This window comes from Dromiciops gliroides, chromosome 1 (genome assembly GCF_019393635.1).
Source record: "Dromiciops gliroides isolate mDroGli1 chromosome 1, mDroGli1.pri, whole genome shotgun sequence".
NCBI classification, from domain to species: Eukaryota; Metazoa; Chordata; class Mammalia; order Microbiotheria; family Microbiotheriidae; genus Dromiciops; species Dromiciops gliroides.
Window position 1 is genome coordinate 58,419,529 of NC_057861.1, and position 144,179 is coordinate 58,563,707.

At 41.7% G+C, this 144,179-nt stretch overlaps 1 protein-coding gene across 1 annotated transcript; it reads right to left on the minus strand.

The window, feature by feature from the left end:
• Nucleotides 1-11,766: 11,766 nt before the first annotated feature.
• SIN3B (SIN3 transcription regulator family member B) lies at nt 11,767-67,532 on the minus strand. Its single transcript, XM_043987844.1, has 16 exons — nt 67,413-67,532; nt 65,919-66,025; nt 62,038-62,191; nt 42,871-43,071; nt 40,857-41,000; nt 34,089-34,211; nt 31,910-31,999; nt 30,433-30,551; nt 23,574-23,781; nt 23,296-23,412; nt 19,370-19,608; nt 18,927-19,110; nt 15,715-16,324; nt 14,379-14,548; nt 13,683-13,856; nt 11,767-11,860 (listed from the first exon to the last, which is right to left on the minus strand). The coding sequence occupies exons 1-16, from the start codon at nt 67,530-67,532 to the stop codon at nt 11,816-11,818; spliced, it is 2,805 nt and encodes a 934-aa protein (XP_043843779.1). The 3' UTR covers nt 11,767-11,815.
• Between the last annotated feature and the right edge of the window lie 76,647 nt (nt 67,533-144,179).

Here is a 144,179-nt window from a genome sequence, read left to right on the forward strand (position 1 = left end):
AGGGGAGGAGGGGGGGGGGCAGGGGAGGAGAAGTACCCCCGTGGCAAAGGACAGTCAGAAGTACATCCAGGAGGGGAATGAAGCATGGCCAGCCTGGGCCCATCCCCAAAATGGAAGCCCTCAGAAGGAACTCACTAATGGAAGACAGGGGCAGAGGTACAGGTCTAAGGGACCAAAGAGAAAAGGATTGAGGAGACAGGCTAAGGATTGGATAGGCTAGAGCAAAGTCAAGTATGGCATTAAGAAGACCTCAGGAGGGGGCAGCTAGATAGCACAGTGGATAAAGCACCAGCCCTGGATTCAGGAGTACCTGAGTTCAAATCTGGCCTTAGACACTTGACACTTACTAGCTGTGTGACCCTGAGCAAGTCACTTAACCCCCATTGCCCCGCAAAAAAACAAAACAACAACAAAAAAAAGAAGACCTCAGAAAAGCATGGAGGGGGAAGAACGTTAGATTGGGAGTGCCCAGGGTGAGAGGTAATCATTCTTCTTGGCAAATTATCTGTTCCTGGTGTGGGCTGCCTCAGCCACCAGAGAGAGGGGCATTTCTCAATACTCAAAGCCTACAAAATACTAAGAGCAGCATATCAGGTAGGAAAGAGCCAAGCCAGATGTGCAGAGAAGTTAAAAGAGGATATATGGGGGGGGGCGCGGGGCAGCTAGGTGGCACAGTGGATAAAACACCGGCCCTGGATTCAGGAGGACCCGAATTCAAATCCAGCCTCAGACACTTGACACTTAATAGCTGTGTGACCCTGGGCAAGTCACTTAACCCCAATTGCCTCACCAAAAAAAAAAAGAGGATATATAGGATGTGTTCTATAAGAGAGAAAATGCCCCCTTTACAATGCCGGAATGCCCTGGAAACTTATATGGCCAGATTGCAAGGTTTTTAACTTTGCCCAATGGTTTGGTGCCACTCTCCAAGAAAGGTATTTTTCCAAATGGTGAAGTTCCAAGAAGGAATAGTACTTTCCAATGATATGTGAATTCTGTTTTATCACTGGTACAAGCAGATGGAGTAGACTTAGACCTGGAAAAATTGGCTTTATGATTCACTGTTAAACCTCTGTTTCCCTAACTGTGAGGACAAACTTAAGTCTATTTAAAGGGGGTTAATTAGACTTGAAGAAAGTAAGTTTTTTTTGAACAGTTGCAATAAGGCTTTGGATTGAGTGAAAGAGTAAGGAAATACTGACAGTTTCAGTGAGAGAAGGAAAAAAGTCTTCATGAAATTCCAGCAGGGTTAAAGTGAAAGAGGGGATAAAAATGGAATCAGTCGGCAAGCATTTATATCAAGTGCTTACTATGTGCCTGCCAATGTGCTAAGCACTGGAAGTATGAGCATTGATTTGAACAGTGAATTCATTAGTCCTGTCGAAATAATTTGGTAATTAGGAAATTGATTTGGGGATTATAAAATTCCAAAGGATTTTTTTTTCTTATGCCTGAGATTGAAGGAGGATACATTTCGGCCTTAAATTTAATTGTGGAAGATATTAATTTTACTTTCTTTTTCCATACTAAATGAAGTAGTATCTAAATCCTGCTTTCAGACTCGAACAAGGCTTAGCAAAATTATCATGCTTTCCAAAGGTTTGCTATATTTTTCAGACTTTGCTTTCTTAATTATAATTCCTTCAAATTACATTAGTTAAATATGAAGTTGGTGGATTGCAAATCATAAGGTGGAAACTAGGTTTGGTGATTCTAAGGGTTTCTCGTTGTTTGGGATTAAAATTGACTGTGAATAACAGGCTAGACGGAGTCATTGTTAGAGAAGGAGGCTGCCAACTAAAGAGGTGGTCACATAAAATTTAAGGTTCTTCTCTGTGGTTGGTTTCTATGGTTGATATACACACATCATGGGCTGGCAAATTAGGCAACACATTTGGATAATCTGAAAACCCACCTCAATGTTACCCTTGGAAATAACAGAGGGAGAGTGCGTACCTACTGACACCATGCTGGTTTTGACCAGTCCACAGACAGGAATGTGAACCATCAAGAAGACAGATGTCAGAATATGGTATTTTGAAACGTGTACACACAAAGCAGCCTCTGGGGTCTCTGAAAGTTGATACTGCACCTTGCCTTGTAAAACTGAAAGAGGGATCTCTCCATACTCCTTGTGGTCTCTCCTAGATAGTAAACCTTAGGCACCAGGTCACAAAGACAGAAACTTCTTTGTATGGAACTTGGACTGACTCACCCAGTGAAAGAAAAAGAAAACTCCCCTGCAAGGAAACCCCAGCCCCAAACACCAATCAGGTCAACAAGGGCAGCAGAGCTCATTGTGAACCCAGGGATGAAGACTGACCCTTGTCTGACTGGGCCAGTGCACTGACTACAAGTCGTTCATCTGAGGTAGCACTGAATAAACCAAGTTTATTTCCTTAAAAACGCTTGGCACCGCCTGTACAATTTGGCCTATCAACAGACTTGGCTATGCCTCAGATGGCTGTTCCAAAAAGCCCCAGGACTCCAAACAGTAGGCCAGCATGGGCCCTTTTTGACACATCCTTTTGATGCAGCACTTCCACATCAGAAATAACTACAAGTGTGTTTACTGACAGCCTAAGTCTTGCTTTTCCCCATCAGTGGCCAGAGGACAGTGTGTTCATCCGGCAGAGATTTCTCTTCCTGTACAAGGCCACCTGCTTTTCCCAGCAGCTTTTATGGAGCCTTCCTGAAAACCAGGCTCCAGTGTTACCCATTATTTCACATAGTATCTGTTCTGGATAGAATGGAAACTGTAGAACCATGTGTCAGATAAAGATCAATTGTGTTCTTCAGTCATTTCAGTTGTGTCTGACTCTCCATCATCCTAAATGGGTCATCCCCATTTAGGGTCTTCTTGGCAAAGAGACTGGAGTGGTTGGCCATTTCCTTCTCCAACTCATTTCATAAATGTGGAAACAGAAGCAAACAGGATTAAGTGTCTTGCCTGGGGTGACCAAGTGTCTGAGGCTAGATTTGAGCTCAGGAAGAAAAGTCTTCCTGACTTCGGGCCCAACACTTTATCCACTGTACCACCTAGCTGTCCAAAGATGAATTGCAAAGAGCCAAATTTAGGCTTAAGTAAGCTTTTTTGTTTTGGTTTGGTTTTTTGGTGAGGCAATTGGGGTTAAGTGACTTGCCCAGGGTCACATAGCTAGTAATTGTCAAGTGTCTGAGGTCGAATTTGAACTCAGGTTCTCCTGACTCCAAGGCCGGTGCTCTATCCACTGCACCACCTAGCTACCCCAGGGAAATTTGCTAACAATTAAAGCTGACCAAAAGCGGAATGAGCTATCTGCCTCTCAATGGAAGTTGTTCAAGGTAGAAGAACATTTGTTGGTGATGTGGAAGAAGAGATACTTGTTCAGGTACAGGTTGGACTAGCTAACCTTGACCCTTGTTCAGAGATTATAGGCCTCATTCAGAAGAATGCCCCTATCTTCTTGCAGCAAGATTATTTTCCTGAATGCAAATGACTTTGAAAATGGGTAGAGGATGTAGGGGGGTGGGAGGGGAAAGGACTCCGGATCTTGGCTCAGCTGGGTCTGATCTTGGGCCATCTTCTGACCTCTCCAGGATGGAGCTTCTTGCCTCTTCTATGAAGGAGACATTTGTGGTCCATCTGGCTCTAAATTCAAGCTTCTTTAGTTTTGGCTCGGGATGCTTTTATAACATCTATTTTCTCTCATTACTCTCCTGTCACTTTGGGCTATAATTAAAATTTAAATAGACCAACGGCTACCCATCAATTGGCAATGCAGAAGGTCACATACTTAGTAGGCACAGAAAGCAGACAGCAGTTTCTCATGGAGCTCAGGGTCTAGTAGGGGAATGACACTCTCCTAACCACAACACAAAATAAAAGGTGAATGAGCTATAAACAAGGTGCTGTGGAGGAAGGAAGGGCCTTTTCCAGTTGGGTCCTATCAGGGAAGGCTTTATGGAGGTGACGTCCAATCTACATCTTGAAAAGAGGTAAGACATAGAAGGTAGGGGAATCCTGGGGATAAGGACTGTCTAAAGGCAGGAGAGGAAGGAAATGTTCAGAGGGTAGGGAGCATTTCCCTTTGGCTGGAGCTAAGGACCCACCATTAATGGGAGATAAGGCTGGAAAGGGAAGATGGAACTAGACTGTTGGGGGGCCTAGCTATCAGGGTGTGAAGGTTTAAACTTGTAAGCAATGGGGAGCCACTGATGGTATCTGAAGAGGGAGAGACATGATTTAGTCAGCCTATTAGGAAGATAAATCATGTCAGGAGAAAAAAAATAACAGCAACAGGGCATTTTAAGCCCACAGATTAGAAAATGGGTAGGAAGGGGACAGAGAGGCAACATAGATACATATACACACATGTTATATATGTACATACACATATATGCATAATTTAACAAACTATAGTTATGGATTTTACATATGATTCTTACTTGATCTTTATTTTCAAATTTTTAAAAAATTATTTAAGGATAGTTCCTGGGAGAGAAACTAAAGGATGCAAGCAAAATTGTTAGGAAACTACTGCCAACAGTCCAGACCAGATAACAGAAGGGTCAGAACTGGGGTTAGTTAGATTTGCCTTGTATAAATGCAAGACAAAGTAGAGTTAAAAGGAGGCACGACCCAGTAAATCATCTGATATGGAGTTATGTTTGGAGCCTGGATGAATGGGAAGGTGGTGGCTCCCACAAGAGAAATAGAAGAGGCAGGAGGAAACAGGAAGATGGGTTTATGCGGGAAGATGAGCGAGGTGCTGGTAGGGACCCTGGTTGGGACTATTGGAGATAGAGAAAGGGAGTGACTTGGCCCAGAAGTCACCATTTAAGCCATGGGGGTGAATGAGATTGCCAAGGAGTACAAAGAGAAAAAGACAAAGGAAGAACTCTGAGGGATGCACTTATTTAAAGAACAAGAAGAGAGGAAGAAGAGATACACCAAGGAAGCCTCAGGAGTAGCAGTCAGGAGAAGATATCATGGGGGTAGAAAGAGAAGGTATCAAGGGGAAAGGGCTGGTTAACAAGGTCCAACCTCACACAGATGCCCAGGCTAAGACTGAGAAATGGCTGCAAGATACACGTGAGACTTCTGACTTCACAGGGTATGATGAATCTCCTCAATCCCAAGAGGAAGTTGTTGGTATCTATTACTTCTTGCCCCATCGGACAACCGGACCTTATCTCAAGAAAGGTCAACCCACATCCCTAAGCCACGTGTAGCCCTAAAAACAAATGGGAAGAAATCAAATTTCCAAAGTATTTGGTAGATTGTATTGATGTTATGATTAAAAGTAACATTAAGTCCTTTGAAAACAGGTATCACAAACAGAATAATTAATATAAATTTGTCAGTTCTATTCATACAATCAATGAGATATCACTGAAAAAATAACATTGTAGTACATCTTCAGTAACACTGATTTGAAATCAGACTGTACTTGATTCCCTCCCCTAAAAACAGTTCAAGAGGACGCAGGATGTTAGAACCAGAAGGAAACAGGGCACAAGTCCAGGAAGGGGCTGTAGAAGCTGTGCCAGAGTTCAAAAGGACCTTGGAACACAGAACATCAGAGAAGGAAAGGAACCTAGAACATAGAATGTCAAAGCCGAAAGGAGTCTGGAGGTCACTCTGTCTAACCAATTAATTTTACAGAGCAAAAAACTGAAGCCCAGACAGAAATAAGGGCTAGAATTAGAGCACAAGTCTCCTGGCTCCAGACCCCACCCTCTTTCCCAGCTGATGCTTCCACTGCCCTGGGTAGCTTCCAGCCAGAGAGGACCAGATGCCTCAGTCCTCCCTCCTGAGCAGATCCAGGCACCAGATTCAAGAGCAACTGCTTCAATGGCACTGAATTTACTTATGGAAAACAACTGATAGAGCATCTGACCTTTCATCCATGTTTTATTTTTTACTTTAATGTGCAAATAAATATAAAAGGAAACTACATTCAAAACAGCTGAAAGGAAGCACAAGGCCCCAAGCAAAGACGTGAGCAGAGATGGGGTAGTGAGGCCACAGGAGGACCGTGCCTGGCTTCGGGCCCACTCCCTGGGCCTCTCCGTTTCTGGTGGCCGTGACTTTCAGAGAAGCACCTGAAAGCAGGTGCTCAGAAGGGCTGCTGGCCACTGAGTGGCCTAGGGAACATCTTGAATACAGATTATAAATTAAGTTGCTTAGAAAAGAAGGATGCCTCCAAAGATCTGAAGTTTTCTTACAAAGACAGTGGCAGAAGACTGGGCAGTGTGCGTGGATGCAGCGGCCTCCATGGGGCTAGGGGCCTAGAAATTAAAGGCATCTGAAGCCAAGAGTTGCAACCTAAAGTATCTCTAACCAATGCTTAACTGTATGTGAATAATTCATAATAGTTTGGCACAATCGGTCGTCCCTGCAACAGGAGGCGCAGAGAGCTGAAGAACAATACTGAGGTGCATTTGAGAACTGACAAGGAAGTGCTGGCCACCTCCATGACCAGCACCAGCCAATGACTTTCTGTTCATGACTCAGACAAGCCTAGGGCTTGACAAGACATAGGCATCATCTGAGACATACACTCCAGTCCACTCTTCGCACTGTAGGCATTTGAATCCTGTTGCTGATGCACAAGGACCAGCCTTGCTTCTCCATCACTGCATTCTTCTCAGAGCAGAGAGGAGAAGCCTGGTGACAGACCAGACCAGGGACTTCAGCTGATGTTGCTGCATCTCAGAGACTGCTGTCACCTGACCCTGGAGTGAGAGCTAACAGATGCAGCATCCGTTCTCCAGGAAGGATTTTTGTAGAAGTTACAACCATAAAATAACATCACAAAATAATAAATAGACATTTCTATAGCTTTGCTTATGTATACAACTGCATTCCCAGAAGAGCCTCCTCAATACTGTGGGGGAGGGGCAGGCACTCCACACCCCTCACATGCCTACTTTCCCCACTTCCATTAAAAGCTAATGGCAGCATGTTGGTCAACAGATTAGTTTCAAGTGAAATTAACCTGGCCTGGCCTCTTCTTCACCTTCCAGGGCCAAAGTTGGCATCTGCCACTTGGTCCAGCAAGATGGTAACGAGTGGAGCTCCAAGGGTTTCAACTATAGCTCATCCTTGATCCCACAGGATATCAGTTAAACTGAAAGGCGCTTCCCTCACTTTCCAAGTGATTATATGCCTCTGGGGACTAAGTGATGGCCAGATGGAGCCTTATAAAATCCAATAAGCCAAACCCAAAACTTCAGTCTTTTCTGGGCAGTACTTCTTTTGTGATTGCAATCCCCTGGGGAATAAACAATTGGGGTCCATCTGAGATGGCACTAAAGAGATCAAGTGCAGGTCCTTCTACACAGAAAGGGTTACTCATCCAGTGACCCCAAGGGTCTCTAATCAATGCTTGGCACGGCCAGTACCATTTAGTCTATCAACAAATTTGGCCATCTCCAAGGTGAGTGTTCCACAAAGTTCCAGGTCTCCAAATGTTCAGCCATTACAGGCCCTTTCTTACACATCCTCTTGAGTTCTGGTAGTCTCCAATATAGAAGCAACAACTGCAAATGTGTTCATCAACAACTTAGTCTTGCTCCTTCCCCAGCAGTGACCAGGGATGGGTGCTTATCCAGTCCAAGATTTTAAATGGAAGAAGCTATGCAGGTTTGCACAGGGGACACAACCCGACAGGTGGTTTAGAAGAAGGAAAGCAGCAGCCACGGGAAGTCCCCCTGTATGCTCTATGGCCAGAGAGGCCCAAATGGAAGCCTTACTCTTTCTGGTACCCAAAGGGCCAGACAAGCTTCGAAGCTATACAGTGTCTCTTGGTGTCAGTTTTGGATGGATCTGAGACTGAAGAACTGAATCCCAGAGAAATCTCTGATCTGACCATTTTAGATCCAGTCACATGAAAATAGAGGGTGATAGATACTGTAAGGAGACAACTATGTTCCATATGAAAATACATAATAACCAATCTTGAGTAAATGCCATTATGATAAATACCAATAATACACACATTGCATTCCCATCATTCTTTTCAAGAGTCCAAGCATCAGGACTGCTCCCACGACATCTTCCCTTCAAGGAGAGTCAGGGAGAAGCCGGACGGCGGCTGTACTGCACCCGGTACCGAGTGACAGGGAGGCCGTGAATGGTCACTGTCTCACAGCTTGTCTTACACGGTACCATGTCTTCGTCCTCCTCTCCCATCAACCAGTCCTGGACCAGCTCGGCAGCCTCTGAGGTGACATTGTCCTCCAGCCAACGGCTGTGCCACTCCTCAAACTGCTGGTGGTGCTTCAGCAGGACGACCGGCTGTACCTGGGGAGGACAGACAAGGGTAGAGAGCGGGCAGTCAGCGGAGGCAGGCCCGACAGGGGAGGGGGAAGAGGAGGAAAAGGGACCTGAGGCATTAGGCACACCAGCTGAGCCAAGCTCCTGACCAAAGGGGAGGCAGGGAAGAAAGCACAGCAAGGGGCAGAGGGGAAGCCCACGATACCTGCTGAGCCCGGCAGAGTGTTCCCCGGCGGTACATATAGTCCTCTGAGTTCATGATGAATACCATCTTGTGTGTGGTGAGCTTGAAGCGACAGTCAACGTTGCAGGCACTCTCCACACCAACAAGCCTCTTCCAGGAGCTTTTCACCTCACTGCGGAGGGCTCGCACCTGCTTGCTTTGCCACTGGCGGAACTTCTTGAGGTTTCTAGGGTAACAAGCAAGCCAGTGAGGATCAAGAAAGGAGAGAAACTACAAAAGGTAGACCTGGGAGCTGTAGAAAAGGCAGGGAGCTGATCCCAGAGGATGGCTAACTTCTGGCCCGAGTGCTGAGAACTGTCACATGTTCATTCCCTCTGGTATTTCCTTCCTGTACAAGATTTAATCAACAACTATCTTTGTTGAGACGTAGGGGTCTTCCCAGCCCTCTCCTTTCTACTAGATTCAGGGCTACTATCACCTCTTTTGGAGTTACTGAAGAAGCACCAAAATCTAGCCATGAAAACTCTTAGAACTGCAGCACTCCAGAGGTGGGAGAGCCCAGGGCTTGTCCACAACAGCAATGCCCTCTCTGACACAGCCAGGCGGCTCAGTAACTTCCAGGCATGTCACTCTTCTGTCGGACAACTCTTCTTGAGAGTTCTCTATCGAGACAAAACAAACCTGACTCTCACTACCCTCTGGGTCCACACTAAAGAAGTCTAATCCCTCTTCACATGAGGATCCTTCAGACAGGTGGAGATAATGATCAGGCATTGTCTTTTCTTCTCCAAGTTAAACAGACATCTCGGATGCCTTAAGCCAAGACGAGGTTTCAAGTCTCCCCTGCTTCCTCGCTGCCCCCTCTAGGATAAAATTCGCCCTTGTCAATGTCCTTTCTAAAATGTTCCTGTTTAAACCTATTGGCTTACTAACACAGCTGATTATGGGGGTTGGGGGGCAGACTGATACCACACTGATGAAGGATGTCAGTCACTGTGTGGGGTGGGACTGTGGTGGGGAAATGACAAGCAGTCACCATAAAAACTCGAAACTTTGGGGCAATGGGCTGAGTCACACAATGCTTCATGCCATTAACATGCCCCATACATCCTGGAACATTGATCCACTACTGACCTTCTGTCCTCAATCCCTGCTCCTAAATCTGTTTTTCCTCCCTATCTCAGCTCCCTGAATTTTTACACCCTAAAAAAACCTTGGTCCCAACCCAGCCTGGCCTTTTAAATGGGATCATCTCCAGACTCAGACCTTATCCACTTTCCTCCCAAAAGGAGACTGAACTCTCTCAGGGCTAGTGCTTGCCTAATTGCTGGCTCAAGGTGATCCTTACCTGGGGGAAGAGGAGGGACAACAATACCCAGAAGGAACACAATGGAAGTGGGGCTACAAGCTCCCTTGTTCTGGATGCTTTCCTTCTTTAACATTTTTAGGTGCCCCATCACATTGTGGACTCTTATTAAGTTTGTGGTCTTGAACTAAGAGCCCCAGGCTTGATCACAGTAGATGTTAAGCATGTGACTCCCAGAAGAAAAACTAGTCCAAAACCCTCCCCACTTCCCACTGTCACAAGGACACAGCCAAGCTGGTAACCCAGGGTGATGTGAAATGGGCCAGACGTGACTGGTGACGGTCCTTACCTCTGCAGAAAAACAGGTTTCAGAATGAAGCCGTCATTTGGTGGGTGTGGTGCTCCTCCGTGCCCACGTTACTGCTCATGTAATTGGCTAAGTGCTATAAAAAAAGAGAGACTCTCAAGATGCTTTCTCTCTCCTCTTTTTTAATGATGATCACAGTCAGACTAAGCCACATTGTGTCTCTTCTTTATTTGAAGAATTGCACATTGTAATCTATATGGTGATGCAATACTCCAGCAAGAAGCCAACAACATCTTTTCAACAAGCAGGAGATGGCTGAATAAATTGTGATATATTAATGTAATGGTGCCACAAAAATCCATAAAAAGAAATGAGGGGGCAGCTAGGTGGCGCAGTGGATTCAGGAAGACCTGAGTTCAAATCTAGCCTCAGACACTTGACACTTACTAGTTGTGTGACCCTGGGCAAATCACTTAACCCTCATTGCCCCACAAAAAAAAAAAGAAAGAAAGAAATGGGGATATAAGTCAAGTGATTAAAAGTAGGATCAGCAAAATATAAACAACATACAAAATGACTATGACAAGATATAAAAACCAAAACCAAAGGCAATAGAGCTTTATGAACAGGGATTTGGAAGAGTACACTAAGCAAATAGAGCTTTTTTTGTTTTTATTTTGCTAAATGTATAGTGTGATTTTTTTCCCCTATTGATTAAGATGCAGAAAGTACATATTTTCAGATTTTATTGGGCTATTCAGTTTGCTATGAATAAGTTCATAATTAAATTTTCAAAGATTTAAAGGGCTCACTGAACTTGCTGGACACATTAAAGAGGGAGCAATCCCTCCCCCTCCTAGCAATCAAATGTTTATCAATCTTTCTTTGGATAAGGGAAGGAGGAAAGACAAGCCTAAATCTCCAGGCTTTGTTGGGGCATTGTAGCCAGTACAAATGGAGTTTTAGCAAGGACAGACATAATGTACATTCTGCTACCCCAACCACTGTTGTGGCATAAAAACACTGTAATATGGCTAACCACAGATGGAATTCCTGAAACTCCCCTGCCTGACCACTGAGCTGACAGTACATTTATGAAATGTGTTGTGTTGATCAGAAGACATACTCCATCTCTTAAATGAGATTTCTTGGAAAAAATAAAACATATTTTGTTATGCACTGAGAAAATACACTAATTTATAGACTGCACTTTATAAAAGTCAGACATGAAAAAAAAGCATGATTATATTCAGATCAACACAGGACACTACAAAACCTTACAGCTTTAACCCCCCTGTCCTCATAAGAGTCATTTCACATAATGCTGCATCTTTGAGGAATCAACTAACAAAAATCTGCTGAGACTGGGCGGGCCAAAAGAGGCAGTGAGCTAAGAGCTGGGCTCTCATGGATCGCCCTTCCCCCCAGCAGGCAGTGAACAGACTCTGCCAGCACAGCAGCAAAGGCATCAGACTGGTGTGTCCACAAACCTCCAAGGCATCTCTGAGGAAGCTGGAACCAGCTGGACTTTGGCATTTTCCCACTCTTACCCTGGGGCCAATGTACTGGAGCAAACATAGCCCTCTTCAGGCATCAAGGTGGGGAGCTAACAGGAATGCCAAGGAGGCTGGCTTCTGGCCAGTCCAGCCAGGCTCTCTTGTCCTGGCTTCTTCCCCAGGATGGAGTCTGCAGAGCTTGGCCTTTACCTGGACTTCTACAGGATCTTCTGTCTGGCCTCTTCTGTGTCCAGCCAACTCAATGGTCATGATCACTTGCCCTTTCCTCTGAAGAAAACATCACCTAGAAGAGTAAATACAAGCACAGCTTACTACCTAAGGACAGTGAGCAAGAAGATGCTTCACCCAAAGGCAGACCCAGGGAGCTACACAGTCTCACAAGTGTCCTGATTCACAATGAAAACAAAGCTTTTTGCGACATGGTTCCCAATCCCTGAGACTAGTTAGGACTCTGACAGCACAAAAGCATATTGGAACACAAAATGCCAGGGCAGGCATCACCAACAATCCCCCAGAATGCCTCCTGGCATTAATGCACAGTGACTCATGAGGAGTCGAGAGTCCAAGGCTGGAGAAAGATTTCAGAACGCTGAAACTACCTTCCTCTCACTCTTTTAAACTACGTTGTCTTGAGCCCTTTCATTTTTATATCAGTCATTTCCAGATGAACCATGTTTTGCACATGCCCTCCCTTAAAGACAAACAAGGTAAACAGGCTGTTCCCAAGAAGGCCACATGAGCCAGGCCCTCCTGCTGGCCATCCCCAATGGCTGCTCTGTCCTTCCTCCACCTCAGGACCTTTCAGAATCCCTCAAGGTCTACTCAGATCCCTTTGTTGTGGAGTCTTTGCTGATCTGCCCTGAACAGGAAGTATCCCGATAGCTACAAGAATCCCCCTTGCTGCCTCACCTGCTTCAAGTTTCCAAGGGATCTCCTTTGTCTTCATCACACCCTACCGAAGGGCTTCTTAAACTTTTCCCACTCGCAAACCCTTTTCACCTGACCCCGGGGTCTATGGGTATACAAAACAGGTGTGCATAACCTCTGACTACTGCCGAGTTTGTCCCGACTCCCATGTTCACAGTTTGAGAAGCATGGCCCTAGTGCAGAGCATACTAATATGTGGGTGTCACTGGCACGACCCAAGCTGTGAAAGGGCAGGGACTCTGCCATGTTTTATCTCTGTATTCTTGGCCCCTAGCACAATGCCTTGTATACAGAAAGCCCTTGATATAGGTCTAATGAATGAACGAATGATTATTACTCCTATCTCAAAAATATCTGAGGGGAGCAAGGGAATATGTATGTACATCTATGCTGTGCCAGGTACCGTGATAAGAGCTTTACATATGTTATCTCAACTGATCCTCACAACCACCCTGGGAGGCAGGTGATGTTATTATCCCTATTTTTTACAGTTGAGGAAACTGAGGCTGACAGAGATTAAGTGACTTTCCTAGGGTCACACACTTATTTGTGAATGTCAAATTACAAATTGCTAGGAAGCTAGTAAGCGCCTAAGGCTGTATTTGAACTCAGATCTTCCTGACTCCAGCCCCAGGGCTCTCTCCACTCTGCTCCCCAGCTACCTCCAAGCACTTACTTCAAATCTCCCTAGAGACAGCATTTAATAAATGGAGAAAATGAAGCCCAGAAAGAACAAAACCCAACTACTATAGTGCCAAGTCACCCATCCTGTAAGAGGAAGAGCCAGGCCCTGGGTGCTCTGCTGTGCCAATACCAGATGTGCTTATATCTCCCTCCCAAGCCTTGGCAGTTCTCTGGGGATACTGCAAGTGGCCAAGGGATCACTGGATGTCCTGCTCAAATATCTGGGACAGGGTAGCAGAAGGAAGGAGAGCATGCTCTCTGCAAATCAAGGCCCAGGTTCAATCCCTAGAACCTCGAGTTTCTTCTCTAAGGGAAGGAGTGGGGGCTCATGGATCAACATTGGTTCAGGTGTCAGAGACCTGGGTTCAGATCCTGCCTGGGCCATTCACTCTGGAGCATGAGGCAAGTTACTTACCCTCCTCAGCCTCAGTTTCCTCAGTTATGAAACAAGGGGGCCAAGGTCACTGTTGCCTTTTCTGAAATCGATTCCTCACCTTGAAGCAGTTCTCATCAGCCATGCACCGTTCTGCCTTCCACTGGTAACTTGTCTCCTTGGCGGCACGGACACAGCGGGAGGACAAGTTCCCTCCTGCCGCGCCTCGTTTCTTCTCATTGAGGTAGAGTTCCACCACTTTTAGACAGATGTCATCACTCACCAGGTGATGAAGCTGTTGAGTGAGAACAAGGACAAGTGAGTACCTACCTACTTTATCGATTCCCATAGAAGTGGCCACACTCCTCTAAGGAGATTTTTTTTTGAAAGTTAAAACACATAAATGTATACTGTGAAAAAATCAGAGATTGTGCTCAGGTCTCACACTGGCCAAGGGAAAGAGAAAAGGACAGACCATATGTGGATCTGTATTACGGTACTTTGCCCTTGGGGATCCTCCTTCTGGGGCCATGCTCCATTCGCCCAAAATGTCCAATGGGACAGAAAGAAGCAGTATAACTCAGCTAAGTTGACAGCATTCAAATCAAGAACTAAGCCTGGGCTCTGATCTTCCTAACTCCCATTTTACTGGTTAGTCCCCATAGGTGCCTCTGAACTTTTGGCCTACAATGTCAAAAAGCCCTCCAAAGGGCAACCTCAGGAGGGTACAGAACTCGAGCAGGAGAAAGGCCTTTGTGGGGCACATGCATTTACCCCCACAAAGCTGCCAAGCCCCCTCTCTTTGCCCAACACTCACCTGCCGCACGATGTTCTGTACCAGCTTGTCCATAGTGAAGCCAATGTAGGCATGAATGGTAAACATCTCCCGAAGGGTGTCCTCATACTGTGTAGGATCGATGTTGCCCTCTAGTAAACTCCTTACCATGTCCAAAAATGCTGGGTAATATTCTTCCAGTTCTACCTCACCTAATTAAGAGAGAATTTTTAAATCTTTCAAAATCATCCACAGAAGAAGAGAATATTACCAACAGATTAACAAAAGTATCCATGAAGAATCATCTCTGAAACTCAAGGGATTTATTTCTGCATCAAATGGTTCTGGGCTAGAGAGGGATTGTCTGATGGCACTGAGTCACATGTTTATGACGCTAATTCTAAGAAAGCTAACAACTAGTAAGAGTGGCCCTGGCAGCAAACTGACAGAGTGTCTACATCTGGATGCCTTCATGTCACATGCACATACTTTGAGAATCAGTGGTTACATTAATGAGATTGCTTCCTCCACCAATGCAGATCACAACTCCTCTATGTCCAGAGGAAAGGTTTTATGCACTCCCAGGACGGAAACTCATGACTGCTTCACAGCCAAGATTCCAGGGACAAGGCTCGCAACACTTCACGAGGCCAGGCCCTACTCAAGGCCCTCACAGCTGGCCAGGGACTCATCCAAGATGATGGAGGAAGCAAGCTGGCAGGGCCTCCAAAGCCGAGGTGGTGCCGTGCCTGCCACAAGGAGGCAGCAGCAGCAGAGGAGGGGTTGGGAATCGACACAAAGAACAAAAGCAGGCCTTTCATCTAACCTTGGACCATGGAAGTCAGTGAAAACAGCACAAGTGCGGTCCTCATGGGGTCCTGACTCCCCCCCTCACAGACTTGCTGGGTGACCCTGCACAAGCAGAGTCCCTTCTTGGAGCCGTCCTCACACCCTCCATCATATGGCAATGATGCCCCTTTGTCCCTCACAGGGTGGGGTGAGGAAAGCTCTTAGGTTGCGGAGTGCCACATATAAAGGCCACCACTCCACATGCTCCCATGCCCCAGACAAACATCCCTTTCTTATACCATATGCAACCATAGCCCCAGGCTTTGCACAATGACTCTGAAGAGACAAAAACAAATATACTAGAAAATATGCTTCCCTCATTTCTGCGTATGCAGAACACAAGCTGAGCAGCTGAGCTCTGGGCCCTCTGGTCACAGTGCCCCACAATGCTGTCCCAGAGCTGGTAACATCACAGGCATCAACAACAGGGGCACTGCCGCCCCCCCCCCCCCAGTGATGCCCAACCAGAGGGCCTGGAGGGCCCATAGCAAATGCGAGGTGCTGGGCAGACCACTCGAGTCGTGCTTACTTGGCTGCTTCAGCCGCAGCTCCATCGCAGGGTCATTGGATTTCTCCTTCCTCCCTTCACAGAGGAGTTTCTCTCTCTCCTTCTCAGTCCGATATTCTAAGAGCTGCTTCTGGGCTTGCCGATAAATCTTTAAAAGCCTTGAACACAGAGTCTGGTGAAGGCGCAAGAAAAAATACCAGTTGTTGTTGGCAAAGAAGAGGCTGTAAACATCGTCCAGGGCCCCAGGCTGCTCAGGGGCTGCAGCAGCAGCAGCAGCAGCAGCACACGAGCCACCCTTTCCATCCACAGGGCTGCTCTGTGGGAGAGATGCAGACTTTTTCCAGAGGTCAGTGGTATCCAAATTCTGTCCCGGACTGTGTTCTCGGTCTTCATCTGTTGACTCTTCAGAAATACCAAGATCTGAGAGCTGGGAAAAGAACAAGCTGGGCACAAAGTGGTGGACTATCTGCTGGATGGTGCCTTGATCTTCTTTCTGGATCGTTGGCTGCCTCTTCACGTAATAGCTGATAAGTGAAGCTGCGTCCTCCAGTATCTGCTTGTCTTCATAGACAAAAATAAGGTGGGGCTCATTAGTCGGGGCACTCCGACCCTCCGAATGTTGTTCCTGATGCTACAACAGGGGGAAAAGTGCCATTAGACAGAAGACAATGTTTTCCCAATCAATAGCATTATTATTAGAAGTAATGGAAAGTGTTAAGGTTTTGTTGTGTTGTGTTTTTTTAAAAGAGGCCACATAGTGGTCCAAGAACTGAAGACCTGGGTTCTAGTCCCAACTTCGCAAATAAATAGCTGTGACACTGTGAATAAGTTTCTCCAGCCCCCCACATCAATAGGCCCCTCTGGAAAATAAGAGGAGAAGTTTATCTGTAAAGTTCTTTGAAGCTTAGCTGTTTCACACTCAATACAGGCCAATTCCAGTGCTGACATTTCATATTCTAAGGCCCCTCTTCACTCTGACATTCTGTATTCCAAGGGCCCTCCCACCTCTGACACTCGGTGTTCTAAGGGTCTTCCCAGTTCTGACATTCTGTGTTCTAAGGGCTTTCCCAGTTTTGACATTAGCAAAAGTCAGTAGTAGAAAGGTCAGCGATAATACCAAAGAGCCTCACAACCCTAATTTCCTCCTAGAAAATTAGGCCCACTGAAAAAAGCCTCTTTAGTTTTAGAAAGGAAAACACAAGTCAAAAATCAAAGATTTTTTGGAGACAATATTTCAGAATAATATTTCTAACCCAGAGATGTGGAAACTGAGGACCTCTAGGTGACTCATCCAAGGCTACAAAGAGAGCACATGATGGAGCTAGAACTGAATCTGGCTTCATAGCAGTGTGACGTGTCAAATTGCAGTCACACTGCTAATAGAGTTGCTTGTGACTCCTTTGTGCTGCCTGGTAAATCTCAGCATAATAAGCATAATTTACGTGACAACATAATTACCAGAAGAAATCATTTAAAACCCCAGCACCATGCAACCTTGATTACAAAACAAAGGTCTACAGGTGGGCGTGAGGTGAGGAATGGAAGAAGTCAGCATCACATAGTCTGATGTCCCTACAGGAACATGAGAATTTCTGTAGTGCTTTCTACACAACCCTGTGAATGAGACAATTCAAGCATCCTTATTTTTCTTATCCCTACTCCCAAAGGAGGAAACTGAGGCCCATAAAGATGAAGGGATGCGCCTACAGTCCCAAGGTGGTTTATTGGTAGAGCCAGGAATCCATACAGATGTTCTGACTCCAAGTCTGGTATTCTTTCCACTCTAACAAGCTGCCTTGAGAGGTACCTGTCTAAAGCACAGCAGACTACATGTTCTGCCTAAATAAGACACAGTTAAAGTGAGAATTTTAATGCATGTTACACTTAACGAAACAGATGTCTGGTCTGGCTTAAAGAGCAGTCAAAGCAAGTGCTAATTAAAGCTGAAAAGTAGAGAACTTTTCACTTCTTGGAATTACATTTCCATGTGTTTCTACATTCCAGCTGTGGATGGCCAGTGACCTGCTAGCAAGAGCCCTGCTCTTCCTGTGACCATCTCTCATGTCTTCCCTGCTTCCAGAACTAGGTGCCATTGGGGGTGAGCCTGGGAGGGGGGTTGTTTCCAAGTCATCTGTAATTTAGTAGATGGCAGTGAAGACGATGATGTGGCCAAAATTGCAATACCTTGGTGGTGGCCAATCAGACCTAGCTAGACTGACCTTTGAACGACACATTCAGCCCTTATAAATTCTCGAAACATCTCTTAAAAATTAATCTCTTGGGGCAGCTAGGTGGCGCAGTGGATAGAGCACCGGCCCTGGAGTCAGGAGTACCTGAGTTCAAATCCGGCCTCAGACGTTTAACACTTACTAGCTGTGTGACCCTGGGCAGGTCACTTAACCCCAATTGCCTCACTAAAAAAAAAAAAAAAAAATTAATCTCTTACAGAATCTGTCAAATGTCCATTCAATCTGTCTGTGTGACCATTACAAGCTCGAAGATTCACTTCTTAGGTATTCAAAAAGAAATTCTCAATGCTCTGCTACACGGCGCCCAGGCCAAAAGCAAGCAGATGACCTGAAACCATCAGTTCTGGTTGAGAACAGGAGCACCGAGGACGCTCGAAAGAGCACCGACATGACACATCAGCGGCTTCAGCTTGAGACCCTGTCACTAACAGGCCGTGACCCTGGCAAATCATGTCACTTTAGGGCCTTCGCTTTAATATACAAAAGGGAGTGTCACTTCAGGTTAGAAAATATCACCCCTTTACAGCTACTGACTTGAGCTCACGGAAAGCAATCTTCCCTAGTTTTGAGAAATTTTTTCCCCAGTTTATATATCACTGATGGGAGGTGATACTTCTGTTGCCTCCTATATACAGGAATTACAGACTAGACTACGTGAACTCCATGAGGCAGGAGCTGTGGTCCAGGCAGGCCCATTAGACTTTTCATTGCACAGTCTCAACCCAGGAGATTTATGATCTAATATCCAATTTTAAATCTCACAGTTTATCAAGGACCCAGGGACGCTATGGCCCCTCCCAGTTCGAACATTACATGTTCTAAGATTTCTCTTACTTCTGATATTCTATGATTTATCCAAAGTTCTGTCCAGCTTGGACATACCATGTTCTAATGTCACTTCTAGTTCTAACAGCCTATGATTTACTGAAAAAACAAAAACAAAAACCAAAACCTGGTCTCCTCTTATCTTTGGGCAAATCTTACCTCATCATAAACACTTTCAATTTCATTCAGCAAGCTTTTTGATCGAAGGGCTTTAGTATCATTTTGCTTAAAGTTAACAGCCTGATGGTCAAGAGATTTTAAATAGGCCTTCTCATACTGCTCCCGCCAAATTTTATTGAAGCCCTGCTGGGCTTCTCTCCATTCTTCCTCTTTTGCTTTTAGCCTGGGAGACACAAGGAATGTTCATTTATTAAGAAAAAATAGGACACATTATTCAAACCTATTACATTACAGTAATATTTGCACCAACTATCTGGTGCAAATCTTAACTCAAATGCGTGGCTTAACTTATGGCACTGTTAAACTGCTTGGGTAAAATAAACAATATCTTTCCTTCTGCCCTCTTCAGCCCCAAACTGGGAAGCTGTGGTGATGAGCTTCCCAACCTCCCCGACCCATAGCAATGGGAAAACAAACAATACCTTTTTAGTACTACAGGAACAGCGGTCACTGGATTCTTCTTCAGACTTTCAATGATTTCTGGGGCTTTATCACCATAAATTCTGTAGATTGCTCGCCGCTGGATGACTTCAGAGGTCCCTCCCAGGCAGTCATCTAATCGGAATTTTTCCTGATCTTCTGGAGACATTCTGGAGAGCTTTTTCTGTACACTCTCCAAAACCCGGATGGTGGCAAGGTTGGTCTCCAAGACAACATCTAACTATTAAAATAAATTCAGTTCAATGGATACTGATTAAACACCTACCCTGTGTATAAGATGCTAGATGATGGTACAGTGGATAGAGCACCAGGACTGGAGTCAGAAAGACCCGAGTTCAAATCTAACCTCAGACACTTACTAGCTGTGTAACCCTGGGCAAGTCATTCACCCTGTTTGCCTCAGTTCCTCACCTGTAAATGAGATGGAAAAGGAAATGGCAAACCATTCCAGCATCTTTGCCAAGAAAACCCTAAAAAGGGGTCACAAAGAACTGGACATGACTGAGAAACAACTAAACAACAACTATGTATAAGGCCCCAAGTAGACAAAGAAAAAACAGTCCTTGCCTTTAAGGAACTCACATTTTACTAAGGGAATATAACATATACAGAACTAGTGTCAGTACTGGGTAGCATAGCTTAAGGACACTGACAAGGCAAAGACTATTCAAAGGAGGGCAACCAAGATGGTAAAAGGGCCCCTGGTAAGCCCATTTCACGTAAGCGTAAGTTGAGGGAATGAAGGTCCTTCCAACTCTCAAATTCTGTGATCCACTTACGGAAAACAGCTAACAGGCCAGTTTGACTAGAATGGAGACTGTTTGAAAGGAAGTAATAAGAAACAAAACTAGAAAAATAGGTGGGAGCCTGGTTGTGCAGGGCTTTAAAAAAGTTGGAGATCTCGCATTTTATCCTAGGGGCAACACGGAACCAGTGAAGGGAAAGAAAAGGCCAGATCTTTATGTTAGGAATATCAACTTAGCATCTATTTGGAAGATGGACTAGAGAGCAGAAAAACTGGAAAAAAAGAAGACTAATTAGGAAGCTATTCCAATCAAGAGGCGACGAGAAACTGAACTACACCTGTAGCCATGTGAGTGGAGAGAAGAGGATGGATACAAAAGATATGGAGGTAGAATCAAGAAGATACAATAACTGAATAGATAGGTAGGTTGAGGGAAGGCAAGAGTCACTAGATAAGACATAAAATCAGAAAATAATAAAATGAGGAATGAGGACATGAATCTGGGATTTTGAACTGAACAAAATTCACTGACAGCTTTTAAGATCTGAATTTCAAAAGCAGAACAGTGTCGTTATGCAAAGTCCCAACACACTCAACTTGAAATGCCTTTCTCAAGCCAGATCTGTGCAAAATAGCAGAGAATTGTGAAAGCTGAAAGTTAGAAGGGGCCTTAGATAGCCAAGAGATGGAATTGAGGAATGGCTGAACAAATTGTGGTATATGAATGTAATGGAATACTATTGTGCTGTAAGAAATGATGAGCAGGCAGATTTCAGAAAAACCTGGAAAGATTTACATGAACTGATGCTGAGTGAAGTGAGAATAAACAGGAGAACATTGTACACAGTAACAACAACACTGTGTGATGATCAACTGTGACAGACTTAGCTCTTCTCAGCAATACAAGACAGTTCTGAAGGGCTCATGATGAAAAATATTATGAACCTCCAAAGAAAGAATTGATGAAGTCTGAATGAAGATCTAAGCACACTATTTTTCACCATGGTTTTTTTGGTGGAATCTGTCTTCTTTCACAACATGAATAATACAGAAATATGGTTTGCATGATTGGACATGCATAACTTATATCAAATTGCCTAAAATCTCATGGAGGGATGAGGAGAGGGAGAAGGAAAAAAAATCTGGAACTCAAAGTTTTTTTTTTAAATAAATGGTAAAACCTTGTTTTTATATGTAATTGGGAGAAAATTTTTTTTTTTAGATTTTTAGAAGGGACCTTAGAAGTCACCTAATGCTACTGAGCTTGTGGTTACTCAAACACACCTCCAGTGACAGGGAGCTCCTCATACCATATGGCCAACCATTTCATCATCACCAAGCGTTAGGATGTCCTTATTTACAGTTAGCTATCATCTGCCTTTGCAGCTGAATTTTTGCTGATGCTATTTCTACTCCCTGGGGCCAACAGAAAGAAATCCAATTGCCATACCACATGACAAGTCCTTTAATTATATGACAGCAACAATGTCTCCTCCAAGTCTTCCCTTCTCCAGTCTAAATATCCCTCATTCTTTCAGTCAATCTTCACCTATCAAGAAAAGTATCCCAAAATAGCAAATTGTTGCAATCATTTTTTTCAGATACCATATTCACTTGGATATATGGTTTATAATATCGAGTAGTAGGACAACTTGTCCTTAAGGACTGCACTAAGTTGCCACAAGCACATAAGCAGCCCTCTAGAATACATTCAGCTTCCTGGCAGGAACTCCCAATGACAAAAGCGCATGCCTCCAAACATCTATGAAGTCCTAAAGGGCACATCTGAAAGAGAAAAGTCTGAAGGTCTCTGGATTCTACAAGAGTACTCAAAATGGCATTTAGTGGGCTCAAGGTTGGCAGTCCATAGGTCTTTCAGAAGGACAGAGAGGAAATGTAAGACCACACAGAAACCTCTGCTCTCTCAGTTAATCAGTAGTAAAGGGTGGCAGTCATAAGAAGCCAACACGGCCCCAGGCTAGAAAGAAGGTGGTAGTTCGGCTCTTCTCTGTTCTATGCACATTTAGAATGTACCATCCAGGGGCAGAGCCAAGATGGCAGAGGAAAGACATTAAATGCACAGAGCTCCTGATACAATTACCCCAAAAACAGCAATAGAAGAACCCCATGAGCAGAAAAACCCACAAAAATATGGGCTGAGATTATTTTCTAGCCACAGAGATTAAAGGGGGCCGTGCTAGGTTGCCGATAAAGTCCAACCCCACGATCGCGCCAACAGAGACCCCAAGCGTGCCGCACTAGAATGCACCATTCAGCTCTGGATAGCACGTTTTTGGAGAGACACTAACTTGACGCACTCTTCTGTCCAGAGGAAAGGAACCAGTGTGGAAGGAAAATGGAAACCATGTCATTTGGATGAATATACTGAGTATTCTGACCCTGGAAAAAGCTGCAGCAGGAGGGAAACATGGTAACAATCTTCAAACAGCTGAACAATTTCTGTATGGAAAAGGGATTAGGCTTGTTCTCTTTGTCCCCGGAACAGAACCAGGACCAATGGGTTAGCAAGAGATTTTGGTTTAATATGAGGAAAATCTTGCTAACTAGTAAGGTGCCTAAGAGTAGAATGGATAGTCTTGGAAGGTACTGAGCACACCATCTCTGGGGATCTCTCAATGGAAGCTGGATGAGGTTAGATGAGACGGCCTCTGAGGTTTCCTTTAATTCTGCAGCTTTGCCAATTTGAACTGGCTATTGATGGAAGGGGATGCCTCATGGGGCAATGAGCTTTACATTACTGGAGGTACTGAAGCAGAGAATGGATGATCACCACTGGAGATGTTCCAGAAGGGATTCATGTTTCTAGTAAAAACTGAAGTAAATTATCTTTACAGTTCCCAGCACCCTCTGGGATTTGATGATTTAAAAGGAAAACGGACAGGTGAAACTGACAGAGGAAGGTGAGCAAAAGGATGAACAATACTAAACTAAGAAGAGATTGAGATGAAATAAAGTTTATGCCAATTAAAACATCAGCTATAAAACTGTACTACTATTCATCAAAGACACTGAAAAGAATCAGTTGGTTCAACCTCTAGATTTTCTAATGTTATGTAACTGCCAAGGGGTATACTGGGGAGGAGTAATTAAAGGACTATGATATAAAAGGGGTAAAAAAAAAAAATGGCAAAACAAACACACCTCAAATCGTTCGTCTTCACAACGATGCAGCTGCTCCTCATATGGAGTTTTTTTTGAACTGACAAATGTAGAGTCTTCAGACCAGGATGGAAAGGACACCCAGGTATCATTTAAAACCTATGACAAAAGAGAAAAATAAAACATTACATAAAGTTTTGCCCTCTCCTATCTAAGCCACAACAATCACTCTGTCTCATTGGTTCCCCAGAATTCTGAAAAAGGCATGGTTAACGTTCTTAAAATGAAGTAGCAAAAATTGCCATGTGGGCGGCAAGTACCTCCTTGCATATGGCTGTCCTGCCACTGCACTTTGGCTGTTGGTAAGTTTTGGGGAGCGCCCGGTAACTAGATCCTATGCGCTTGCAAGATGCGTAGTCAATTTCCCGACCAATTCCATCCCCCGATCGATCATTCATGGGTGGTGCAAACGAAAGCTCTTTTACTCCCAAGAAGGACTTGAATTGGGCGAAGAGTTCTGGAAATTTTCTTCAAAAGTTAAAGACATACTGTAAGTCCACAATAGTCACAGCCTTCCCAAAGAGGTTTATGTAGTAAGAATTAAGTAGCTGCTCAGTAAGTTTTTAGTAAATGAACACAGGAGCTTGATCCTATCTCTAGCTCAAGGGTTCTTAACCTTTTTTGAGTAATGAACCCCTTTGATAATCTGGTAAAACCTATGGACACCTCAGAACGTTGTTTTTAAATGCATTTAAAATGCAAGGGATCTAAGTGCCTAAAATGCATAGGATTATAAAGGAAACCAGTTATGTTGAAATACAGTTATTAAAACATTAAAAAAAAAGTTTCAGGGTCCTAGGTAAAGAACTCTCTTCTACCTATTACTGACAGAATCAACAGGTAAGTTATATAGCATTAGCCTATACACAAGTTGGCAATTTTTGTCATTTCTCGCTTGTGTAAAATTTGGATGTAGCCTGTAATTATTTTTCAGTGTATATCTTTGTATTGCTAATTCCTTTCAGGTATATCATCTAAGTCTCTAGAGCTGGCCTATCTTTGGACAAATATGTAACTATCGCATACCCAGTACCATATAGCTTCAATAATTTTTATGCTTTAAGTAATCTTTCAGCTCAAAATACTAAGACCTGAAATCAATGCTTCATATTTACTCTTATACCAGCAATATTAATGATATAAAGTGAGCAACATTTCTGGCCAAGTTTTTCAAATGGCTATCCTACTTTCAGACTGTTACTGTATAAAGTACATTTATTATTCATGCTGATCAATATTAATCATCTACTATATGCAAAGCAGTGGAGTAAAGACAAAGTTCCAGGAAGACAAGACCTCCCTCATTCATCCTCCCTGCCCCAGGCAGTGGGGGTACAAGACATAAAATAAGATCATTAGGGAGTGGAATGCAAGATCTGAAAAAAAGATTCCAACCACATGCCACTGATCACAGAGTGTGTGATATGGAGGCAGGACAGCTCAGCAGACAGAGTGTAGTATACTTGGAAGGCAGGAGCACCCAGCCCTTTTACTGTACCTTTTACTTTACCTTGGCCATTTACTCTCTCAGGCAGAAATGTGACACATCAATATACGATCTGCTAAATCATAATATATTTATATGATGATAAGCTTGCCCTTTCCCCCCTAAAATCTGGCATACATAAGGTAAAACATGAGTACAGCCTATAATTTGTTACTTATTAGTGTGTAGCTTCACTTTTCCTTTGTGAATATTTCATTTGCAAAGGCCTCATTTCTCAAATATATAGAGAACTGAATCAAATTTATAAGAATACAAGTCATTCCCCAATTGAGAAATGGTAAAAGGATATAAACAAGCAGTTTTCAGATGAAGAAATTAAAGCTATCTATAGTCATATGAAAAAATGCTCTAAATCACTACTGATTATAGAGAAATGCAAATTAAAAGTACTCTGAGAGGACAGCTAGGTGGCGTAGTGGATAGAGTGATGGCCCTGAATTCAGAAGGACCTGAGTTCAAATCTGACCTCAGACCCTTGACACTTGCTGACTGTGTGACCCTGGGCAAGTCACTTGGCCCCAACTGCCTCACCAAAAAAAAAAAAAAAGTACTCTGAGATACCACCTCACCTATCAGATTGGCTAATATGACAAAAAAAGAAAATAATAAATGTTGGAGAAGCTATGGAAACATTGGAACACTAATACATTGTTGGTGGAGTTGTGAATTGATCCAACCTTTCTGGAGAACAAGTTAGAACTATGCCCAAAGAACTATGGGGCTGTGCATACCCTTTGACCCATTAATACCACTACTAGGTCTGAATCCCAAAGAGATCATAAAAAAGGGGAAAGGACCCACATGTACAAAAATATTTATAGCAGTTCTCTTTGTGGTGACAAAGAATTGGAAATCAAGGGGATGTTCATCAATTGGGAAATGGCTGAACAAGTTGTGGCATTTGAATGTAATGGAATACTATTGTCTATAAGAAATGATGAGCAGGCAGATTTCAGAAAAACCTGGAAAGACTTACATAAATTGATGCTGAGTGAAGTGAGCAGAACACTGTACACAGTACCAGCAACACTATCAACTGTGATAGACTTAGCTTTTTTCAGCAATACAATGATCCAAGACAATTTCAAAATACTAATGATGGAAAATGCTCTCCACATTCAGAAAAAGAACTATGGAGTATGAATGCAGATCAAAGTATACTATTTTCACTTTATTTGATATTTTTTCTTTCTTGTGGTTTTTCCCATTATTCTGATTCTTCTTTTACAACATGACTAATATGGAAATATGTATAACAAGATTATATAAATATAAAACCTATATCTGACTGCTTGTTGTCTTGGGGAGGGGGGATAAAAGGGAGGGAAAAAATTTGGAACTCAAAATCTTATAAAAACAAATGTTGAAAACAATCTTTATATGTAATTTGAAAATAAAATACTACCAAGAAAAACATTTAAAAATTTAATTTAAAAAAAGAATATTTCATTTGAATGATGTGGTCTCTATTTGGAGGGTAGACTACTTATTTTTATTTTTTTTTATTTAATTTTTTTTTTTGTGGGGCAATGGGGGTAAGTGACTTGCCCAGGGTCACACAGCTAGTGTCAAGTGTCCGAGGCCAGATTTGAACTCAGGTACTCCTGAATCCAGGGCCGGTGCTTTATCCACTGTGCTATCTAGCCGCCCCGACTACTTATTTTTAAATAAAGTTTTTAATTGATGTATTTTATATTTTTACATCATGACAGTTTTCCCCACTATTACTTCTCTCCCCCTCCCAGAAAATCATCCCATATAATAAATAATATTTTTTAAAGAAAAGAAGAGGGGGGGGAATCAATGTAACTGATCAATACACTGAAAAAGTCTGCAAATACATGCAATGTAAATTTAAGGACTCTGCACCTCTGCCAAGAAGACATTTCCATTGAAAGTAACTTTCTATAGCTCTTCTTTTAAACTATATTTGTCCTTTAAATTTTTCAACATCTGCTTTTAACTTTTTGTGTGTGACTGTTTTGTTTACACTTGCAGTTATTGTCTGCTTCCTTGGCTGTTTCATTATGTACCAGTTCATATAAATCTGTCCATGCTTCTGTGTTGGTCACATTCTTCATTTCTTACAGAACATAATACTCCATTATATTCACATACCATAATTTGTTTAGACATTTCCAATTCTTTGCTATTAAAAAAAGTGCTGCAATAAATATTGTGGAGTATAGGGGACTTTATCAATGTCCACCTTGGTATACAAGCCCAGTAATGGAATCTCTGGGTCAAAATGTATGGATATTTTGATCACTTTACTTGCATAATTCTAAATTGCTACCTCAAATGGTTGTAATGATTCATGGCTCCATCAACAATGCACAGGTGTGCCAATCTTCCCATAATCCCAGCAACACGAACAGCATTTGCATCTTTGCCAATTTCCAGGGTGTTAGCGTAAAACCTTAAGGCTGTTTCAATTTGTATTTCTCTTATGGTTAGTGATTTAAAGCATTCTTTCATGTGGTTGTAATTCTTTGCAATTCTTTTGAGAACAGTTCATATCCTATAACTTCTAATCTATTAGGGAATGGCTTTTGGTCTACACACACACACACACACACACACACACACACACACACACGCACGCACGCACGCACGCACGCACGCACGCACACACAAAAGGTATATGACCTGCTTCTCTTCCAATTTTTTAAATGGTGTGATCTTTAAGGTCACATATCCATTTAGAATGTATTGTGAAATATGGTTTTGCTCTAAGCTTAATTTCTGACAGACTGCTTTTCAAGTTTTCCCAACGTCTTTTATCAGAGTTCATTCCTAATTTTTATTTTCCAGTTTATCAAACACTAGGTTATCAAGTTCCATTATTTCTGATTACCTTTTGTCTAATGTTTCACTGGTCTACATCTCTATTTTTTAACTAATACCAAGTAGTTTGGATAATTGCTACTTTATAATACAGTCTGAGGTGTGGAAGTACTATTCCCCTTTCTCCTTACCTCCTTTTCATTATTTCCTTTGTTAGTTTAGTTCTTTTATTCTTCCAAATGAATTTTTTAATTCAGTTCTATAAAGCATCCTTTTGACAATCTGATATAGCATTAAAAATGTAAATTGGTGGTTTTGTCATTCTTGTTATACTACCATGACAGTCAGAAGCAATGAATATTCCTCCAGCTATTAAGTCATTCTAAATGTTTTATGTGCTTTGGTAGACCAATCTCCAGATACTTTATGCAGTTTGTAGTTATTTGGAGATTTCCCTTTCAATTATTGTCTCTTGGATTTTATTATTACGTATTAATATTGATCTTTGAGGGCTTCTAGTGTGTAATTTTTCTCTCATTATTGTCTCAATTGTTTGCCAATTTCCTAGAATTTTCTGAATAAATTATCATATTATCAACATATAGGGATAGTTTTCTCTCCTCTTTACCTATCTTTATGCCTTTAATGTCTTTCTTTTGTCTTATTGTTATGGCTAGCATTTTCAGAATTATATTAAATAGTAGTAAGAAGAATGTTTTATTCCTGTCTTTATTGAGAAAGACTGTAGTATATCCCCATTGCATATAATGCTTGCTTTTGGTTTCTGATACTTTTAAATATGTCCATCTATGCCTATACTTTGTAGGATTCTGAGCATAAATGAGTTGTAACGGTTTTGATCCTTATTTGTTGGGATAAGCATGTGGTTTGGGATGTTTTTGTTTTTAAATATGATTGTCAGGGGCAGCTAGGTGGCGCAGTGGATAGAGCACCGGCCCTGGAGTCAGGAGTACCTGAGTTCAAATCCGGCCTCAGACACTTAACACTTACTAGCTGTGTGACCCTGGGCAAGTCACTTAACCCCAACTGCCTCACTAAAAAAAAAAAAAAATGATTGTCTAGATTATTTTCCTAATGTTGAAACACCCTTGCATTCCTTGTATAAATCCAAGTGGGTCATGATAAACAATTTTTTGGATAATTAGCTGTAATCTAATAGGATCTTATTTAAAATTTTTGAATCAATATTCATTAATGATATTGGTCAGTCACTCAAAAAACATTTATGAAGCACCTACTATGTGCCAGGCAATGTACTAAGCACTGGAGTTACATAGAAATGTCAAAGACAGTCCCTGCACTAAAGGAACTTATAATCTCATAAGTAAAATGGAAATAATTATGTACAAATAAAATACATACAAAGTAAATGGAGATCATCAATAGGAGGATAGCATAGCATTAAGGGAAAATGGGAAAGGCTTCCTGAAAAAAAAGTGGCATTTAGCTGGGAATTTAAAGCAGTCAGAGAAATTAAAAGGCAGAAATAAGGAGGAAGCAAATTCCAGGCAGGAGGGGCAGTCAATAAAAATGCTCAGCTAGAGATAGAACGTCTAGTTCAAAGAACAGGGCAGCCACTATCACTGTATCTCAAGAACACATTGGTCTGCAGTTCTCATTCAGTGATTTATCCTTCCCTGGTGAGCTATTAGGACTATCTTTGTTTCATAAAAGACATCTGGTGGCCTGCTTTCTTCCTCAATTTAAGAATAACTTGCATGGTATTGGTATTAACTGTTTTTAAAAGTGTGATAGAATTTTCCTGTGAATCCATTAGGACTAGGAGATTTGTTTTAAGAATTCTATTTAGGGGGGCGGCTAGGTGGCGCAGTAGATAGAGCAGCGGCCCTGGATTCAGGAGTACCTAAGTTCAAATCTGACCTCAGACACTTGACACTTACTAGCTATGTGACCCTGGGCAAGTCACTTAAACCCAACAACTGCCTCACCAAAAAAAAAAAAAAATTCTATTTAGTTTCTGTTAGTCTGGGTATTTCCTAATTCTGAATATATTTCTGTTTCTTTTGTGTTCTCAGTTTTCTTAGCATACAAAATGTGTAACAGGTTCTGGTTATTCTTGGTTTTGTTGAAATTTCACCATTTGCTACTTTGTTGATTTGATTTTCTGTTCTTTTTACTAAAGACTGGCTAAAAATTTATCAATTTTGTTAGTTTTTTCAAGAAACTACCTTTAGGGGGCAGCTAGATGGAACCTTAGTTCAAATCTGGCCTCAGACACTTGACACTTACTAGCTGTGTGACCCTGGGCAAGTCACTTAATCCCAACTCCCCCACCAAAAAAAAAAAAAAAGCCTATAATCCTCCATGCAAAAATCCTTAGCTGCTCTTACTCTTAGCACTGGAAGAGTCACACCCACACTTAAAAAGAGGTTACAACAGCAAACTAATCACAATCTAGGAGATTCTGGGAAGTAAGGCTTAAATGTTCCTATTGATAATCTCAGAGCAACTAGAAAAATTCACATTCTGACTAAGGACATACTGGGCAAGCAGTGAAGCTTAACACATAGAAGATAGGGTGCTGGATTAGTCGGAGAGATCAGGGTTCAAATCTTACTTATGATACCAGCAGTATAACCTTGGGTAATATATCATATTTCTGAGTCTCAGTAAAATGCAGGTGATGATACCTACCTTCACAGGGTTACTGGGAGGCTCACATGAAATAAAGTGCATACAGTGCTTTGGAAACTTCTATGGGGCTATATAAATGTCCTTCCTATTCATGACTGGAGATATGTTTTTTAAAATCACACAAAGCACTGGTTAAGGCATTAGCTCACCCTAAGAAAGGGGTGACCAGCTGCAGGAGCTCTGAGCCAGACACCAACTCCTGATTGAAGAGAGCAATGCAGCGGAGGAAATTTTCATACACTTCTTGGCTTTTTAGTACCCGGCGTACCTGAGGAAAAAGAACAAAGAATATTAGAAAACTCTCTGCTGAAGATCTCTGTCATTTCTAAGGGACTGGGACTTTCAATCCCAGTCCAGATATTATTCTGCTTGTAAATTATTAAAAGTAATGCTTTGGGGGCAGCTAGGTGGCACAGTGGATAAAGCACCAGCCCTGGATTCAGGAGGACCTGAGTTCAAATATGGCCTCAGACACCTGACACTTACTAGCTGTGTGACCCTGGGCAAGTCACTTAACCCTTATTGCACCCCCCCCCCAAAAAAAGTGTTTTAAAGTAAATAATCAAAACTAAGAAAAATAATAACTATCACATTTTATGCCATTTTCCCCACAACCTCATGAGGAAGGTAAGTAAGGTAGGTATTAGTATCCCCATTTAAGAGATGAGGAAATGGAGTCAGCAAGGTTAAGTGATTTGATTATAATTACAAGGCTAAAAAATATCAGCACCAGAATTCAAACCCAGAAACCCAAGTCAGTTTCTTGATTCCATACCCAAAACTTTATTATACCACACCGCCCAAAAAACTAAGAGAGCACTCGAACTATTACTAGATCCTAACAATCCAAGCCAATGCTATGTACTTTCGGTGTCCTTGGTCATGTAATGATACCATGGTATTAAATGATAGTGACTCCAGCTCAGTATCTTTTAGGGATCCCTGACAGGGGGTGGGGGGAAGAGGGGAGGATAGTTTGCCCAACAGCTAACCTATATGAGCAGCACACTAGGAGGTCCAGCAGGAAAGTGTGACTGGTCTCAAAACTCAGAAAGTATGACTACAAGCTAGGAGCCTGAATCACTTGCCATAAACTTCAATATTTTAAGGAGCTGCCATTTGTCAGTGTGAGTGTGGCCAAAAAAAATTTACCCTCTGAGGGTCTCTGAATCTCTGCAAGCTAAGTTAAACTCTTCCCTGGACAAGAGAAGTACATGAGCCAGGGCTCATGGTCTTCCCAGCCTTAAATGACTGTGGTGCAAAGCAGCAATAAAACATTAAACATTTAAAAAAAACAAACCCTAGAACTAAAGTCTTCCCACCTTGGAGAGCTTCAGAGAAAGGTTCTCATGAATTGCCACAAACCATTAATCACCAAAAAGAACAGTAGCTGACCAGTTTAGGTTTCCCGTGGAAACTAAGCTTAAAGTCAATGTAGCAGCAAAATAGTCTTCCCAAGGATTTTTCCAAAGTGCTTGCCCAGAAACCCTGCTTTTTCTTCTCCCCAGTTCCAAGTCAATGCTCCAAATCAACAAAACGATGAACTGATGGAAAGGGAAAGGAAAAGAATGCAGAATTGTGGACCAGAACGCACAATTCCCCAACAGAAGGGATCAAATTACTGACCTTGTCAAAGAAAGAGAATTCTTGCAAAGTTCCGTATTTTCCCACAGCTGCGACAGACAGATCTTTGGTCCCTCGTAATTTCATTTTTTTCTGTTAATGAAAAGTTCAGCACTGTTAAAGTAGTCTGCATGCACCAAGCATTCAATGAAAGCTGGAGGGATGAACAACACCCAATGACTCGGCAAGGCCTAGGGCTCCTCTACTGAGCATTTCCACACAGACCCCCCTTCACGATCCCCCACCGCCAATAATCACTGCTCCCTTCTCAGGTTCCTTCCTTGTGACACCCCACCTGGACACCTCCTCGATATCAATACCACCTGTGTGTTCTCCTCCACCCAGACCAGACATGCAGTGTCTGAGCTGTCTTTCTAGCAGCATGGGGTCTGGCCTAGAGCAGACACTAAGACAGAGTCAAACCCATGATCTTTTCAGTCCAATCATTTCCCTGGAAGAGGTGCTTGTGGGCCATGTTATGCTTAAAAGACTTTCCCTTTCTAGGTCCCAAATCCACGTCTTTCCTGCCTTACTGAAGATCTAGTACCCTAGGTTCGGGTCCTGAATCATTAGGATCATTCTTGAACACTTTGTCCATTCTCTCTCTGTTTTGTTAAATCCTAGGCATATACCAATGCTGAGCATCTCTTCCCCAATTAGTCAGATCCTATCCTTTTAAATAGTCTGTTCTATCATGGACCTAAGAGTAGAAAAGGACTTTAGAAGCTTACTAGTTCAACCCCGCACCACCCTCCCTCCCCCCCCCCCCCACACACACACTTTGCACTGAACAACAGGTACCTAGAGAGACTGAGTGATTTACTCAATGTCCCATAGACAGTAACTGCCAAAGTTAGGATCTGACCCCTATCCTGGCTCTACTATCACTGTGACCCTTTTAGATTCTCTTCTAGAGGACATCATTGTCACTTGCTCTGCTTTTCTTGAGGCACAAGGACCAGAATATAGTTGTGTGTATGGGTAGGACAAAGTCTAATGCCATTCTTCATGAAAACCAGTCATCAATTTCAGTCTCAGCCTCAGCCTGAACTAACATCATTACTAACAGTCTACAGGGATTCTCAGTCACAACAGTTTAGACATCTCTATCACACAAGCACAATCAGTGCCTCACTTGTACAGCATGGTGTGGAAGGATCTGAAAGGGTTTGTTACCACTGGACTTGCCCCTCCAGCCTTAGGAGCAGGAAGCCTCTCTTTCTGACCTGCAGCTGAAACCCCTCCCCCAACTAGGGAGGGGACAGCAGAGACAGTTCTGCATTTCTGTTGGTAGCCCCGACACTCAGCACAGTAGTTGTTGGCACAGAGGCACTGCTTCAGAAATTATTTATCTGCTCGTTCAGCCATTTAAAGGCCTGCAGGGCTCCTCCCTAAGTAAAGCCTGAGCTCTGGTGCAGTGACTGTAGGGTATCACTTTTGCCTGCTCAGAGGCCATTCTGTCCCCTTCGGGACCCTCACTTTCATTATAGAGAATGCAGTAAAATGATCTTCTGATGCAAAAGCTGTCGAGAGTGGTTCCCAACTTTTTATAATGAAGAACTCTTATGCTCTTCACGAAGATTTCCCAGTGGGGACAAGAAAGTCCTACAAGGACTAATGGGTAATTTTTCAAAGTACTCTTAAGTCCATTATTTTATTTGATCTTCATAATTACTATAAGAATGATAGAGGAGCTATTACTATCACATGAGAAATGAAGATGCTGAGGCAGAGAGGCTGAATTAAGTTCACACAAGTAATTAATGGCAGATCTAGATCAAGTAGAAAACATCAGAGCTAGAAGGGATTTTACAACAGAAACTGTCAGGGTTGGGAAGCCTTAGAACATTGAATCAGTCACATCGGTAACTGAGGAGGTCACTCTTAAAACACAGCATGTCAAAGCTGGGAAGGACAGACAATTAAGGGATGTGCCCACTCTCACAAAGCAAGTTCATTTACTAATTTCTATAGTCTTTCACCTACACCATACTGCTTCTGCTTGGCATCTCATTTCCAAGAAAGAACTTAAATCTCAAAACTTAGAGGTTAACACTAGCACCCAAATAAATCCTTTCTAAAAAAAAGAAAAAATAGGTGTAGATGGTAACAGCACTGACTCGTTTCCTTAAACCAATCCCTAGGCTGGGTCTAATCAGCTTTCCTTATTGTGGATAGTTACCTTGGCTGGGCCAGTGACAGGACGAAGGAGCAGAGGCCTGGATCTTTTTTTGCTGTGTTCCAGATTCTTTTCATGGTCACTTTTCTGAACACTATTCATTTCACATGGTCCATTTCCTGTGAACTAAAGGAAATAAACATGATTTTTGATTAGTTGTAAAGGACTCTAGCTATACCATTTTGGTGCTCACAGGACCCCAGGCAAATCCATCCCTTCCACCACCATTTATTAAGCATGAAGTACATGCAGGACACTGTACTAGGTATTGAAAGAAATGCAAAAATGAAATAAGACAGAGTTCCTTCCCTTCTGGAGTTTACAATCAACCCAGAGTATCTCACTTTGAGGGTATTCCAAAACATAGATAAATATAATAAGCACGGTCTAGAATAAATCAAGAGGGGCCTTAGAGACAGAGACTAGAACCATGATTTCATTGGCACAGGAATCTCTGGGGTGAAGAAACTTCCTCCCATCGATACAGTGTGACATCTTTGTCCCTTTTAGCCTTCGAGAGGTGTGCAGAACACTGAGAGGGAAGGTCACGGAGCCAGTATGTCAGAGAGGGACCTGAATCCAGGCCTTCCTGGAGCCAAGGTTAGCTCTCTATCCGTTACGGTACAATGCCAATAGTTATAACAAGAACAATACCTGACATCAACATAGCACCTGGCTTCTACTACATCACTTGTTCCAAATTATAAGTCCTACAACAAAGTTTGACAAGGCTGATAGTAGAGCCCATTTTACAGATAAAGAAATTAAGGTTCAGAAAGACTTGCCCAAGGTAAAACAAAGACTTGGAATCTAAGGGGTTTTTTCCTAGTATCTTTTGTTTTTTGTTTTGTTTTGTTTTTTTGTGAGGGGCAATGAGGGTTAAGTGGCTTGCCATGGGCCACACAGCTAGTAAGTGTTGTTGGGATCAAATTTAATATGGGGAGAGTTAATTGGGTGGCTCGCTTCCAGACTGCCTTTTTTAGTTATTTATCCCAGGCTAATAAGAAAGAAGATTAACAGCCCCTTTCCACAAACAAATCAAGTTTTATTAATGGGAATAAAGTATATAACAAAGGTGAAATTAATAAAGGCAGTGACAAGGGAATAGGGGAAGAGAAAAAGGGATAACTCCCTGGCTCTAGCAAAGACATGACTCAATCCCCAAACTTGCTTCCAGCTCAGCTAATTCGGCCTTGTTTCTATTAACTCACCACCTGGGGTCCATAGTTTCGGCTGTGCAGCCCCTCTCCAGTCCGCTCTCAGAAGCTCACCTAGAGGAAAATGAGCTCCCAGCCTCAGCATTCTCTTTTCTACCTTTTCTCTCCCTCCCCCAAAAGGGAGATCCTTCAAGCTGCAAGGCTGAGATTGGCCCCCCTCCCTGCCACGTCAGCAATATATATCACTCAGAGCAGGCCAGGTGTGGCCCATATCTAATCATCCCAAGTAGATACTTAGTGAGTTTCTCAAACAATACTAAATCAATCAGGTGGGACCCCTGGGCGTCTGCCAAATTCCATTATTTTATCACAGTGTCCAGTATCTGAGGCTGGATTTGAACTCAGTTCCTCCTGAATCCGGGGCCAGTACTTTATCCACTGAGCCACCTAGCTGCCCCAAAACAAAGACTGGGGACAGGAACCCTGGCCATCTATATCCATTAAGCCTTTCATTCTAGCACAGTGCCTTTCAAACAACATTTTAGACTTACTCAATTAACTTTAGTTTGGTAATAATAAACATATATTTTATAAAGCGTCTCATACATTACAAACACATTTTTAATTAAGATGTTTTATAAATGAATTGGGGGGAAGGGAGGCGAGGCAATGAGGGTTAAGTGACTTGCCCAGGGTCACACAGCTAGTAAGTGTCAAGTGTCTGAGGCTAGATTTGAACTCGGGTCCTCCTGACTCCAGGGCCGGTGCTCTATCCACTGCGCCACCTAGCTGCCCCATAAATGAATTTTAACCAGGAATGATGTTGTTTAAAAGAACCCAAAGGCAAAACTATTTAAATGCAAATAATTGCCCTCCACAGATTTTTGTAATCCAGTTTTGTTTCTATAATTTATTCTTTGACCCATTTGTTTTTATGGATTAGATTATTTAATTTCCAATTAATTTTTAATCTCTCCATTGTCCATTACTGAATGTAATTTTTTATTACATTATGACCTGAAAAGAATATGTTTATTATTTCTGCTTTTTACATTTTTTTGTGAGGTTTTTATGTCCTAATACATGGTCAATTTTTGTGTGTGTGTGTGTGTGTGTGTGTGTGTGTGTGTGTGTGTAGGTACCATGTGCTGCTGAGAAGAAGGTATATTCCTTTCTATTCCCATTCAGTTTTCTCCAGGGATCTATTGTATCTAACTTTTCCAGAATTTTATTCATTTCCTTAACTTCTTTCTTGTAAATTTTTTGGTTAGATTTATCCAGTTCTGAGAGGGGAAGGTTAAGATTCTCCACTAGCATAGTTTTATTATATATTTCCTCCTGTAACCCATTTAATTTCTTCAAAAATTTAGATGCTATACCATTTGATGCATATACATTAAGTACTGATATGACTTCATTGTCTATGGTACCTTTGTGCAAAATAGTTTCCTTCTTTATCTCTTTTAATTAGATCTGTTTTTGCTTTTGCTTTGTTTGAAATTATGATTGCTACCCTCTGCTTTGTTTTAGCTGAATCATAATAGATTCTGTTCCAGCCCCTCATATATACCCTGTGTGTATCTCTCTGCTTCAAAGGTGTTTCTTGTAAACAACACAAGAAGCATATTTTTAAATGTATACAATAATAGGATTACAAAGGAAACCAATTCTATTGAAATATAGTTATCAATTAAACAAAAAAAAGTTCATAGGCCACTGTCAAGAACCCGTACTAAAGGAATTAGGCCAAGAGAGTAAGGGGAATCAAGGAATGGGGGATATTTGAGATCCAGATTCTTGATTTTTTTTTTTGGTCAGTCAACAAGCATTTTTTAAAAATCATATTTAATACTATTTCAAGCCCTGTCTTTTGGATACAAAGAAAAAAACAAAAACCCATTCTAATGGGGCAGACAACACGTAAATAACTAGATCTACGAAAGATATCTACCATGTCAATGGAAGATAATTTCAGAGGGATGGCAAATAGTAGGCCCATGGTTAAAGTAACTTGCTGAGAGCCAATCACAGGTCCTCTGGTGAGGCCATCATGCTGCTCGAAGATGGTTATCATGACCTTTACTCCATCCTTCTCCCTCTGCAGGCAACTGCATCTCCACTCTGTGTAGAACCCATCATTCACTGCATGCAGCTGCTGGTAAGCCTTTCCCTTACAAAGGAGGATTAAGTCCTTTTTATTTCTCTATTGTGCCTACACCCAGTCAGGCAACCAGGGAAAATCAGAAGTAGTGCCTGGGATGGGACAGCAGGCCTGAATTGCTATCTTCCTACATGAAAAAGCTGTCTGTCACATTTGCTTGTCCCCTCCAGAAGGCAGAAGTAGAACCACAGAGGGCATAGGATTTAGAACTAGAAAAGACTTTTAAAAGCATCTAATCCAACTGCTGCATTTTATAGATGAAGAAACTGAGATGCATGGAGGTTGTACTTGCCCAGGGTGACACAGGTAAGTAACAAGCAAAGATATGAACTGAGCATTGAAAATTCAGTGCTCTTGCAATCATACCAACCTGCCTCTCCTGCTCAAGGCCAAGTAGGAAGGGAGGTTACATGGAGGCCAATTTTGGCTAAAAATAAGAAGCTCCTCATCAGATCTGCTCAGAAAACAAATGGACTGACTTGTCAAGACAGTAAAGTTCCCATGACTGGCAGTATTCAAATCCAGACTGTATGACTACTGCCAACAATGTTATGATGGGCAGGAAGTTGGACATGGTGACCTCCTCTCACCTGACATTCTAGGATAGGTTTTCTCTAAATAAGTGACCTGACAAATGCTGACTCAGCCAAGGGATCAATACCCATCCTGGTAGGAGCTTTTCTTGGTAATAAATCCATTTCTACCAAGTCAAACTGCCAAACTACTCAATAACTAACTCTTCAACCCTTAACACAACCACATACCCTACACTTTCCCACCCATGCCTTTGCTCCTGATGTTCCTTATTCCTGGAAAGCTCTACCCTAACCTCCAAACCCTATCCTCCACCAGTTAACATCCCACCATCCTTCAAGGCTCAACAAAAATATCCAATTCATCCAGGAATCCTTCCCTGATACTATCATCCCTGTCCCCATTAAAATATTCTGTCCCCTTCAGCACTTTAAGCTCCTCTTATAAATCTATCATAGTCTAATTAATACCACAGCCACCCATGTGATATCTCCTCTACTAGACTGTAAGCTCCTTGAGGGCAAGGCTAGGTCTTCTTTCTTATTGTATCCCAGTGCAGATGAGAGCAGCTGACAGAATACATAGTAGGAGCTTACTGTTTACTGGCTGAATGAAACTTCAGCCTCAGGCCTTGGTCTCTTTATATAATTTCCCATGTTTCACAAACATATTATAATTTGATGTCCCACCCCCTACCACTGCTCATATCCAATCAATCCCTCTCTATCACATCCACCTGCTCCTCTCAATTCCCCTGCACCTACCTTAGGACAGACCCTCATGATCATCTTGTGGATTACAATGACAGCCTCTTGGCAGCCCAGAATACCACCCACATCCATTCTCCCTCTCTTCCCTGGGCAGAGATCTAAGACAGGCCCTCTCCTGCAATGGCTCCTAAATCCAGACTCCCTTGTCTTTTTTTTTTTTTTTTGGTGAGGCAATTGGGGTTAAGTGACTTGCCCAGGGTCACACAGCTATTAAGTGTTAAGTGTCTGAGGCTGGATTTGAACTCAGGTCCTCCTGAATCCAGGGCCAGTGCTCTATCCACTGTGCCACCTAGCTGCCCCTCCCTTATCTTTTACTCAAGTTCCTGAACACCCTTGATGCTTTCCACCTACTGTTTACTCATATTTCAAAACCTTTTAAGCTAAAATTAAATGGCATTCCCCCCAACCAATGACCCTGTACCTCACAAAACACTTTATGAATTTCTCATATGAAAATAATACAAAACAGATATCATATGACCCTACTAGAGTTGAAGCTCTATGAAGGCTGGCATCATATCTTATCTCAACTTCACATACCCTCATGGCCTAGCACAGTAATACACAAAGAAGAGATATTTGCTGAATTTAATGTAAAATACTCACTAAATGGATACATGCAGAACCACAGGAAGTTAAAGGGAGACCCTCTGAAATCATTTGGCCCATTTCCCTTTTACACATAAGGAAACTGACATCTAGAGTGGGAACATGATTTTCCCATGTATCAACACAACTCCAGGAGAGCCACGACTCAAACCCAGATTCTCCTGACTCCAAGTCAAGTGTCCTTTCTCATACGATACCCCTAGAGAACAGAAAAGGGAAATGTCCTCAGTTCACCTATTCTCCTAATCCCTAGTGAGAAGGAGGAGGGACTCAGATGGTGTTCCAAGGCAAAAAAAGGCAGTAACAACCCTCTACTCTGCCCTACTGAGCCCCATAAAGACTACTTGCTCTTGAGGCTCATCAGAACCAGCTTTCCCCTGGATAAGTACATCAAGAAGAATGAAAGAATAGCCAGGGAACTCCAGATAAAGGCAGCCTCCAACTCACAGGCATTTGTTACACAAAAGCAGCTCACAGGAACTCCCATACTCTTATTGCCACCAATGGGCTTTAACCTCATTTCCCTTCCCCATTATCATTGCATCCTTCATCCTGGGATCCTGCAACTCTTACCCTAAAGATTGTTAGCAGAGGGTAAAAGAACAGGGAGAAGAAAGATTAAGAACCCCATTCGTCGTTGTTCATTACCACCCCTCTCTCGATCTACTTTTTCACTGTCCCAAATGACCTCAGTCCCTGCCCTCCCCACCTAGCACCCCCAACCTCAGTCTCACTCTTCACCAGAGTACCTGTCCCAAATTTCCATGTGTCATCTCCCTTCTCCGAGGCAGTGAGAACCAAATCCAGAGGCTATGGTGCAAATATTATTCTTTCTCATACTACAGATCAAGAACTGAGACCCAAGAGTTTATTAAATATGAATTTGTCCAAAGTCCTAAATCCAGTAAATGTCTGATCTTCTGACTAGCACTCTATCTGTTTGTTTCCTGACCAGATGCAGGGGCCTTAGCCAGCCAGCTTGCCAGATATTCCAAGCTGGAACTCTGATATATCTTAAACGCAGTGTTCTAAATGGCAGTAAGGTTGCTTGTAAGTATCATCAATATAATCCATCGGGCATATTAAACAGGTTTTGTGGTCTAACCTGAGAACCCAACCAACACGTGTAACATTGCAAACAACCAACTTATAAATGGATTATGGTAATACGACCTATATCTACACTGGGGACTGCCCATACAGAGAATTAGTTTTAGTGTTCTGTAAAACGATGTAAAAAGGAGCTTTAGCTGGAATGGGAGCCTCTTATACACAGAACCCTTAAGTAGACTCTACAGAAACCCCAAAGGAAAGACCAGAAGCTCACAAGCTGAGCCAGATAAATGGTGGAAGACAGTGAAGAGACCCTGCATGTGTATCAGGCCCTCTGGCTGGCGCGGACAAGTCACCATACTACACATTTAGTGCAGTTTCCCAATGAGAAATGACCAGAATGAATCCACACAGGGCAGCCAGCACTGAACATTACAACAGCCAATGGGCTACCTGCCAGGCTAGTCCATCTCATCTCAGTACATACCAAAGATCTTTTAGCTTCCGGAAGGAACTGTCCAAACTCAGAAAGTAGATCCTCCTGTCCCCTGAAGAGATTAGCTACCTCAGTAAATACTTCCTCCTCTGACATGCCCCGGAAAGGACGTCCTTTAGTGTTCAGCTGCTCCTTCTGTCAATTTACAGGGAAGGAAGTATGAATCATTAGTGGTGATAGAAGTCATCCTGTAATACTCAAGAGTCAAATTATGGAGAGAAAACCAAAAAGCAGGTCATTAACAGCTTGGCATGCAATAAGCTGCAATGCAGACATGACTGGGGGCCAGACTGATGACAAACATTCCCTCCAGGAAAAGAATTAGAAACCTGTTGCCTAGCAAACCTTCAGAGAGCTCCAATAACCACGTTCCTTCGCTCCCTTTCTCTGGGAAGGGATGGTTTGTCTAGAACAATGCTTAACTGACCAAAGGATCTATCTATAGGGTGGTGAAGAGGGCAAAGTAGGACATAGCAATTTAGCACCTCTCAGAAGCTAGCACGCTGATCCTGGACAAACTACAAAGGAATACACAGGGGAAAAGCCACCACTCTAACAAGGAGCAGCACCAAAAAGATCCCCAACAGTAAAGATGAGGACAACACTAAGTTAGTTTGTACAAGGCTCTAAGATTTGCTTCAAAATCCTTGAGGTAGCTGGGATAAGAGGATGCTGCCCATTTTTTACAATGAAATAAAGAAGGCTGTGAGAGTTAAAGTCACTTGTCCCTGGTCACTGGGACAGGTCTGAACCAGGACTTAATGAGAAAGGATTTAAACCTACTCCAAGTCAACCCACCATGTCCCACTGCCTCTCCAAAAACAAATTTCTTTTCAGTGACTTTTTTACTGTGGAAGGGGCTTTGGGGCTGACTTTTATCCCCAAAAGGTTTAACGCTCCCACCAAGCAGAGTCTCACCAACCTAGTATTTGGTTCAGAAATCCAAATTCATTTTCAATTTCCATCACTTTTTTTTCCTAAAAAAATATAATTAGAAGGCATATCTTGGCCTTCCTCACCACCCTACCCCCACAGAAAGTTCATTTAGTACATTCCAAAGGCACACAAATAAATTTGGGATTATCTATCATTTGGACATGACTGTTGCCCTCCTGGCACAGTTAGTTAAAGGTTTGGTGGCACTCCAAGACCAAACCCAAACACAACTCTATTCTTCTGTTTCACTGCAGGATTTTCCTCATACAGCCATATCTCAAGGTGAGGACTGTCACACCCATAAAAAGAAACTCAAGATTTTTTATTGGTCTTAGCTGAAATGCCAAATAAACATATATATTTTCAGTAGGTTTCAATAGGTTTTTTGTTGACCTTATTGTTATTGTTTCAGGCACATCATCTCTAAAGGCCTCAGATTTCCCATGATTTTATCTTGAAATCTAAGGTCTTATTCTCAGGATTTTTCCACCCTGTGTGTTTTACCTCCTTTGATAACTGGCTCTGGAACATCTGAATGGGGAACAAAGGCATGGCCCCACACAAGGAAGGTACCTTATTAAGAGAAAGACAAACCCTCCAGTGACCCTCCCTAACAGCAGGATGCTCCACTGTTTGAATCATCTTAAAGATGGTTCCTCAGGAAATGAAGACGAAGGTAAAGGCAGGGACTGAGAGGAGAGGCCTTAGTTATCTGAAATATAGCTGAAGCTGGGACAGGAATATATCCGGTGAGAAACGAGCAACTGGAGGCCACATCCATGCACTATTATGAAAACAGCTCAGACCCAACAGGGGAAGCTTCCAGGCCACAAATCCAGGCTTGTTAAGACATCTAGAAAATTCCTGAATCACTCCCTCTGGGGCCCTGAGATCTCATCAACCACCCGAGAGACAAAAGGATGCTGAGGTTTGAGGAGAGAGGTGACAGGAGGTCTAAACCTCCTATCAAGGGGCTTTCTTGAGTCATCATATCCCTTTTATCTCACCTACACACAATGCTGAGTAATACCACAAACACATAACCTAATATGACTCCCAGCATTTGTACCTGGTAAGTGTGCAATATCTCTAAGAATGATCTGTAGATTTCTGGGTGGTCAAGAAAACGAGTTTTGATTTTATTCACATAGCTTATAGCATTGTTGAATTCCACAGAATCAGATTCCAAGGGCCCCTGATGTTTGTCTTCCTTATACGACAGCTGCTGCTTATAGTCATCTGTAGAGTCATTGTGATGGTGGGAATTCTCCTGAAAATTCAACCAGAAGACATCATCAGCACATCAGGGCTAGGATGCAGGGAACTGATTCTAAAGAGACCTCTGAGTCAAAATAATTCAGACACACACAAACACACACACACACATGCATACATATATAAAAACATCTACAAACACATGCATGCATTATATATGAGTATCACAGATGTTTTATATGGGTTTTGGCCTAGACCTACAATGTTATCAGTGTAAGGAGTTCCATCAAAGAAAACTGCCTTTACCAGTACAAGTCAGCAACCACACCACAACATATAACCTTTGCAAGTTCTTTACGAGGTTAAAAAACCTAGGTGGGGGTCACACAGGCATTATTATGTCTCAGAAGAGGAATCTGACCCCAGGTCTCTGAGAATGGTTATCTGTTTCTCTGATCCACTTCCTAGAAGAGTTAAAACTTATTATGTTCTACATGAGGAAAAGAAGAATAAAGACAAATCACCCAGAGAACTGTGGTTCAGAGAGGGTGATGTGTCTGTCCAATGCTACACAGCTATTTAATGGAAAAGCCACTATTAGAAGTCATTTTTCCCTGATACTTAGCCCAGAGAAACAAGTATGATGGGGAAGAAGCAGGTAGGGAAAACTGGTTCAAGAATAAAAATATTAACAATCCACAAAGAAGGTTAACTTATTGAGATTAAATTAAGAGTTGGCTAGAAAATGTTTGCCATACCTTTTTTAAAGTAAAAATCAGACCATCCCCTCCCCCATCTCCATCAAATTACCAGGTATAACTTAAAGCCAGTTGTATGTGTACTACCAAAGTGTTAGGCTACTCTGTCTTTCCTATGTTTATCACTTGTGTGATCACAGCAAATCACATAATTTCCCTCAGACCCCCTCCTCATTTATAAAATGGGGGTAATAATATTTTACTATTATGAAAAAAGTTTGTAAGGTGTTATAAATATGTAAGCTGCTATTATAATTAAATTATATAAATTGTGATTAAACACTAATTAAAATTAAATATATTAATATTAATGTATTCATTAATACATTAATTATAATTAATATCAGTGGACTTATAATTATAAATAAGTTCTATAAGTTATAAATAAGTTACTATTATAATTAAGCCTATAATTCAAAAAGAGTTTAACTCCTAAATAAACTTTTGGGGGCGGGGCAGGGCAATGAGGGTTAAGTGACTTGCCCAGGGTCACACAGCTAGTAAGTGTCAAGTGTCTGAGGCTGGATTTGAACTCAGGTCCTCCTGAATCCAGGGCCAGTGTTTTACCACATGCGCCATCTAGCTGCCCCCCTAAATAAACTTTTAAAAAATATTTTATTTTAAAGCTTCAGAAAGCTATGATTTTATGCTGGACACCAGCTCCACAGATAAAGGCTGCAACTCCTTCATGAGATACTGTGGCTAAAAAAATCACTTTGTGGCCAAAATCCCAGTGATCATCATAGGACCACAGTATAAGAGCTGGAAGAGACCTTAAAGGTCATCTAATACAACCTCCTCATTTTGCAAATGGGGGAACTGAGGCAGGAAGGTTAAACAGTTTGTCCAAGGTCACACAGCTAATCAATAAGAGAGTCTGCATAACCAAAGTCAGTCAACTCCATCTAAGTTCATGCTTGATGCTTTTTCAGCAAACTGTCAAAAGTTTGTGTACCCCTGGCATCTCCATTAAGACCTCGATACCTTCTCCATGAGATGAGAAGCACTGGAGGTACTGAGTGAAGGTGTCAAAATATTTAAAAAGCTAGAATAAAACAAAAGGAAACGGTGACATTTTTGCAAGACGGGCCATGTTTGCACAGTGGGGAAGGAAGCATTCAGGGACATGGCTACAAAGATTCACACCCTCACCTTCCAAAGACTCACAGAAAAAGTTAGCACTTTCATAGTGCTTTAAGGTTTGCAAAAACATTTTGCAAATATTATCTCACTTTATCCTCACAATAACCCTGGAGGGTAGGTGCTATTATTTGTCTCATTTTACAGATGAGGAAACTGAGGCAAACAGTGGTTGCTTTTTTAAATGACTTGCCCAGGGTAAGTGTCGGAGGTTGGATCTGAACTCAAGTCACTCCAGTATCTTTGCCAAGAAAATCTCGAATGGAGTCAGGAAGAGTCTGACACAACTGAACAACACCCTCCAGTGCTCTGTTCACTATGGTGCCATTCACCCCAAATCACCATAAAGGACAAAGCTAGGAAGATGAAGCTTCTAAGAGTAACTTGTATAAACATGGCATGGGGGAAAGGTCCTTAGACCAAGAGGCAGGAAATAGGGTTCTAGTTTCAGTTCTGGAACTAACTAGCTGTGTCATCTTTGGTAACTCAGTCCCTCTATCTTGGCAAGTTTCTTCATCTATAAATGGAAGTTAACCCCAAGAGCTACTGATGAGAACAAGAGAAAAGTGAGGATCTTACTTTCAGCGAATATGGAGAACAAAGAGACTTCTGCAATGACTTGGGGAATGCATTGTGTTGGTGTTTCTGTTGCTACCAAAAAATAGTCACATATGTCAAATTTTGAGGCTTGTTTCCTGAGACAAAGTTTGAAAATACTTGAAGGATCTATTTCCAAGTTGTCAGGGAAAATGATACTATTATGTGATAGGAAATGGACAAGAAATCTGGAAAGGACAAAGAAATCTGAGAAGACCAACATGAATGAAGTGGGCAAAACCTAGAGAAGATATTAGACAAGAATAACAATATTGTAAAGACAAGCAACTCTGATAGATTTAAGAACTCTAACCAGGCCAACTACAATTCCAGGCAACTGATAATGAACTATACCCACCTCCTGACAGAGAGGTGACGGATTCAAGATGTAAAATGAGACATACATTCTTTTGCATGAACAATATGGGACACTATTTTGATTAACTGTTTATATTTGTTACAAGAGTTATATTTCCCTTTTTCTCCTTTTGGGGAGAGAAAAAGGGAGAAAGATGAGGGAGGGAGAGAAAATTTCTTGTTAAACTGAAAAATAAAATGGAAAATTTTTTAAAATTGAAAATTGAAAAACAAACCAAAAAGAAGAATAAAGTGGTTTTTTTAATAGCCCAAAGAGGCAAAGAGAAGAAAGAATGTGAAAGAGAAGGAAAAGAAGAAAAAAGGAGCACAATTCTTTGAAGCAATGCAATAAAATAGCTATGAGACTGGATGGAGCTGGGCCCTCTGAGGAGGAGCCACTTTGTGTATACTTTGAAGGGATAATGGTGTGGATATATACCTGAGTCTAGAAAAGCAATATTGCTTGCATAAAGATGCCAATAGTAGCAATAGGCTACTGGCTGCTAAGGAGCTAGCTGTATGTGGAGCTAATAAAAAGGAGCCATGTGGTCTTCCCAGGGCATTATCTTGGAACTGAAGATGTTCCCAAGTGTGGAAATTTATTTTGATTTGGGGACCCTACCTTTAGGCTGAGATTAGAAAGCCTTAGGCCCTCAGGGTCTCTTCCCCTCCCCATCTGCTTCAGCTGAGCCATAAAGCCCGTGGGCTGTACAAGACGCCAGGTCAGACAGCTGGGGAAAAAAAGCCCCCAGCTCCCTCCGACCTGAGTAGAGCTATCCGAGAGATTACGGATAGCCTGTGCTGAGGCATGAGCTGCTCGAGCACCGCACCCCACCCCACCCCACCCCCCCAGCCACAGCCCTGGCTAGCGGATTAGCTTGGTCTGTGGGGGCGCAGGAAGCCCCGAGATTTGAGTGGAGAGAAGAAAAGGTATATATAGACCTGGGGGTTAGAAGCAGGGGGTCAGACAAGGTACGGGGGCTGACAGGAGGACTGGAGGCCTGCGGACAAGACTCAGGGGTTCCTACGGAGAGACGAGGCAGAGAAGAGGTCAAGCGGCGGCTGACGAGATTAAAAAGGTTGGAGCACCGCAGACTAGAGACGGGGCTACAAGGACGCAGAAGAAGATGAGAAGGACTAGGAGCAGGGAAAAGAGAGGCCGAAGGACAGACTGACGGAGCAGACAGACAGAAGGTCAGTGAGAGAGAAACACAGGGGTTCAGCAGTGCCAGTAAGGGGAGGAAAGTTAGAAGCAGGGGGATTTACAAAGTGAAAGGGGCTTGGAGTTAGAATAAAGGACCTGAGTGCCCTGAGGTGGGGTGCGGCTAAGGCCCTTATTATATTAAAAAGGTTACAGGCCTTATTACAAACCACAGAAAGTGTAACGTGCCCTGAGGCAAGCGGCGGCTAAGGCCCTCATTGTATTCAAGAAGTTCCAAAGAGACTCAGTGGAAAGAGAAGTGCCAAAATGCAGTCAGGTTGTATATTTTATTTCCCTGTATTCTTAATTTTCAATAGTATCTCATAAATAAGCACTGCTTTGATTATTGAGGTAAGAGGCTTCTTAATATTTGGCTTATCAATTTGGGAGTGGAGCAGTGTGGTGGAACTTTACAAACAGCCCACATTAAATTAATAGCAGTCAGATAGCCAGTCAACAGTTCCAGATTAAGTACCCCAGTCAGATTAGTCCCCCCAAATTAGGCTAGTCATTTAAAATATTCTTACACAAGGCTTATCAAGCCTGATGACTACTATGCATTTCTGGTGATCAATGTATGTATAAAGATATTCCCCCAAACTTGCAGAAAACAAAACTACCTACACCAAGACAGGTCTTGTTTTCTATTCTGGGCACAAAACAGAAGACTTGGGGTGAAGGCAGTGTCTTATCAACTAAAGTTAAGGGCGCAGCTGGTTAAGAAGGTGGTAACTGAGAACAGGATTTGGATTTCTTATCCAGGACTTAAAATACAAGAATAAAAGACCAAGGAGAAATCGCAACTAACAAATGATGGTAAAAAATAAAAACATAAGCATATCTGCCTGGAAACTTGCAAATCTTATGAAGAGTAAATGTGCCAGGCCAAGGGATAACAGGCTTCAACCATTAAGGAGAATACAGGTATTAAGAATCACAAGTGAAGCACATACAGTGAGCACAAGCAATAAGAAAGACATACCAGAGAAGTCAAAGCAAGGAAATACATTTGACTTTAAAGATCACATTCACAGAGACAAAAAGGTCAAGAAAGAAGTCAACCACAATACACCAGCCTCAGTCAGATGGGACTGCACCAGTACACCAAGAATGGATAGAAAGTAAAGTGAAATAGGGATCTTACTGCAAGAAACCAAAGCTGACAACAAATATCCCCTCATCCTGCTGCAACCCAGGACTGGAATCTGCTTCAGGAAAAAAGGTACAGACAGAGGAAGGAAGATGTGTGAGCAAGAGCTGTGATTTCGTTAGTGTGAAGAGGTTTCTAATAGGGAATCTCTCCATGGATATAGATAACAATTTGTCAAAGGATCAGAGAGAGTTATATACTGTGATTAACTGCAGAAATTCAGGAAAAAGAGGAGAAAACATGATGGCAGGGAAAGGGGTGTTAATATGGTAACTGAAGTATGCTCCTGACTCCCTGTCCTGAAGGTTAACAAGTGTAGATTCTGCACCATGAGCTAAGCATGGAGGCAGGATGCTGGAGCAGTGGTACAGGACTTCCACAATCCAGACACCTGCCAAAGCTTTCTCTGTGACTAAAGCAAATCAGCTAATTGTTTGGGGGCTTCTAAGATCATTTTGCTTACCCAGGTTCCTGTACTCCCCACTCTCCTTCACCCCACAAATCCAATCGGTTTCCAAGCCTTCTCCATCCTACCTCCACAACACATCTCTCCTCTATCCCCTTCTGTCCACTCACATGGTGGCCACCCCCTAGTTTAAAGTCACCGCCACCGCCTCCTCCTCCTCCTCCTTCTCCTCCTCCAAACTGCTGCAATACCTGACAGCTGTCTTCCCAGCCTCAATTCTCTTCCTTTCTCTAAGGCATCCTCCATACAGTTGCCACAGTGATATTACTCACCATATTACTGCTCTGCTCAATAAACTGCCCTGGTTCCCTGTTACCTCTAGGATTAAATACCAACTGCCAGTGTGGCATGTAAGCCCTTCACAACTTGCCTCCAAGCTGTCTTTCCAGCCTAATTAGACATCACTCCCTTTACTATACTCTGGCCTTCCTGCTTTCTTCACTAGTGACCTTCCATCTCCTTGTTGTCTGGAATGCACTACCTCTCCTCAGCTCTGCCTCAAAGAATCCCTAGTTTCTTTCAAAGCTCAACTCAACACTTCTACCTACACTAGGCCTTTAGTTTGTCTCCTAACCCCTAACATGACTTTATACTCAATTTGTACATTCTTATGAGAGCCAGAAAGCTGATCTCAAAGCCAGGAAGTCCTGGGTTCAAGTCTCACCTCTGATACAAACCTGACCTTGATCTAGGCCAGCTCTCTAAGACTACAAGTTACAGAGAAGATGCTGACCTGAATAATAAGAGGGAGCTTCTATCTATTCCCATATGAAAAAATGTTCTAAATCACTATTCATTAGAGAGATGAAGATTAAAACAACTCTGGGGTACCACCTGACACCTATCAGATTGGCTAATAGGACAAAAAAGGAAAATAATAAATGTTGGAGAAGCTGTGGAAAAATTGGAACACTAATGCATTGTTGGTGGAACTGTGAACTGATCCAACCATTCTGGAGAGCAATTTGGAATTATGCCCAAAGGGCTATAAAGCTGTGCATACCCTTTGACCCAGCAATCCCACTTTGGGGTCTTTTTCCCCAAAGAGATCATAAAAAAGGGAAAAGGACCCACACATACAAAAATATTTATAGCTGCTCTTCTTGTGGTGGCAAGGAATTGGAACTGAGGAGTTGCCCATCAATTGGGGAATGGCTGAACAAGTTGTGGTATATGAATGTAATGGAATTCTATTGTGCTGTAAGAAACAATGAGCAGGAGTTCAGAGAAACCTGGAAGGACTTGCATGGGCTGATGCTAAGTGAGATGAGCAGAACCAGAACATTGTACACAGTATCATCAACATTATGTGTTGATCAACTGTGATAGACTAGATTCTTCTCACCAATCCAACGGTACAAGAAAGTTCCAAAGGACTCATGATGGAAAAGGCTCTCCAAATCCAGAAAGAAAAAAAAAAAGGAACTGTGGAATATGCACGCTGATTGGACCATACTATTTCTTTTGTTTTTGGTGCTGTCGTTTTTCTTTTTTGAGGTTTTTCCTTTTTGCTCTGATTCTTCTCTTATAACACAACTAATGCAGAAATATGTTTAATGTTATTATAAAGATATAACCTATATCAGATTACCTGCTGTCTAGGGGAGGGGGGAGAAAAATTTGAAATTCGAAATCTTATATAAACAAATGTTGAAAACTATCTCTACATGTAACTGGAAAATAATCAAATACTTTTATTTAAAAAAAAATAAGAAGAGGGAGCTTCCTCACATAGGAGTTCCCTATACCAGTGAAATCACAAGCTGAGGCCCAGTCTCTGGTCTCATACCTAAGTGCAGAGCGTCCCTCCAATAGAATCGAAGTTCTTTCAGGGCTTCGATCATTTCTGTCTCTGTATCCCCAGTGCTAGAGGTACCTGGCAATTGGCAGAGGTTTAACAAGTACTTACTGATTTCCCTGAGAGGCAAACTGATATTTGATGTAAGGAAAAGATTTCCTAACAATTAGAGCTATACAAAGGTAGAATTAGCTGGCTCAGAATTCAAGAAAAGGTCAGTTGTTGTTTGTGTTAGATGGAATTGTTTTATGGTGTAGACTGGAATAGATCTCCACTCAAGCTCTTTCTATCAACACAACCACCTACAATGAATGTGACCTTGTTTCAAAAAGTGGAAATGGTTCTTCCCCAAGAGCAACTTGCAGTATTCTGGACCTGATTCCCACAAACAAGGGACTTGTTGGCAGTACGAATGTCATGAATTTGGAGAAAGGTAGGAAGGAGTTAGGAGAGGAGAGAAGCTGAAATTATTTTACTGTGATGAAATTACATCTGGAGTACTAAATTTAGTTTAGACATCACATATTAGGAAAGACATTGATAAGCTAGAGAATCTCTAAAGGAGGGACATGAGATAAGGATGTCTAGCCTAGACATGGGAAGAGATGGAGCACCAGCAGTGCTCAGCTTGAGAGCAGTCTTCAAGTATCTGAAGGGCTGTCACTTGGAAGAATGACTTAGGACCAAGAGAAAATAACTAGGACCAAAAGGGGACTTTTACATGGAGAATATTCAACCAAGGGTTGGATAACCACTTATAGATGGGATCCTTCCCCAATCCCTCTTAATTATAGTACCTTTTCTCTGTTAATTATTTCCTATTTATCCTGTACATAGTCTGCTTTGCAACACATCTGCTTTTAAATTAGCTGTTGGATTATAAACTCCTTGAGGGCTGAAGTTGTCTTTTGCCTCTTTGTAACTCCTATGCTTCAAAAAGTGCTTGACATATAGTAGCCACTTAAATGTTTAATGATTGGTTGGTTGGTTCCTTTTTCAGGAATGAGTCTAGATGGACCTTCCAACTCTGAAATTCTATGATTCAACTCTGGTAAACATTGGGGTTTGATCAAAAACTACACAGGCTTCATAAGCACATAAGACCCAAGATAGTTACAAAAAGTTAAAAGTTTACCAAACAGTACATGCTACAGAAGATGAAAGCAAGGGCAAGAAAATAAGGATGAACACCAAGAAGAAAAAAAGAAAACAGGTTGACAAGGAGACAGACAATGCAATTCCAACATCGTCTCTGTTTTCTGCACCAAGGAGAATGATCTTTGAACTGTGAAAGACAGAACAAAAATGCTTAAGAGAAAGCTGAACTCCAAGATCAGTGAGATGAATTCAAGTGCCCAGGTGCATGTGAACAACACAAATGCAGTGGAAAGAAAAAGCAGTTATGATGGCTGAGCCCCGGGGGGCAACTAGGTGGCACAGCACTGGTCCTGAATTCAGGAGGACCTGAGTTCAAATATGGCCTCAGACACTTGACACTTACTAGCTGTGTGACCCTGGGCAAGTCACTTAACCCTCATTGCCCCACAAAAAAACTAAAACAAAAGATGTCAATATGATGGCTGAGCCCCTATTAGTGATCTGTGAAAAATCAGAGAGAGAGAGAAAGAGGGACTAGAGGGCTAGAAATGGGTGAATATCAGCCCCATTCCCAGAGGAGTGAAGTAAAAGGAGTATCCAAGGTATAAAGTTGACCAGGATTCTTTTTGAAATTCTAAAATTACTAAGGGAATGATTTGAAGCCATTTAAAATGGGAAACAACCTAACTTCAACAAGAACAAGTCCTGCCAGACTGAGCTCATTCTGGGAGAAGAGGAGATAGCTAGGTTAGAAAAAGAAAAGAATGTTAGAGAAAGAGTCAACACCTGAATTTCCATCTGACTTGTCAGCAGCTGAAGCCATTCGTAGGTGTCGCCTCCCCCACTAGATGAGCTCCTGAAGAGCAGGGGCTGTGTTGCTTTTGCTTTTGTATCCCCAGCACTTTGCACATAGTAACTGCTCCATTCACAATGTATTCATTCATTCAATTCCAGCAGAACATTTTACAAAAGCTCTCATGCCATTCTGGTGGACAAGACAGAAATGAACTGTAGATGGTAATAGGATCAAGTAGATCTGTAATTAGATGCATGACCGTCAGACCCACAGGAGTTGTTGTTCTTGTCAAGTCTGGAGTTAGGCGTGCAATGGAGTGGTCCAGAAATCTGTCTCAGCACTGGGAGACTGATGGCACAGATGGTATGCTTATCAAATCTTCAAATGACATTACACAAAGCTAAAAGGGAAAGTTAACATACTGGATGACAGATAGGATCCAAAAAGCTTTTGACAGGCTAAACTGATACTCCAAGTCTAGTGAGATGAAATTTAATAGGAATAAATGGAAAGTCTAACACTTAGGATCAAAAAATCAACTGTACAAGTACAGGACCAGGGAGATGTGACTCAGTGATATTTCTTATTTATAAAAAAAAACACCACAAACCCATATCTTTGAATGGACTGCAAACCCAACAGGAATCAAAAATGATAAAACAATCTTTGAATGCACAAAAGACAGTGTTCAGAAAAAAAGTTAAGAGCCCCACTGTATTCTGCCCTAGTCAGGCAATGTTTAGACCATCATTTGGGTCTGGGAACATTTTAGGAAGGACACCAACAAAACAGAGTGAATCTGGGACAGTGAGAAGAGTGATATGAGGGAGCCATTTGAAGGGCTATGATGCGGGGAAAGGATCTGCTTTGCTCTGCTTGTCCCAGAGAGAACTAGGAGCAATGGAAGCATATTTTAGTTCCACATAAAGAAAAAATCTTCCTAACAATTAGAGCTTTCAAAGGGAAATAGGTTACCTTAGGAAGCAGCAGGTTTCCCATTGCTAGACTGCTTCAAGACGAGAGAGAGGATTCCTTGCACTGAAGTTACAGAAAGGATTACAGACAGAGGCTGGACTAGATAGCTGCCTTCTAAGGTCCTTCCCAACCCCTGAGGTGCTATAATTCTGAGTAGGCTAGGCTAGATTATAAAGTTCCTTCTACAATCCATGATCTGAGATCCCATCTAGCTATAACAGTCTGTGATAAGACTTAGCTCTTCTCTGCAATACAATGATACAGGACAATTCCAAAGAACTCATGATGGAAAATGTTCTCCACATCCAGAAAAAAGCACTGTGGAATCTGAATGCAGATTGAACCATACTATTTCTACTTTCTTCCCCTTTTTTTGATGTTTCCCCCTTCTGTTCTGATTCTTTTTTCACAATATGACTGATACAGAAATATGTTTAATGTGATTGTACATATATAACCTATATCAGATTGTTTTCTGTCTTGGAGAGGGGGGAGGGAAGAGAAGAAGGGAGAAAAATTTGGAACTCAAAATGTTATAAAAAGAAATGTTGAAAACTATCTTTACATGTAACTGTGAAAAATACTATTAAGATTGAAAAAAAAAATTTAAGCTTTAAAAATACATAAAATAAAATGAAATACTTTCTCAAGAGACAGCTGGGGGCTGGTAGGTGGTGTAGTGGATAGAGCACCGGCCCTGGAGTCAGGAGTACCTGAGTTCAAATCCAGCCTCTGACACTTAACACTTACTAGCTGTGTAACCCTGGGCAAGTCACTTAACCCTAATTGCCTCACTAAAAAAAAAGAGAGAGAGAGAGAGAGAGAGAGAGAAAGAGAGAGACAGACAGACAGACAGACAGAGACAGACAGACAGAGAGAGACAGACACAGCTGGTAGCATAATGTTTAGAGGGCTGGGCTGGGAGTCAGGAAGACCTAAGTTCAAATCCTGCCTCAGACATGTGCTAGCTATGTGCTCCTGGACAAGTGACTTAAATCACAGTCTGCCTCAGTTTCCTTTTCTGTAAAATGGGGATAATAACAATACCTACCTCACAGGATTGTTGTGAGGATCAAATGAGATAATCTGTAAAGCACTTAGCCCAATGCCTGGCATGCAACAGGCACTTAATAAATGCTAACTCCTCCCCTCCCTCAAGAGCCATCATGACTACTACTGTCTCAAAGGGAAAGCACTACATTAAATACTACAGCTAACACAGAAAGGAAGAAAGGGAGAATTTGTGGAAGACTGGATACTTTAAGATTAGGCTACAGGAGAAATATAAACCTTTGTTCAGAAGCTACAAAATGGAGTTCCTCACGAGTCCCTCCCCAGTGTCATGGTACTCTCCTCTCCTAAACTATTAAGGGCAAAAAAAAAAAAATGAAAAACCTGTTTACAGTGATTCTGGAAGCAGGTCTCAAATAGACGAGGGCAGTAACTACAAGTATTTATAGTTCTCTCTGAATGTAAGACTATATTTTCTGTCAAGATCCAACTATGAAAGTCCAGTTGCAGGAACATTCAGCGAGCACTAAAATGCATTTTCACAGCATGGAGCTCAATTTAATTCCTTTGATTCCCACCTTTCCCTAGCAAACAATAATAATACCATGCAATCACACAGTTCTTTCTTCTTTGGAAAATACTTACCCATATGTGAGGTTAGCTTTGAGAGAATGCATGGTAATGGGGGAAAATGGAGCTGCTATAAAGAGATAAAGCTCCGACAGTTACTGGCTATGTGGTAAGTTAACATCCAATCCTTAGCTCCTTCACCTATAAAATGGGGATAATAGCATCAGCACTACCTACCACACAGAACTGCTGTAAGGAAAGTTCTCCATAAACCTTACATAGCTACAGAATGAAGAATTATCATTGTCATTATCATCAGTAATTAAGAGCCCTGGCAAGTAGACTGTGGGGTCAAGTGATGGTCATTTCTGACTCACTGTTCCCTCACCTGTAAAATGCGAATCTTAACACAGGCTGCACAGGGTTCTTGTGAGGAAAATATTTTGTAAAACCATAGATCTGTAAGCAATTTTTTAAAACGTGAACCATATAGTATTTAGACCACTTATAAACATGAAATTAACTCTTGATGTTCTAAATGGGACATCTTTATCCAATGACAAACAAGTTGATATGTTATTAGAAAAAAGGAACCAAAGCAGCTGCCACGGCTTCCTGCACACCCCCAGAAGATTGAACCCACTCAGCTTTGGAACACCTACCCTACCTAGCGTGATTAATAAGTACAAATTCACATGGTTGAATATACCTAGTTGGCCCCAGCCATATTTTATATTCCACCCAAACCAATTTTTTTTAACCTTCCTCTTCCCACTTCCCCCTATTCATACATGAGGTGGCGCAATGGATAAAGCACTGGCCCTGGAGTCAGGAGAACCTGAGTCCAAATCTCGCTTCAGACACTTGGTAGCTGTGTGACCCTGGGCAAATAACTTAACCCCAATTGCCTTAAATATCTGGGGCCATCTCCAGTGATCCTGATGTATATCTTGTCACTGGACACAGATGGCTCTGGAGGAGAGAGTGAGGTTTGGTGACCTTGCACAGCCCTCCCTCACTTAAACCCAATTCACTGCAAGTCATGACACCACCCTGATGTCATGGTCTTCTTTGAGAATGAAGGACTAGGGGCGGCTAGGTGGCGCAGTGGATAAAGCACCGGCCCTGGAGTCAGGAGTTCCTGAGTTCAAATCCGGCCTCAGACACTTGACGCTTAACTGGCTGTGTGACCCTGGGCAAGTCACTTAACCCCATTGCCCCATAAAAAAAAAAAAGAAAAGAAAAGAAAAGAAAAAGAGAATGAAGGACTAACAACAACAACAATTCATACATAAATCAATTCCACTGTTACTATTGGACAGGGCATATCAATCAACTCACATGACTCCACAGACCATCCCTGTAATTTTCTAAACTAAAACACCAAAAATAATCTCCTGAACCATGACCAGGACTCCCTGGACTCCCCTCTATGTGCTGCCTCAGCCAGTTAAAGCATAAGCTCCTTGAGGGCCTTCTTTGTCTTAATGTCCCCAGCATTCAGTACTTAATAACAGTGGAAGCTCATACCAGGATAATATGCAAATTTAAACATTAAAGAGTGGCATGATAAGCAAATAAGAGGAGCTGTCAAATCTATGGATAGGGAAAGAGTTCATCACCAAACAAGAGATAGAGAGGTTCACAGGAGGACATAAAATTAACATAATTAAAAGTAACATGAAATTAACATAATTGACACAAAATCAAAGTTTTTGCATAAACAAAGCCAAAGTAGCCAAAATTCAAAGAGAAACAGGAAATTGGGAAAGTATTTGTGGTACATTTCTCTGACAAAGGTCTCATTTCTAAGATTTATGTAGGAAACTGAGTCAAATTTATGAAAATAAGAGCCATTTCCTAACTGACAAATGGTCAAAGGATATGAATAGAGAGTTTTCAGAGGAAGAAATCCAAGTTATCAATAGCTATATGAAAAAATACTCTAAATCACTAATAATTAGAGAAATGCAAATTAAAACAACTCTGAGGTACCACCTTCACACCCATCAGATTGGCTAAATTGACAAAAAGGGAAAATGACAAATGCTGGAAGGGCTATGGAAAAACTTGAATACACTGTGGTGGAACTGTGAACTAACCCAACCATTCTGGTAAACAATTTGGAACTAGGCCCAAAGGGCTATAAAACTGTATATAACCTTTAACCCAGCAATAGCACTAAAGCTATTCCCCAAAGAGATCAAAGAAAGGGAAAAAAGGACTCCAATATACAAAAATAATGATAGAAGCTCTTTTGTGGTGACAAAGAATTAGAAACTGAAGGGATGCCTATCAACTGGGAATGGCTGAACAATCTGTAATATACAAATGTGATGGAATACTATTGTGCTATAAGAAATGAGGAAGGGGATGGTTTCAGAAAAACCTACAAAGACCTATATTAACTGATGCAAAGTGAAATGAGCAGACCAGGAGAGCAATCTACACAGCAACAGCAATATTGTAAAGATAATCAACTCTGATAAACTTAGTAATTCTTCTGATCAACACAATGATCCACCCACAACTCCAAAGGACTCATGATGAAATACCTATCCACCACCAGGTAGGACTCCAAGGATAGACTGAAGCACATTGTTTGTTCTTTTCTTTTTTGGGGGGGAGGAACAGAGCTAATAAGGAAATGTGTTTTGCATGATTATGCATATTTGTAATCAGTTTTGTTTTTCTTGCCTCCACATTGAGTGGATGAAGGGGAAGGTAAAAACAGTGAATTTGGAACAAAAAAAATAATTTTAAAGCTGTGCTTAAAAAATTAAAAGAAAAAAGAAACAATGAAGAGGACTGTTTTGGAAAAACCTGAGATTTGTATGAATTGACAAAAAGTGAAGTGAGCAGAACAAGAGAGCAATTTATACAATAAAAACAATACTTTAAAAATAATCGGGGCAGCTAGGTGGTGCAGTGGATAAAGCACCAGCCCTGGATTCAGGAATACCTAAGTTCAAATCGGGCCTCAGACACCTGACACTTAGTAGCTGTGTGACCCTAGGCAAGTCACTTAATCCTCATTGCCCCACTAAAAAAAAAAAAATCAACTTTGAAAGACTTAGGAACTCTGATCAATACAATGAACAACTACAATTCCAAAGGACTCAAGATGAAACATGAAATCTAACTCTAGATAGAAAGATGATAGACTCAGAATGCAAATCTTTGCTTTTCTTTCTTTCTCTCTTTTTCTTTTTTGGACATGGTTAATGCAGGAATTTGTTTTACCTGACTATACATATATTTTTTGCCTTCTCAATAGGTGGGAGTAGAGGAGAGAGAAAATTCAGAACTAAAAATAAAATAAAATTGACTTTAAAAGAATTAATGACCCAAACCCCTCACATTTGGACTCTAACACCTTAAGATCCAACGTGCTCTGTAAGAAAGGAGAAATGACACTTGAGAAGGTAAAGTCTGGAAGAATGGCTAAAACTGACCAAGCAAACACAGAAGGAACTGATTCAGAGGCCACACGATTTCTAAAGCATGCACGAACTAATAATCAAGATATCTATTAAAGGGAAGAATCTTCCCAAAACAAGGGGGAAAACCCCCACAGATGTTATCCCCAAAAAGGCAACTAAGAAAATCGAAGCAAGTAATAACTTGTAATTTATCAAATAAATCTTTATGAGAATGGTCTTCACATGCATCAAAAAGTATCCTTGGTAAAATCCTAATAAAGGAATGGATAGGCTTTCATAGATAATTTTCTATGGTGGACCTCATCTTCAGTCACATAATTAATTTCGGTAGATAGGAAATACAACATTCTACTGTGCTTATTGCCAATGACAAAAAGGTATTTGAGGGCAGCTAGGTGGCTCAGTGGATAAAGCACCGGCCCTGGATTCAGGAGTACCTGAGTTCAAATCTGGCCTCAGGCACTTGACACTTACTAGCTTCGTGACCCTGGGCAAGTCACTTAACCCCCATTGCCCCACAAAAAAAAAAAGGAAAAAAACCCCATATATTATTATAAAAAAGGTATTTGACACAGTAGAACAAAAAGTAAACTTAGAGGCTCTTCATAATACAAAATTCCTTAATGGCCACAGAGACAATTTTGCTCATTAACAATTCTCTGATTACCACCAACATGCAAGACTTTAGAGTACTTACCACTGTAATGGTGGATTTATTAGGCAAAGTGCAAACTGAAAAGAGATTCCCTAGAAATTATGAGGCTTCAAGACGCTATGTGCAGATAACATATGGCTACCAAGCCCCAGCACACCACGGTGCCTGCTCAGAGATCCACTGCCATTCAAAAGAAAAAGACCTACTACTTTACATAGTGGATCAAGATGCCTGTTTCCAAAATTATAACATGCAGTTGGATAGGCAGTGGGTAAGTTCATTATATATCTATCTTGGGCAGCACTGCAAATGAATAAGAAATCGGTCGCAAAGCTGAATAAGAGAGTAGACTCTCTAACTGCATTTAGGAAAACATAGTGTTTTCAATCATTCCAAGGCAATGCTCCCTAACACAGAAATCCACCTTCCTAACACCAATATTCTCCCAGTGATACCACCTGGACGCAGAAAGTCATTTCTCCTAGAGAGACTTCTTCAAATATCATCTGGGACAAACCCAAGAAAACAAAAGGAGCTTTGGGCAGAGGTAGATTCTTTTGTCTAGACAGCCCAAGGACTAACTAATGGGATTAGACCACACCTAGATAATGGATTTTACCCAGACCAACTGTGTGAGGGGTCCTGCATTCCTTTCTCTGATGTCATCCCTAGAGTTCATTATAATATAGCCCACCTTCGAGTCATGTCAACCAATTAGATTTGATTAATGTACAATGACCCGCCTCTATCAAAAAAAGGATAAAAATCCTTGGAGGTGTCGTTTGGGGCTTTTCTCTTGCTTGAGCTGACTGGCATGCTGACACCCTCTCTGCCTGGGACCTGAGAAGATGGGGAAACACATGATCAATCCCTTACTGGTATAATATTGATCAATTAATATAAGCTTATCCAAAACTTCTGTCTATAGTAATTATTTTCAATGTCATATCCATCACTCCACTGTGAAAGACACAGTCACAGGCCGCACAAGATGCTAAGTTTATGGATCCACAAAAATATGTTGAGCAATGTTATTCTCAAATCCTCATTTATCACAAGATAAATCCAGCTATGATCTCTTTTTAAGAAGCACAAACTCTGGACTCTGGAACTGTTGCTTAAAAACATGAATTAAAAACTCTTCATGATTTCACAAGTCATGTGCCTCCGATTTTTTTTAAATGGAGATTTCTGAAGAAATGATAGCAAATGTCACAGTCTATCTCTTACCTAGAGTAAAACTAGGCATTCCTCCCCTAACCTCAAACACATCATCCTGCTGTTTCTTTAACACTAATCCTTACAACTCTCTCTGCAATTATCCCCTTGGAAAGGTTTTTCAGAGATCATCCAACTCAATCCCCTCCTTTTACAGATGGAGAGGCTAAGGCCCAGAGAGGGAAGTGATTTGCCCAAGGTCACAGAGTAACAGTTTTTAAATATAAGGCTCATAGAAAGCTTGATATAAATTGTGTCTCACTTATCTCCACAACAACCTGTGAGGTACAAGCCTTATACCATCCCCATAAGACATAGGAGGCAACTGAAGGTCAGAGAGGCTGACTTGCCCAAGGCACATCAGAGAGCTGGGACCTGAACAGGATGTGCCAAGGCCTGAAGGCTCCTCTCCCCTAGCCAGGCATTCTCTCCGACACACTGTGCTCTAAAGGCTGCCTAGGATACAAGCCCTTGTCAAAGCTGTCGAAAAGAGTGATTCTGATTCTCACCCCTTCACCTGTCCTGAACGACAAGCTCACCCACGGACAATGAGATGCCACTTTCTTTGTCTTTAGGCACCCCACTCTCATGCAGGCACCAGGAGAGGGTTTTCTACCAGCTCAGATCCTGCAAAAGCCTGGGAGGAGCAGGAGGTGGGCACTGCAGCACCAAATGTGTCTGTAAATGACAGGTACAGATAGAACGCTCCAGGTCCTTTCTAATCTATCCTCAAACAAAACTCATCTTCACTCTGCAGGGTCACATTTCTCGCATACAAGGCGCAGGTGCCTGCAACTTAAATATAATAAAGCTTTACCTATATTTAACTTAATGACTCCAAGGCTCCAGGTATCCTGGTCAACACCTGTAATCCCAGGTACCAGAGCCTGGGACTCGAACATCTGGAGCTCAGGAGCCCTGAGCTGAAATGGATTAAGCCCATCAGGTGACTGTACTAAGTCTGACATTAAGATGGTAAACACCTGGTATGGAGAGGGGCAAAGACATGAACAGCTCAGAAACAAAGGGAACAGGTCAAAGTTCTTATGCCAGTCAGTCGTGGGATTGGATCCATGAGCAACCTCTGCACCTCCAGTCTTGGTAAGAAAAGGAGACCTCTTTAAAAAGAAAAAGAATCTCTGACTTAATCAATGCACATCTCCTTCCACAAATCCCTCCATGCCCAACAGACGGTCTCCATAAAATGCTATGGACAAAAAAATTCATCTCCTGGTAGCCAATCTCCTAGGATGAGCAGACCTCACCACCAGGTCCCAGTTTGTCAGACAAGTACCAAGGAGCTCTACATAACTGGTAGAGTCTTCAAGGCCTTAGGGTCGCCTCACATCCATGAAGGACCGTTTTATTGGATCTCTGCCTGAATAAAGCTTTACAACCTAGAATATGTCTAAAAATGAGTTAAGTTTCCTTGAAACTGTCACAGGGGAAGTTACAAAATGAAATCATTTAACAACAGCTGTTGGCACGGTCTTTCTATTCAAAATAAAAACCCATTTCTGAAGAATCAATCCATGATGTGAAGGCTACAAACTACAACATCCAGCCAGTATTTAGATTCTCCAAACTGACTGTTTTGGGTTTCCTGTGTGGGTGTTTCCGACTATTTTAGTTTGAACCAAAATTGATTAGCAGAGGCCAGGTAGCAAAATGTGTTCTAAATTGCAATCAAAGCAACTCACAGATGCTGGAAATCAGAGTTCTGTTCTCCTTGTAAATCTATGCACGTAATTTGGATATGCTTCAGTCACTCAAACCATCTCAACATACCTGACTTGTCAACGGGGCCTGAATGCTTAACTTGCCATTCTTTGGGATTTCTATCCTGTATCCCAGAGGAAGGAAAGCGTTGAATCCAACAATGAGGTCAGGGTGTTCATGGAAGAGCTGAGACACTCGCCTGATGACGCCAGGAGTATCAATGCTAAAACAAGAAGAAGTGGAGTGGGCAGGAGCATTAAGCAATGAACTCTCCATGACAACCAAGCTGCCTGTGAATTAGCCCCTAAGTCTCGAGTGCTCTGCCCCTTACTTACAAGAGGTGCCATGGCCCCACCAACTTTGGAGAGAGGCAGGCAGAGAGAGCTGGGTCTTGGTCCCAGGCCCTGGGCAGGTGAGTCACAGGACCTCTGGCTGCCACTCCCAGGCCTCAGTGGCAGGCTAGGGGCACCAGCAGAGGACAGAGGCCCAGGCCGTCATGACAGCCATCTCGTGATCCCGCAGCATCGCTCCCTGAGAGCCAACCAGACACTATGGGGAGCTGCAGAGTGCCAAAGCACTCCAGTATCTCAAACTACTTCATCAAACCCTGCATCAGCCGGAACAGTTCAGGACAGAACTCCTCAGTAAGTGCTGGGTTCTAAGAAATTGGCCAAAGGATCTCCTGCTGTGTGGCAGCTCACCTGACTGTGGAAGTTTGGGACCAAACACAACAGAGGATAAGACAAAGACTATCCCGTTGTTCACCATCAAGAAAGAGTTACTATGAGAAAAGGTAAACCCAAATAAAGCAAAACCACATCAGAAACTGTGAGAGGGATATTTGTAAAAGTGCTTAATGTAGTGCCTGACACACAGTAGGTGCTCTATAAATGCTTATTCCCTCTCCTCTTGAGGAGGCAAAGCCCCACCACACAGGCAGGCTAAGAGCCGAGAGAACTGGGCTCTAGACATCTTTGGACGAGCCACTTGGCCTGCCTGGGCCCGAGTTCCATCCGTCAAATGAAAAGGCTCTGACAGTCAACGTTCTAAGGGCTTTCCCAGTTCTACGTCACTCACAGTCGGCCAGAAAGCATTTATTAAGCACTTACTATGTGCCACTGTGCTGAATGACAGGAACACAAAGAAAGGAAAAAGAGGGTCCCTGCCCTCAGGGAGTTCACAGTCTAATGGGGTAAAGGTAAACTGGAGGCAACCTCAGAAGGAAGGCACCAGCATTTAGGGGGACCAAGAAGGTCCTCTTACAGAAGGTGGGTTTTAGCTGAGACTTGTAGGAAGCCAGGAAAGCGAGGAAGTCCGAGGCACAAGGGAGGGACAGCCAGGGAAAAGGCGTGGAGCCTGGGGATGGAGGGTCCTGTGGGAGGAACTCCACAGAGGCCAGCATCCCTGGATTATAGAGGCCAAGAAGAGTAAAGTCTAAGACTGGAAAGACAGGCCAGGTCCCTAAGGTCCGTTCCAGCTCTGACATTCAGCATTCTCTATTCTAAGTTCTGTCCCGGCTCTGACATTTTATGTCCCTTACAGGCCTCTCTGCTTTGAATCCCTGTCCCTTCAGGCCAACTAACTCAGATAGGGCACCTGACAGGGCAGGAGGAAGCTCTCACAAAGCCCATAAAACAGCCCTAGCAAATGCAAGCCAGAAACCTTGGCACCCTCCAGGCTATGTTCTCAAGTGCCATCTAGTAACAGAAAAAGCACTGCATGGACCTGGAGACCAAAGACCTGGGTTCAAATCCCAGCTGCAACATTTAGTAGCTATGTGACTTTTGACAAGTCATTTATTTAACCTCCTAAAGCCAATTTCCTTCTCGATTAATTGGGGCTCGTCATGCTTACACCACATACACTTTATGGAAATATTATGAGAAAAGCAAAATCTAAGTCTTGAAGGACTACAGAACCAAGATGTCGTTCTATTACTCAGAAAGCTGCGTGTAGACACAGGTTGTTTCTGTTTTGTCTTGTGTCACAGGTGTCCCGTACAGTGCTTGAAAAATATTCAGTGCTTAAAACGCTAGCTAAACTGAACTAAATTAGCTTTAAAGGCCCTCAGAGTACTGATATATCAGCAATGAGGATCCCTGAAGAGGGAAATACCTCCAATTCTGGAATGTAAAGGTTTCATAAACTGGATGGTAAAGGCGGCAATAAAGGACACAAAAGAAAAAAAAAGGAACACAAAAGGGCACCGATTGCCCTTCTCCTCACCTACACCACCACCTTCTAGATCAGACCCCAGAGATATACTGCAGCCCCCGCCCTCCCCTCAACTGGTGAGTGCAAACTCATCTAACTCATACCAGACCAGTCTCTACCAAACTTCTGCTCTAGAAACAGTCATCAAATCAATGCTACCTTCGCTTCTGGAAAGGGCATGATAATCAACTGCCCAATGGCTCCAATCACAACCCCAGAAATTTCTGAGAACCAAACTCCCCTTCTTGGCCATCTCCCATGTAAAGGTCATAGACAAGGACTCACTTTTTGCATTTGTATTCCCAGAACCTGGTGCAGTGCTGGGCCCAAAGGAGACACTTCATATTTTCTCACTGACAGATCTTTCCCAGAATCCATGGATATCATTTAAAACCACCTTTGTTGGGGCAGCTAGGTGGTGAAGTGGATAGACCACTGGCCCTGGAGTCAGGAGGAACTGAGTTCAAATCTGGCCTCAGACACTTAACAATTACTAGCTGTGTGACCCTGGGCAAGTCACTTAACCCCAATTGCCTCACCAAAAAAAAAAAAAAAAGACCACCTTTGTTCTGAAATCCTCTCTCTAACCCCCCTCCCCAAACTAACTCATAGGAGGTGGGAGACCAGGCTTAAAAAACACCAAGAGGTTTGTCAACAATCTCTAGAACAGAGGGTGAACCAGAAGAGGCTCTGGAGGCCATCAAAGTCCAGCCTCCTCCTTTTACCACAAAGCTCAGCTTAGCACCCTTGCCTTGTGGTAACAGGCCTACACTCCTGCTGGCCTCCAGGGTTCCCCAACTCTGACAGCCCACAAATTGTTCTCCTAAAAAACAGGTCTCACCAGGTCACCAACTCAAACTCCAGGAGCTCCCTATTACTCCAAGGACCAAATATAAACTTGTCTGCCATTTAAAGCTCCTCACAACCTGGACCCCTACTAGCTTTTCATCCTTCTGACAGATCATCACCTTCTAGGCCCAGCTGGCCTCTGCTATTCCTCATATATGGGCAGCTATGGGGGGTGCAGTAGGGAAGAGTGCTGAACTCAAAGAAAACCAGGGTTCAAATCCCAACTCAGTCTTTTATTAGCTGTGTGACACTAGCAAGTTAATTAACTTCTTTCTGCCTCAGTATTCTCATCTGTAAAAATGGAAATAAGAGCACCTACTTCAAAGGGTTGTGGAGGGTCAAATGAGATAACATGTAGAGCACTTGAAGGTCTTCCCCTCTAAGGTTACCTAATGTCTACTTTGTCTGTATCATGCCTAAAGGCATATATGCACATGCTGTCATTCCCATTAGAATATAAGCTCCCTGAAAGCAAGAACTGGTTTTGCTTTTCTTTTTTCAGCTCCAGCTCATAGCACAGAAACTGGTTTGATCCCAAATGTTATTCACATAATACTTTTTATACAGTGAGGCAGATTATACAAGCATCACCCTCATTTTACAGAAAAGAAAACTAAGGCTGGGAGTGACCTGGCCAAGGATGCAGTTAGTATGTATTTCAGGCTGGATCTGAACTCAGGTCTTCTGGACTCCCAAGTTCAGTACTCTATCTACTGCCCCATGATGCCTCTCTACCCCTGTGAACTAGAGTCTCAATTTCCCAGTCTTTAACATAAGGAAAATGAACTGGGCTGGATGTTCCCTAAGCCCCTTCCAGCTCTGAATTCTGTGCTCCTCCATAGTGAGCTAGTGGCCAGTGTCTTATATAAGGACTCCAGCATTATTACCTTTGGCTCTTGAACTCTTTCATGATCTCCAGGAAACCATTGTAGGTGGCAGGGTCACTCCCAAATCGGATCTTCACCTGATCCAGATAGGAGAGGGCATCCTCTACCTGCAGGTACACAGTGGGGTTGTGGAAGGAAGAAGGCATCTTGGCCTTCAAGATCCAAGAGGGGAAACTGAAAGCCAAGGGGAAGGGTAGAGACAGGAACCACTGAAAGGTGAGAAGAAGGGGGTGGGGAACTGAGTGGGAGAAAACCTGGGCCTGGCCTTGGAGGTAAGGGTGGCTAGGTCTTGCAGGAGAGGGGCTAGAGTTTAAGGAAGGAAAGGGCCACCGGGGTGAAGAAAGGAGCTTGGAACAAGAGGGAAGAGGGTCAGGTTAGAGCCTTAAAACGTGAGGCCAGCAGAACTCTGGGAGATGCCGGCTGGGGGCTGCATCTAAAGGAGGACGGTAGGAAGGAGGTTGCCAGCCTAGGGGAGAAGGCACCCGAACTTTGGTGGAGAAGGGCCGCTTAGACTGGGCAGGGAGGTAGCAATGAAACGCAAGGGGGCACAGACCACAGGTGGGAGAACTGAGACGCCGCTAGGAAGGCCGCTGTGCCCAAAGCTGGGCTCCTGCCCATCCCCAGAGAGGAGGAGGAATGGGCTATATTGGAAAAAGGGGCTGAGGATGGGGGAGGGGTGGTGTCCTGGGGATGTGCAGGGCAGAAGGAAACGGGGCCCCCCCTCTGGGGAGAGACTGTAAGAGAGGGAGAGGTCAGAGGTACTGGGGGGCTGAGCAAGAAGAGGGTAAGGGAAAATGGGCACACTGGGGAGGGCTGTGCAGAAGGAACAGGATGGAGGGAGGACAGGGGCCCTGGGAAGAGGGTGCGCAGGGGGGGGCAGAGGAGAAGGGGAGCGCTGGGGCGGGGCGGAAATAGGGACCCCGGGGGTCTGTGCAGGGAAGGAATAAGAAATGGGGACGCTGGGGGCTGCGCGGGGAGCGAGGGGAGAATGGGGCAATGAGGAGGGGCTGGAGGGGAGGAAGGCGAGGATTGGGCACTGGGGAGGGGTTGAACAAGAGGAGGAGGACCGGGGTGCTGGGCAAGGGGTAAGGGGGGAATCAGGCACTGGGGAGGGGCTGTGCAGTGAGGGAAGGAGGGTCTCAGGAGTTGTGAAGGGGGGAGACGAGAAGAGGGAAACCTCGAGGAGGTAAGGGAATACTGGGGAGGGGAGAAGAGGACCCCCGAATGGGGACGTGCAGGGGCAGGGCAAGAATGGAGGTAGGGTGGGGGGCTTTGCAGGGGGGGAGAGGAGGGCACTAGGACAGAAGGGGGCTAAGCCGAGAGAGAAGGAGCATGGGGCGGGGAGAGGGAGGGCGGGTCCAGGTGCGGGGAGGGTGAGGGGAGGGGGCCACGGGGGCGCGAGCGGCAGGGGGGAGGGGAGGCGGCGGTTGCTATGGGATGCGGGCGGGGGCTGGGGGGAGGGCGGGTCAGGAGGGGCGGAGGGCGCGCGCTCACGTGCACGGGCAGCTTCTCCTGCGCGGTGGGGCCCGCGCGGCCCCAACGGGCACCGCTCATCCCTCGGCCCCCGGCTCCGGCCCCAGGCCCGGCACCGCCGCCGCCGCCGCCACTCGCCATATTGGAACTAGGCGCAGGGAGAGACCCCGCCCCCGGTCACGTCAGCGCGCGACCTTGACGTCAGTGCGCCGGGCACGCCCCGGGGCGGAGTCCGGTGGCGGAATTCGGATGGGTGGGTGTGAGGGGGGGATGCCTGACCTGCCTGCGACGAAGCGAGGTCGGCGCCCCTCAGTCCAGGACAGCTCCTCGCGCACCTTGTCCTTCGTGGTCATTGAATGGACTTCAACGAAAGCCCTGTGCTGAGTTAGTGGGTCTCCTGAAGCCTCTTCCTCCTGACGTTCCCCCCCCCCCCGACGGGGAGGAGCAGCCCATTAGGACACGGGGACTTGACCGAGGTCCCCCAACTGGACCTCGGCACTGAACATTCGAACCGGCCCCCGAGCCCACTACGACATGATGGGCCAGGCTTGGGTGTGTAGGGATTGTGTGCGCTGCCCTCAGCGAGCTTCTAGTCTGGTGCAGAGCTAGCCCGCTGCCCTCTTCACTTGAGGCATCAGTGACTGCAGCCTTCATCCGGGCAGGCCAAAACTATGATTATTTTTTTATTAGCAGTCACTTGAGTACACGGACGATACAGAGGAGGAAGAGAGGAGAAAATGGGAGAAGCGTCTCGCTGTGACCCCTCAGTTCAGCAACAGGATTTTAGGAATCGCTCCACTCCTTTGGTAGCTCAGTGCATAGGGGGCTGCGCCTGGAGGAAGAAAGACCTGAGTTCAAAATAGGCCACAGACCCTTATTAGCTGTGCTGTTGTTTGTCCAACATTCTCCAAGAAGACCGAGACATAGAGATGTCATGATGTGCACTGAATTGGATTTAAGTGAGGCAGGGTTGTGCAAGGTCACCAATCTCACTCCTCCAGAGCCATCTGGGTCCAGTGGCAAGCTATACATCAGGATGACTGGAGCTGGCCTATGATGTTTAAGGCAATTGGGGTTAAGTGACTTGCCTAGGGTCACACAGCTAAGTGAGGTGTGATTTGAACTCAGATCCTCTTGACTCCGGGGCCAGAGCTCTATCCACTGTGTCACCTAGCTGCCCCCATTAGCTGTGTGACCCACCAAAGTCACTTACCTTCAATCTCTTCATCAGTAAAATGGGGATAATTATAGCATCTACCTCTCAGGGTTGTCATAAAAAAATGAGATAACAGGTCCTAAAGCAAGCACTATATAGCTGCTACCTAGTCAAGGGATTTAATATATATTGCTTAAGATCAGTGAGCATTTATTAAGTGCCTACTATGTGCTATTCAGTTTGGCATAGTGGATAAAGAGCTGTCTTCCAATCAGGTAGACCACTATTCAAGTCATGCCTCTGATTCATGGTGACTGGCAAGTCTTTGCAGTTACCACCAGCTTTTTTCCCCTACTGCTGCAATTCATGGACCCTTTTGGTAGTCTAGTGAAGTCTATGGTCCCCTTCCCTGAGTAATATCTTTAAATAATTGAAGAAAATGCTAAACTTTATTTAGAAATTGATGAAAATTAAGAAGTAATTTTTCTCCAAGTTTATGGGATACACTTATGAACCCCCTGAAATTATTCTGGGTATATGGGGAACCCCTGCTCTAAGACCATAAGTGGCAGAGCAGGTGGCCATCTGCATTGGTAGAGCTAGTTGCCTCTTAGGAGTTTGTAGGCCAATAAAATTTTTTAAATGGGACAATACTCAGCTAGAAGCTGGAGATATGAAAAGAGAAATTAAACAGGCCCTTTCCTCAAGGAGCTTACACTCTTCTTGAAGGAAAAGCATGTAGACAGATAAATATTGTTCAGTCATTTTCAAATCTTCAGGACCCCAGTTGGAGTTTTCTTGGCAAAGATACTGACTAGAGTGGTTTGCCATTTCCTTCTCCAGCTCATTTTACATTTGAGGAAACTGAGGCAAACAGGGATAGGTGACTTGCCCAGCTAGTAAGTTTTTGAGACCAGATTTAACTTAGGTCTTCCTGACTCCAGGCCCAGTACTCACTCTATACACCATACCACCTAGCTGCCTCAATTTATATACATACATGTATGTGTAACACCAAACTGCTGCATCACTTTGCAAGTCATGAGGATTCATTATTTGCCTCCTTTAATTTCCATTAAGTGCCAAAAATAAAAAAGAAGTTGGAGTAGAAAGACAGCTATTGTAAAGGACCAAATGAGAGAACTGTGCAGAGTTCCAAAGGAAATCCTCAAAAAGTATGATGCTCTGTGTGTATGTATCTCTGAAACACTTGACTTATCTCTGGGGATTCTTACTCTTCTGCATCTACAAGTCAAAAATGACCCAAAAGCATTCTGATATCGAGAACTTGGCAACCTGCATAGTAGGAATGCCGAAGACAATCAGAAACAGATACAAGATGGCACCCAACCCCCTTCTTCAAGCATTTGGGTGAAGTGTTTGTTGGCAGATTCACCTGGCTTGCCAGCCAAGAGTTGTGATGATGGTGGGGCAATTTCCTCTTTTCCCCATGAAACTTAAAAACAGCATGCCGAGAACTTCAGGAGGACTGGCCATAGAAGGGAAGGTTATTTGAGGCCCTGATATTCCAGTTGTGAGTTTCCTTGGCTCTATGTGTTCCCCACACATGTGCCTCATTTCCATTGTACTGTAAATTTGTGGCCTTCGTTCTATACATGGTTTCTATGCATTTGTGAGTGAGCGTAACTCAGGTATGCAGGGAGAGATACCTTGTAACTATTGGTTTTCTATGTTGCTAGAGTAAATGCCATCACTAAAGTACTTTTTAAAATTACTACGGCACTAGAAGTTGCTTTTCTAGGAAGTTACTCAGGTTTGCCTGGGAAATATCCGACCCCAATACTGGAAAATGGGAGTTGAGATTTGTCATTACTAGGATGCCCCTCTGTTAGGGAGTCTCAAAGTCCATGTTGTTTCTTTTTCACATAGTAAAGCTCCTGAAAAGTTAAAATTTTAGACCTTACCAGGAACTGGTTATCAAAAATTCAGCATTTCTATTTCTGTCCCTTCTGCATGATTTCATTCAGTAAAATGTGGTCTAAAGTATGAGTGAGTAGACTTTTTGGGTCCTCAACCCTAGGCAAGTCAGCTAACTTCTCAGGGCTCCAATCAACTCTTTAAGACTTCAAGTTAAAAAATTTTAAAAGACTTCAAATTAAAGCTCATTGGGTGAGTTGAATTAGTAGAGGGAATTTTCTCACTGAGAGTTCCCTAAACCATTAAAAAGTCCAAAATGTACTTTGGGGTTTAGGAGGAACATTAAATTCCTTTGGGGATGGGGACAAAATGAGCCAAACAAATTATGAATTATTGGTGGGAACTTTCATATCTTTTTTCCCCAATCTTAATAGTATTTTATTTTTTTCTCAGTTACATGTAAAGATAGTTTTCACCATTTGTTTTTATAACATTTAAGTTCCAATTTTCTCCCTCCCTCCCTTCTTTTCCCCCTCCCCAAGATAGAAAGAAATCTGATATAGGTTATATATGTATAATCACATTAAACATATTTCTGCATTGGTCATGTTGTGAAAGAAGAATCAGAACAAAAGAGGAAAACCTCCAAAAAGGAAAAAAAAAACAAAGTAGAAATCATATAGTTCAATTTACATTCAGATTCCATAGTTCTTCTGGATGTGGAGAGCATTTTCCATCATAAGTCCTTTGGAATTGTCTTAGATCATTGTATTACTGAGAAGAGCCAAGTATATCACAGTTGATCATCATACAATGTTGCTGGGAACTTTCATATCTTAATTAAAGACTAGACAGAACCTGGAGTAAAGCACAGAAACCATGGATTTTTTGTGTCACCACCCCTTTGACAGGCTAGTGAAGCTTGTGGCCCCTTCTATTCTATTCATCTCCTTAATTTCTTTTTTATTTATTTTGTGGTCAAATTTATCTATGCCTGAGAGAAGAAAATTGAGGTCCCCCACTATTATTGTTTCACTATTTCCTCCTATAACTCATTTAACTTTTCATTTAAGAATTTAAATACTATGCTGTTTGGTGCACATATGTTCAGTATTGATATTAATTGTCTATAGTACCATTTAACAAAACATAGCTTTCCTGTTTATCTCTTTTAATTAGGTCTATTTTTACTTTTGCTTTCCTGAGATCATGATTGCTACCCCTGCCTTTTTTACTTCAACTGAAGCATAAAAAATTCTGCTCTAGCTCCTTATTTTCATTCTATGTGTGTCTTTCTCTTTCAAATATCTTTCTTGTAAACAACATATTATTAGATTCTGGTTTCTAATCCATTCTTCTAACCTCTTCCACTTTATGGGTTAGTTCATCCCATTCACATTCACAGTTAAGATTGCTAACTGTGTATTTCCTTCCATCCTATTCTCTTATCCTTTTCTCTTTTAACCCTGTCCCCTCTCTTTTGCTTCTGACCACTGTCTTCCTTAAACCACCCTCCCTCTGACTCTCCTACCTTCTTCTCTCAACTCCTTTCTCTCATATTTTTGTGAGATAATAATTTCTGCACACAAATATGTGTATGTCTTTCCTGAACCAGTTCATATGAGTGAGGTTCAAGTGTTTCCTGCTCCTCTCCCCCCACTGCCTCTTCCGTTATATAAACTCTTCCTTGCACATCCCATTTATATGAGATAATTTTCTCCATCCTTCCTCTACTTCCCCCACACACATTTTCCCAGTGCATTCATCTTCCCTACCCTTCCATTCCTCTTTTAATGTAATTCAAACATAATAGAATCACACCCAGGCCCTCTGTATAATTAAACTCCTAAGTGATGATAAAGTTCTGAGAGGTTACATATATTATCTCTCCATATAAGTATTTAAACAGTTTAACCTTGTTTAGTCCTTTATGATTTCTCACTTATGTTTACTTTTTTCTGTTTCTTTTAGTCTTGTGTTTGAATGTAAAATTTTCTATTCAGCTCTAGTCTTTCCATCAGGAATGCTTAATAGTCCCCTCTATTTTATTAAATGTATATTTTGCCCCTGTAGGATTATACTCAGTTTTGGGGGTAGATTATATTTTGGGGGTAGATTCTTTGTCTTCTGAAATATATTCTAAGCAATATGTTTCCTTATAGTAATGGCTGCTAAATCTCATGTGACCCTGTAACTGTACTTAAACTCTTTATTTTTAGCTCCTTGTAGTATTTTCTCCTTGACCTGGGAGCACTGAATTTTAACTATAATATTCCTGGCAGTTTTCATTTTGGGATTTCTTTCAGGAAGTGACTAGTGAATTCTTTCCATTTCTACTTTGCCCTATGATTCTAAGATACCTGAGCAGTTTTCTTTCAAAATTTCTTCAAATATGGTGTCCAGGCTCTTTTTTTGTTGTTGCTGTTGTTCATGGCTTTTGGGGAATATAATAATTTTTAAATGTTATTTATTTCTTTTTAACATTCTTTTTTTTTATAATTTTGAGTTCTGAATCCTCCCTCAACATTCCTTCCCCACCCATTGAAAAAGCAAGCCATATATCAGTTATACATATGAAATCATGCAAAACATTTCCATATTTGTCATATTGGGGAAAAAAAGCAAGAAAAACAAAGTGAAGAAATCATACTTCAATCCACACTCAGATTTCATTAGTTCTCTCTCTGGAAGTGATCGCATTTCTCATCATGCATCCTTTGGAATTGTCTTGGATAATAGTATTGATCATGTGACCATGTCTTTCACAGTTGATCATGATTATTACATTGTTATTACTCTACACAATGTTCTCCTGGTTCTATTCACTTTACTTTGCATAAGTTCATATAGGTCTTCCCAGATTTTTCTAAAACCATCCTGCTTGTCATTTCTTATATTGTATTCCATCACAATCATATATCCTGATTTGTTCAGCCCTCCCCAAATTCATAGGCATCCCCTCAATCTCCAATTCTTTGTCACCACAAAAAGAGCTGCTATAAATATTTTTGTACATATAGGTCCTTTTCCTTTTTCTTTGATCTCTTTGGATTATAGACCAGGTAGTGGTATTGCTGGGTTAAAGGGTTATAGTCCAATAATTCTTAAATTATCTCTCCTGGATCTGTGTTTCAGGTCAATTGTTTCTCCCATGAGCTATTTCACATTTTCTTCTCTTTTTTCAGTATTATGCCTTTGTTTTATTATTTCTTAATGTCTCCCAAAGTCATTAATTTGCATTTGGTCAAATCTAAATTTCAAAGAATTGTTTCCTTCAGTAAGGTTTGTTCCTCTTTTGCCAAGCTATTGATTCTCTTTTGATATCTTTCTTGTATAGCTCTGATTTCTTTTCCCTTTTTTCCTCTACTTTTCTTATTTGGTTTTTAGAATCTTTTGGTTTTGCTCTTTTTTAAATTCTCTCTCTAATTCTTCTAGAAATGCTTGTTGAGCTTATTCCAATCTGTATTTTTCTTTGAGTTTTTACTTGTAGATGTTTTCAAGTCATTCTCCTCTTTCTTTGTGTCTTGAGTTTCCCTCTCACCACAGTATCTGTATGGTCAGGTTATTTTTTGTTATTTGTTTGCTCGTTCTTTCAACCTGCTTTTTGACTTTGGACTTTTTGCTAGTGTTTTGCTTTGCTCACTTCTGGGAGGATGTCTGGCCTGTTCTTATGTCCTTCTATATCATTCTGCTACTTTCTCAGCTCAATCTGGGAGCCTGCAAGCTTTTAGTGTTCCCAAAATGGTGTGATCCAGGTAGAGAACTGTTTACTGACTTTCTAGCCTGAACTTTATAAGTTCCTGACCTGGGTTTGGATTTTCTGACTTGTATGTTTCTGTAGACTGCTCCTAGTCAGTTTGTCCATTGGGAAGTTCTCTAGGTTCAGAGTGAATGGACTGTTGGTTTTCCTTTGCTCTCACTCTCCTGTCCTAGTTATTCCACTACAGTCTTGTTTGCTGTGCTAAAGGCTAGAGCTAAGTTCCTGGGCCCAGAGACATACAACTGCCTTTCTGGAACTTTTTCTGTGCTTGGTACTCAGCAAGGGCCCAGCTCAATTGTGACTGCTCTTATCCATCCTGGATCTGTGACCCAAAACTGGGTAATGGGTAACAGAGCTACCAGATGGTAACCATTTCTGCACCTAGTGATAGTTCAGGGATCCCCTGGGATTGCTTTTTACCGTGGTACTCTGTCTCAGTTCCTTTTCCATCTCCCTTTTTTGTGTGTTTGTGGGGGGGCAATGAGGGTTAAATGACTTGCCCAGGATCACACAGCTAGTAAGTGTCAAGTGTCTGAGGCAGGATTTGAACTCAGGTCCTCCTGAATCCAGGGCTAGTGCTTTATCCATTGTGCTACCAAGCTGCCTCCCTTTTCCATCTCTAGGCAGCAAAATGCTCACCACATCTGTCCTGTGTGCTCCTTGCCAGCCTCTCCCCCAATGTTGACAGAGCTCACTATCTGTCTTCCTAGGCTACGCTGGGCTGGAAAAACAACTCACTGTGTTATTTTCTTGTCTTTCCTGATCAGAATTTGGCCTAACTCATTTTCTAAATTGTTATGAGTTATGTTAAATGTGTATAATTTATTCTTCTTAAATATTCAAATATCACATTGTAAAAGGTAATTGACATTAACTAGTTAAATAGAACTAGGTAGCTAGTTACTGGTCCCTAACAGAAGCAGGAAAATACAGCCAGTTGGAGGGTGAAGCCATGGCAATGGAGAAAAAAATAATACCACCCTGATAATACCATAACATCCTGAGGGAGCAATGTAGCTAGCCTTGCTCTGGGAAGAAAGAGCCAGAACATAGTTGCCACGCTTGAATAGAAGAAAATTTCAGGGAGGGATCTTTATTCCCTGAAACTAGTATTATTAGAGTTTGGCTTTTTTATGGTAACCAGACTTAGAAGGGGCAATGTCCTCATATTTAATCCCTCTTTAGAGAAGTATATCTTTGTTTAAATCCTTAGAGGGAGTAGTTTAAGAGGAAATAATTGGTTTCAGGAAGATATTTCTTCCCAGTGTGCCCAGGCATTAACATCACTATTATTCTGTTTGGTAAATGAAAAACCATAAACTTAAACTATGTGTTTTTACTTTGGTGTGGAATTTTGTCTTTTGTTTCACAACTACCAGAAAATGTAATTTGCAAGTTTTGGAGAAAATAGTAAGTATTCTGATTAGCAGAAGAAACTCTTGAACTTCTCTCTAAGCAGAAATGCTTTTATATTAATAAATTGTCTGACTAGAAATAGTGATAGGACTGGAATATTATTAGTATAGGGACCTCCCAGGTGAAAAAAATCCCTGTACCTTCTCTGCTATTTATAGTTTTAGAGAGGTGCCTAGAGCAGCAATTATCAAAGTCTAGGACCCCCCCAGAGTGTCTCTGAGATACTTTCAGGGAGTCATTGTAATCAAAACTATTTTTATTATCATAGATGTTTTCTATATCAGATTGCTTGCTGGCCTCAGGAGGGGGGAGGGAGGGATGGTGGGAGAAAAATTTGGAACTCAAAAATTATATATCTTTAAATGTAATTGGAAAAAATTAAAATAAAATAAATTAATAATAGATGTTTTATGTTTATAGTGTTTTAATTTCTGATATGGTTAAATATCAATAAATATAACACATGTTAACAAAATTTGGGGGAGAGTCCTCAATAAATTAAGAGTGAAAAGGGGTCATGAGACCAAAAAGTTTGAGAATTACTGGCCCAGAACATTGAAAGGTTGTCAGTAAGTCAATAAATATTTGTGAAGTGCCTAGTATGTGACACGCTGCATTAAGCACTTAAATATTATTTCATTTAGTCTTCACAATAGCTCTGAGATAAATGCTGTTGTGATACCTATTTTACAGATGTGAAAACTAAGTCATACAGAGCCCTGTATCACACAGCTAGTAAGTATCTGAGGTGGGATTTGAATTCAGGTCTTCCTGACTCCAGGCCCAGCACTATATCTACTACATTACCAGCTGCTTCATGAGAAAGTATTACATATGTTAAATTGTTTCACACATATGAAAGTGACCTCAGAACACAGACTATTAAAGCTAGAAGGGATCTCAGATCATAGACTGCAAAAAGAACCTTATAGATCTAGCCAGGCCTACTCAGAATTATAGCGCCTCATGGGTTCAAAAGGACCTTAGAAGATATCCAATCCTGAAATTCCTTCTGAAGCATCCGTGCAAGGAGTCATCTACTCTTTCCTTGAAGAGGTCTAGCAATGGGAAACCTGCTGTTTCCTAAGGCAACCTAGTCCTCTTCAAGAACTCTGTTAGGAAGCTTTTTTCTTTATGTGGAGAACCCAGATTTCTGGGTCTCTGCCCTTATTCCGATTGTTGTTGCTGGGCAGATTCACTGGGACTGAATGGGAGGGGAACCTTAGAGGGCAATCAGCCGGTGGTCTGGACTTCAGCCCTCTAATGTCACAAGGGCATTGTGATTAGGATTGGGAAGTTTTCTAAACTGGTTAGGATGAGTAGAGCTTTGCATTCCTTGCCTAAATGTAGTTGACCAAGCCAGTAGTAAGTACACAGGGACTTTTCAATGTCAAACATGGAGTCGCTTCTGTCAGCTAAACCCTAGCTTGCTGAGCAGTAGTAGGTCAATCCTCATTTCTTCCAACTCAAAAAATTGAGAAGATACAAATGACTCAGAACAAACACAGTAAACATGACATCTCAAATAACCATTTTTACCATACTCTCTGCAGAAGTAAAACAACTTTGTGGAGCTGCTGAGTGGGTATTTTGCGTTCCTATTCACATTCATCTTAGAGCTACACTGTCCAAGCAATTCAGAGATCCTGATCTCCTAGCCCTCTGTCTTTCTTTTATTGTTCAGCTGCAGAATCTACCTAGTGGTAGGCATTTTCTCCTCTAAGAAGTAATGTTACAAATGTTTGTTTGGGGGTTTTTTTGTTTTTGTTTTTTGCGGGGCAATGGGGGTTAAGTGACTTGCCTGTGGTCACACAGCTAGTAAGTGTCAAGTATCTGAGGTTGAATTTGAACTCAGGTCCTCCTGAATCCAGGGCCAGTGCTTTATCCACTACGCCACCTAGCTGCCCCCAAGAAGTAATGTTGTAAAAAAATCTCCACCCAACACAGACTTTTGAACTTTCAAACCTAGGGGGTCATCACCAGAGCTGGAAAAATACATTTCTTAGGATCTCTGGTTGTCGGCCTGTACTCAGGGAAGGAGACAAAAAAGCAGAAAGAGGTGACCAGAGACTCAGGCCTGCTCTGACAAGCTCTTGTTCCCACTCTTTTGTGCTTGAGAACAAACTATCATTGCCACTAGATGATGAGAGGAGGGAGAACATTCCTCTTACCCTTGGTGGAAGTTCAAGGGAGAGAAAGTACTGTGCCAGGATTGTCCCAGAGAAAAGGGACTGAAAGAGAAGAGAGCCATTTCCAAAACTCTTCTTACCGATTATTGAGAGAAGAGTTTCTTCCACAAGAGTCTGGTGTTCTTGACAGTGACATGGCATCTTCAACACAGCCCACTAGTCACCAGAACCAATTAGGAGCTTCTGTGTCATCCGAGCTCAGTACACACCCAGCTCCATAGCATGTGGCCCTTCTAAGAAAAGAAGGGTCTATGCCTTGTAATTTCATCAAGTGGGGTAGAGGACTCTTGATTCCCCTTGATCAAACCCCACTACAAAAGTTTGAAGAGAGATCCTCCACAGAGAGGGTGGAGGAGGGATGTGGGAGACTTGAGGAGAAAAAAGATTTAGAGCCGCTGCTGGGGAGAGTATGATGGAGAATTGATCAGGCAGGAGTAAAAGGACTCCCCTCCTGCATCAAGGGCCTTTTGGGGACACAGCACAGGTTACCCATTTGGCATCATGCAAGTAGGAGCACAAGAAGCAGACTGTGGGGGTTATCAAGAGTTATGGTTTGGCAAGTGGCAATAAGACAAAAAGAAAAATGGTTCAACAGTAATGTTGAACTGGTTAACTATAGGGCTAAAATTGGGAAGATAAACTGTTGAGGCCAGAGCAAAGGAGATTACTGGGGATTAGAAGTCAAAATAACAATGAGGAATAGGTTTAGGAAGAATGAGGCATAGGGAGAGATGGAATGTTAGGAGGCTGTGGCAAGATACAAGAATTTCAGAATTCCTGATCATACAAGTAGAATATTTGTGGGTAATGTTGAGCTCAAGGGAGATTAAATTGTCTTTTGAAGTTCCCTAGTATAGGGTAGGGCCTAGTTGTATAATTCTTGATTTTAGAAATGGAACATTTGTGGGTAACAACGAGGTCAAGGAATATTACTTCTTGGGATAGGAAGACAATGAGCAATATAGTTAGGGTAATACCTGCCTTGTGGGGTGGAGACAGGGCCCTCAGATCACCACTGTAAGGTAATGTTGTATTATTTTTTGCAAACCAAGTTTTAAGCTCAGTTGTTTCTTTGCTCATAAAGAATTTCAGAGAGTTATAGATCTGGTACTCAGTCTGGACAGTGTTATTAATCATTTGATAAGTGTCCAGACCCCCAATTTCTTCCATTTCCCTATTCTTACTGAGGACATCAGTAGTTTTACAACCCTGGAGTCATCTTCTACTCCTCATTCTTCCCTCATCCCACATATTGCACATCCTTCCACTTGCCAAGTATTGTCAATTCTACCTCTATCTCTTGCATCCATCCCTTTCCCTCCATTCACACGATTGCCACCTCAGGTCAGACTATCGTCACCTCCTGCCTGAACTGTTTCAATAGTCTCCTCATCAATCTCTCTGCCTCATCTCTCTTCCCTCTCCAATCCATCCTCCACATAGCTGCCAAAGTGATTTCCCTCACGTACAAGTTTTACCACATCACTCTCCTCATTAGCTCTAGTGGCTCCCATTGTCTCTAAGATCAAACAAGAATTCTGATTGGCACCGAAAGCTTTTCAGAACCTCACTGCAATCTAGCTTTAAAGTCTCATTAGATACTATGTCCCTTTATATTATCTTTGGTGCAACCAAAGTGGTCTCCTTACTATTCCTTATACTTGACATTCCATCTCAGCTCTGTCTCTGTCTTCACTGGCCATCTCCTTCCTCACTTTAGCCTTTTAGAATACCTACTTTCCTTCAGAACTTCAGTTTAAATGCCACATCCTACATGACATCTTTCTAAGTCCACACCCATTACTCTGTCTTTATTTTGTATATACAAACACATGTTGTGCCCCAATAGACTATAAACTCCTTGAGGACAGGAACAGGGACTGGTTTGGGGTTTTTTTATTATTATTTTTACTCTCATTGCTTAACACAGTTCCTGAAACACAGTGGGTCCTTAATAAATACTTGACTGACTATGTGAATACTGACTGAATCAAAAGCCGATTTGGGGCCTGAAAGTAATTAATGTCCCTTGGGTCCCTATGAGAGCAAAATAGATATGTCCCGGGTGTCTTATGGACTTCATAGGCATGCTGCTTATGCTGACACGCAGTGGGGTGAGAGGATGGTCCTGAGCCCTGGCAGCTTGGAGCCTTCTGTTCTTTCTTGCCACTTGGTAGAACCTGGTTCTCATGTGTATTTGATCATAAGGTAGATGGAAAAAATGGTTTACTCTCAGTCAGACAGTCTGGGTTCTCAGCCTGACTGTCACAAAATCATTGTATGACTTCCTACAAGTCCCTTAACTTCTCTGAATGTGTTTTCTGCTCTGTAAAATAAGGTTATTGGACTAGATGATCTCCAAGACCCCTTCCTGATGTCATGTTGTATAATTCTATTATAATTTCACTGTGGAATAAGATTCTGCATCTGGCTGGGGTCAGACTAACCCCAAGAACTGAAGATCTGAACATTCTGTAGCTATGGGTCTTAAGGTAAGACATTGCAAATTAATTGCCTACTTTGTACATTGAATTTATCTCTGTATCTACTTCAAATATCTGCAATTTTAGCCTTATGGGTGCTCTCTTCCTACATGCCTGCTATAACCCCTCTACATTTTAGTGTATGGTTTTTGTGAGTGCCTGTCACTACAAAAATTCATAACCCAATGGCCAGCTATCTAGTGGTGAGCCGCTATGGATTTCCCATGCTTATCTTGAATAATAGATACGTAGTAGTTACCAAACTTACACTCAAAGCCTCTCTAGCTAGATAGCTCTTGCTAGAGCTTGGACTCTCCTAGCACAGCCACAAGGGTGAAGTATTAGAAGAAGACTTTAGTGGAGGTTATATGTGATATCATAGCCAGATTTTGCTAATTAAAAATATTTCAGTTTTCTGAAAGAGACTTGGAGTCAGAAGTCCTGGGATCAAATTCTGTTTACAAACTGTGTGGTTTATTCAAGGCATTTTTCCCTCTGAGCCCATTTTTCTCAATTAACAACAATAATAACAGGATTGTTGCCAGGATTAAACAAGATAATATATTTGAAAATGCTATAGAAAGGTCAGCTCTTATCATTATTTGGTTCTTGTGTTAGATGCTTTAAATCCTGAAAGGCAGTGTGATGATCCATTTATAAGATGCTGAAAGATTTTCACTCAGAGCCATCACCACAGCTCTTGTTGAAAAGGAGTTTGTCCTAATTAGTAAGGGCTGGAACTAAAGACCTGATTTTGAATCTTACTGCATGACCCTGGACCAATTAACTGCTCTTGGCCTGGATTTCCTTGTCTATTAAGTGAGATAATAATACCACCTTCCTTACAGGATAAAATGAAATAATTTATGTAAAGCATTTTGCCTCCCCTAGATCCTCTCTCTCCTGGGTTTTCACAACACCATTCTCTCTCTATTCTCATTCTGTCACCATCCATATCATGTCCTCTAAATATTATGATCTATCCTGAAACCTCTTCTTTTCTCTCACTCCATCCTCTCTACCAGTGATCTCATTAGCTTCTATAGGTTCTTCTATCAGTTATCATCCATACACACACACACACACACACACACACACACAACTCTAATATTTCTACCGAGCTCTAGGCCCTCATCACTATCTGCCTATTATGTATTTCCAATTGTATATTCCATTGGCATCTCAGAATCAACAAGTTCAAAACAGGACCCATTTTCTTTTCCCCAAAACCTTTCTTTATTCCTAAATTGTCTATTTCAGTTGAGGAGGCCATCATCTTTATAATTACACAGGTTCACAACTTTAGCCATACATCCCTCTCACTGCCGAGTTCAATCAGTTGCCAAGTCTTGTTGGTTCTACCTACACAACATCTCTTGCATCTAGCCCCTTTCCTCCACTCGCATGACCACCACCATAGTTCAGGCCTTCATCACCTCTTGCCTGCATTATTAGAATAGCCTCCTAATTGATCTTTCTGTCTGTAGTCTCCATCCAATCCATCCATATAACAGCCAGATTGATATTCCTTAAGCACAAGCCTGACCCTGTCATGGTAGCCATGCTCAAGAAGCTCTAGTGGCTCCATATTGTCTTCAGGATCAAATATAAACTCTCTTTAGCAATTAAATTCCTTTACAATCTGGCTTCAGTTTATAGTTCTAGACGTATTGTATTTTACTCCCCTCCATGCATTCTATCTTTTAGGCAAACTGCCCTGCTTGCTTTGCTCTTCCCTGTGTACAGGGAATCCCCTCCATACCTTTACACAGGTTCTCCTCAGTGCCTAGAATACATTCCCTCCTTACCTGTTAGAATCCCTACCTTCAGGGGCAGCTAGGTGGCACAGTGGATAGAGCACTGTCCCTGCATTCAGGAGGACCTGAGTTCAAATCCGGCCTCAGACACTTGACACTTACTAGCTGTATGACTCTGGGCAAGTCACTTAACCCTCATTGCCCTGCAAAAACAAACAAACAAACAAAAGAATCCCTACCTTCCTTCCAGGCTCAGTTCAGGTGCTACCTCCTACCTGTAGCAGATTTTAAAATATTATTCCTACTAGAAGGGTAAGGGTTGAAACATCATGAATATAGATTTGTGTTTGTTTTTCTCCATAGTAAAATGTAAGGTCCATGAGAGAAGGTCCTGTTTGGTTTTTGGAGAAATGTCAATTATTATCATTGTTCTTACAATTATACTTTTTTTTTTTTTTGGTCTATGCCACTCAACAACATGAGTGCTTAGGCTGAGTTTTCTCAAATTCTTCCTTGCTATTTCCTGTTCTAGATTCTTCAACTCAGATCTCTCATATGGTAAGGTGAAGCCATAACCATTTCATATTGCGGGAAAGAGAGAAAGCAATACCTCTATATACTTTGATTTATTTTGTGTTTCAATGCTTAAGATCAAGGTACACATCTTCAGTATCTTTTGTGTTCTTTTTAAAAAATAAACAATAGCATCATAATTGGTAACATTTTCTTCCCCAAATTTATTTTCAAGCTCTACAGAGAAGGAAGGTTGGTGCAGTGGAAGGAGCCCTAGGCTAGACATCAGAATTAACAGAGTTTTAGGAAATTGAGGCAGGGAACAGTTAAACTAGAAAACAAAATGTGAGAAAAATGATCCCTCAAAAATTATAGCTTCCCAGACGGTGATTTCTGAGGAGCAGTGGTTGGAGTGATTTATTTCCTCTCTGATCTATGTTCCCCCTCATACTTCTGAACCCTTTGGATTTGGAATCCCTCTTATTCGGCCTAGGTTTTGTGGTGCTAACTTGATACTATTCTGGGTTAAGATCATTTTACAAAAATGTCATGTCAGTAATACCCTTGGAATTCGGTTAGGCAAATACTGCTGCCAGCATCATGTAGGAGGTGAATTGTTAATACTATGGGAATGTAAAAGCTTTTCACATTCCAAAACATTTGTTTTAAACTTTAAAATGACAGTGTTAAGCTACTCTATGTGATCCTAAAAGCTTGTGGAATATATTCCTTTTTGATGACCCAGTATCTATTATTTTTACCTCTTGGTGAAGCATATAACCAATGGGATTCGACTCGCTATTTAATACCAATGAAATGTGTTGGAGTAAGACAAGGTTGATTTATGTAAAAATGTGCTCCCTAGAATCTGAGGGAAGCACCTCTAAGCTCTGGCTTCTCTTCCTCTTGTGCTAAACCTTGGAAACAAGTAGGGATTTTTTGGAAGGCCCTGTGTAAAAATGGAAACTGGATTTCTAGTGTTTCACTGTTCAGCCCTTCAGCTGCAGATGGTGTGAAAACAGAAAGATACTGTAGCAGCTTGTTCAGCCTGGCTCAGAAATCCTGCCATCTGAAAAACACTCATCTCCACAAGTGATAACTAGCAAAGGGTTCATGTTTGGAGGAAGGGAGAAGGAATGATAAAATGACTCCTTGTTTTAATTCAAGGTTAGATAGATTTCAGAGCAAGCTTGGGAAAGTAGTGGCCAAGCTAATCAGTGCTGATTAGGGTAGACTCCTTACTGGGATGGTATAGTGGAAAGTGATTGGATTTAGAGTCAGGATACTTTGGTTCAGATCCTAGTTCTGCTACTTACTACCTGTGTGACCTGATGCAAGTCACTTCTACTCTTTGGGCCTGTTTTCCCATATGTAAAGTAAAGGGATAAGAACTAGCTGACTTCTAAGACTTCTAAATGACTTCTACAGCTTCAAAATCCTATGATTCTAGTACTATCTATTCTGGTGACTGAGTGGAAGTTATTTTATCTTTATGTTGCCAACACTAGACACAGTGCCTTGTACATAGCAGGTGCTTAATAAATATTTGTTTAGGAAATGATTAAGAAAAAGGTCCAATGATGATATCCTAGTGGCAGGTCTGAACTGAAATGGATATCATGAGGAAAGAGAATGATTTGAAAAACAAAACACAATCCTATCTGGAGTGATGGGATTGCCTCTGAATTCTCTCTATAATATCTCACCTTCTGTCATACAATCACACAGACTTGAGAGATCTTGTTTGTACTATTTTGCTTTTCTTCCACTCTTTCTGAGTCACTCAGCTGTTTTCTTACCACCACTAGAATCTCTTCTTGTTTCTTGGTTTTGACAGTACATGCTGCCTTGATATTCTTGAGGGGGTCATAAGAGGCACTTATTGGCTCAGGGCAATGGAAACGCTCACGGATGAGGTAGCCATGTCTTGTTGTTGCAATAAACCCATCAGCCGTAGAAATAATTTTGTTCACTGTTGCACATACAAACTGAACAGCCAACAAGGAACCTGTGGACAAATTAGGGAGACACCAATGAGGAAATTACAACAAAGAGGAGCTGGGTAGGCAGCATTGTTCCAGGCATATCTCTCAAGACTGAAGTAGGAACCCACACCACTTCAACCTCTTTGATTACTGTATTTTACATTGTAAAAGAGTAGTAGATAGAGTGCTGGGCTTAGAATAAGGAAGACCTTAGAATAAGTAAATCCTTCCTTTGATACTTACCAGCTATTGGTTTATGGCAATTTTCTAGGACTTAACTACTAAGCCATACATGGAGACAATCTATCTTGATGGAAGGACTTCCCTCACTGAGAGTTCATATCACAGACTGTTCATATATGTTAGGCTCAGTAGGAAATTTGAATTAATGATAATTATTATTCTCTGGTTCTAGAGTCACAAATCTCAATTTATAGAATCTTAGAATATTAAAGCTAAAAGGTTCCTCAGGAAGGAACTTTACAACATAGAATCACAGAATCTCATTGTTGGAAGGGACCCCCAGCACTGTCTGTTACAACACATTTTGGAATAAGAATGTCTTCTAAAGGGACAGCTTGGTGGTACAGTGGACAGAGCACCGGCCCTGGAGTCAGGAGGACCTGAGTTCGAATCGGGCCTCAGACACTTAACACTTACTAGCTGTTTGACCCTTGGCAAGTCACTTAACCCCAATTGCCCCGCAAAAAACAAAACAAAACAACAACAAAAAAACACTAACATACAAAAGTGGTCATGTAGGCTTTGCTCTGTCACTGGCCCAGCAAAATAATTTGGGGACACTTCCTTAGGCTTTGTCAGGAAGTATGCAAAGCCCATACCCCTCACATCCACCTTAAAAAAATGAATACTTTACTAACCCTCCAAAATCTTAGACTCTTAGGATGTCAGAATTAGAAGAGACCTTATAACATAAAATGGTACCATTGAAAGGGTTCATAGCACATGGAATGTTACATATGGAATTATAAAACATAGAAAGTTAAGAGTAAAAGGACCTTAGAACATAAAATGTCAGAGGGCATCTAATCAAATCTCTTGCCATTTCAAAAGAGAAAACTGAAGTTCAGTAAGGGAGAGGTATTTGCCCAAAGCCAGGAGCATATAATGTTTTTTGGTTTTTGGTTTTGGTTTTTTGGGGTTTTTTGTTTGTTTGTTTTGTGGGGCAATGGGGGTTAAGTGACTTGCCCAGGGTCACACAGCTAGTAAGTGTTAAGTGTCTGAGGCCGGATTTGAACTCAGGTCCTCCCGAATACAGGGCCGGTGCTCTATCCACTGTGCCACCTAGCTGCCCCCCATATAATGTTTTGAAAAACTTGTTCAATTTGCATCATACAAATATTCAAATATGGTCATAGCATATGTTCAATAAATGTTTTTTGAATGAATGAATGGATGGATGAATAGCTATTATATAGCTCAATGTTCTACCAATAGAACCATTTGTTCAACAGATTAACTATGGAAGGATTTGTGAATCCTCTTACTACATCTCATTTAACACTGTTTTCCCAACTGCGAAGCACTGTCTGACATAGTCTTTTTGTATCAAAGGGAAGGTTATTAACACTATTAAAATGGAGAATATTACCAACATGCCTCTTTTCTCCCAGAGTTTCCCTCACACTAGTCCCAGGGAGAGAGAAGGAATAGAGGTCCCAAACTTGAAGCCTTTTCCCTCCTTGCCACAGGAGCACAACAGACAATGGAACTTAAGGCTCCAATCCATGGTAATGAAGATTTGGCCCATTACCATGTAAATAAAAAATTTCAACAGGCTTCCAAGTAGCCAGAATTTATTCAGCCACTGTGATACTCCAACACATTCTGAAATTTACAGTGCTCATAACCACAGACACTGAGCATTTTTCAATAAAACCCTACCAAGCACATTCATTTCTCACAAAAACCCAGTGAAAAATGGTATTATCGAAATGATGAAGTTCAAGACAGGAATCACCTACTCTACAACCTGTGTGATACCATTTCTCTGGTCTTTAATGTCTCTGAACTAGGATAAGTGAGTATTCAAAGAACTTTTTCCATGCTTGGAAAAGGTTCTTTGAAGATACAGTATAAAATGTTAGCATTAAAAGAAGGGCAGGTTTTTACTTTTAAAGTAAAGGTGAGGGGCAGCTAGGTGGCGCAGTGGATAGAGCACCGGCCCTGGAGTCAGGAGGACCTGAGTTCAAATTCGGTCTCAGACACTTAACACTTACTAGCTGTGTGACCCTGGGCAAGTCACTTAACCCCCATTGCCTCACTAAAAAAAATAAATAAATAAAAATAAAGGGGAGGCAGAAATGAGGACAGTTTCACAGAATGATTTACCCCAGTAGCACAGCTACACTGCCTGTCAGAGATGTCATAGTGGGAATTTCTGTATCAAGTGAGGGCTTAGACCAGAATTGTACAAAAATATAAAAATTGTAGATGACACAAAGATGGGAGAGATAATGAATACAATGGATAACGAAACTGGAATCCAAAACTTGACAGACTGAAATAATCCAACAAACATGCACTACCATGTATGGTAGGCACTAGAGATACAGAAATAAAAATGAAATAGTCCTTGACAAAAAGGAGTTCACATTCTTCTAGGGCAGGAGTTCTTAACTCTGTGTGTGTGTGTGTGTGTGTGTGTGTGTGTGTGTGTGTGTGTGATGAATCCCTTTGGTAGTCAATCTGGTGAAGTTAATGGATTCTTCAGAATTGTGTTTTAAAATGCATAAAATCAATTTTATGGAATTACACAAAGGAAACCAATGATATTGAAATGCAGTTATCAAAATATTTTTAAACAATTTTATGTACTCCAGATTAAAAGCCCCTCTAGTAGGGGCATATAGCATGTATACAGAGAAGTAAATACAAAAACGTTTTAGAAAGTACCAACAATGGTGGGGGGAGGGGGTAAATTACAATCAGCAAATATTTATTAAGCACCTACTGTACACCAAGCATTATGCTAAGCACTGAGAATACAAAAAAAGGCAAACAATAGTCCTGCCATCAAGGAGTTTACAATCAAATGGGGGAGACAATATGCAAACAAATCTTTACAATGCAAGGTATATCACAAGATATATAGTTAAGAGGTGCTGGGGAAGGCTTCTTTACAAATTGAGATTTTAGATGGGATTTCAAGGAAGCCAGGGAGGTCAGTAGTCAGAGCAGAGTGGGGAGAGTGTTCTAAGCACAGCCTAAGAGAATCCCCGGAGCCAAAAGATGGAGTGTCTTGTTCTAGAAAGAGCTTAGGAGGCCAGTGTCACTGGATCAAAGAATACATGCTGGGAAGTAAGGTATAAAAAGACTGGAAAGTGAGGGAACTAGATTATGAAGGATTTTGAATGCCAAACAGCATTTTATATTTGTTCCTGGAGGCAATAGGAAGCCAATGGAGTTTATTGAGTGGGGAAGGGGGTGGAAGGGACAAGGGAAAGGTGATATCAGGAAAGACCATGAAAGTTTTCATGTAGGAGCTGACACCTGAACTATAAACCTTGAAGGAAGCGAAGGATTCCAAGAAGCAAAAATGAGAAGGACATTGTATGGAGGAAAGCACAGAAATATGAGATAGCATGTTTGAGTATGGAAATAGCCAGTAGACTGGGTCAGCTGGAATGATGAAACTTAATACAGACAAATGTAAAGTCTCACACTTAGGTTAAACTAATCAGCTGAGCAAGTACAGAATAGGAGAGATGTTTAGAAAACAGTTCATGTGAAAAATTCTGGGGGTAGCAGTGTCCTGGAAACTTAATAAGAGCTTGCACCGTGACATCATAACCAAGAGGGCTTTTGTGATCAGGCTGCATTTACAGAAGAGGCTGATTAATGGTTTTTCTCCCAAGGGTAATAGGTCCGTACTAACTCATTGAAAAAGGTGAGAGAATGACCTAGAAGTGGCAGCGAGGATAATGGGAAGAAAATAGTGTAAGTAGATTGCATAGATCTCAAAGGAAGAAAAGTTATTGAGAGATAGTAGTGGAAGGATTGTCTCCCTTACTCCTCCTATAGCTAGATAGCATTTTAGATAGCCTGCAGGACTTGAAAGCAGGAAAAACTGAGTTTTGAATCCTTCTCAGGTACTTACTAGCTTTATGACCCTGGACAAATCACTTAACCTTTGTCAGTATCAATTTCCTGCTCTGTAAAATGTGAGTGTTCCCCACAGCCCTGATATGAGCATCAAATGAGATTTTATATTGTTCTTGTTGTTCAGTTATGTCCAACTGGGGTTTTCTTGGCAGCAATACTGGAGTGGTTTGCCATTTCCTTCTCCAGTGTTTCCCCATTTTACAGATGAGGAACTGAGGCAAATAAGGGTTAAGTGACTTGCCCAGGGTCACAAAACTAGTAAGTATCTGAGACCAGTTTTGAGCTTATGTCTTCCAGACTCCAGGCCCAGAGCTCTATCTATTGCACTACCTAACTACCTGAGATTATTTATTATAATTATTATATACACATACACACATATTATCTTTACAAATTTTTTTTTTGGTGAGGCATTTGGGGTTAAGTGACTTGCCCAGGGTCACACAGCTAGTAAGTGTTAAGTATCTGAGGCCACATTTGAACTCAGGTCCTCCTGACTCCAGGGCCAGTGCTCTATCCACTGCGCCACCTAGCTGCCCCATCTTTACAAATTTTAAATCACCATATTAGCTATTCTTATTTATTATTATTTGGGGGGGGGCAGGGCAATGAGGGTTAAGTGACTTGCCCAAGGTCACACAGCTACTGTCAAGTGTCTGAGGCCAGATTTGAACTCAGGTCCTCCTGAATCCAGGGCTGGTGCTTTATCCACTGTGCCACCTAGCTGCCCTATTAGCTATTCTTATTACTAAAATGTTTATATCTGTAAGGGGCTAAAATTCTAGCTATACTATCTAAAAATCTAATGAGTGGTTGCCAATAAATTAGAAGCTTTAGCAAGAGTTTAGACTTTTAAGTTTTTATTAAAGAGCATTAGGATCTAATGATCAGAGGTAAAATCTAAACTATTTCTAAGAGACCCATCATCTGACCTGCCATGGTGAGGTCAGGAACAAAAAGGACCAATGCTTCCTTCCTCCTCCCAGAAGCCTCCTGTCTAAACCGGAAACATCAAACGTCATTTCCTGACGCCAAGGAACTGACCTTCCAAGCCACATGGCTTACCCTCAGATACCTTCTCCTCATGGCAGAGCTTTCCTACAGTATCTTTCCAGCAGGGGGCGTCACTCCAATTGTCACATATCTTAGAATCTATAGGGTAGGGGCAGCTAGATGGCGTAGTGGATAGAGCACCGGCCCTGGAGTCAGGAGTACCTGAGTTCAAATCTGGCCTCAGACACGTAACACTTACTAGCTGTGTGACCCTGGGCAAGTCACTTAACCCCAATTGCCTCATAAAAAAAAAAAAGAATCTATAGGGTGGTTGGACTGATCCTTTTGTTAAAATGTTTTTCACTGGGAGGCAATTTTAAAGGTTAGGAGAGAAAAGCAATTTAATCAGAAGTCTTAGATAACCAATCTGCATATGGGTTCTCCAAAAGATCTATGATTTCACTGATATGAGTGTGTCCTCCACCAACATAGAGTGTAACCACTACAGGCCTTAATAGACTATACCCCGCCCCAGACGCAGCCCGGACTGGTAGATTAGCTTGGTCTGTGGGGGCACAGGAAGCCCCAAGATTTGAGTTAAGAGAAGAAAAGGTATAGACCTGGGAGTTAGATTAGAGGGGAGCTGAACAAAGGGATGAGACGAATAGTAACGCAGGACTAGGAGCAAGGAGGAAAGGCCGGGTGGACAAGATTGGGGGGGCTGACGAGATTAGAGAGGCATGGACAAGGACGGAGCAGTTAGTTGGGGGCGGACGAGAGAGGCTGAGAAGGGGTTCAGACGGCTGAGAAGAGGTCAAGCGACCGCTGACGAGATTAGAAAGGTTGGAGTGCATCGGACTAGAGACGGGGCTACAAGGCTGCAGGAGAAGACAAGAAGGACTAGGAGCAGGGAAAAGAGAGGCCGAAGGGCAGACTGACAGAGCAGACAGACAGAAGGACAGTGAGAGAGAAATACAGGGGTTCAGCAGTGGCAGTAAGGAGAGGAAAGTTAGAAGGGAGGGGATTTACAAAGTGAAAGGGGCTCAGAGTTAGAATAAAGTGTAATGTGCCCTGAGGCGAGAGGTGGCTAAGGCCTTTATGTATTCAAGAAGTTCTAAGCTCAGCAGGTGGAAAGAGGCAGTGGAAAGAGACTGCAAGAAAGCAGTCAGGTTGTACCTTTTATTTCCCTGTATTCTTAATTTAAATAGTATCTCATAAATAAACTCTGCTTGATTATTTAGTTAAGAACCTTCTTAATCTTTAGTTTATCAATTTAGGAGCAGTGTGGTGGAACTTTATAAATGGCCCACATTAAATTAATAGCAGTCAGATAGCCAAATAGTCAAAAGCCCCCAGATTAGTCCTCCAGTCAGTTTTAGCCCCGCAAAATTAGGCTACTCATCAAAAATATTTCTACAGAGCCTTTCCAAACTTAGGCAACCATCCGACATATAGGCCCAATTGCCAGACCTAGTAAGTATTAGAGCCTAATTTGGTAGGATCTGCCAGGGCCTGCATTACCTTGGGCTAGCCCCTGAGAATATAAGGTTACCTCTACTCAAATATGAGGGATCAGAGCAGGAATTTAGTGAAAGACATGTATTATATCTCCACTTAACTTCTTCTTCACAGATGCACTATTTAAAAGTTGCTATATTTAGCTAAATATATAGTCTATCTACACTTAGTAATAATAATATTTTGGGGCAGCTACGTGGCGCAGTAGATAAGCACCCAGCCTTGGATTCAGAAGGACCCAATTTCAAATCTGGCCTCAGACACTTGACACACTTACTAGCTGTGTGACCCTGGGCAAGTCACTTAACCCTCATTGCCCCGCCAAAAATAAATAAATAAATAAAATAAAACATAGAAAAATCACATGAAATAACTCACCATCAGAAACATTCCAGACTAGAATGGACTGATCCTTTAACCCACTGTATACATACTTATCATCTTTGGAGAAACAGACACATTGAATTCCTCGGCAGAAGGCACTCTGGTAAAAATGAACAATGAGATTTTGATTATGCCTAAAAAGAAACCAAAATGAAGATGATAGCTAGAAATATAACCCTGAAACTTTTAAACACTGACACAACCATGGTAGAGTTTGGAATGGAGCACTCAGTCCCACTAAGAGGAATAATAATAATTCCTGTTTATACAATGCTTTAAGGTTAACAAAAACTTTTCTCACTACAATCCTACAATTGAACCGGTATTATTTTCCCATTTTACAAATAAAGAAATTGAGTCACAGGAAGGCTAGGTGACTTGCCAAAGGTTGGATATTTGTTTAACATGAGAATAGTAACCTAGGCCACCACTGTTCCTTCCATTGACCATGTTGCCTCTCAAGGAAAGAGATTCTTCTGTCTGTCTGTGGGGTATTACAGCACACTGGAAGATGCATACTGTTGTTCAGTCATTTTCAATTGTGTCCTATTCTTCATGACCCCTTTGGGAGCTTTCTTGGCAAAGATACCAGGGTGGCTTGCTATTTCCTTTTCCAAATAATTTTGCAGATGAGGAAACTAATGCAAACAGGGTTAGTGACTTGCCCAGAGTCACACAGCTAGTAAGTATCTGAGGTCAGATTTGAACTCAGGAAGATGAGCTTTCCTCCAGGCCCAGCACTCTGTGCACTATGGCATCCCCTAGCAGCCCCTGGCACATAGTAGTCATTACTTAAATACATAATGATTGACTTGGACCACAAGGTGTGATTCAAGCCAATAAAGTTGTGTAAAGGATTAGCAGCATGCCCTTTGTCCTTCAGTCTTTTTTTTTTTTTTACTGATATGGACATATATTATACTATAAGTTCACTACAATATAATTACTCAAAACCTGCATCACATTCAGTGTCACCACAATCAGGGAGGCAAGGCAGTTGAGACATGGGAGCCAGAAAGCTGCTGTTGCTGACAATAGCAATGATGAGTACACTACCTCTCTCCCATTCTAAAAACCACCTGCTGGCAGCAGAAAATACCAGGTAAAGCCAAAATGTCTAGAATGGTTCACCTGTACTGGTCTGGCATACTGAGGTTACAATGCTGAATGAACTGTAATGAATAAGATGGTCAGGGCTTTGCCCTAGGGAACCAAAATTTAGAAATCTCTGACAGAAATTGCAGTCCTTTAACAAAATAAAAATATCACTTTTAGTCCTTATCTACTTCCTTATACCTCCTCTCCAGGTGGCTGTCAGTAGGTGAACTCCATCCTTCTTTGCACCCCAACTGAATTTGCTTTTAAAATTGGTTTGAGGGGGCAGCTAGGTGGCGCAGTGGGTAAAGCACCGGCCCTGGATTCAGGAGGACCTGAGTTCAAATCCGGCCTCAGACACTTGACACTTACTAGCTGTGTGACCCTGGGCAAGTCACTTAACCCCCATTGCCCTGCAAAAAAAACCAAACAAACAAAAACAACAACAAAAAAATTGGTTTGAGGATGTTTTCCCATTTCTCTGGGCACCAAAATTACTAGTAATGGATCTGATTACCCTTAAAGGAGAGAGGGGAGCAATAACTCAGTCTGCTGTCTGGCAGAGCTTTTTAAGGCAACTTCAGTGGTTTTCTCTGTGTTCCCCTGCTTTTGTCTTAGGGTTAAGTCTTGTGAACCAGACCATGCTGTAACCTGCCCAAGATCATAAGCACAAAGAACTATAATGATAATGACTATGTCACAAAGTTAGCAATAGCTACTTTCTTGACCTTCCCAGATTAACTGAATTCCAAGGTACTGAAAGAACTGGCATATATTACTGCTGAGTCACTGTTTGTGATCTTTGAAAGTCATGAAGGATGGGAGATGTGCCACAATGACTAGTGAAGAAGAAATGCTATCTCAGTTTTTATAAATGGGGAAAAAAATGAAATCTGCAAACTATGGGCCAGTGAGCTTCATTTGAGCTTGATTCTTGGCAAAATATTTATTAAAGGTATGGTTAGATGGAAGGAGTAATCCCAAAGAATTAGTATGATTAATCAAAAACAGGTTATGCCAGACTAACCTCATTTCTAATTTTGACTAGATAACTAAAGTTTAGATCAGGTAAGTGCTATAAATGTAGTTTATCAAGATTTTAGTAAAGCATTTGACAAAATCCTGTCCTTGAAAAAAGAATAGAGAGATGTAGACTATACAATAATACAATTATTATTCAGAACTGGCTGAATAGTCAGACCCAAAAAAAAGTCATTAAGGATTTTATGTTATTTTGGAAGGAAGTCTCTAGTTGATTGCTTGTTCTTTTGTTATTTTTTTTAATCAATGACCTGGACAAAGGTACAGATGATATGCTCATTAAATTTGCTAACAAAACAAAAGTGGGTAATGTAGCTAAAAAATTGAACGGCACAATCAGAATCCAAAAAGATTTCCAATGGGCTAAATAAAATATTGAGCTAAATATAATGAGATGAAATTTAGTAGAGATACATTTAAAGTATCATAGTTAAACACAACTATCAATTTCAAAAGTAAAAGATTGGTGAGTGTGGCTAGAGAGAAGATCATCTGAAAAGATTTAGAAGTCTTAGTGGACCACAAATTCATTATGAGTCAACAGTATGATATGACCAGCCAAAAAGAGCTTATCATACCTTAGGCAATGTTAAGAGAAACAGTTTCCCAAAAGAGGGAATTGATAGTCTTGCTGTCCACTGCCCTAGTCAAATCACATCTGATGTATTCTATTCAATTCTGGGAGGCACAATAGAAGGAAAACATTGATAAGCTGAAGAGCATACAGAGGAGATCAGCCAGGATGATGAACATCAGATCATATCATGAAATCATACCATAAGAAGATCACCTGGAAAAAATGAGCGATATTTACCCTGAGGAAAGAAAATGTAGTAGGGATATGATCTCTGCCTTCAAGGGCCGTGATATGAAAGAGGCATTAAACTTGCTCTCCTTGAATGCAGATGACAAAACGAGGAGCAATGGGAAGAAAGTATGGAGGCAGTCGTGTTTGATGTAGGGGAAAACTTCCTAATAATTACAGCTATACAAAAGTAGAATGGGCTTCTTCAGGCTGTAGTGCAGTAATTTTCAGAAGGGGTCTTTGAAGAAAAAAGGCTGGATGATGATTACCCTTGTGGTTTAGAGATGATGCTTGATTAATTCAATCAAAATTAAAAAACAATTAAGTGTATACTGTGTGCAAAGCACAGGCTAGAGTCTGGAGGCCTAAAGGCAAACACTAGTGCCTGCCCTCAAAGAGCTTACTTTCTATTTAGAGTATACAGCATGTACACAGATAAGTGGAAGGATCACAGAGAAATTGAAACCTACACAAACACTTAAAGGAAAATAAAGATTATAGGAGTTGGACTAGATGATTTCTGAGGTCCTTCTTATAACTCTGAGATTATGTAATTCTGTGACCCTTTCAGGAAGGGGGTACAATGGATAGAGTGCCAGGTCTGGAGGATGAAAGGCCATCTTCCTGAGTTCAAATCTGGCCCCAGATACTTCCTAGCTGTGTGACCCAGAGCTAGTCACTTGACTCTGTTTGCCTCAGTTTCCTCAAATGTAAAATGAGCTAAGAAGGATATGGCAAAACACTCCAGTATCTTTGCCAACAAAACCCCAAAGGGGTCATGAAGAGTCAGACAGGACTGAAAACAACTGAACAACTACTGACACTTTCAGAAGTTGAGGGACACAGTTTCCAGCAACTCAGTGTTTGTAAGTCATTTAACCTCTTATCTATATAGCAAGGAAAATAGTATTACTCTACTATTTTATGAGGAAAGTGCTTTGAAAAACGTAAATCAATACAGAAATGTGAGTGCTACTCTTATTACTACTGCTACTACTACTACCACCACCACCAATCATCATCATTATTTTGATATCATACCTGCCCATAGAATTATTAGGTTTTCTATGTTTAAGGATTAAGGCCTACCTCGTAGGTTAGCATATGCTTCCACTTGCAGAGCTCCAGGTCCCACAGGTACAGCAGAGACTCTGAGAACTGCTTACTGCCCATTGCTCTTTGTGGTGACTTCTAACAAGTGACTTTGCCCTGGGGGGCTTCTAAGGGGAAAACTTTGGACTTTGCACACTCATAAATAAATGCTTCTCCATTGGTCATGCCGTTTAGACTACCCCGGTAATTGGTCAGAACAGCTATACTTGATATCATGGCGGGAAGCTGAGTATAAAATGTATACGTGGGCCCATCAATTACTGGGCAGGGATCTTCTGGCCTAATGTCCATCACCAGTACTATGTTGTCATATGCAATGACCAGCCTTTCTTCTCCTCTGCTCAGGGCCATGCATTTAACAGGTTTCTTCACTATCTGGGGGTGGGATGCACATTACATCCTGCTGGAGTTCAGGGGAAACACTAGGACTGTCCCTGAGATCAGCCCAGCAAACAGCAACTTCATCTGCTCAGCAACTTCCAAGCACCGCACTTCATTTGAAGCCTCTAAGATATCATGGTCTTCCCCTGAAATAAGGACAGTCTTTGCATTAAGAACAGCTTTGTTTCCCACTCAAATGAAAAGTCAATTGGTTTGATGGAAAGACTACTAGACTCAGAATCAGGAGACCTGAGTTCTAGTCCTGACTCTGCTATTATCTCCTATTAACTTGCTTATATGACCTGGGACCAACTACTTGATTGCTCTGAACTTCAGTTTCTGGTGAGAACCTGACATTCTCCGTTCTAAGGCCTCTCCCAGCCCTGACATTCTGTGTTCTAAGAGCCTTCCCAGCCCTGACATTCTCTGTTCTAAGGCCCCTCCCAGCTCTGACATTCTCTGTGCTAAGGGCCCTCCCAGCCCTGACATTCAGTGCTCTATGTTTTAAGGTTGTTTCTAGCTGTATAAAGCTATGTTCTATAGCCTAAGTTTTCTCCTAGTTTTGATGTTTTGTGGTATATACCGTGCACTAAAGTAGAGTATGAGATTTAGAGTCAGAACAACTGGATTCAATCCTGCTTCTATTACCTACTTCTATGATTTTGCAGCAAATAATTTACTCTCTCTAGTCCTCAGTTTTTCTCATCTCTAATATGAAACAGTTATACCAGATGGCCTCTAAGATCCCCTTTCAGCTTTAAATCTCTAATCCTATATCTTGTGATTTACCTGTCACTTAAGCTTTTCAAATGGCATTTTACAAACCTTCCACAAAGTCCCAGACAGTGATTTTTGTTTTTGTCTTCCTATTTTGGGGAAGTTATACATAGTTTCCATTGTGAGACACTGCAGCACAGCCTGTGCGGTCCAAAAAAGGGATGAGAGTTTATGTTTCCGGGTATAAGCAAGATCCCAAACTCTGAATGATGATGAATTCCTGGAGGCAGAAACCAAAGTGTTTCCACAGCAGGCCAGCATATTCACTGGGGTTCCCATGCCATCAAAAATGTCTAGAAGGGTCCCCTGCTCCGACAGACTCCACACCTGAGAAGAATCAAGGGTGGAAGGAGGCAGAATTGACTATTCTGTTCAATACTTGCAAACTAGAATGCTGTTTGGTATGTATATGGGAAGGTCAAGGAGGAGTTTAGGGCTGAGGGACTATGTGAAGCAGGACTGGGAGCCGACAGAAGCATTTATCAGCCTGGATCAGGAGCTGAGTCAGGTACAAGCTTCTTCTCAGGGATGAAGGGAAGGAGAAGAGCATCAAGAAGGAGAGTGTAATGTGAAGGTTAATATGTGTCAGTGGGGTGGGTTCCTCCAAGAACGTTGGCCTGGGGCATGTGAAAAGACTTTGCTTGTGGCCTTCTCAGGGAGCATCAGCAGCCAGCCCTTTTCTCCCTGGCCCCGACTCTCTGGACCAGTGATATCAAACTCAAATAGAAAAGGGAGGCGCTCTTAAACCATAGGTAAGGATCCCATGGGCACATATTGACATTATTTTTTGTCTCTATTGTATTGTTTAAATCACATATTAACATCTATTTTTATTTTGTCTGTATTTTTTTAAAGTTTGCTAAATGTTTCCCAATTACATTTTTAATCTGGTTCAGGCCTGTGGTCTGTATGCACCCATGTGTGTGGCACCTCTGCTCTGGACCCTACCCAAATACTAGTGGGATCAAACCCTCAATGGAAGGTAGGTACCCTGAGAGCCCCTGCCTCCATCCCCTTCCTTATCGTTACCTTTCCCTTTCCTGAGCTCAAATAGGATTCTTGGAGGGTAGCATGTCACTCACTAGGCTCATATCTGGTCCAGAGCAGTGTGGAGGAGACTAAGAACAGAGAGGCAATATAGTGTTATGGAAAGAGGGCGAATTTAGAGTCAGGAGGCCTAAACTCATTAGCTCTGTTGCTAGATGTGTGACCCTGAGTGAGTTTCCTTCAAAACCTCAGATTCTTCATCAAAGCTTCTTCATCATCTTCTACAAAATGGAGATAAATAATACTGATACTACCTATCTCCTACTGTTTTTGTTAGGAGAGCACTTTGTAAACTTTTAAAACACTATAAAATAACTGAAGATCTCTGGGTAGTTATTGGATGATAGTGGTTCCATTATTTTTTTCTATCATGGAGGAAAAAAGATCAAAGTAGGAGCCAGGAGACTTGTCTCCTGGTATCTGTTACTAACTTACTATGTGACAAGGAATTATCTCTGGGACATATTTTTCTATCAGTAAAATGAGGAAATTGGACAAGATAACCTCTAAGGTTCTTTACAATTTTCTATGGTTCTAAGATCCTAGAAAAACACAGATGTATATACCAGGGCCATTTATAACTGTCTCACCATGTGTCACTATAGCCCTTGAGAAGCTAATGTTAGGCTAGAGTACCAAGCATTCTTGCTCTCTTACCTGAATGAATGCATCAAGAGACCCAGTGATAATCACATTGTTATCAGGACCAATAACAGCTGCTTCCACTACGTTCTCATGTTCAAGATCTGTGGCCATGAATCTATGAAATCCCTTTGAATCTGCCAAAAATACTCGAATATATTTTCCAAAACCTAAAACAATAGTAATACAACAAGTCAACTCAGTAGATAATAATAATAATAATACCAGTCATATTGCACTTTAAAGTTTTGCAAAGTGCTGTACACATATGATCTTATTAAATGCTTATTAAGGACCTGTTATAGAAGAGCAGAGCCAAGACAATAAAGTAAGTGGAAGAGGTACAGTGAGCCTCCCACCAAAAATCCTCCAAACAGATCTAGAAAATGTACCAGATATAATAATGAACTGCTGGTGAAGTAGTGAAATGGTTCCAACCAGTCTGGGAGAACAGTTTGAAATTATGCCCAAAGGGCTATAAAACCTATGAAATACCCTTGACCCAGAAATACCACTACAAGGTCTGTATCCCAAAGAGATCAAAGGAAAAGGAAAAGGACCTATGTATTAAAAATTCTTATAGTAGCTTTGTTTGTGGTGGCAAAGAATGAAATTGAGGGAATCCAAGTTGTGGGCATATGTTTGTGATAGAGTACTATTGTGATATGGGAAATGATGAAGGGGATGGTTTTCAGAAAAACATGGCAAGACTTCTATGAACTGATGCAAAGCGAAGTGAGAAGAACCAGGAGATCACTGTGTCCAATGACAGCAATGGTGTAATGATGATCGATTGTGAAAAACTTGGCTCTGCTATTACCACCAGAATCAAGTCTAAAATCCTTTGTCATTTAAAGCCCTTTGTCTGGATCCTTTCTATATATCCAATATGCTAACGCTTCACTCCCCTCCACAGATTATGACCCATCTATACCAACTTTCTTGCACACAACACTTCATTCCCTCCATCTGTACCTTTTCACTGGCTTTCTCCCAGGCCTGGAATGTCCTCCCTCCTCACCTTGGCCTTCTGGTTTCCCTGACTTCCTTCAAGATTCAAATCCCACCCTCTGCAGGAAAACCTTTCCCAGTCCTACCCACCGATAGTACTTTCCCTCTGAGATTGCCTCCCATTTACACTGCATATAGCTCATTTTTGGTTTTGATTTTTTTGCCAGGGCAATGAGGGTTTAAGTGATTTGCCAGGGTCACACAGCTAGTAAGTATCAAGTGTCTGAGACCATATTTGAACACAGGTCCTCCTGAATCCAGGGCTGGTGCTTTATCCACTGTGCCATCTAGCTGCCCCTATACTGTATATATCTTGTATGAACATGTGTTGCATTTTCCCTCCCCATAAAGAATATGAGCTCCTTGAATGCAGGAATCAACTTTTTTGCCTTTTTTTTTTTTTTGTATCCTCAGAGCTTATTAGAGTGCCTAGCATATAGTAAGGCCTTAATATATGCTTGTTAACTGACTTACTCTCTAGCAAAATTAGACTATTCACAATACCCCATATGTACCATTATCTTTTCTGTTACGGATATTTAACTGTTGAGTTTTTAGTTTTATCAATCTAGAAGATGATAGTAAGAGCAATGTGGCACAATGGGAGGAGCCCTGGAATGGACACAGGAGACCTGGGTTTGACTTCCAGCTCTGGTACTCCATTATTAGCTGTGTGATTTGGGGCAAATCCTTTCCCCTTTCTGGACCTCAGTCTCACTTGTAAGATGAAGTAAGGCTAAATGATTTCTGGGCTAGATTCTGGTTCCTCTTAGCTTTAAATTCTGAGTCAGTAATGGAGCTGGAGAATTGCAGCTCCACTTACTACGTTTTACAGGAAACTCCTTTGTGCTTTATTAGCTACCAAACAAATAGCTTTCTACACACTCCCTCCCCCCACCCCCCCCCCGCCCCAGCAATTTAAACAAATTTAATTTAATTCAATCAATAATTATTAAGCATCTACTATGTATGGGTAGTATTTATGACTGTGACACAGGTCGCCATACTTTCCCCACAGAAACCACAGACCCTAATGTGCCCTCCTAGAAGCCAATCAAATGATTTTCATTAAGTTTCTTCCTTTTCCATTTTGAGACTACAGCTCGTGAGTGGAATGTGTGAAGGAAGGACTTTTGGAGAGTTTTAGAGAGTTGAGAATATTCTATGAATAGCAGAACATGGAGTCCTACAGCCCCCTTCTTCCTCCCTCCTATGACATGATCACTACCTTGAGTATTTGAAGGGCTGTCATGTAGAAAGATTCATATAGACCAAGAGCTTGAAGGAACTTTTGTTGTTCAGTTGTTTCAGTCATGTCTGACTCTTAAAATAGTGAAGGGGTTTTGCCATTTCCTTCTCCAGCTCCTTTTACAGATGAGGAAACAGAGGCAAACAGGTTAAGTGACCCACCCAGGGTCACATGGCTAGTAAGTATCTGAGTCTTCCTTACTTTGGCACTTTAATGCATTCTGCCACCTAGTGGCCCTTACAGGAACTACTTAAAGGTCATCCAGTCCAATCCCCCTGATTTTACCAATGAGGGAAACTGAATCCCAGAGAGGTCAAGCAACTTACTGAAATCACCACAGATAAGTGATAGAACCAGGATACTTCTCTGATTGGCCCAAAAACTAAGAATTAAGACCAAGGTTGGAGATTCAGGGAAATTTGCGTCCCCAGTAGATTACTAGAGGACATGAACAAGAGTTGCAGGAAGGAGATGCTTTGTGATCTGAACCATTGGAGAGGAAAACCACATTAATGAGATCATAAATCCAAAAGTATTGAAAATATTCCTATATTACTTTGTACCTTGAGTACTCCAATACTCTGATGATTCTTGTATTTTAAAACTTTATATAAATATGAGTTATTATTTGTTAGGTTAAATTGAAATATAAAATGGTCACTAGAAACAGAAGCAGAATCAAGCAAATGGGACTGGACATTTTAAATTCCAACCCCTTGCAACTTTTGTGTTGTTTGAAGTTTTTATTCCCACCAAAGGGCATTTTATGGAATGTTTTAAGAATCCCAGGAGCCATCTTATGGAAGTGTCTGAAATTTCATTGTAGCAGCTAGAATTTTTAATGCAATCTTTAATAGAACTACAAAATCCACTCTATACTTATGTTGCGTTTGAAAGGTTCATCACATTAGACAGCTCTACTCTTCATAGATAACTCTGGAGAGTCAAGGCTTCTTGGATGCTACTGCCCTGCTCCACCTCCCTAAAGGGAGAACAGACTGATGCCTGAAGAACCACTGTCCTAAAAATAGTCCAGTAAATACTGTAGTCAGATATATTTAGTTCCTGGTATGATGCATTCCAGAGGTTCTTGGAGGTCTTTCTGCAGACCCTCAGTGACCATAATTTTAGGTTGGAATCAATATCCACTACAGATCAACCATCCTATCTCCTCCCCCTTCCTTCAAAGCTAAACATTTCATTAGATTCAAAGCAAACTTGTCAAAGTTCTAGTTTAAAGTTACAATTTCCATTTCATCAAGAGAATGATATAGTACAAAATAACCATGGACTTAACCAGAAGACCTAGGTTCTAATCCCAAATCTCTCACCTCTGAGCCATACAAACCTGGACAGTTCACTCCCCTCCCTGAGCCTCCATTTCCCTACCTGTAAAATGGCTATAATAATCTCTCCCTCTCTCTCTCAAATAGGGCTGTTGTAAGGATCAAAGGAGATAATGGATGAGAAGTTACTTTGGTAAATTATAAAATACTATGTGAAGTGTATTGTGTGTGTGTGTGTGTGTGTGTGTGGTGTGTGTGTGTGTACATACATACACAGAGAGATGATATTATCAGGTAAGAGGGCCAGAACCATTCTGTACCTGCAGCAAGAAGAGATTCATCTCTGAAAACTACCAGAAGCTGCACAGCAGTAGGGACTTTTTCCCAGCAGACTGGCTTCCCTGAGGGAGATCTGTTTGCGGGAAGAAAGGGGAGATATATAGCAAAATTTTAATTTAAGTTCCCAGAAGATCTACTGCACAGGATTTCCCATGTAATGGCAATTAAGACCGCCCCCCCCACCCTAGGCATCACAATTAGAGGTCGCACCACATTTTGCTCTCCCTCCCCCATTTATTTCACCAAACTAACAGGAGTAGTAAAGTTATCTTTGCTGGTCCGTGCCTAGCAAGGAAATGTGATGATACAGTGTCCTCTCCTCTGCCATTTCCTCTTAGCCCTGCTACTTATAAGAGAACCCTGCATAATCCCTTCTAGATTAGGTTAAAAATGAAAGAGGGTAGGGGCAGCTAGGTGACAGCAGTGGATAGAGCACCACACCCTGGACGTCAGGAGTACCTGAGTTCAAGTCCAGCCTCAAACACTTAACACTTACTAGCTGTGTGACCCTGGGCAAGTCACTTAACCCCAATTTCCTCACTAAAAAAAAAAACTTAACCCCCATTGCCCTGCAAAAAAATAAAATAAATAAATAAATAAATAAAATAATTTTTAAAAAAAGAAAAAAGAAAGAGGGAGCTGTAACCTTCAAGTATAAACCTGGGAATTATAAAAGGGAAAATTTTCCTTCTGGGAATAGAGAAAGCAAACTGTTGTCAAATAATTAGAACCTTTGCACATTGGCTCCTCCAATGCATGTGCTAGACACTATTCTTATTCAGTAAACATAGATCTGGTTCTTTCTGCACCAAAAAAAAAATCCAGTTCATTTTTTTGACCATCCTTCTCAGAGCAGAAGCTGTACAGGAGTTATTTCAAAACTCGAGGGCTGTCTAACATTTGGCCTTTGAGTTTCACCCAACTTAACTTTTGATCCAATATCGGCTGTAAACTAAGAGGGTCAGGGATCAACTGTGATGGGACTGGGGTCCACCAGTTCTTTCTACTTATGTCATACAGGCTCCAAATAGTGAGTGCCACATCACTCTAAAGCTATTTCAACAGAGCTAATAAACACTTGTATGTGTGTTCCTAGAAGAAGTTTTATTCTTGCTTCAGACAGGGTTGCATTAGATCGGCCTTCTGAAGTACCTTTCCAGATCTACATCATCCTCTGAGTCCATAAACTGGTTATAGGGAGGCAGATTTTAGCTACAGTCTAAGAAAGAACTCTTCTACCTATCAAAGCCTAACTAACAACCAAACCAGGCTACCTATAAGGTTATGAACTTCTTGTCATAGAGGTGTTCGAGCAAGACTAATTGCGTCTCAGCCAAGAATATTATAGAGAAGTTTCATTAACTGGGTATATAGTTAGAATCAATTACCTTTATTTATTTCCTCTGATATAGAATAGAAAAAGTACTGGTTTGGGAGTTTGAAGACCTATCCAGATATCAGCTCAAATACTACAAATATGATCTTGGGCAAGACCTTTTACCTTTTCAATCTTCACTTTCTTCATCTTTAAAATGATAATATTTAATCATGTCCCTCATAGCATTGTAAGGAAAGTGCTATAGACATCATGATTATTATTTTGTGATCTGTTGTATTGATGTGAGTCAGTAGGTTTATAATACCTTTCTGGGGACAGCTAGGTGACACAGTGGATAAAGCACTGGCCCTGGATTCAGGAGGACCTGAGTTCAAATCTACCCTCAGATACTTGACACTTACTGGCTGTGTGACCCTAGGCAAGTCACTTAACCCCCATTGTCCCACAAAACAAAACAAAAACAAAAAATATATATAATACCTTTCTCTTCCCTTTTTCTATTTCATAGAAGCAGAATGTTTTTATGCTGTAGGAGAATACAATGGGAATGACATTCCTAATTATTTTTAGGCAATAAATGGCTCATATTTACGAAGCACTTTCACGCCTGTTTTCTCAGTTGGTCCTGACAATAGTCTTGTGTATGGACAAAGGATCATAGGTTGTCAGAGTTGGAAATTACCTTAGAACTTAACATCTTCAGAACTGAACAGAGCGCTGGGGGAGATCTTCTAGAATACAAAATGTCAGGGACAGAAGGGTCCTCAGAACATGGGATAGTAAAGCTAGGAGGGACCTTAGAAATGAAAGCACGCATGTCAGAGATTGAAGGGGCCCTAGGGAACATTTAGTCCAGCACCTTCATCTTATATACAAGAAACTGAGGTCTGAAGGGGGAAATGACTCCCTCACAGTTACACAAGCACCTTGATGAAGCCAGTCCTCAAGCCCAGATCTTTTATACTCGGTGTTCTTTCCTTCATATTAAACAGCCTGCCTAAGATATATAGCTATCACCCTAATAGCCAGCCAGGCACTCACTTTTAGGGGTTTGGAGCTAATGATAATAGTCACCAAAGATGCATACCAATAAGAGGGAACCACTGTTGGAGCAACAACCATCCGTCCTTTGCTCTCTGGAGTGAGACCCCACTATTCAAGGTTTCTTCCTTATACTGGAGAGGTAATGCTTTGATCTGGATTTTCAGTGTGAGCTCCCAGGTACTCACAAGCCCTTCTTTAGACAGTGTCACAACCCCTGAGCTTGAAAGAAATACTGTGCGCCCATAGCCAAGGATCTCGTGCATCACCCGCAATGTGGAAAATGGCTTTTGCAGTTTCCAGGTCCATGCATTAACCTAAAGTGAATAAAGAAAAGAAACACAATCAGTCTGCTGGCCTTAAACTAGGGTTCTCTCTCATCAATGAAAGTGTCTACCATTTTTCCCACTGGCGGGAGGTACATCTTCCCTAGTAAACTACCTGTCTTTGTAGGGGATGGGAATGGGATGTCAGAACCATATTCTCAGATATCAATCTATCCAGATTAATCTGAGTTAAGGCTCAACAGAGGCCAATGCTACCCCTAGGAATCTGACCGAGTTGAACCAACTAGCCCCTTAGACTCCTTCTTCACATACAGACACCCAGAAACCAAAGAGGGTACCCACCCCCACCCACAATGGGATCCTTTTCTACAGGGCACACACAAAGCAAGACTGATCTGCATTTGACCAGCATAGAAGAATACATCCTCCTTCACCCATGAGAACAAAGTGGCACCTGTTACAGTCTACTACAGAAATAGAGATCATGCAGTGGAAAGAAGCCTAGATTCAGAATGAGAAAACCTGAGTTCAAATCCCAGCCTCGATCACTTTTGGGCACTATGGGCAGCTAGGTAGCACAGTGAATAGAGTGCCAGGCCTGAGGTGAGGAAGGCTCATCTTTCTAAGTTCAAATTCAGCCTCAGACACTTAGAACTATGTGACCCTGGGTGAGACACTTAACCCTGTTTGCCTACATTTCCTCATCTGTAAAATGAGCTAGAGAAGCAAATGGCAAACCACTCCAGTATCTCTACCAAGAAAACCCCAAACGGGGTCACAAAGCATTGGATATGACTGAAATGACTGAACAACAACAGTGCAAAGAGGTGATACAGCATTTCTACTATCATTGGAGGACTACAGAAAGAGGCAGGATGACCACCCATGAGGGATGCTGTAGAGAAGGTTACTGTTGTGGATATAGAGGCTGGGCTAGATGCCTCTAGCACCCTTCCAATTACTCTATCATTCTGTCATGATTTCTTGGCTTCTAACTATTAGGGCCATCTGATGAGCCAAGCTCTGCAGAGAAAATTGAAAAGGGATCAGAAGGTGCTATCAAGAATGAAAGCATTGGGGCGGCTAGGTGGCGCAGTGGATAAAGCACCGGCCCTGGATTCAGGAGTACCTGAGTTCAAATCCGGCCCCAGACACTTGACACTTACTAGCTGTGTGACCCTGGGCAAGTCACTTAACCCTGATTGCCCCACAAAAAAAAAATAAAGAATGAAAGCATTGCCTTTGTGATAGTCATCATCATCTTGACCTTCGGTATATACTCTAAGCTTAAGATGTCAGGCAGCTCATAGTACTGGCCAATATATAAGCTTTTCCCCAAGGTCACACACAAAATAGGGTAATACCATGGATCAGTCAATCAACAAGAGCTTATAAGCTCCTACTATGTGCCTGGTACTGAAGGGGTACTGAAGATACAAAGAAGAAAATGAAAGTCCCTCTCAGGAAGCTTCTATTCTATCAGGGTAGTAGACAAGGTGTACATATATACAAAAAAACACATTTAAAATAAATAAACGCAGAGTGATCTCTAGAAAGAGACACTAGCAGCTGGGAGTATCAGGAAAAGATTTACACACAAGGTGGCATTTGATTGAGGACTCTGTATTTGATCCTGGAAGTACTAGGGGACCACTGGAGTTTATTGAGCAGAAGTCAGGTCTATGCATTAGGAAACTCACTTTGGCAGCTTTATAGAGGATAGATTGGAGAAGGGAAATTCCTAGAGGCAAAGATATCAGTTAGGAGGCTATTGTTATAGTCTATGCAAAAGGTGATGTGGGGCAGCTAGGTGGCACAGTGGATAAAGCATTGGCCCTGGATTCAGGAGGACCTGAATTCAAATCTGACCTCAGACACTTGACACCTACTAGCTGTGTGACCCTGGGCAAGTCACTTAACTCTCATTGCCCCACCCAGAAAAAAAAAAAAGGTGATGTGAAGGCCTGAGATAGCCCTATAAGATGGTGTGGAGGAAAAATCAACAAGACTTGTCTATTAATTTAATATGTGGGATGAGGGAAAGTGAGATGGAAAGGATTACTCTGATGTTGTGAATATGCATGACTTGCAAGCTGGATGATGGTGTCTGGAGAAGAAAAGAATGACTCACATTGAAATCTCATACTCATGCTGAATATGAGATGCCTTTGGGATATCATTTCAAATTTCTGACAGTTGATGATGGGACTAAAATTCAAGAGAGAGACTAAAGCTGAAAATATAGATCTGAGAGTCATGCAGCTGATGGTGTGGTAGATAGAGCCCTGGGCCTGTAGTCAGGGAGACCTAAGTTCAAATCTAACCTCTGGTTGTGTTACCCTGAGCAAGTCATTTAACCTCTTTGTCCCAGTTTCTTCAAACTATTGTTGTTCAGTCAAGTTTAACTCTTCATGACCCCAATTTGGGGTTTTCTTGGCAAAGATACTAGAGTGGTTTGCCATTTTCTTCTCTAGCTCATTTTATAGATGAGGAAACTAAGGTAAATGGGTTTAAGTGACTTGCACAGAGCCACCCAGCTAGTAAGTATCTGAAGCCAGATTTGAACTCAGGAAAATGGGTCTTCCTGACTCCAGGCCAAGTACTTATCAGCCACCTAGCTGCCCCTCCTCAACTGTAAAATTGTGCTAATAATAACATTTACATCCCAGAGTTGTCTTGAAGATCAAATGAGGTCATATTTGTAAAGTGCTTAGCACAGTGCCTGGAGCAAAGTAAGCACTATATAAAGGTCAGCTATCAATGTTAGTTATCAACTGCATAGAGAAATGATAATTAAATCCATGGGATCTAATGAAGCCACTAAGAGAGAGTGTAGGTGGAGAAGAAAAGCAGGCCCAGGACAAAACCCAGGGGCATACCCAAAGTTAGTAGACATGACATGGATGAAGATACAGCAAAGGAAACTGCAGTCACACAAGCAGGGGGGAAATTAAGAAAGAGCCATATAAGGAAAACCTACAGAAGAGACAGTGTCCATGAGGAAAGAGGGTGGTCAACAGAGTTAAGTGCTTCAAAGGGATAGGGATAGATGAGAACTGAGAAGAGGCCATTAGTTTGGCAATGAGAGATCGTTGGAAGTAGATGCCCTGCTATTTTTCACTTTCTTTCATTTTTTTTCTTTTATTCAAGTTTTCTTATACAAAATGACTAATATGGTAATGTTTTACATAATTGCACATGTATAACCTATATATGATTGGTTACTGCCTCAGGGAGGGAGGCAAGAAGGGATAAAATTTGGAACTCAAAACTATAAATTTAAATGTTTATTATTTTTTTGTGTGTGGAGCAATGAGGGTTAAGTGACTTGCCCAAGGTCATACAGAGCTAGTAAGTGTCGAGTGTTGGAGGCTGGATTTGAACTCAGGTCCTCTTGAATCCAGGGCTGGTACTTTATCCACTGTGCCACCTAGCTACCCCCAAAAAATGTTTATTATTTTAAAAAAAATAAACTGTTTCAAACAACCACAAAAAGAAGGAAGTATATGCCCATTGGTTGGGGAATGGATAAACAAATTTTCAATGGAATGTTACTGTGAGAAATTATTGACTTGGACCCTTGCTCTATTCTAATCAATATTGATCAGTTTGATATTATTCCATAGGGCTAGTGATTATAAGTTCTATATATTAGGCCCCAGGACTGTAAATTGCAGGTTGTAAGTTCACTTGCTTAATCAGAGGAAGCTAACTAGGAACCCTCCACCCTTTTTTTGTCTTCATTAAGGTGACCAAGCCCAGCATGGATATGACTCAATTACATGGGAAGTCCCCCAACTTATTTTTGTACTTCCCAGCACAGTCAGTGGAGATGCATGCGTTGCCCAACCTGAGACCTCTACCTGCTGACATACCATTTCTAGCTGATGCATCATTTTTTGGCCCTCAAGGCAAGGTCTATCAACCAATGAGATTCTGTATTTTGTGTAGCCCCTCTAGAGTGTTCAAGTATCAAATCTGGTATCAGACCTTATAAAAATAAGGCCCTGGAAGAACCTTCCTCAGATTGTGAGAAAGATATTGGGCCCACTTCATTAGAGGGGACCATGGGCCCTTTAATAAAGTGCCATTGGCTCAGAGCTCTGCCTCAGTCTCTTTTATTGTAGGTTGGACAATTTCAAACTCCACATTACTGTGCTGTAAGAAAAGACAAATATGATAAATAAAGCGAAGCAGGGAAAGATTAGATAAACTGAACTCAAGTAAAGCAGACACAAGGTAACAATACACACAATGGCTACAAACAATAGAAATGGAAAGAACAATAACCACAAAACAACTGAGAGTGAATGTTGCAAAATTACAAAGTATAAGCTTGGCCAGAAAGGAGAGATATGAGAAAACACTTTTCCTTATTACTCAGCAAAAGTGGGAGGCCCGTGGGTGTGGAACATTGAATATACTGTCTAAATTGTTGTTGAATTGATACGTTTGGCTGTTTTTTCCCACTTCCTCTTCTTTTTCTTTGAAAAAAAAAAGTCTTTGTTGGCATAAGGGATGACTCTATGGGAAGGGGCAGGAGAAATTTTAGACTATGTAAAAACAAAAGAAATTAAACTTTTATTTCAGAGATCATTGTTAACTAGAGAGAGCAGTTTCAGTAAAGTAATGAGATTGAAAGTTAGATTGTTGACCACTGAGGAGTGGGAGGAGTATAGCCATAGCATGTAGGCAGATTTGTCTAGTATTGAGCTGTGAAAGGAAGGAGAGATACAGGATGATAGTTTGTAGGGATGGTAGGTTAAGTAAGGATTTTTAAAGAGTAGGGAGACTCCAACATTTTGTAGGCAGCAGAAAGGGAACCAACAGATAAAGACAAGATTAGAGAGAGGAAATGATTTGTGGGGGCATAGAATGGGATGGTATCAAGGTTATATGAAGAGGGAGTTGACCTTGGTGAGGAGTAGGACTATCTCTGTAACAGAGACTGGAGGAAAGAATCAGGGATACTGTAAAGGAATTTGGCTATATAGGAAAGGAAAGAGGGCAACTTGAGACTAATGCCTTCTGTTTTCTCAGTAAAGTGTGATGGGATCCTCTCCTGAGAAGGTGGGAAGGAGGATGGATAGATAGATTTGAGAAGATTCAACAGCCATGCAAAATAGAATGGAGACTTAAGTAAGGGGAGAAACAAGCCCACAAGGAAGGCCACTTAGGAATACCAGACACCCAGAACATCAGTGCTCTCCTCCCTGGCTTTCATGTCTTCCATCCTCCCCACAAAGTCCATCAGCTTGGCATTCTATTGGACCATTGAAACAGTGCTTAGCATCTCTGGGCCTCCTTGCTTTTATCCAGGAAGCCTCAGAGTGGGAGAGAAGCTGGTGCCCCTCATTAGGACCTTTGCAACTGATGCGACTCCACACATCACCTCCCCTGCCTCCTGAATTTTGATAACAGTTCCCATGGTTTGATGCTTCATGTCCTCCATACCTTTGAACCAGATACTGAATATACAACTTTATTCTTTTCATCCACATGAAGGCAACAAAAATGTGGTTCTCTGGAATCAGTAGAGACTGCATCACGAATAACATACTTCTCCTTGCCAGAAACTAAATTCCATGAGCGCAGTGTGCGGTCCTTAGAAGCAGAGATGGCGTAATTGCCTTGTCCAAATGTTTTCACACACCTCACCTCTCCTATAGCCCAGGAGAGAACATTCACAATACTTGAGATATGTTAACATTTCAACAACTAGAAATGCCAATGGCTTTGAAACAAATAGCCATCATAATAACATTTATAGAGCATTTTAAGGTTTGCAAAGTTCTTTGTGTATATCACCTCTTTTGAACTTCCCAATGATCCAGTAAGGCAGGTGCTAAAAGTATTTTTGTTGTTTGGTCATTTTCAGACATGTCCAACTCTTAGTGGCCCCATTTGGGGTTTTCTTAACAAAGATATTGGAATAGTTTGCCATTTCCTTCTCCAGCTCATTTTGCAGGTAAGGAAACTGAGGCAGACAGGGCAAAGTGATTTGCCCAGGGTCACACAGCTAGTCACCACCTAGCTGCTCCCACTACAAGTATTGGCTTCATGTTAAAGATGAAAAAAGAGGTGTCAATTGGTTAAGTGATTTGCCTAGGGAAACACATCTAAGTAAGTGTCAGAGGAGTATTTTGAACCCAGGCTTTTTCTAACAATAGCCCTGGCACTCTCTTTACTGTGCTGTCCTCACTTCCTAGCAAGATAATTTTTACCAAAAATCCATACTTTTGGGGCTGCTAGGTGGTGCAGTGGATAGAGCACCAGCCCTGGAGTCAGGAGTACCTGAGTTCAAATCTGGCCTCAGACACTTAACACTTACTAGCTGTGTGACCTTGGGCAAGTCACTTAACCCCAATTGCCTCACTTAAAAAAATGATTTTAAAAAAATCCATACTTTGAAGGATAATGTAGGATATTGTAATATGCAATGCCATTTTTAAAAGATCAGTTTAATCATTAACATATAAGTTTTGTCTTTATTTTATATTTATATAAAACTATTTTCTGTAAGAACTTATAAAAATAAAGACAGCTGAATAGATCTGAGTAAGTGGTATGGATATAGAATCTCAAAATCTCAGGGCTCGAAGGGACCTCAGAGGCTGCCATCTAATCCACTCTATACCTGAACAAGATGCCCCTGTACAACATCCCCAATAAATGGTCTAATCACCTGCATCCCCCTACAGACCTCTTCTCAGCCATTGATGCTCTGCTTGGGCTCGTTCCTTAATAACTAGCATACTCTACTCTCTCAATTCTTGTGATTCTGATGCCACCCGCCAGTTGTCATTGTACAAACACAATTCCACATCCCCTACTGCCCTGTCCCTTACTCCCATTGCCCTCAACCCTACTCCCCCTCCCACAGTGGTCATGATGAGGGATTTTGAGAGGTTGCTAGGTGGCTCAGTGGATAGAGCACCAGTCCTGGAGTCAGGAAGACCTGAGTTCAAATTTGGTCTCAGACACTTACCAGCTGGGTGACTCTGAGCAAGTCACTTAACACTATTTGTATCTGGAAAATGAACTGGAAAAGGAAATGGCAAACCACACTAGTATCTTTGCCAAGAAAACCCCAAATGGGGTCATGAAGAGTTGGACATGACTGAAACAACTGAACAATAACAACCCTACTTCTACTTGCAGATTCTCCCTCTACCATCATCAATCAGTAAGTTCCCTTTTGAGATTCATTCAATCCACATTCATCACCCAGTCAAGATTTTGGTAGCTATTATCTACCAACCCCCAGGACGTTCTCCTCCCTTCCTACCTTCCCAGTCACTTTATTCTCACCCATGTAGTCTATGATCCAGCCTTCTTGCTGTTTCTCACACGTAACACTCCATCTCTTGACTCCATACTCTTTCACAGGCTGCCCTCTATTCCCAGAATGCTCTTCCTCCTTACCTCTGCCTCCTAGCTGCCTTGGTCTCCTTCAATACAGTTCAAATCCCACCTTCTACAAGAGGCCTTCCCAGTCTCTCCAATATCACCACCTCCCACTGCTAGCATGTGTAATGATTGGAATGATGCCACCTGCTGGAGACTTACTGTAGGAAAGCGCCACCATGAGGAGAAGGTCTCTGAGGGCAAGACCACGCGTCTTTTCTTTGGCGTCAGGAAGTGACATTTGCTTGTGGGAGGAAAAGGGGGCAAGGCTGGCTCTCTGATTCGCTCTCTTTCCTGAGGACTCCAGTGGAGAAGGGAGCAAAAAATGTGCTCTCCCTTCAATAGATAGATGAATCTAGGCCTTTCTCTCTCTCTTTACCAAATTCTTATTCTCTTTAATACATGCTTAAAAGTCTAACTCTTGCTAAGGCTTATAGTTTATTGGCAACCACTCATTAGATATTTTAGACAGTATAGCTAGAATTTTAGCCCCTTATACATGAGATTACCTTCTATTTACCCTGAAAAATCCCTTTCCAAAAGAACCCCCTTTAATGCTAATGTCTTCCCTCCAAGATCATCTTCCAATACACATCCTATGTGTATGTATGTACAAATGTACATAGTTGCTTTAATGTTGTCTCTACCATTAGACTATGAGTTCTTTAAGGGTAAAAGATGTGGTTTTGCCTATTTTTATGTCCCTAGCACTTAGCACAGTGCCTGGAATACAGTCAGTACTTAATAATGCTTGCTGACTGATTGACTGGCTGATCATTCAGGCTTTGCTTCAATCACACCTCAAGGGTTTCACCCATTACCACCCCAACCACCCCTTCCATCTTTGGATCTCTCTCATTATGAAGAAGTTTTTCATTATCTTAAATCTAAACCTACCTCTCTGCAACTTTCCCCCATTATTCTTGGCCCTCTGAGGCCAAGTGGATCTTGCCCCTTCCACAATGACAGTCCTTTAAATAAATGCATCAATATAAGTGTCACATATCCCTCCTACATATTGTCTTCTCTAGCTCCGAATGCCCCTAGCCTTCAAGAAATCACCCAATGCCATGATTTCCATTCCCTTCCTATTGCCTCTGATTGTGTGGAGGCCCAGGTCCTCAGAAAGTTTGCTGTAACCATCAAAAGAAATAAATGAGAAAGATTCCCTTTCAGAGTCTCACCAGTGTGACCAGTTAAGATGTGCACCACCTGACTCTCCCGCTCCTGCATGCCCCACACAACCAGGACGCCATTCTGTGATCCAACTATCAAGAATTTGTTGTTGGAGCTCCACTCTATCGCGGTGATGCCTGCAGGAAACACAGAGGTGAGACAGAAAGGAAGAGAAATGGAGAGAAAAGACTGAGATCTCACTTAATGCTAGAAAAGAATAGCTACAGATTAAGCACTGGGAGCGCACAAATTAGTGGGAAACATTTTTCAAGCTTTTTAAGCTGCATACACATAAGGGAAATATGAGAGTTATTTACCAATGGGCCTTGAGTGCCTTCCACTATAAAACCCTCTACAATCAAGGTGGATTTGTGTTTCAAAGAAAATTATTCTTGGAAGCAGTTCAAATTCCACCTCTTACGAAAAAGCCTTCGGTGATTTCTCTTATCCCATAGTCCTCTCTTTGATCCCCCTTCCCTGTGGACTTTACCCATACTTCTGATATGGCTCTTTTTTCATTCTGCTTTGTGGGCCTTGTCTGTGTACATGTCTTATCTTTTCTATTACACTTCAAACTCCATGATGATGGGAGGACTATTCTGTGTTCATCTATGGATTCACCATAGACCTTGCACATAGAATTAAAGTAGTGAAAGTTATACCTTCAATGACAATGACAACAACCAAAAACTCCTTAGAACATAGAATGTCAGATGTGGAAAGGACCTTAAAACATAGGACAGGACTCCTTGAGCATAGAGCATAGAATGTCAGAGTGAAAACAGAGATTATTTGTACAAAGAATATTAAAGCAGCTCTATTTGTGGCAGCAAAGAATTTGAAATTGAGGAAACATCCATCAATTGGGGAATAGCTGAACAAGTTGTGGTATATGAATGGAATGGAATGCTATTGTGCTGTAAGAAATGATGAGCAGGAGGAGTTCGGAGAAACCTGGAAAGACATGAACTGATGCAAAATGAAGTGAGCAGAACCAAGAGAACATTGGGTACAGTAATAGTAATATTGTACAATGATCAACTGTGAAGGACTTAAGGAAGAAAATTCCAAATGACTCATGATGAAAAATTCTATCCATCTCCAGAGAAAGAACTGCTGGAGTCTGAGTGCAAATCAGAACATACCATTTTTCACTTAAAAAAATTTTTTTTTGTTTATGTCTTCTTTCACAACATGACTAATATGGAAATATATTTTGTATGACTGCACATGTTTAACCTATATCAAATGGTTTTACTGTCTTGGAGAGAGGAGGGGTAGAAATCTTTTTTAAATTTTACACATAATTGGGAAAAAATAAAATATTGAAGTAAAAAGGGGGAGATCTTAGAACATCGAATATCAAAGCAGAAAAGGACCTTAGGACACAGAATATCAGAGCTGGAAGGACCCCTAGAACACAGAACATAGAATGTCAGAATGTCAGAGCTTAGAACATAGAATGTCAGAATGTCAGAGCTTAAAACATAGAATGTTAGAACTGGAAGGGGGCCATAGAACACAATATAACAATAGCAGTCATGATTTTTCAAATACTTTCTGTTAACTCATTTGATTCTTGCAACAACTCTATGAGTTAGGTGCTATTGTTATCTCTATTTACAGATGAAGAAACTGAGGGCTGAGAGAGGTTGGGTGACTTGCCTAGGGTCACACAGCTAGTCTGAGTAGGAATCAAAACTCATGTCTTCCTGATTGCAGCCCAGTGCCTATCTACTATACAACTACATAGAGTATCAAAACTGAAAGGATCTTGCAACATAAAATATAAGAGCTGGCAAGGTACTTTAAAATTATCTAGTTGAACATATTATCTTTAAGAGCACTTTAAAAGTAATTTAGTCGAGGGGCAGCTAGGTGGCGCAGTGGATAGAGCACTGGCCCTGGATTCAGGAGGACCTGAGTTCAAATCCAACCTCAGACACTTGACACTTACTAGCTGTGTGACCCTGGACAAGTCACTTAACCCCAATTGCCTCACCAAAAAAAAAAAGGTAATTTAGTCCAGTCCCTTTATTTAACAAGTGAGGAAACTGAGGTAGAGGAATGATGAATTGCCCAAGGTCATATAATTAATATGTAGTAGAACTAAAATTAAATACATATCTCCTGATTCCCATCACATTGCTCTTTATGCTGAGCTGCAAAGCTGTTATTAGGATTTGGGGCATCTAGGGTAAGCAACATTAAACATATTCAAATCCATTTTGTAAGACATATTAAGTTGAGGTGGAGATAGACCCCAGGACATGGAAAATGAGAGAGAACATAGTGGGGCCAGGCCAGAGAGAAGCTCATTTAGGTGCTACCAGGTGGAAAGAATAGGGTGGGGGCAGGGAGAAAAGATGCCATTTGTTAACTTCTTTATTCTTATTAATTAGGTGCTAAGTTCAGTTGTCTCTCAGCTGCTAAAAGAGTTTCAGGGCTCTCAGCACCTTCTGGGGCAAAGCCTCGGCCGTCCCACCCTAGTTACAGCCTCAGCAAATTGTCCAGTAGTGTGTGTTCAATTCAACAAGCACCTACTATGTACAGGGCCAGTGCTCATTGCTTTAATAGATAAAAATGACGTGCACTGGCCTCCACTATGAAGCCAGATTCCTGACTGATCAAGGATTGTCATGATTCAACTACCATTTCTATAAGTGATTATGATCGGTTGTTAGGTTAGAGAGATAGACGGATGGATGGATATATGGATGGGTGGATGAGTAGATGGATGGATAGATGGATAAGCAGATGTGTATTTCCTTCCTTTCAAAAATAAGTTAAAAGCACTAGTGCCTCTAATTATCCAACCTTTTCTTTCCCCTTGGCTACAGGCTCATTACTAGTATTTATTCCTTATAAATAGTGGCCTCCAGAGATGCTGGTACATCTGAGTCAGCATGAGACAGCACAGGACAACCCCTGAGAATACCCATGGGATCTCACTCATGGAAAATGGGAAATCCCAGAGAGGGTCACAGAAAACTAGATTTTCCCCATGACAGGAAAGCTAAATGAAACAGGAAATGAAGTCATTTTTAATAGCAGAGAAAATTGGTTGCCTGAAGCAGCTTTGGGACCTAATGGAATATGGAGCAGCCTGTCATGCCCAGGCTGTCCCCTTGTGCCTGGAATGTCCTCCCTCCCTCCTCTCTTCTGACTCTTAGAATCCCTGGTTTCTTTCAAAGCTCAGCACAAGAACCACTTCCTAGAGGAGGCCTTCCCTAACCTCCACAGTACCCTTTTGGTCTAAAATTTTGTTGTCATTTTTGTTCAGTCATGTCTGACTCTGTGACCCTGTTTGGGGTTTCCTTGGCAAAGATACTGAAGTGGTTTGCCATTTCCTTCTACAGCTCACTTTACAGATGAGGAAATTGAGGCAAACAGGGTTAGGTGACTTGCCCAGGGTCACTAGTAAGTGTGTGAGGCCAGATTTAAACTTAGGTCCTCCAGACTCCAGGCCAGACATTTTATCAATTTAGCCACCTCATCCTGTGTTAGTTTTGTATATCCTTGTAAATGTACATGTCTCCTCTGGTAGAATATAAACTCCTTAAGGTCAGGGACTGTATTACTTTTGTCTTTGTATTTCCAGCACCTGGCATAATACCTGGCACATAGTAGACATTTAACAAATGTTTGTTGATTGACTGATTAATCAACTAATGCAAATAATAGATAGGCAATTCTCATCCATATTTGTGAATTCTAGAGCTGAATAGGGACCATATAGGATGATAAGAGTTGGAAATTACCTTAAAACAGAAAATCAAAACTAGAAAGTTCCTTGAAACATAGAATGTCAAAGCAGGAAGGAACCTTAGAACACAGAAATTTAAAGCTAGAAAAGGTTTTAAAACATAAAACATTGGAAGTTAGGTCTGGCAGGGACCTTAGACATGTTCTCAGCTAAAGTGATTCAAGGCTCTTCACATCCTCACATCCCCTTCCTGTCAGTGAATAATGCCAGATTTGGGGAACCCACCCTCCCTCCCACCTTTGACAATGATGAACTTTGAAAGGGCTCTAGAAGTCAGCTAGGTGGCGCAGTGGATAGAGCACCGGCCCTGCATTCAGGAGGACCTGAGTTCAAATCCGGCCTCAGACCCTTGACACTTACTAGCTGTGTGACCCTGGGCAAGTCACTTAACCCCAATTGCTTCACCAAAAAAAAAAAAAAACAAAAAGGGGGGCTCTAGAGATTCTTTGAGTGGGAAAAAGATGAGCAAACTGCATATTTAGACCCCCTTTGATTGGGTATAGAAGTACAGGACAGTGATGGTGTAGGGCCAAGAGACCTAGACAAAGAAACTGGGTCCTAGGACTATCTGTACCATTACCTAATTGTGTGACCTTGCATAAGGTATTCCCCCACCTTTCTGTGGTCCTGTTTTGTTTTGTTTTTGTTGTTGTTTTTTTGGTGAGGCAATTGGGGTTAAGTGACTTGCCCAGGGTCACACAGCTAGTGTCAAGTGTCTGAGGCTGGATTTGAACTCAGGTCCTCCTGAATCCAAGGCCAGTGTTCTATCCACTGTGCCACCTAGCTGCCCCCATGGTCCTATTTTTTACAAATGAAGAAACAGAGGTCTGAGAATTGACCTACCCAAAATCAGTTACACGGTGTCAAAGCCAGGACTTGAAACTAGGCCATCTGATTCCTTTGTTCTTTCCCCACCATTCCTCTGTTATGGGATTTGGAGGACACTGGTGTAACCTACCTTTGTGATAGCCTGTGAGTGTCTCTCGAAGGGGCCCTCCTGGAGGTAGAAGGAACCCACAGAGAGGGATGAGAACAGGATGTGGATATGCATTAAACCATCTCATGCACTGGTGGCACAGCTGTCCAATGAGTGAGGGGTAGAGAGAAGAGAAGGAATAAAGCCGGGCCAGTATCTCCGTGTAGAAAATGCTCTTGTCTAAAAAAAGGAATCACACTTGGTTAAGATTGAAGACAAATAGCCAAACTTAGGCCCCACAAAAGGACACTCTAAGAAAGTTTTCTTCCCAAAGAAAGCCTTCTAGTTTTCCTATAGGTTGTTAACTATTTTTCCGCTTCAGTTGTATCCAAGTCTTCATGACCCCATTTGGAGTTTTCTTGGCAAAGATGCTGGAATGGTTTGCCATTTCCTTTTCCATCTCACTTTACAGATGAGGAAACTGAGTCAAGCAGGGTTAAGGGACTTGCCCAGAGTCACATTTATGTCTAAGGTTGGATTTGAACTCAGAAAAATGAGTCTTCCTGACTTCAGGCCTGGCACATTTGCTATCTACTCTACCTGCTGCACGACCTAGTTGCTCCTATTATTTTATATAAACATAATTACCTAGAGTTGAAGTATAAAAGTGCAAAGGACTATAATATTAACTCACATTCCTCTAGCTCTTTAAACTCTACAAAACACTTTACCAGGACACAGACAAGTATTATTATCCTATTTTAGAGAAGAAAAAACTGAGGCCCAGAGAAGTTTAATGACTTGCCCTGGGTCACAGAGCCATTAAGTGTCAGACTAAAGACTTGGACTGAGGTCCAAGAACTTGAGACCTTGAGCCAAACATGCTTTTCACTACACTCTAGAGAAAGAGTTGTGGGAGTCCAAGGGCAAGTGACAGTACTAGTTCCTCCTAAGCAGGGAGAAAACAGCTTTCAAGGTAGAAGAAGAGTAAAGGCATCTATTGCCATTTGGTCCTCCTTACCAGCTATCCGGCTGTTTCTCTCTGTGGTACCAACCTTTAAATGGGCCTTTAGCAAACAAAGCACGTGAAAACTTAGATTTAGAAAACCAATGAGCTTGGAAGTGAGTGTCCTCTTTAAGCCAACAGGATGTTAGAGACTTTTGTGATCAGCTAGTCTGATGCCCTCATTTTGTAGATGGGGAAACTGAGGTCCAAAAAGGGAAGTGACCTGCTCAGTACCGTACAAGCTAGTCAGTGTGGCAGAGCGGGGCCCAGAACCCCGGGTGCACAAAAGGTTCTTTAGCAACCCCAAAAAGCTGGCAAGTGTATTATTTAAACAACACATAAAATGATATTCAATTTATGTGGTTGCTCAGGCAAGGGTATCATGACATAAGTGGATGAAAACCTGAGTTCAGGCCCTGCCTTTGACAGATACTGGTTATGTTACTCTGAGCGAGTCTAGGCAACTCCCTAAGACCACATGTTTCAGAGACGATGTCAGCCTGCACTTATAGAGTACGGTTCCTCACTTGGGAATTGCCTCCACTAATAAAATCATAAGTCTGGTTCCTTTTCCCTACCAACATTTTTTCAGGCACAGAAGAAGCTATATGTACAGAGAGGACTGGGCTTGAATTCAGGAAGATCTGAATTCAGATTTTGCCCTTGGCACTTACTAGCTATGTGATCATGGGCAAATTACTTAATATCTCTTTACAAATGCTCTTAAGACTTATCTACTAAGTTTGAGATTCGGGTTGCAATGCTAGGAAAGAGATTTTCCATATCTAAGAAATGTCAGGTCCCTAACTCACTAATGTAAATTTCCAGAAGCATATCTGTCACTCCCCTCCCCAAAGTCCTCTCTTGACAAAGCCTTGCCCAGTGGCACAAGGCCTAGTAAGCTAGAAAGCTCCAAGTTCAAATGCCATGATGGATGGATTGTAGTAGATCTGTTGCATAAGAGACAGCTTAGCAAGGTTGCTTAACAAGGAGAGGTTCAATGCTGGAGGTCTGGCCATCAAGTGATGAATGTAATGAGGTCTCAAATGAAAGGGCTGTGATTTGCATGAGTGAAGGGAGAGCCAACATGGAGGAAACTACAGCCCTTTGGCAGCATTGGAGTGTCTACCACCAAGTTATATGTCATGTTGGCAACACATTTCCTCTCTCTGGGCCTTAATTTCCCTAATTATAAAATAAGGTTCTCAGACTAGATATTTCTCTTTTGCAAAGGATAGAGTCACATGGGTGAACATACTTGTACATCATTGCCCTCTGGTGGCTTGATTGTGCTCTTGTTTAACCAGGGTTATAGAATCTCCTTGCTGCATTTCCTCAGAGATTATGGTCCTGGAAAGAGACTGAATTTTGCTCTTCTTAGGGTTGCAGACTTGACTCTTAGCACCCTTATATAGAGGTAGCTGCTAGAACCTTAGTTATCTGGAGGGATTTGAATTGGTGAGGACTTTGTAGGAGCTTGGAAGAAGCCCTTTTCTTGATGAATGCTTATATCTTTAACTAACATGTTATATAGAATCTTGGACCTAAAAATTCCATTAAGAGATTGTTAGCTCCGGTGTCCTCATTTCGCAGATTTGCCCAAGGGAGTTGCTCCAAGAAGCTAGGAGTAGATCCAGGATTAAATTCCAGGCCTCCTAATTTGCATCCTGGGTTCTTTCCACTATACCATACTATCTGCTTTCTCACTAATAGCAAATTGAGAAGTGCCAGGATTCCAGGAGCTAATCCGAGAAGAAAATGCTCTGATTCTGTCATGTCAAAGATGTAGGATATTAAAGAGTTAATGTTTTGGCCATCTTGTACAAATCACAAATTGAAAATTCCTATTAGAAGATCAACTTAGGGGCAGCTAGGTGGCACAGTGGATAAAGCACTGGCCCTGGATTCAGGAGTACCTGAGTTCAAATCCGGCCTCAGACACTTGACACTTACTAGCTGTGTGACCCTGGGCAAGTCACTTAACCCTCATTGCCCCACAAAAAAAAAAAAAAAGATCAACTTAGAGGAGATCACCCCAGGAGCAGATTTCTACATCTAGTAGCCTAGTGTCACTTACCCATGCCCACTGCACGATCTATGGTGGGTCTTGAGAGCTGGATGGCATCATGGATGAGGTGGAGTTCAGGACAGTCAATGTGTTCAGCACATAGGGCAAAGTCTTCCAGCATGCTTGTGATTCCACTGGAAAGAACTCTACATGAAATCCAGTCCATGTTCCCTACAAAGACAAGTGACAATTCCCAGCTTATGTAGGGGCTAGAAGGCTGAGGTATCCCTTCTCCATCCCTTCTGAAAGCCTTCCCTCCTTGTCCCCCCACCAAAGCTTAAAGACATTTCATAAATGGTAAATGTAAGCACAAGTGCTCCCAAGAAGTCATGGCCCACCCTCCCTACAAGGGCCCTCAGAAGCACACATCACTAGATGTTGGTGATCTGGTCTGGTTGTTTATGTTTACTATGGTGTAGACAAGGCAGATTGTTATTGAGAAAAATATGGTTGACCTCCATAAGCAAAATACTCATAAGACAATGTTAACTGGTATATTCCACAACCTCAGTGCTGGAATAGTACCCCTTATTAGCTGGTTGTTTTAATCAATGCATCTCTTCAGGAACTGACCCAATTGAGTCAAGCCAGGTACAGGGATGATATCTGTGGGCACTGGGAAAACAATAGAAGGGGCCTGCCCAGGTCAAAAAAGGCATGGTGGCCACCACTGATAAGGCCTGAATAAAGGCAATATTTCTGAGAATGTAGTTCTGAGTCACATTTCCTCCTTTTTATGACCCCAGGGAGTTTTTGATGTACCCTCACAGTAAATACCAAAGGGCCAAGCCTTCAGGGGCTTTCATGAATCCTTGTATCTTGTTAGATCTGGGCTAAACCTTAGAGTTTCCTGGGCACTGAAAGAAGTGAAACTGATCAGACAACCAGATTCTGATTCTGGGTCAGCTGCTAACTTTTCCTCTCTGGACCTTAGTCTCTTCATCTGTAAAATGAGGGTATGGGGCTAGATGATCTCTAAGTTCTCTTTCAGATCTTATATTTTAAGTTTCATATTCTGGGGCAGCTAGGTGGCGCAGGGATAAAAGCACCAGCCTGGATTCAGAAGGACCTGAGTTCAAATCTGACCCCAGACACTTGACACTTACTAGCTGTGTGACCCTGGGCAAATCACTTACTCTCGTTGTCCGCCCCCCCCCCAAAAAAAGTTTCATGTTCTAAGGGCCTCCTAGCTCTGACATCCTGTGTTCTAAGAACCCTCCCATCTCTGACCCTTTGTAGTCTATATTTGAAGGTCTATTCCAAGTTTATATATCTGATTCCCCATTTCTTCATCTATAATGATAAGTTTTTTCTAAATGGGGAAGCTGATATCCTTACCAGCACATCCTTCTTCAACTCTTCAGTACATCCTGAATTAGCCAGGTGACTGGGCAATTCACTCAATTTCCGAAGATTTGCCACAGTATCTGAAAACCAGAGGGGTTGAGGTGCAACCTGGAAAGAGGGGAGGAAAGGGTTACAAAGGAAACCACAACCCTGGGAATTTCATTCAAAGGAGCATTACTGGGGAAATCTCACCTTCCTGTCAAAGTTCAGTGGTTTTCCCAGGAGGGGCAGAGTCATAGGTTTCTTTATACCCTGACTCCAGGCTCCAGTGAAGAATTCAGATAAAAGATGATGCCTCTTAGTTTTCTCTTGTCCTGATAAATATCGTTCCTTGACCACCTCAATCAGTTGTCTTAGAAGGACCAGTAGTGAGATAATATTAATAGCTGACCATTATATAGGACTTTAAGATTTGTTTATGTACATACATCAAAATTGTATCCTTACAACAATATGGGAGACTATAGAAGAAATATTTAGTACTCTGGGCATTGTAGTCTGGAAGTCTGTAAGAAACGAATTTATTAAGTAAACCTAAATATCTCTACTTTAGGTAGAGAGAAATTTAAAGGGACAGAGATCCATCTTGCTTTTGAAAGTCTCTATGATCTAAGCTATTTTCTTCTTCCCATTGTATATGGTTCAAGAACAAAGATACAACCCTATAATCAATATTAAACAAGAATACAAAGTTCAAGCAACAGTTTTGACTCCTTAAGCAGAAACAATACTAATAACTTTTAGGTATCCTGGACATTTTCCTAAAACTAATCCCTCTTTAATCACTCCCTCTGAGGATCCATCTTTCAACCTGGTCAAAGGGTTGAACTCAAGAGATGCTTGAATTTATTAAATTAATCAAAAGACATTCTTGTTTCTAGTCTGATCATTTCCTTAATCACTTTTGGTAGGGTTACTTCCTAGTTTTATCAGACTTCTGCTTTTAGAATCAAGTTAGGAAAAAAAAAAGAATCAAGTTAGGCAATATATATAATAGCAATGGTAGTTAAGACCTGTTACAACACAAAACTCCCCCTCCTTTTTAAGCAAATTCTGAAATTCTGGTAAATCCAGCCATTTGGGTACCAATTTTGTCTACCTGTGAGCGAGCCAAGGAGCATGAACCCATCTGCAGGTCTCTTCACCAAGCAATCCCCTAGGTCCCGCCGGAGCCTCACCCACAAGAGAGGAGGAAACGAAGGACATCTTTGCTGGGAGGAGTCCACTCTGATAGACTTCCATCAAAACTTCATCATCCAAGGATAGAACATCCTTCAGCTCTGCTTCCGACAACCCATACCTGCCAACAAGGAGTGGGGGTGGAGGAGTGGGGGTGTGGGTGGGATATGTCTGAACACTCCTAAAGGTCTCTGGGCAAATTATCATTTTTATGATCTGATTTACCACAAAGGTTCAGCCAAACTTTAGGGAAGTAGGCACCTACTGTTGTAAGAACACAATGCTGTAAGTTAGGCCAGTACATTATCATCACTATTTTACAGATGAGATCACTGAGGGCACAGAGAGGAGAGAGTGACTTATCCAGGGATACATGCTAGTAAGATTAGAACACTGGACTACCCAGATCTCTTGACTCTAATATCTAATACTCTTTCCACTATACAAGCTATCTCTCAAGAATGGCTCTTTGAGGAGCAAGGATTACAGCCAAGAATCACCTACCCAGAAAACTTGGGGGGGGGGGGCGATATTTAATGAATAGAGACTTTCAAGCATTCCTGAATAGAATATCCCCTAAGTACCTACTATGTACCAGGAACTATGCCAAGAACCAAGACAAAAATGAAAAAGTCCCTGACTTCTAGGAGCTTAAAACTGAATATTCAGTTCATTGGTGTTCTATTTTCCATTTTGTTAAGTTTCCAGATATATAAATTGAGACAACTTATACACCACAAATGAATTATAGAAAATAAATATGAGATAATGTGTAGAAGAGGCTTTAGGGTAGGGAGAATCAGAAGAGTCTTCATGTAGGAGGTGGCACTTGAGCTACATTTTTTTTTGCAGGGCAATGAGGGTTAAATGACTTGCCCAGGGTCACACAGTTAGTAAGTGTCAAGTGTCTGGGGTCGGATTTGAACTGAGGAACTCCTGAATCCAGGGCTGGTGTTTTATCCACTGCGCCACCTAGCTGCCCCCAGCTTCATTTTTTTGTTTGTTTGTTTTTTTGTTTTTTGTTTTTTGCAGGGCAATGGGGGTTAAGTGACTTGCCCAGGGTCACGCAGCTAGTAAGTGTTAAGTGTCTGAGGTCGGATTTGAACTCAGGTACTCCTGAATCCAGGGCCAGTGCTTTATCCACTGCGCCACCTAGCTGCCCCTCCCAGCTTCATTTTTAAGGAAACAGAGAATTATAGGAGAAAGAGATAGAGAAGGCACATGTTCCAAACATGGAAAACATCTTGGACTCTCAGTACTAATTCCCTGTTGGACGCATGGTGAATTCTAAGGCAAAGCAGAGATTTAGTTCTCTCCTTGTATAGTTGGTCAGAGAGGATATAAACCCTAGATCTGGTGTCAACCCCTAGAACATTTTGTAAGTTGTGATGATCAAGTCCTTGTAGATCTAGAAATTAGATGAACATAATCCCCTGACCAAATAATCTCTGCCTAGAAATAGAGAGGGCTTGGGGAGAAACTAGTGGTCCCAGAGTCCAGATGTGAACATAATTGACCTTCTTGAAGCATTTGACACTGAACATCCCTTCCTTATGTGTAATCTTTCCTCCTTGGGTTTTCATGACATTGTTCTCTCCTAGTTCCAGGTCATCCTTTTGTTCTCTTTTGCTGACTCACCATCTGTGCCCTTCCCTAATTTGTGCACACATCCCAGGTCTCTAACCAGAACCCTCTTATCCTTTTCCTGTACACATGCTCTCTCCCAAAGATCTTATCATGTCCTATGGGTTCAACCGCCATTTTGACACAATCCTCATCTCTCCCCTACACTTCTCCATCATCTCCAGCTTCCTCCTGAACTTCTTTGTGTCCATATGTATTTCAAATTCAAACATGTCCTAAACTGAGCCAATGATCTTTCTTCCTAAACCCCACCCATCCTCCCAGTTTCCTATTGCTGTCAAGGGAAACTACCATTATTCCAGTCACTCAAGTTATCAGGCTTAGAGTCCTCCTAGACTCATCTTCACTCTCATTTACCCCACATGTCCAATCAGTTTACAAGTCTTCATAGTTCTCTCACCACAACATTTCTCAGATCTAGTTTGTTCCCTTTCTCCATGCACATGACCACCACCCTAGTGTCAGATCCTTATCACCTCTTACCTGGGACTCCTATAAGAGCCTACTAATTGGCCTCCCTGGTTCCAGCCTCCTTCCTTCTCCAGTGAATCCTTCACATAGCTGACAAGTTTATATTCCCAAAGAATAGATCTGAGCACATCATGCACCTGCATGATGAAGTTTCAGGGATTCCCTATTTCCTCTAGAAGAAGCACAGAGTCCTCTTTGATGCATTTAACACACTTTAACAATCTAGCTCTAGCCTGCCTTTCCAAGCTGATTAATTACACATCACTGCCCCTCACACACTCTATGTTGCTGCCAAACTGGGCTATTTGCTATTTTCATGAATGCTTTTGCATAGAATGCCACTCCTTCCTCACCATTACCTCTTGGATCCCTCAGTGCCCACAAAGCTCAGCCCAAAGTACCACCTCTTTCACAAGAGGTTTCATGATTCTCTTAATTGTTAGAGCCCTTTCCTCCAAAAAAAAATCATTTTATCTATGGACTTTGAATCCTCACCCCTTAACACAGTGCCTGGCACATAGTAGGCACCAATATGTACTTGGCTGATTGATTAACTGATGACTAATGCTAAGTGGGAAGTGTTTGTGAGCATATGTTTGGAGGAGTCCGTGCCACTTGGGACCCCAATTTCATCATCTCCAAGATGAAGGCGTTGAACTGGATGATCTCTAAGAACTCTTCTAGCTCTAAAACTTATGATCCTATGTTCTTTCTGATTCCTTCCAACTATAAAAATGGAGTAGTCCAATCCTGTGATTCCCATTTTCTATAGCAGAGGTTATTAAACCTTTTTTGTCTTGGGCACCTCTGGCAGCCAATCTGGCTTCTACCTACCTTCTTGTTCTTGGTCCTGACTTCTGGAATATTTGGATGGACTAGATATTAAAAGATCTGAGTTCGGGGCAGCATAGGTGGCACAGTGGATAGAGCACCGGCCCTGGATTCTGAGTACCTGAGTTCAAATCCCGGCCTCAGACACTTAACACTTACTAGCTGTGTGACCTGGGCAAGTCACTTAACCCCAATTGCCTCACTAAAAAAAAATTAAAAATAAAAAAGATCTGGGTTCTAGCTCCAACCCCCACCCATTCACTATTTGATCGTAAGTAAATCACTTCACTTCCCTGAACTACCTTTCTGATCATTCCTCAGGTTCCTTGTGTTAGGTCTTTTTTCCATTCACCACCGGGTGTTCCCGAAGGCTCAGACCCTGATCCCTCTTCTCCCTTGTATACTGTTTCACTTGGCAATCTCAACAGCCATGGATCTTAATAGCCTTACCATCTTTATGCTGATGATTCTCAAATTTACTTATCCAGCCTTAAAATCAGTGCTGATCTCTAGTTTTGAATCTCAATTAGACTTCTAAAAATTGGATATCCCAATGGACATCTTGAATTCAACATGTCCAAAAGTGAAACACATTAATCCTCCTTCCCCATCCCCCCCAGCCTGGCCTCTCTCCCTGACTTCCCTATTACTGCTAAAGGCAAAACCATCCTCCCAGGACCCCAAACTCACAACTTAGGTGTCATCTCCACTTCTCACTCAACCCCATCCCTCCCCAAATCCAATCTGTTGCCATGTCCTGTCAATTCTAACTTTGGCATCATCTTTCAAAAGTGTAATTATAGGGGCAGCTAGGTGGCGCAGTGGATAGAGCACTGGCCACTGGAGTCAGGAGTTACCTGAGTTTCAAATCCGGCCTCAGACACTTAACACTTACTAGCTGTGTGACACCCTGGGCAAGTCACTTAACCCCAACTGCCTCACTAAAAAAAAAAAAAAAAAAAAAAAAAAAAAAAAAGTGTATTATTATTATTGTGGGGCAGCTAGGTGGCGCAGTGGATAAAGCACTGGCCCTGGAATCAGGAGGACCTGAGTTGAAATTCAGCCTTAGACACTTGACAGTTACTAGCTGTGTGACCCTGGGCAAGTCACTTAGCCCCAATTGCATCACTTAAAAAAAACAAAAAACAAAAAAACAAAACAAAAAAAGTATATTATTATTCATTAAACCATTCAAATCTCCCTTTCTGCATCTTCTACCCATTGCTCCTTGTTCTTGACCCTCTGGAGCCATGCAGAACAAGGCTAATCCCCTTAGGAGAGGAATCACAACCAACATGAAGGAGATGCTGCCCCACAATATTCTGCCCCGATCAGACCATAGCTGGGATATTGGTCGCATTTCTGGTGCCACATTTTAGGAAGGGCATCGCTGAAACTGAACTGAAGCATATTCAAAGGACAGCGTCTAGGATGGGGAAGGATTTTGAGATAATTTTATATTAAGATTAATTGAAGCAATTGAAGATATTAGCCTACAGAAGACCTGAGGAAAAACATGATAGCTTTTGCCATCCTCAGATACCTACTAGCTGCGTGATCCTGAGCTATTACCTAACTTCTCTCAGCCTCAGTTTCCAAATCTGTTAAATGGAATATCTACTCCACAAGGTTGTTGTGAGGTTCAAATGAGGCAATTCATGTGAAGTGTTTTATAAACTTCAAAATATTATTATTTAGCTATTTGAAGGGTGTTTGGTGATTGCTACCTGTATGACGTAGAACAAGTCATTTAATTTCTAAAGAGGCACTATGTCATAGAGGCCCTGGAGTCAGAAAGAACCGGCCTCTGATACCACTGGGCTGTGGGACCCTGAGCACATTGCTGAATTCTCAGTGCTCTAAGCACTTGTCTAAGATTAGAAATTTCAGTCAAGATGTTATTCTGTATTGGTAGAGGGAGTTCCTTCTCTCTAACAGTTCCCTTTACCAATAAAATCACAATTCCACACCCTCCCCTATCCTGCATGGTCCCAGAGAGCAGAACCAGGTGCTCTAAGGCACAAGTTGCTGTAAAAGAAAATAACTTAAAAGTTGGAGCTCTCCAAAAGTACCAGAAGGAATGGGTGGCCTTGGGAAGTGAGTGGGTCCATCCTTACCAGAGGTCTTGGGGCAAAGGCCAGGTGATTACTCATCAGGGCTCAATTTCGAGCTGGAGGAGAATTGGAGCTTATCAAAATTCAACTCCCTTATTTTATAGAAGAATAAATTGGGGCCCAGAGAAGTTAGCTAACTCCCCAAAGTCACACTTGAAGAGCCAGGATTTGAACAGCCAGATCCTTAGACTCCAGTGCTGGGCTTTGTTGTTGATGTGGGTGCCTGATCTAGCATCCGAGGCCCCTACTAATTAAGAGACTCTATGATTCTGCAATATTGATAGCTGACTTCAGCTATCTAAAGGACTAAGACACATTATACTTGTTCTTCCAGGCCCCAAGAGAGAATTAGAAACAATATGTAATAAGTTTCAGACTTAGAGCCACTGTAAGGAAAAAACTTTTTTAACAACCACTCCAAAAAGGAAGTGGGATTGTCAGTCAATAAACTTTTGTGGAGGGGCAGCTAGGTGGCACAGTGGATATAAAAGCACCTGCCTGGATTTAGGAGGGACCTGAGTTCAATCCGGCCTCAACACTTGACAACTTACTAGCTGTGTGACCCTGGCAAGAGTCTTAACCCTCATTGCCCTGCAAAAAAACAAAAACAAAACAAAACAACAATAAATAAATAAGTGAACTTTTGTGAAATGCCTATTATGTGCTAGGCCACTGTGCTAAGCTCTGGGGATACAAAGAAAGGTAAAAAACAGTCCCTGACCTCAAGAGGAGCACCCAAGCTAATGAAGAAGACAACCTCGCAAAAAAATGTTACAGTTATTGAATATATTATATCAAAAAGGTAAAACAACTAGATTAAAAGACCTAAAACTGACTTACCGGGCAGTCACAATATACCCGAGTACATGGGACACCAAGACTTGGCCATGTATGCCTCCAAACGGGCACAAAAGCTGGTGTATTGCTTGTTGGGCAGTGGTGGCCAGAGAGACAGGTAATGTATAGGAAGCCCATCTCTGGGCTTCATCAAAGGCCAGTTTCAACCTCAAGGGATGTCCACATTCTGGGAGGCTGGCACAGAGTAGGTCCGCTGGGCAGGGCTCAGCTTCCGCCTCACAGATGCCGAAAAGGAGCTCAATCATCCTTCTGACCTTGCTCCCAGAGAGTGGCTTCACTTCAAAATAAGTGTTAGAGCTAGTGACCATCTGCTGCATGGTTTTTAAGGTTTCAGACACTCTGCTGGCAAGCAGAGAGGATGGGAGGTGGACTTTTGGGGGGCATTTTTTGGGCAGCCATGCTAGGCTTTTGCCCCATTGGTCAAATTCAGTTCCCCAACTGCATCCAATATGAGCACAAGTGACTCAAAATTTCTTCTGGAAACCATGAAGAGGAGATCTTGAAAGAACTGGACAGCACCACTATAAACAGCCATGACCTGTGCAGGTGGGAGTGGCAGACCATATGCTAAACATACCTGGAGACAAATGCTGTTCAAATAAAATGCAGGTATTGGAACTGGCCTGGGATGTTCCAAGGAGCCGTAGCCACCAGTACTACTTTTGTCCAGGAAGTCTTGGATGTGCTCTGATATTTTGCACATCAAAGCTGTCTTTCCAACTCCAGGAGGCCCAAATACAACAAGGGGGAGAGTGTGTTGATGCTATCATTGGCTGAGGATGGCCTTCTCAATCCGCTCAGGAGTTCTTCCCTCCCACAAAACACTTGGCACTTGTCCTTGCACTGGGCCATGTGGTGATGCAGCTCCTGGAAGAAAGGGGCTAGCATCTGGTTGCCCTCATTCTGGTAGCGAAGGCGCTCAAGAATCTGATGGTTGACAATGGCAATGAACTGCTCTCCCGATATCTTCAGGTACTTGGCATGTGCATCGGTCTTTGGGTTCACTAAAGTCTTGGCTCCACTGGAATAAAGTGCACCTTGAGCAGTTTGGGGTGGTTGTCTGTGATTCTCACTTTGAGGCTGGTGAGGAAATTCTGAGCTTCCATGTCCAAACAGCCATCTTCTGCGGTCCACCATTGGTAAGTTACACTCATCCAGTATGTGCTATATTCAGGTCCATGATTTCTCTAAGGAAAAACTGTTGCCCCTAGGTCACTGTCACTGCTCCCTATATTCAGAAGGCCATGTTCTAGTTCCCATTCGAGTACTGCAAAGCGAAACAAATTGTGATTGAGAATTCAAATTGCAGACTTACAATCTCTACAAATAAATTTATCTCATGATCAAACCCGTTTTCCAATTAGAAGAAGAAAACTGGGAAGGGGGGAGAGAATAAGGAGTTTGCCACTGAGGATGCCAAATTTGGACTGCCCTGACAGTGTTTATAGGCCTTGAGCAGAATAGAAACAATAGAGCTTAGTACCTAGTAAGCAGGAATAATTAGTTAAAATAGGAAACTACCAATAAATGGCAATCCAGGTGCAGTGGCATTGGAATTGGTGTTTTGGATTTTCTTTTCCCTCCCAGAGCAGACCCTGCAAATGACAGTGTGCTTAATGTGTCTTATCTGGGGCATAGTTTTTTGGTACTTGGCCCAGGTGCTGGCTTCAGCTCTGCTGGCAGGCAGCTGGTGTCATGGGCAGGAGAACTAGATGGAAAAATCCAAGCCTTGGAGTCCCAGTCCCAGCTCTGGCATTTACTAGCCATGTGACTTTGGGTATATCATTTCCTCTCTGAGTCTCAGTGTCATCATCTGTAAAGAGTAAGATAATAGATCCTGACATAAGGAAGAGCTTCCTGACCAGAATTGTCCAACAGTGGAATGGGCTTCCTCAAGAGGTAGCAATTTCTTCCTTCTTGGAGGTCTTTAAGCAGAGACTGGAACTGAGCATTTGCCAAGTCTATGATATTATGTTGTTTTTCAGTTTATATCTGTTTACTAATCTCCCTTTCAAAGAGATTTCATTAAGGTGGCAACCAATATTGGAATGTAGCTTCCATTCACAATTAATGAATTCCACAATGGATATATAGAAAGATTCCCATGGAAAATCAATTCAGGGGATCTGAGGTGATAAAAATCACTTTAAGAATGCACCACTAGGGGCAGCTAGGTAGAGCAGTGGATAAAGCACTGGCCTTGGATTCAGAAGTACCTGAGTTCAAATCCAGCTCAGACACTTGACACTTACTAGCTGTGTGACCCTGGGCAAGTCACTTAACCCCCATTGCCCCCTCAAAAAAACAAAACAAAACAAAACAAAACAAACAAAACAAACAAACAAAAAAAAGAATGCCACCACTAGTGGATAGAGCACCAGCCCTGGAGTCAGGAGTACCTGAGTTCAAATCCTGCCTCAGACAATACTTACTAGCTGTGTGACCCTGGGCAAGTCACTTAACCCCAATTGCCTCACTAAAAAAAAAAAAGAATGGACCACACTGGGGCAGCTAGGTGGCGCAGTAGATAGAGTACTGGCCCTGGATTCAGGAGGACCTGAGTTCAAATCCAGCCTCAGATACTTGACACTTACTAGCTGTGTGACCCTAGGCAAGTCACTTAACCCCAATTGCCTCACAAAAAAAAAAAAAAAAAGAATGCTCTACACCAAAGGACTAATGATGAAGCATACTATCCACTCCCAGAGAAAGAACTGATATTGATTGAATACAGACTAAAAAAAAAGAGAGAGAGAGAGCCCTTGTGGATTGTACATATATAGCCTATATCAGATTGGTTGCTGTCTTGTGGATGGGGGAGGAAAGGGAGGGAGGGAGAAAAACTCGGAACTCTAAATTTTATGAAAATGAATGTTGAAAACTACCTTTACATGTAACTGGAAAAAAATAAAATAAATGTTGTTGCAAAAAAAAAAAAAGAATGCACCACACCAGTGGAGCCAAGATGGTGGAGAAAAAGCAGCAACTTGTCAGAGCTTCCCCTAAAACCCCACCTAAGACATTTAAATATTGCCATAAAAGATGATTTATGGAGCAGCAGAACCCAAAAAAGGACAGAGTGAAATAATTTTCCAGCCAAAAACAACTTAGAAGGCCAACAGGGAAAGATCTGTTGCAAACTGGATAAGAGTGGAGCAACAGTCCAGTGCAGGCCATGCCAGCAGTAGACCAGGCTCAAGCCAGGAACAGGCCTTAGGGGCCACTTAATCAGGAGCAGCAGTGATTGTTCTCAGAGCTCTCAGCCCACAGACAGTAAGGGTGACAACTGACAGAAGGAGATTACAACAGTCTCTTTGCTAACACTGAGGCAGGACTCTGTTGCTTTGCCCATACTTGTATCCTGGTGGTAGTCCAGGGTGAGGGAGAGTACTAGCACACCAGAGCTTGCTGCCACTGTAATGCAGAGACCCTCGTCACATTAGGGCAGAAAAGAGTGCTTATGGTCACTCACAGAACAGAGCAAAGGTCAGGAGAGTTTTAAACACATCTTTCCTTAGATCATACCATCTTGGAAAGACTGAAAACTTACAAGTCCCTAGAAGTATCTCTGCAAACAGCTGCAAAACAAAACAAAACAAAAAAAAACCCGGAACTTGGAACAGTGCACCATCCAGCCTGGAAGTGGAGCCCTACTTTAACAAAGAGTTAATAGTCAAGAAATAGAGTGGGAAAATAAGCAAACAACAGAAAAAAATCTGACCATAGAAAGTTACTATTGTGACAAGAAAGATCAAAACACACACTCAGAAGAACATAACAAAGTCAAAGCTCTTATATCCAAAGCCTCAAAGAAAATTATGAATTGGTCTGAGGCCATGAAAAAGCTCAAAAAGAATTTTGAAAATTAAGTAAGAAAGGTAAAGGAAAAATTAGGAAGAGAAATTAGAGTGATGCAAGAAAATTATGAAAAAAGAGGCATCAACTTGATAAAACAATCACAAAAAATACTGAAGAAAATAACACCTTAAAAAACAGACTGGCCAAATGGTAATATAAAGCCAATGAGGAGAAGAATGCCTTGAAAAGCAGAACTTGGCCAAATGGAAAAAGAGACACCAAAAATTCACTGAAGAAAAACACTCCTTAAAAGTAGAATTGTATGCCCAAAGGGCGATAAAGCTGTGCATACCCTTTGACCCAGCAATTCCACTTTTAGGTCTTTTTCCCAAAGAAATCATGGAAGGGGGAAAGGGACCCACATGTAACAAAAACTTTAATAGCTGGCTCTTTAAATGGTGCAAGGATTGAAGTTGGAAGGGGGTGCCCATCAATTGGGGAATGGCTGGACAAGTTGTGGTAATATGAATACAATGTAATACTATTGAGGCCTGTAAGAAATGATGAGCAGGAGGAGTTCAGAGAAACCTAGAGGGTCTTGCATGGGCGGATGATGAATGAGATGGAGCAGAGACCAGAAGAACATTGTACACAGTATCATCAACATTGAGTGTTGACCTACTGTGATGGACTATATTCTTCTCACCAATGAAATGGTACAGAAAGAGTTCCAGGGAACTCATGATAGAAGAGGATCTCCAATTCCAAGAAAAAAAAAAAGAACTGTGGAGTATAGATGCTGATTGAACCAATACTATTTCTTTTGTTTTTGGGTGCTGTTGGTTTTTTTTTTTCTATTTTGAGGTTTTGCATCACTGCTCTGATTTTTTCTCTTGTAACAGGATTAATGCAGAAATAGGATTAATGTTATTATGTGTATATAGATATATGTGTGTATATAGATATATCTCTATGTATATGTATATGTATATAGATATAACCATATATCAGATTGGCCTGCTGTCTAGGGGAGGGGGGAGGGAGGGGAGGGAGGGAGAAAATCTTAAATTGTAAAAGCTTGTATAAACGAAAGTTGAGAACTATCTTACATGTAACGGAAAAATAAAATACCTTATATGAAAAAAAAAAAAGTAGAATTGGCCAAATGGAAAAGGAGGTACAAAATTCACTGAAAAAATAATTCCCTAAAAATTTGATTTGAGCAAATGGAAGCTAATAACTTTATAAGAAATCAAGAAACAATAAAAATCAAATTAAAAGAATGAAAAAATAAAAATAATATGAAATATCTCATTGGAAAACACAGCTGACCCTGGAAAATAGATCCAGGAAAGATATTTTTTTTAATTATTAGGAGTACCTGAAAGCCATGATCAAAAAAAGAGCCTAGGGGGGCATCTAGGTGGCACAGTGGATAAAACACTGGCCCTGGATTCAGGAGAACCTGAGTTCAAATCCAACCTCAGACCACTTGACACTTACTAGCTGTATGACCCTGGGCAAGTCACTTAACCCTCATTGTCCTGAAAAAAAAAATAGCCTAGACATCGTCTTTCAAGAAATTATTAAGGAAAAATCCCTGATATTCTAGAACCAAAGGGTAAAATAGAAATTGAAAGAATCCACCAATTACCTCCTAAAAAGATCCCAAAATTAAAACTCCCATGAATAGTATAGCCAAATTCCAGAGCTCCCAGGTCAAGGAGAAAATATTGCAAGCAGCCAGAAAGAAATAATTCAAGTATCATGGAGCCATAGTCAGGATAACACAAGATTTAGCAGCTTCTACATTAAGGGATGAAAGGTCTGGAATATGTTATTCCAGAAGACAAAGGAGCTAGGATTACAACCAAGAATCACCAACCCAGCAAAACTGAGTATAATTGTTCAAGGGGAAAACAGATATTTGATGAAATAGAGGACTTTCAAACATTCTTGATGAAAAAAAACTGAATAAAACAGAAAAACAGAGCTGAATAGAAAATTTGACTTTCAAACACAAGACTCAAGAGAAGCATAAAAAGGTAAACAGGAAAGGAAAATCATAAGGGACTTAATAAGGTTAAACTGTTTATATTCCTACATGGAAAGAGAACATTTGTAACTCATAAGAGCTTTCTCATTATTAGGGCAGTTAGAAGGCGTATATTTAGACAGAAGGCACAGGTGTGAGTTGAATATGAAGGGATGATAACTAAAAAAATAAAATTAAGGGGTGAGAGGAATACACTAGGAGAAAGTGAAAAGGAGAGGTAGAATGGGGTAAATTATCTCACATAAAAGAGGCCCCCAAAAAAGCTTTTACAGTGGAGGGGAAGATGGATTAGGTGAGAGAGAGTGAATGAACCTTACTTTCATCATAATTAGCTCAAAGAGGGAATAACATACATACTTAATTGGGTATAGAAAGTTATCTTACCCTACACAAAAGTAGGAAGAGAAGAGCATAAGAGAGGGGGAGAGATAGTTGGGAGGGCAAATTGGGGGAGGGAGTAATCGGAAGCAAAACACTTTCAGGGAGGGACAGGGTGAAAGGAGAGAGAGAATAGAATAAATGATGGGGAGGGATAGGATAGAGGGAAATATGATTAGCAACAGTAATTGTGAAAAACATTTGAAGCAAGTTTCTCTGATAAAGGCCTCATTTCTCAAACATATAGAAAGAACTGAGTCAATTTTTTAAAATAAGAGCCATTCCCCAATTGAAGAATGATCAAAACATATGAAATTTTCAGATGAAGTAATCAAAACTATCTATAGCCATATTTTTTTTAATTCTCTAATTCACTATTGATTGGAGAAATGCAAATTAAAACAATCCTAAGGTACTACCTCATACCTCCTAGATTAGCTAATAGGACAAAAAAGGAGAATGACAAATGTTAGAAGGGATGTGGGGGAAATGAGACATTAATGCAAAGTTGGTGGAGTTGTGAACTCATTTAACCATTCCATAGAGCAATTTGGAACTATGCCTAAAGGGCTATAAAACCATGCATACCCTTTGATCTAGCAATACCACTACTAGGTCTATATCCAAAAAGAGATAAAAAAACAAAAATGAAAAGGACCTCCATGTACAAAAATATTTATAGCAATTCTTTACTGGTGGTGAAGAATTGGAAATTAAGGGGATGCCCATCAATTGGAGGATGGCTGAACAAACTGTTGTTTGTGATTATGATGGAATACTATTGTGCTATAAGAAATGATGAGCAGGATGCTCTCAGAAATACCTGGAAAGACTAAAATGAGCTGATACAAAGTGAAATGTACTGTAAACAAAGTGACAACAATATTGTGGGATGATGAGTTGTGAATGACTTAGCTATTCTCAGCAATACAATGATCCAGGACAATTCTAAAGGATTTATGATGAAAAATGCTATCCATCTCCAGAGAAAGAACTTATGGTGTCTGAATATGGATTAAAACATACTTTTTATAACTTTATTTTTCTTGAGGGTTTTTCCTTTGGTCTATATTTTCTTACACAACATGATTAATATTGAAATGTTTTGCATGACTACACATGTATAACCTATGTTGAATTGCTTGCCTTTTCAATGAGGGGGATGAGAAGGGAGGAAGGGAGAGAATTTGGAACTCAAAGTTTTAAAAACAAATATTTGGGGCAGCTAGGTGGCGCAGTGGATAGAGCACCGGCCCTGGAGTCAGGAGTACCTGAGTTCAAATCGGGCCTCAGACGCTTAACACTTACTTAGCTGTGTGACCCTCGGCAAGTCACTTAACCCCAATTGCCTCACTAAAAAAAAAAAAAAAGTTTAAAAATTGTTTTCTTGGGGCAGCTAGGTGGCGCAGTGGATAGAGCACTGGCCCTGGAGTCAGTAGTACCTGAGTTCAAATCCGGCCTCAGACACTTAACACTTACTAGCTGTGTGACCCTGGGCAAGTCACTTAACCCCAATTGCCTCACTAGAAAAAAAAATGTTTTCTTGTGTAATTAGAGAAAAATAAAATATTAAATATTTTTTAAAAGAATATACCACATCTTTTACAACCTTAAATTTAAAAAGAAAAGGATAATAAATTTCAGTGCCATAATTAGGGAAGGATAGTTGGGATTTTGTTTTGGGTTACTAAATTTAGAGAGTATTAACAGCATTTAAAGTCCTTTATCAACTTACAAACGGCAGAGCTCAACACCTTGTCTGTGAGAATCATTAGTTCAAAGAGGAAGCTATCAGGTCGACTTTATTTCCTCCCTGCTAGAGACTCATATTTCAGATTAGAGCTTCCCTGACCCTCTCCCACAACACCTCACTAAAGTGTGTTTCGTGTCACTTCTCCCTGGCACAAAAATTGCATATTACAGTCCTGATTTTATGATTTTAAAATTATAGTGATCTACCAGTGTTTCATTGTGTAATCTTGATCAAGACCTTTTCTGTCTCTGGACCTCAGTTTCCCCCTATCAAACATGAGAAGGTTCAGTGAGATAGTCCCTAATGCCTCTTGCAGTCCACAAGTTCTGTGACTTTGTGGTTGTCTAAACCAGGGCTTCTTAAACTTTTTCCACTCATGACCCCCTTTTCGCCTGAGAAATTTTTACGCGGACTCTATAGAGTATATTACCTATATAGGTATATAAAATAGGCATACATAACCTTTTACTGTTGCAAGATTTTTAAAGACCCCCACATTCATTCATGTGACCCCATATGGGATCTTGACCCAAAGTTTAAGAAGGTTTGGTCTAAACAATACTCAGTGGTCCCAAGGTACAAATAGTTTATAGAAACCTCACATATACTCAAAACTATTTTTCTAGCCTACCATAAATATGCCCTTTTAAAATCCCACACTTATCTGGTGTCCTTCTAAAGGGTTTATTTTTGTGCTATACCTTAAAATATATATATATATATATATATTTAGTATCCTCTACCACTGTTTAATAAGGAATAGCCTATATTTATGCACTGCAGGGTATTGGGTGCCACATTTCCACACCTTTGTTTTAGTTCAGCAGGATATCCTGTTAGGGCAGTAATTCTCATTTCTTTGAATTTATAGATTTTTCTAGACTGCCAAAACTAGGAGAGACCTTAGAAAAGAAGGTTAGAGCTTCTAGGGACCTTAGAACATAAAGTGTCAGGACTGATAGGACTTAAAAACAGTTGAAAAGGACCTGTCAGTTTCCAGGGATCATAGAACATGGAATGTCAAAGCTGAGTAGAATATCAAGAACAAAGAATGTCAACAGTGGGGGCATTACATAACATTAGACAGAATTTCAGAGCTGGAAGGGCCCTTGGATTATAGCATGTCAAAACAGAAAAGGAGCTTTAAATATAAAACCCAGAACACAAAATGCCACAGTCTGAAATGGAACCTGGAATCTAGAACATACGGTGTCAGAGCTGGAAGGGAAGTTCAACCCCCTCATTTTACAGATAAGGAAGCTGACTCCCACACAAGGGAAGGACCAAGGTCACATAGTAAGGAGGCTAAAGTTGCTTCATTATAGCCCTAACTTTTTATAGCTAAGGTAAACAAATTCAGTAGAAATTTTGGAAGATGCTCAGACAATAATGGTACATTATATGAAAGAAATTGTACTTGGAGTAGAAGGTTCAAGACACTTTCAAGTACCCACTCTATTGTTTTTGTTTGTTTTGTCAGATAGAATCAGGCTACAATAGAGAGGGGAAATAAATGGCTTCACATCACACAAAATTAGTGAGTAAGAATTAAAATCAAGGACTCATGACTCCTATTCAATCAACTAGACTCTCACTTTCAATCACTTTGTTTATTTTAACTAAAGGTATTCCCAAAGCTTGTGTCTCTTTCCTTTCCCAAATCAGTGCAGTTTTGTGAGATAAACACTAATAGACTTAGAGGCAAAGGACTTGGGTTCAAGTCCCATCTTAGACACTTACTAGTTGTGTGACCTTGGGCAAGTCACTTTAATTCTATAGGCTTCAATTTCTTCTTCTATAAAATAACAATAATAGTACTTGCACTACCTGCCTAAAAGGATTGTTGTAAAGATCATATGAGAAACTGTCTTCAAAGTGTTTTATTACCCGTAAAACCCTGTATAAGGAACATGTAACAAGGAACATTAGCACTAAAGGGAACCCCTCTCCCATTTTATATAAAGATGAGGAAACTGAGGTCAAGAGAGAGGAAAGGAATTGCCCAGTTAATTAAAATTATATTTAAATTAGCAATTAAAAGCTAATATCCATAACCACAAATATCAGGTAATTTCTCCCTAAAATATTTGCTTACTGCCATGTAAACCTGGTTCTAATTGCCAGATACACCTTACAGCTTTCTCCAAAGAGATAATTTGTTTTGAAATTAACCTCTGATGAGAGAAGTTATTTTTGAAGATGCCTTAACCTCAGTGGGAAACTCCCAATCACAGGAGCATGGCGACAGTTCCTCAGAGACAAGCCTAGATCCCAGCTCACTCAGATACCTCACCAGCATGGGCCTTCTGACCCAAGAACCAAAAGTCTTTAATGTTTACTATGTAAATGGCAAAGTTATAAAAGGAAGAAAGGGAGGAAGGAAGGAAGGAAGGAAGGAAGGAAGGAAGGAAGGAAGGAAGGAAGGAAGGAAGGAAGGAAGGAAGGAAGGAAGGAAGGAAGGAAGGAAGGAAGGAAGGAAGGAAGGAAGGAAGGAAGGAAGGAAGGGAGAGAGGGAGGGTGGGAGGGAGGGAGAAATTGGGGAGGAAGGGGAATGAGGAGGGAGGAGGGAGGAAGTCAGCAGTTAGGTCCAAGATTCTTCTCTGAATCGATGAGGCTGACCAAACCTCTAAAATGACAGCAAAGCCATTCTTTCCCTCCCTATTTGAAATAATGCTTTCCTTATAACAACCCTAGAAAGTAGATAGCATATATCTGATTACCTCCTTTCATATTCTACAAATGAGAAAGGTGAGGCTCAGACTACAACCAGGAAGTGATAGACCTGGACTTAAACTCAGGTCTCTTAACTTTAGGAGCAGCACTCTTTCCACTATACCACACTTCATATTACTTGGGATAGCTAGGTGGCAAAGTGGATAGAAGTTGGAAGGACCTGGGTTCAAATGTAACCTCCAGACATTAGCTGTGTGACCCTGGACAAGTCACTTAACCCTAATTGCCTTGAACATCCAGGGCCATCTACAGTCATCCTGAGATTGTATGTATGTATGTATGTGTTGTGTGTATATATTTATAAATAACATGTGTTTATATGTTTATTTATTTATGCATGCATGCATGCATGCATGCGTACACACATCTTACCACTGGAGTGAGGTTGGTGACTTTACACAGCCTTCCCTCACTTAAATCCAATTTACTACAAGTTATGACATCGGGGTAATGTCATGGTCCTCTTCAAGAATGAAGGATAGGGGGCGGCTAGGTGGCACAGTGGATAAAGCACCGGCCCTGGATTCAGGAGTACCTGAGTTCAAATCCAGCCTCAGACACTTGACACTTACTAGCTGTGTGACCCTGGGCAAGTCACTTAACCCCCATTGCACCGCAAAACAAAACAAAACAAAAAAAAGAATGAGGGATAAACAACAACTTCCTATTACTCAACAGCATTGATTTTTTTTACCCCAACCTCCACCACAAGTCACCATTCCCTCCCCAACCCCCAACTCTCACCAAAAGAACTACTTCTACCAAAGCTCTCATATTATCCTAGAATTTCAGAGTTAGAAGAGCTCTCCAAGTTCATAAAATCCAAGGCCAATGCAAGAATCCCTTCTCTCTCCAGTATCCCAAATAAGTACTCATCTTGTTTCAAAACACGCAATGTGGTTTAATGGAATTCATTCTGGATCTGGAGACATAAGATCTAAGAGAAAGTTCAGGTTCTCAAATTTATTCACCTTATTGACCTCTTACTGATTTGGGGCAAATCATCTCACCACCCTAAGCTTCAATTTTCTCATCTACTAAGTGAGAGAATAACATGTACCTCTCGGATATGTTGGGAGGACAGCACTTTGTAAAGTAGTATATAAGTGTGACCTATTATTATCCATTCTCTGCTTGAACACCTCCAGTGACAGAGAGCTTACTACCTCTCAAGGGAGTGCATTCCATTTTTGGATAACTCTAATGATTAGAAAGTTCTTCCTTATATTGAAATGATCAGAATCTACCTCCCTATAAGTTCTATTCATTGGTCCTAGTTCTCCTTTTCCTGTACATAGAGGTGGGGGAAAACACACCTGTTTTCCACATGACAACTCTTCAGATATTAGAAGACAATGATCACATTCCACTTATAGCTTCCTTTCTTCTTTAAGTAGGACAAGATCTAGAACTTAAAAGGATCCTAGAGTGCTAGTAGATCTCTAAGGTGGCTTCTTACTCCAATATCTATGATCTATGAGTCCATTTTGCAGATTAGCAAACAAAGGCCCAGAGAGGTTAAGTGATTTCCTCAAGGTTATATGGAGCAAAGCTAGGATTCTAAACCATATCACCTGGTTCTAAATCCTGTTGCTTTTTTTCCTCTAGACCACTTAATAATATGCTCTGGATAGTCTCCTAACTGTGGACCTGTTATACAAGGACCAGCCTAGCTAAATGTGGAAAGCATTGTCATTGAAGATTTAGCCAACTAGAGGAAAAATGGATCTTTGCCACAAATCCCTGAAAGACTGTTTACCAAGGTGGTGATCTGTATAGGTAGAAAAAGTACTAGCACTGATGAAATTAGCAAAAACTTTAATGGCATTTTAAGGTTTATAATCACTTTCTTCACAACAAATAGTTAAGGTATAATTATCCCATTTTACACATCAAGAAACTGAAAATCTGCAGCCATACAGCTAGAAATCATCATCACTAAAACTTGAACTCAGATCTTCTTACTCTCAGACCAATCTCTTCCCATTCTATCACAGTGAATATTTTGCTTTTCTTGTGTGGTTAAAAAAAAATATGAAAGTTTTTTAAGTCGGTTAGGATAATGACTGGTCAGTGGCCAAGAGGATATATCTAAACTACTTCCTTATCCTTTTTCCTAATGATTAGAGATCTAGGTAGTACTTTGGAAAAAGTGCAGGACTGGGAGTTTGCCCACCTCTGCAATTTTCTAGCTGTATGACCTTAACAGTAGTCACTTGACTGAAAGTCAGTTTCCTCATCTGTAAAATGAGGGTGATAATCTTCATACTAGTTTCCTCACAGGAGAGTTGTAAAGAAAGTATTCTGTAAACTCTAAAATGCTATAGAACTGGGAACTATTATTAACTGCGGAAAAAATGCTTTAGTCCATCTCTGCTCTGTAAAGGGTTGCACCTGATTTGTGATATCGAAGCTTCTGCTCCCGGCTGATCAAGCCTTGCCTCTCTGCCTCCTGGGCTGCCGATCGCAGGGCTGTGGCCAAGCTGCTTTCTGCCTTCTTCCAGGCTGCACAGTCTCCATGGTGCTGCTTCTGGTACTGGGGCAAGTGTGTGGTGATAGGCTGCAGGATGTAGACAGGAGGGACTGCGTTCTCATCCTTCCAAAACCACTGGGCCAGGAGAGTCAAGCCATTCGGGTTTTTTGTGAGCTGGGCACACAAGGCCTGGAACTCCTTCTCTTCAATCAGTCGGGGTATAGGGCAGTGTCCATATTGATCACCCACAAGTGCCTGCCACAGAGGGTATAGAGAGACACTGTCGTATACACAATAATCTAGATAACACCTATACAAAGAACTGAGATCTGAGGGGTTTCTACCCCCACTCCTGCCAATGGGGCCTCATGCCTTAAAGCTTTCAGCTTTAGGCATCCCAGAGAGTACATAATAAATGTAATATTTTCATAGTCATTAGTCAGGTTTTACTGATTTATAATACAGGTCACATGGGTGGTAATTGAGAATTAGTGTTACTGGGGTAATGGAGCTAGGAGAATGTCAGAGGTGAGAGGGAACCAGTCACCTAACCCCTCATTTTACAGATGAGGAAGCTGGGTCCCATAGAAGGGAAAGTATTTTTCCCAACATCCTACAGGGAATCAGTCACAGATCCAAGAGCCTGGGTCTTCTCATTCCCAGACCAAAGCTACTAACTTTTTTTTGACCTTCAGAGATATTTGACCTTTCTGGGCCAGAAGTTCCTCATTCCTAAAATGAAGGAAATCAAATCTAAGAGCTCTTCCTACTCTCCAACATCCTATCCTCTCTGTTTCCCTCATTTCAGAGTTCTATGTTCTAAGGTGCCTTTAGGTCCTGATCTTCTATGCTCTCAATTTCTTCCCAGCTCAGACAGTGACCCCACATAGATCATGTAACTGAATGTGGGGCTTATGAGAAATTTGGCAACAGTAAAAGGTTATGTATGCCTTTTTAAAATGCCTATTTACCCAGAGTCGTGTAAAAATCTTGGGCAAAAAGAGTTCATGAATGGAAAAAGTTTAAGAAGCCCTGTTCTAGATGCCTTCTCAGCTCTGAAATTTTCCTTTCTAAGGTCCCTCCAACTTCTGACATTCTGGGTCACTGGTCAACTGTTTAATTGTAGTCACACAAGCTTTTTGGAAAGCCATTGAAAAGAAAAAGAAAGACAGACAGAAAGACAGAAAGACAGACAGAAAGACAG

Excerpts from the sequence above, each read along its gene's own strand:
- SIN3B (XM_043987844.1), bottom strand. The coding sequence starts at position 67,532 with ATGGCGAGTGGCGGCGGCGGCGGCGGTGCCGGGCCTGGGGCCGGAGCC. Across the intron at positions 23,782-30,432 it reads CTGGTCACCCCTTTCTTAGG|AAAATTTCCAGAACTCTTCG; the intron begins GTGAGCTAATGC and ends TAACTTTTGAAG. Across the intron at positions 14,549-15,714 it reads GCTGCGGCTGAAGCAGCCAA|GTGAGGTAGAACTGGAAGAA; the intron begins GTAAGCACGACT and ends TCTCTTAATTAG.